This window comes from Pongo abelii, chromosome 4 (genome assembly GCF_028885655.2).
Source record: "Pongo abelii isolate AG06213 chromosome 4, NHGRI_mPonAbe1-v2.0_pri, whole genome shotgun sequence".
Lineage (NCBI taxonomy): Eukaryota > Metazoa > Chordata > Mammalia > Primates > Hominidae > Pongo > Pongo abelii.
Window position 1 is genome coordinate 180234178 of NC_071989.2, and position 142258 is coordinate 180376435.

Consider the following 142258-nt stretch of genomic DNA (forward strand, 5'->3'; position numbering starts at 1 on the left):
GGGCGCGGTGGCTCACGCCTGTAATCCCAGCGCTTTGGGAGACCGAGGCAGGTGGATCACCTGAGCTTGGGAGTTCGAGACCACCCTGACCAACATGGAGAAACCCTGTCTCTACTAAAAATACAAAATTAGCCGGGCATGGTGGTGCATGCCTGTAATCCCAGCTACTTGGGAGGCTGCGGCAGGAGAATCACTTGAACACAGGAGGCGGAGGTTGCAGTGAGCAGAGACCGCGCCATTGCACTCCAGCCTGGGCAACAAGAGCAAAACTCTGTCTCAAAAAAAAAAAAAAAAGGAAAATTGATGGCATTTACTTCCTAAATCTGAAGAATCTAATTCTGTTGGCAGCTTGTACCACTGTTGCCATTGAAAACCCTTCTGATTCTGCAGCCAATTAAGCCGACTGAGTTCCCTTCCTCATGGGGGCCCAGTGTGCAATCGCTGCAAACAGCAGCTTCGTTGGTAGTATATGCAGCCTGTTTATTGTATGGGTTGCTCTACGGAACCTTGGAGACAGGCTGTTCATATGGATGTTCATGTTTCTGACTTTGCACTACCCCAGTGTAGGCTCCAGACAGGCATGCGAGGTGCCTTTGGAAAGCCCCAGGTTACTGTGGCCAGGGTTCACATTGGCCAAGTTATCATGTCCATCTGTACAAAGCTGCAGAACAAGGAGCATGTGATTGAGGCCCTGCAGAGGGCCAAGCTCAAGTTTCCTGGCCGCTAGAAGATCCATATCTCAAAGAAGTGGGGCTTCATCAAGTTCAATGCCAATGAATTTGAAGACATGGTGGCTGAGAAGCGGCTCATCCCAGATGGCTGTGGGGTCAAGTACATCCCCAGTCGTGGCCTTCTGGACAAGTGGCGGGCCCTGCACTCATGAGGGCTTGCACTGTGCTGCCCCCCTCTTAATATTCACCAATACATTCTACTTCCTGTCCAAAAAAAAAAATTAAAACCCTTCTGATGTCAGTCTCATGTCCTCCTGGAATCCTGGCCAGTGGGCTGAGCTGAGCTTTGCTGCTGCCACAGGAGCCACTCCTATTGCTGGCCGCTTCACTCCTGGAACCTTCATTAACCAGGTCCAGGCAGCCTTCTGGGAGCTGCGTCTGTTGGTAGATACTGATCCCAGGGTGGCCACTGGCCTCTCACAGCGGCATCTCATGATAACCTACCTACCATACCTCTGTGGAACACACGTTCTCCTCTGCGCTGTGTGGATATTTCCATCCCATGCAACAAGGGAGTTCACTCAGGGGGTCTGATGTGGGGAATGCTGGTTCAGGGAGGTCTGCACATGCCTGGCACTGTCTCCTGTGAACACCCATTAGAGATCATGCCTGATCTCTGCTTCTACAGAGATCCCGAAGAGATTGAAAAGCTCATGCCTATAATCCCAGCACTTTGGGAGGCCGAGGCAAGCAGATCACGAGGTCAGTAAATTGAGACCATCCTGGCTAACACAATGAAACCTCGTCTCTATTAACAATACAAAAAATTAGCTGGGCGTGGTGGCACATGCCTGTAGTCCTAGCTACTCAGGAGGCTGAGGCAGGAGAATCACTTGAACCTGGAAGGCGGAGGTTGCAGTGAGCCAAGATCGCACCACTGCACTCCACACTCCAGCCTGGGTGACAGAATGAGACACCGTCTCAAAAAAAAAAAAAAAAAAAAAAAAAAAACAGAAAAGAAAAGAAAAGAAAAAAGAACAAGCTACTGCTGAAAAAGCTACGACCACAGACCACAGAGGAATTTCAGATTTCAGGGTGAATGGACTGCTCCAGCTCCTGAGTTCACTGGTACTTAGCCTGAGGTTGCAGACTGGTCGGAGGCATGCAGATACCCAATGTCTATCCAGCAGTTCTCTATTGAAGATGTGGAACGCTCAGCCTGCCATGGAAGACTGACCTGCAGCTCTCATTGCTCAGGCCACTAAATGGGTACAAACAACCAATGTGTGGTCTTAAGCTGTTCTTCCACAAGGTTTTTTTTTTTTTTTTTTTTTTTTTTTGAGATGAAGTCTTGCTTTGTCACCCAGACTGAAGTGCAATGGTACAATCTTGGCTCACTGAGACCTCTGCCTCCCAGGTTCAAGTGATTCTCATGCCTCGGCCTCCCAAGTAGCTGGGATTACAGATGTGTGTCACCACACCTGCCTAATTTTTCCATATCTGTAGTAGAGACGGGGTTTCACCATGTTGGCCAGACTGGTCTTGAACTCCCGACCTAAGGTGATCCGCCCGCCTCGGCTTCCCAGAGTGCTGGGATTACAGGCGTGAGCCACTGCACCCAGCCCCACAGGCTCTTAAGCAACATGAAAATAAGATTGATGGAAAATAAACTTTAGTTTCTAAAAATAACAACAGAGGCAGGCAGATCTCACCAGGCGGGTGGATCACTTGAGGTCAGGAGTTTGAAACCAGCCTGACCAACATGGTGAAACCCTGTCTCTACTAAAAGTACAAAAAACTAGCTGGGCATGGTGGTGCGTGCCTGTGGTCCCAGCTACTCGGGAGGCCAAAGCAGGAGAGTCACTTGAACCTGGGAGTCAGAGTTTGCAGTGAGCCAAGATCGCACCACTGCACTCCAGCCTGGCAAAAGAGTGAGATTCCATCTCAAAAAAAAAAAAAAAAAAAAAAGAGACAAATCCCCCAAAGCTGGAACCTAGCTTTTCACAGTGCCCAGAACATAGTTAGTATTTATGTAACACTATGATTCTCCACTGGGAAATTTTAGAAGAAACTGCAACTTCAAAACTTAGGTTAAAAAGCAACAGTCTTACTGGGCACAGTGACTCACATCTGTAATCCCAGCACTTTGGGAGGTGGAGGGGAGCAGATCATCTGAGGTCAAGAGTTTGAAACCAGCCTGGCCAACATGGTGAAACCCTGTCTCTACTAAAACAAAAAAAACCAAAACAACAACAACAACAACAAAAACAAAAACACACAACGAAAATTAGCCGGGCGTGGTGGTGGGTGCCTGTAATCCCAGCTACTTGAGAGGCTGAGGCAGGAGAATCGCTTGAACCCAGGAGGTGGAGGTTGCAGTGAGCCGAGATTGCATCACTGTCCTGGACGACAGAATGAGACTGCGTCTCAAAAACAAAAACAAAAAACGACAGTCTTAAACTAATGTGTTTGACTAAGATGGATAACAGGGATTGGATTTACACTTCCATTTTAAACAACTAAAAACTTGACAAAATATATGAAATAAGCCTTTTCAGACATCACATAGTCAGCACAGGGCAATCACGCTTGAAAGAGGAAACAGATGATTGCCCAGCTGAGTTCTAGGAGTGTTTCCAGGCCACTGCAAAGGGAGGCGGGATGTGTGGAGCCTGGTCGTCTCCCTGAGTTGAGGTAGCATTGGGAGTTTAGAGAGGCCCAGGTGGCTAGCGTTTGCAGGGCAGAGTACTGGGGAGGAGAGAGTTATACACAGAGAGACCCAGAGAGCTGCAGAAAGCTCCCTTCATGTCTTCAACTGAAGACGAATCAGCAAAGGCTTGTATAGAAACTGTCAGACCTCTGAGCCCAAGCTAAGCCATCATATCCCCTGTGACCTGCAGGTATACACCTAGATGGCCCAAAGCAACTGAAGATCCACAAAAGAAGTGAAAATAGCCAGGTCTTGCCTTTCCACCATTGTGCTTTGTTCCTGCCCCACCCTCACTGATCAGTTGACCTTATGATGATACACGCTCCCCACCCTTGCGATCATGTACTTTGTGATATTCCCCGCCCTTAAGAAGGTACTTTGTAATATTCTCCCCACCCTTGAGAATGTACTTTGTGAGATCCACCCCCTGCCCACAAAAAAATTGCTCCTAACTCCACTGCCTATCCCAAACCTGTAAGAACTAATGATCATCCCACCACCTTTTGCTGATTCTCTTTTCAGACTCAGCCTGCCTGCACCCAGGTGATTAAAAAGCTTTATTGCTCACACAAAGCCTGTTTGGTGGTCTCTTCACACGGACGCGCGTGACAGAAACCACTTGAAGCCGGGTGCGGTGGCTCAGGCCTGTAATCCCAGCACTTTGGGAGGCTGAGGTGGGTGGATTACCTGAGGTCAGGAGTTCAAGACCAGCCTGACCAACATGGTAAAACCCCGTCTCTACTAAAAATACAAAAAAATTAGCCAGGGGTGGTGGCGGGCACCTTTAATCTCAGTTACTTGGGACACTGAGGCAGGAGAATCGCTTGAACCCGGGAGGCGGAGGTTGCACTGAGTTGAGATCAAGCCATTGCACTCCAGCCTGGGCAACAAGAGTGAAAACTCCGTCTCAAAAAAGAAAAGAAAAGAAAAGAAACCACTTGAAGCTGGAGAAAGAACCCCCCCCCCCAAAAGAACCATCCCTAGAGCTCACACGGCTGGGGATCATTGGTATTCAGGCAGAGTGGGAAAACCTCATCCTGCCCAGGGCATCCAGTAGAGTACTCAAAAGTTTTTGCCTCAGAAATGGTGAGAAAACTGGCTCTAGATAATAGGCTGCTTTAATTCCACCTAATGAAACCGAAAAGCAAGATTCACAATGAATCAAACTCATTCTGAGAATCTTAACTGTGTGCCAAAACAAAACTCAATAGTATTATTATTTTTTTTTTTGAGATGGAGTCTTGCTCTGTCACCCAGGCTGGAGTGTGGTGGCATGGTCTCAGCTCACTGCAACCTCCGCCTCCTGGTTTCAAGCCATTCTCCTGGCTCAGCCGCCCCAGTAGCTGGGATTACAGGTATGCACCATATGCTCGGCTAATTTTTGCATTTTTTGGTAGAGACAGGATTTCACCATGTTGGTCAGGCTGGTCTCGAACTCCTGACCTCAGGTGATCCACCTGCCCTGGCCTCCCAAAGTGCTGGGATTACAGGCATGAGCCACTGCGCCTGGCCAACTCAATAGTATTTTTAATTTATTTTTTAAAGACAGTGTCTCGCTCTGTCACCCAGGCTGGAGTGCAGTGGCTTGATCTCGGCTTACTGCAGCCTTGACCTCCTGGACTCAAGAGATCCTCCTACCTCAGCCTCCAAGTAGCTGGGTAGCTAGAACTCCAGGTGCATGCCACCCCACCTAGCTATTTTTTTTTTTTTAATTTTAGTAGAGACAGGGTCTCACTATGTTGCCCAATCTGGTCTTGAACTTCTGGGCTCATGCTATCCCCTGCCTTGGCCTCCCAAAGTGCTGAGATTACAGGCGTGAACCACCACGCTGGACAGTATTTTTTTAAAATACAAGAATATTCAGCAGTTGGCCGGGCACAGTGGCTCACGCCTATAATCCCAGCACTTTGGGAGGCTGAGGTAGGCGGATCACTTGAGGTCAGGAGTTTGAGACCAGCCTGGCCAACAGGGAGAAACCCCATCTCTACTAAAAATACAAAAATTAACCAGACGTGGTGGCACGTGCCTGTAGTCCCCACTACTCAGGAGCTTGAGGCAGAAGAATCGCTTGAACCTGGGAGGCGGAGGTTGCAGTGAGCTGAGACTATGCCACTGTGCTTCAGTCTGGGCAACAGAGGGCGACACTGTCTCAAAAAAAAAAAAAAAGAATATTCAGCACTCATCAAGGTAAAACTCACAATACCTGGCATCCTGGCATCTGATTAAAACTTACCTGGTTGCAAGGAAGGAAAATATGACCCACAAGGAGGATAAAAATCAGTCAATCAAAAGAGACACAAAGCGCGTCAGCCTGCACCTTCCAGAACCTCATTGAGGTTTGCTTTCTCCTGGTTTCCTCCTCAAACTCCAGCTGCAAATTCGGCAATCCAAGGACGAGTGGATTGTTCTCACCATGACCAGAATTCCCCTGGGATCTGTGCTTGGCAGAGGTGCCATCTCCCGAACCCAGACTGGAGTTGATGATCCAGGGAAGGTGCTTCCAGGTCCTGAAGAGGGCTCCTGGACCACCAGCCCCTGAGCCGGCAGCACCACAGCCCCCACTGCGCCTGTCCAGACCTTGTGGGCCCTGGGTGCTCAGGTGTGGGTTTAGTGCAGCACTGCTTGCTGCTCTTGTTACTGCAGCCTCAGCCGCATAGATTCGGCTTGTGTTGGCACCTTTCTGTTTTTATGTGCGTCTGTTTCCTGGCAAGGTTGATCACTCGGCATGTCCGAATACTGCCTACATCGTCTCATGGCACATGCATCCTGCCCACAGGTGTGAAACGAAGCAGAGGATGTATTGTGAACACTGGTGGTCTTGACTTCTTGTGTTGGTGGCATTGTCCCTAGTCCAGTATTTCCCACTGTTATTATTATTATTGAGTTGGGGTTTTGCTCTGTCGCCCAGGCTGGAGTACAGTGGTGCCATCATCGCTCACTGCATCCTCTAAATCTTGGCCTTAAGGGATTCTCCTGGCTCAGAGTCCCTAATAGCCAGGACTACCGCTGGCACCACTACACCTGGATAATTTTATTTGTTTTTATTTTTATTTTTTTTGAGAGAGAGAGTCTCACTCTGTTGACCAGGCTGGAATGCAATGGCACTGCAACCTCTGCCTCCCAGGTTCAAGTGATTCTCCTGCTTCAGCCTCCTGAACAGCTGGGATTACAGGTGCCTGCTACCATGCCTGACTAATTTGTGTGGGGTTTTTTGTTTTTGTTTTTGTTTTAGCAGAGACAGGGTTTCTCCATGTTGGCCAGCCTGGTCTCAAACCCCTGACCTCAAGTGATTCACCCACCTCGGCCTTCCTAAGTGCTGGGATTACAGGCGTGAGCCACTGGGCCCAGCGTATTTTTTTATTTTTTGTAGAGACAGGGTCTTGCTATGTTGCCCAGGTTGTTCTTGAACTCCTAAGCCCAGGCAGTCCTCCCAACTTGGCTTCCCAAAGTTTTGGGATTACAGGCATCAGCTGCTGTGGGCTGTTATTTTGTATTGTCCAAAATTTTAACTTTCCAACTACTCAAAGTTGTTGAACTTTTACTTTTTTTTTTGAGACCGTTTCGCTCTTGTTCCCCGGGCTGGAGTGCAATGGCACGATCTTGGCTCACTGCAACCTCCGCCTCCTGGGTTCAAGCGATTCTCCTGTCTCAGCCTCCCGAGTAGCTGGGATTACAGGCATCTGTCACCATGCCCGGCTAATTTTTGTATTTTTAGTAGAGACGGGGTTTCTCCATGTGGCTCAGGCTGGTCTCGAACTCCCGAGCTCAGGTGATCAGCCTGCCTCGGTCTCCTAAAGTGCTGGGATTACAGGCGTGAGCCACCATGCCTGGCCTGAACTTCTACTTTTTTTTTTTTTTTTTTTTGAGATGGAGTCTTGCTCTATCACCCAGGCTGGAGTGCAGTGGCGTGATCTCAGCTCACTGCAAGCTCCGCCTCCCGGGTTCACGCCATTCTCCCGCCTCAGCCTCCAGAGTAGCTGGGACTACAGGCACCCACCACCACGCCCGGCCAATTTTTTGTATTTTTAGTAGAGATGTGGTTTCACCATGTTAGCCAGGATGGTCTCGATCTCCTGACCTCATGATCCGCCCGCCTCGGCCTCCCAAAGTGCTGGGATTACAGGCGTGAGCCACCGCGCCCAGCCTGAACTTCTACTTTTATGTAATATCTTCAGTCCTTAGTAAGTATCCTCTACATTTGGGATAAATGTTGTCTTTAGTTTTCAACTACTTTTTCTTTGGCTTATTCTCTCTCTCTCTCTCTCTCTGTGTGTGTGTGTGTGTGTGTGTGTGTGTGTGTGTGTTCATGTTTTCTTAATCCATCTGAATCGTTGTGTCGGTTTTCCATGCGAATTTCCAGTTACCTCCACAGTATTCGTTTCAGAATGCTTCCTTTTTGTGCTACTTTTTGATATCTATTTTCTCATATAGTAAACATCGATTTCTGGTAAAACACACACACACACACACACACACTCAGATATAACACAAATTATAACACAAATGATGGTTGGGTGCGGTGGCTCTTGCCTGTAATCCCAGCACTTTGGGAGGCCGAGGCAGGTGGATCACGAGGTCAGGAGTTCAAGACCAGCCTGGCCAATATGGTGAAACCCTGTGTCTACTAAAAATATAAAAAATTAGCTGGGTGTAGTGGTGCGCACCTGTAGTCCCAGCTACTCGGGAAGCTGAGGCAGGAGAATTGCTTGAACCCAGGAGGTGGGGGTTGCAGTGAGCTGAGATTGCACCACTGCACTCCAGCCTGGGCAACAGAGCAAGACTCCGTCTCAAAAAAAAAATAAAAAATAAAAAATAAAGGAAAGAAAGAAAGAAAGAACGCAAATGATTAAATTAGCAGAAAAAGACAATAAACAAATATTATATTACATATGGTCAAGAAGGTAGAAAAAAACCATAGGCATTAAAGGAAAACATGAATGATGTAAAAAAAAAAAAAAAGTCAAATAGAACTTTTAGGGATATAGCCTGGCGTGGGTGGCGCATGCCTGTAGTCCGAGCTACTTGGGAGGCTAGGCGGGAGAATTGCTTGTACCCAGGAGGTGGAGGTTACAATGAGCCGAGATCGTGCCACTGCAGTCCAGCCTGGGCAACAGAGTGAGACTCTGTCTCAAAAAAAAGGAACTTTCAGAGAAAAAAAAAATATGTGTAAGATAATGGAAGGTTGGGCGCGGTGGCTCATGCCTGTAATCCCAGCACTTTGGGAGGCCGAGGTGGGCAGATCACGAGGTCAGGAGATCGATACCATCCTGGCTCACACGGTGAAACCCCGTCTCTACTAAAAATACAAAAAATTAGCCGGGCATGGTGGCGGGCTCCTGTAGTCCCAGGTACTTGGGAGGCTGAGGCAGGAGAATGGCATGAACCTGGGAGGCGGAGCTTGCAGTGAGCCGAGATTGCGCCACTGCACTCCAGCCTGGGCGACGAAGGGAGACTCCATCTCAAAAAAAAAAAAAAAAAAAAAAGATAATGAGAAATACACTGAATGGGATTAACAGCAAATTACATAATAAACAAAAGAAGATTCGTGAACAATAGGGATATAGTAATAGAAGTTACCAAAAATGAGCGGGGTGCGGTGGCTCACGCCTGTAATCCCAGCACTTTGGGAGGCCGAGGGGGGCGGATTACGAGGTCAGGAGATCGAGACCATCCTGGCTAACACGGTGAAACTCCGTCTCTACTAAAAATACAAAAAAATCAGCCGGGTGTGGTGGCGGGTGCCTGTAGTCCCAGCTACTCTGGAGGCTGAGGCAGGAGAGTGGTGTGAACCCGGGAGGTGGAGCTTGCAGTGAGCTGAGATCTCACCACTGCACTCCAGCCTGGGCGACAGAGTGAGACTCCGTCTCGGAAAAAAAAAAAAAAAAAAAGTAGTTAAAAAAAATGAAACATTGAGGAAAAAAAGACTGAAAAAAAATAGAGTATCAGTGAGCTCTGGGACAAATCAAATATCCTAATGTATGTGGAGCTGGAATCTCTTAGGAGAGGAGGTAAAAGAGGGACCAGGAAAATATTTTAATATTTTGAATAATAATGGCTTCAAATGTTCTATATTTAATGGAAATCATACGTCCACAGATCCAAGAAAATCAAAGAACCGCAGACAAAAGAAACATGAGACTATATTATATTTTATTGTATAATATATATACCATCTATTATAATCAGATTGCTTAAAATCAGGAATAAAGAGAAAATCTTAAAAGTAATCAGAGAATAAGACATTGCATAGAGAGGAAAAAATATAAAAATGACAGCTGACTTCTTGTTAGAAGAAAAAAATAAAGCAAGCCAGAAGACAATGGGGCAACATCTTCAAACTACTAAGAAAAAACTTCTGTCAGGTGCAGTGGCTCATGCCTGTAATCTCAGCACTTTGGGAGGCCGAGGAGCCGGATCACCTGAGGTCAGGAGTTCGAGACCAGCCTGACCAACATGGAGAAATCCTATCTCTACTAAAAATAAAAAATTAGCCAGGCATGGCGGCGCATGCCTGTAACCCCGGCTACTCGGGAGGCTGAGGCAGGAGAATCACTTGAACCTGGGAGGCAGAGGTCGCAGTGAGCCGAAATGGCGCAATTGCACTCCAGTCTGGGCAACAAGAGTGAAACTCTGTCTCAAAAAGAGAAAAAAAAAAAGAAAGAAAGAGAAAACTTCTAAAAAAAAAAAAAAAAGAGAGAGAGAGGCCGAGTGTGGTGGCTCACGCCTGTAATCCCAGCACTTTGGGAATCCAAGGCAGGAGGATTGCTTGAGCCCAGGAGTTCGAGACCAGTCTGGGGAACATGGAGAAGAAACCCTGTCTCAATAACACATAAAAAATTAGCCGGTGTGGTCTAGTGCACACCTGTAGTCCTAGCTACTGGGGACGCTGAGATGGGATGATCGCTTGAGCCCAGGAGTTTGAGGCTGCAGTGAGCTGTGATCACACTCCAGCCTCGATGACCGTGAGACCCTGTCTCAAAACAAACAAAAAAACAGAGGATATTTTTTGTCCTTTGATTAGGGAAAGATATTTTGAGATATTTTAGACACTACATCAAAAGCATGCTCCATATGAGAAAGAACCTGATAAATGAGATTTCATCAAAATTAAAATCTTCTACTCTTCAAAAGACACTATTAAGGAAATGAAAAGACAATTCACAGGCTGGGAGAAAATATTTGCAAATCACCTAGATGATAAAGAACTTGTATCCAGAATATATAAACCTCCCAAAACTCAATCATGAGAAAACAATAACCCAACTTTAAAAAATGAGCATAAAAACCTGGCAAGATGGCTCAAGCCTCTAAGCCCAGCTACTCAGGAAGCTGAGATGAGAGGATTACTTCAGGCCGGGAGTTCCAGACCAACCTGGGCAACATAGTGAGACGTCTCTTAAAAAAAAATGATGGGGGATGAAGGGCCGGGTGTGGTGGCTCACACCTGTAATTTCAGCACTTTCGGAGATCTAGGAGGGCAGATCATCTAAGGTCAGGAGTTCAAGACCAGCCCGGCCAACAGGGCTGGGCTGGTCTTTTGTACTAAAAATACAAAAATTAGCCAGGTGTGGCGGCGGGCACCTGTAACCCCGACTACTCAAGAGGCTGAGCTGAGGGCATTGATCACTTGAGGTCAGGAGTTCGAGACCAGCCTGACCAACATGGTGAGACTCTATCTCTACTAAAAATAGAAAATAATATAAAAATTAGACGGGCATGGTGGTGCGTGCCTGTAATCTCAGCTATTCGGGACACTGAGGCAGGAGAATCGTTTGAACTCGGGAGGCAGAGGTTGCAGTGAGCTGAGATCACGCCACTGGACTCCAGCCTGGGCGCCAAACCAAGACTCCGTCTCAAAAAAAAAAAAAAAGAAGAAAGCAAAATATTTAACAAAAGGAGGAAAAGATTTAAACAGACATTTCACCAAAGATGATATGTGAATAGCAAATAAGCACATGAAAACACATTGACCATCATTAGTCATTAGGGAAATGCAAATTAAAATCACAATAAGATGCCTCTGCACACATCATAGATCGTCTGAAATGAAATTGCATTAGTGAGGATGAGGATGTGTAGGAACTAAAGCAATCACACATGGCAATTTACTGTAAATGGTACAATAACTTCAATAACTTTGGAAAACAGTTTGGCCATTTCTTTACTTTTTCTTCTCTTCCTCTTCTTTTTTTTGAGACAGTCTCACTCTGTTGTCCAGGCTGGAGTGCACTGGTGCGATCTCAGCTCACGCAGCCTCGACCTCCCAGGCTCAGGCAAGAGCTTAGACAATCCTCTTACCTCAGCCTCCTGAGTAGCTGGGACCACAGGCATGCGCCACCACACCCGGCTAATTTTTTTGTATTTTTAGTAAAGACCAGGGTTTGCTATGATGCCTCACAGGTTCAAGCGATTCTTGAGCCTCAGCCTCCCAAGTAGCTGCATTTACAGGTGTGCACCACCACGCCACCACGCCTGGCCCTGGCTCTGCAGTTTCTTAAAGAGTTTAATATGGGCAGGCGTGGTAGCTCATGCCTGTAATCCCAGCACTTTTAGAGGCCAAGGTGGTAGGGTTGCTTCAGCCCAGGAGTTGGAGACCAGCCTGGGCAACATAGTGAAACCCTGTCTTTACTAAAAATACAAAAAATTGGCAGCATGCGGTGGCGAGTCCCTGTAGTCCTGGCTACTCAGGAGACTGAGGTGGGAGGATTTGCTTAAACCCGGGAAGTCAAGGCTGCAGTGAGCAGAGATCGCGCCATAGCACTCCAGCCTGGGCAACAGAGAGAGAACTTGCCTCAAAAAAAAAAAAAGAGAAAAGAAAAGAAAAAGGAAAAGAAAAGAAAAAAGAAAAGATCTTAACATAGATGTGCCAGATGAATCACTTTTTCACCACTACATGTTTATTCAAGAAAAATCAAAGCAGATGCTTACTTATAAACATTGTCCACAAACATACATAGAAGCTTTTTAGGGGGAAAATATTTATTTTTCCTATTTATTTTTAAATTGACAAATTAACGTGTATATATATATATTTATATTGTACAACAGGATGTTTTTAAAATACGCATACATTGTGGAATGGTTATTAACCATTAACAAATTCATTATCTCACATACTTATTATTTATTTGTGGTGATATGGTATAATATGAAATATATTTGGTCTTTGTGCCAGTTCCTGTCACCCTGTCACAGAGAAATTCCTAAAACCCGTGGAATTTTTTGAGTGATAGGAGTGCATTTTAAAATTCACAATGAGCCTTTTTTGTGAATTATTTTATTTTAATTTTTTATTTCAATAGGTTTTTGGGAAACAAGTGGTGTTAGCTATCTTTTTTAATTATTATTATACTTTAAGTTCTGGGATACATGTTCAGAACGGGCAGGTTTGTTACGTAGGTATACACATGCCATGGTGGTTTGCTGCACCCATCAACCAGCCATCTACATTAGGTATTTCTCCTAATGCTATCCCTTCCCTAGCCCACCACCCGCCGACAGGCCCCTGTGCGTGATGTTCCCCTCCCCGTGTCCATGTGTTCGCACTGTTCAACTCCCACTTATGAGTGAGAACATGTGGTGTTTGGTTTTCTGCTCCTATGTTAGTTGGCTGAGAATGATGTTTTCCAGCTTCATCCATGTCCCTGCAAAGGACATGAACTCATTCTTTATTATGGCTACATAGTATTCCATGGTACATATGTGCCACATTTTCTTTATCCAGTCTCTCACTGATGCACATTTTGTTTTGTTTTGTTTTGTTTTGTTTTGAGATGGAGTCTCTCTCTGTCACCCAGGCTGGAGTGTAGTGGCATGATCTCAGCTCACTGCACACTCCGCCTCCTGGGTTCAAGTGATTCTCCTGCCTCAGCCTCCTGAGTAGCTGGGATTACAGCGGCATGCCACCACACCTGGCCAATTTTTTGTATTTTTAGTAGAGACGGGGTCTCACCATGTTGGCCAGGCTGATCTCGAACTCCTGACCTCGGATGATCTGCCCGCCTCAGTCTCCCAAAGTGCTGGGATTACAGGTGTGAGCCACTGTGCTCCGTCTCTTTTTTTTTCTTTTGAGACAGAGTCTAGCTCTGTTGCCCAGGCTGGAGTGCAGTGGTGCCATCTCGGCTCACTGCAACCTCCACCTCCTGGGTTCAAGCGATTCTCCCACCTCAGCCTTAGGCTGGCCTCTAACTCCTGAGCTCAAAGTGCTGGGACTACAGGTGTGAGCCACCTTGCCGGCCAAGCCCCTTTTGATCACACTTGAGTTTACAATAATGAGGTGGGTCAGAGTGGGGCCCCTAGATAACCTCAGGATAGGGCTGGCCACCAGAAAGACCAAGTGATTAGAGGATTGTAACTTTCAGCTCCACTGACTGACGTCTGGAAAGAGGTGGGTGGAGTTGGAGACTAGGCCTTATAAAAACTCTTATTTTTTGTTGTTGTTTTTTTGAGACAGCCTTGCTCTGTTGCCCAGGTTGGAGTGCAATGGCATGATCTTGGCTCACTGCAACCTCTGCTTCCTGGGTTCAAGTGACTCTCCTGCTTCAACCTTCCGAGTAGCTGGGATTACAGGTATCCGCCACCATGCCCAGCTAATTTTTGTGTTTTTGTAGAGACAGGGTTTCAACATGTTATCCAGGCTGGTCTTGAACTCCTGAACTCAGGTGATTCGCCCGCCTCAGCCTCCCAAAGTGCTGGGATTGCAGGCATGAGCCACCGCGTCCGGCCATGTTTTTAAATTAATAAAAATTTTAGGGACCCAGTACAGTGACTCACGCCTGTAATCCCAGCAAGTTGGGAGGATGAGGTGGGTGGATCACTTGAGGTCAGGAGTTTGAGACCAGCCTGGCCAACATGGTGAAACTCTGTCTCTATTAAAAATACAAAAATTACCCAGGCGTAGTGGTGCCTGCCTGTCATCCCAGCTACTAAGGAGGCTGAGGAAGAATTGCTTGAACCCAGGAGGCAGAAGTTGCAGTGAGCTGAGATCGCTCCATTGCATTCCAGTTTGGGCAACAGAGCAAGACTCCGTCTCAAAAAAAAAAAACAAAAAAAAATTTTTTAATTAAAGTGTTTTTTTTGGTAGAGATGGGGGTCTCAGTATATGCCCAGGCTGGTCTTGAACTCCTGTGCTCAAGTGATCCTCCTACATGAGCTTCTCAAAGTGTTTGGGTTACAGGCATAAGCCACTGCTCCTGGCCAAAGCCTCATAAAACCTGTTGAACAACACTTGATGGGCCCGGTGCGGTGGCTCACACCTGTGATCCCAGCTCACACCTGTAATTCCAGCACTATGGGAGGTTGAGGCGGGAGGATCACCTGAGGTCAAGAGTTAGAGACCAGCCCGGCCAACATGGTAAAACCCTGTCTCTAATAAAAATACAAAAATTACCCAGGCGTGGTGGTGCACCTCTGCAATCCCTGCTACTTGGGAGGCTGAGGCAGGAGAATTTCTTGAACCCCGGAGGCAGAGGTTGCAGTGAGCCGAGATTGCACCATTGCACTCCAGCCTGGGCAACAGAGTGAGACTCCATCTCAAATAAAAAAAAAAAAAGCCGGGCACCGTGGCTCATGCCTGTAATCCTAGCACTTTGGGAGGCCGAGGCAGGTGGAATGCTTGAGGTCAGGAGTTCAAGACCAGTCTGACCAACATGGTGAAACCCCGTCTCCACTAAAAGTACAAAAATTAGCTGGGCGTGGTGGTGGGTGCCTGTAATCCCAGCTACTCTGGAGGCTGAGGCAGGAGAATTGCTTGAACCTGGGAGGTGGAGGTTGCAGTAAGCGGAGATCGTGCCATTGCACTCCAGCCTGGGTGACAGAGCGAGACTCCATCTCACAAAAACAAGCAAAAAAACTAAAAAAAAAGAAAAAAAAAAAGACTTGATGAGCTGAGTAAAAGCATCCATGGCCAGGAGAGTGGGACACTTCATCTCCATGAAGACAGACGCTCCTATGTTGATGACCTACCCTTTCAGACCTCACCCCACATACTTCATCTGGTGGTTCATCTGTGTCCTATTTATTTATTCATTTATTTTTTGTTGATACAAATTTGATGTACATATTTTGGAGGGTACATGTGATAATTTGATACATTCATATAATCAAATCAGGGTAATTAGAATATCCATCACCTGAAATATTTTTCTTTTCTTTATGTTGGAATATTCAAATTATTTTTTCTAGCTAATTTGGAATGTACCATCAATTAATGATAACTGTAATCACCCTACTGATCTATTGAACAGTAAGTGGTCTTACTTCTTGTATCAAAATATATTTGTACTAATTAATCAACCTCTTTTCATCACTCCCTTCCTCCCATCTGTGTCTTTTTTTTTTTTTTTTTTTGAGATGGAGTTTTGCTCTTGTTGCCCAGGCTGGAGTGCAATGGCGCAATCTCGGCTCACCGAAACCTCTGCCTCCCAGGTTCAAGCAATTCTCCTGACTCAGCCTCCCAAGTAGCTGGAGTTACAGGCATGCACCACTATGCCTGGCTAATTTTGTATTTTTAGTAGAGATGGAGTTTCACCATTGTTGGCCAGGCTTGTCTCAAACTCCTCAGGTGACCCACCCGCCTCGGCCTCCCAAGGTGCTGGTATTACAGGCACAAGCCACTGTGCCTGGCCTAGTTTTTGTATTTTTTTTTTTTTGAGACGGAGTCTCGCTCTGTCGCCCAGGCTGGAATGCAGTGGCGCGATCTCGGCTCACTGCAAGCTCCGCCTCCTGGGTTCACGCCATTCTCCTGCCTCAGCCTCCCGAGTAACTGGGACTACAGGCGCCCGCCACCACGCCCGGCTAATTTTTTGTATTTTGTTTAGTAGAGATGGGGTTTCACCGTGTTAGCCAGGCTGGTCTCGATCTCCTGACCTCAGATGATCCTCCTGCCTCAGCCTCCCAAAGTGCTGGGATTACACGCGTGAGCCACTGCTCCCAGCCTGCTCCATAATTTATAACAGCACAAGACTAGAAACAACAATGTCCATTAATAAGGAACTGGTTAAATAACCTAGAGTATATCCATACTGTGCAGCTGTAAAACAGAAAATGCAGCTGTGAATGTGAGAAAAAATCTTTATATGCTGCCATAGAGTGGTGTCTAGAATATGTTGCTAAGTGAGAGAAAAGAAAGAAGAAAATGCAAAGCAATGAATATTGTATATTATTTGTTATCTAAGAAAGTATTTCCTAGCTCTATCCATTGAAAAACACTAGAAAAACAACCAATGCAATAGCAATGAGTGCTTTTCATAACGAGAATGTGGTCTCTAATGCCACTTTCCACTGAGGAACCAGAGCCCTTAAAGAAATGGCTTAATCTATGTTGGGGCAGAAAATGTACAAGGTGAACCTGGAATTATTATTTTTTAATTGAAAGCAAGTTTATTAGGAAAGTAAAGGAATAAAGAATGGCTATTCCATAGGCTGAGCGGCCTGAACCTGGAATTTTTATTTTATTTTATTACAGATGAGGTTAGGCTGGGCGCGGTGGCTCACGCCTGTAATCCTAGCATTTTGGGAGGCCGAGGCAGGCAGATCGCGAGGTCTGGAGTTTGAGACCAGCCTGGCCAACGTGGCAAAACCCCGTCTCTACTAAAAATACAAAAAAATTAGCTAGGAGTGGTGGCAGGCACCTGTAATCCCAGCTACTTGGGAGGCTGAGGCAAGAGAATCGCTTGAACCCGGAAGTCGGAGGTTGCAGTGAGCCGAGTTTGTGCCACCGCGCTCCAGTCTTGGGTGACAGAGCAGGACTCTGTCTTAAAAAAAAAAGAGAGATGAGGTCTTATTATGTTGCCCCGGCTGGTCTCGCACCCCTGCCCTTAAGGGATCCTCCTTCCTGAGTCACCTAGCTGGGATTATAGGCACAATCCACCAAGCTCCGTCTGAACCTGGAATATTTTATCATACCAGAATGTAAGAAAGCTGTCAGACATTGCTGGAATTATTTCACAAAAACATCAATGCCAAATTGAAAGAGCTCTCATTGCCACAATGAACCATTTGAGTACCAAATAAATCATTATTAAAACAAATTGAAACATTAGCTGTAGTAAAACTCATGTGCAGGTAAAGTTACTAAAAAAAATTAGTCACCTTTGGAGACACTTGGGATTCCACCTTATTCTGAAAACAAGGAAATAAAGGGAAAGACTCAATCATTTTCCTGCTTTTCTTGTACAAATTATTTCTATTTATTTATTTTTTGAGACAGTGTCTTTCTCTGTTGCCCAAGCCGGAGTGCAGTGGCTTGATCATGGTTTACCACAGCCTCGACCTCCCCGTCTCAAGTGATCCTCCCACCTCAGCTTCCTGAGTAGCAGGGACCATAGTGTGAGCCACCACACTCAATGAATTTTAAAATATTTTGTAGAGATGGGGTCTCCCTATGTTGCCCAAGGTGGTACAAATTATTTTTGGCCGGGCATGGTGGCGAGCACCTGTAATCCCAGCACTTGGGGAGGCTGAGGTCGGTGGGTTGCTTGAGCTCAGGAGTTCAAGACCAGCCTGAGCAACATGGTGAAATCGTCTCTACCAAAAATACAAAAAATTAGCTGGGCATAGTGGCCTTTGCCTGCAGTCCCAGCTACTTAGTAGGCTGAGATGGGAGGATCACTTGAACCTGGGAGGCGGAAGTGAGCCGAGATCACCCCACTGCACTCCAGGCTGGGTGACAGAGTGAGACCCCACCTTAGAAAGAAAATTATTATTTTTTTTGAGATGGAGTTTTCACTCTTGTTGCCCAGGCTGGAGGGCAATGGTACAATCTTGGCTCAATGCAACCTCCGCCTCCCTGGTTCAAGCAATTCTCCTGCCTCAGCCTCCCAAGTAGCTGGAATTACAGACGTATGCCACCACACCCAGCTAATTTTTTTTTTAATTTAGTAGAAACAGGGTTTCATCATGTTGGTCAGACTGTTGTCAAACTCCTGACCTCAGGTGATCCACCTGCCTCGGCCTCCCAAAATGCTGGGATTACAGGTGTGATCCACTGCACCTGGCCGAAAATGATTTTTTAGGGTAATCAAATAATTGATCAAGAAACATTCTCCTTTACAGAAGATTACAGGCTGGGATTACAGGCATGCCACCACGCCTGGCTAATTTTGTATTTTTAGTAGAGACAGGGTTTCTCCATGTTGGTCAGGTTGGTCTTGAACTCCCGACCTCAGGTGATGCGCCCTCCTCGGCTTCCCAAAGTGCTGGGATTACAGGCATGAGTCACCACACCCGGCCAGGAACATGTTAAATGACAACGTGACTCAAGGTAATGTGTAGACTTTGTTTTGATCCTTATTCAAGCAAATCAACTGTAAGAGACAGGGGTATTTGACCTGGATAATTCATAATATTAGAAATATATATATCTATTTTGAGATGGAGTCTCACTCTGTCACCCAGGCTGGAGTGCACTGGCTCAATCTCAGCTCACTGCAACCTCCATTTCCTGGGTTCAAGTGATTTTCCTGCCTCAGCCTTCCAAGTAGGGAGAGAATGCCTTAATAAACACCTTTGTACATATATAATTATTAATGTCTGAAAGTAGTTTTGTAGAGTATTCTAAGAAATGGATTTGCACAGCAAGTAGAGCAGGCACTTACAAATATATATACAGTACATATAAATGCTTCTTTTTTTTTGGTTTGTTGTTTGGTTTTTTTAGAGACATGCTCTCACTCTGTCACCCAGGCTAGAGAGTAGTGGTGTGAACATGACTCACAGCAGCCTTGACTTTCTAGGCTTAAGAGATCCTCCCACCTACCTCAGCCTCCTGAGTAGCTGGAACTACAGGCATATGCTACCACACCCGGCTAATTTTTTCTTGTAGAAACAGGGTCTCACTATGTTGCCCAGGCTGGTCTTCAACTCCAACCCCTCCTGCTTCAGCCTCCCAAAGTGCTGGGATTACAGGCCTGAGCCATTGCGCCTGGCATTCACTGTTTATGTAAGCAGGGTCGTATTATATATATATTGTTCTCCAACTTTGCTTTTTCACTTCATGTGGCGTAGCTGTCTTTCCAGGATATAATATATAGGGGACCACTGTATTCTTTTTAGAAGCTGCACAGTATTCCACAGGATAAACTGATACACCATTTTTTAAATACAAGTTTTATTTTAATCTTCATTTTTTAACACATTTTATCATGGAAATTTTCAAACAATTCAGGGGCTATGCATAAGCGCAGGGAGCCTGCGTCCTTTCCCTGGTGTGATTCCGTCCTGCGCGGCTGTTCTCTGGAGCAGCATTCTTTTATTTCCGTTCGCCTTCTCTCCTACCTAATTCCTTCTATTTCAAAAAATAGAAGGAATCCTATGATGAACAACCATATACCCATCACCCAGCTTTAACAATTATCATCACGTAGTCAATCTTATTTCATATATACCTTCCCACTCTCCTTTCTCCTACCCTTTTGCTGGATTGTTTTTTTAGAAGTCTCAGATAAGGCCGGGCGCCATGGCTCATGCATGTACGCCCAGCACTTTGAGAGGCTGAGGCGGGTGGATCACTTCAGGCCAGGAGTTCGAGTCCAGCCTGGCCAATATGGTGAAACCCCGTCTCTAACTAAAAATACAAAAAGTAGCTAGGCATGGTGGGGGGCGCCTGTAATCCCAGCTACTTGGGAGGCTGAGGCAGGAGAATCACTTGAACGCAGGAGGCAAAGGTCACAGTGAGCCAAGATCATGCCACTGCACTCCAGCCTGTATGACAGAGCGAGACTTCAGTCTCAAAAAAAAAAAAAATAAATTAAAATAAAAAATAAAATAGTGGCCAGGTGTGGTGACTCACGCCTGTAATCCCAGCACTTTGGGAGGCTAACATGGTGAAATCCTGTTTCTTTCTACTAAATATACAAAAATTAGCTGGACGTGGTGGTGGCAGGCACCTGTAATCCCAGCTACTTGGGAGGCTGACGCAGGAGAATTGCTGGAACTCGAGAGGCGGAACTCATGAGTCAGAGATCTTGCCACTGCACTGCAGCCTGGGCAAGAGAGCGAGACCCCGTTTCAAAAAAAAAAAAAAAAAAAAAAATGCTGGCCGGGTGCGGTGGCTCACGCCTGAAATACCAGCACTTTGGGAGGCGGAGGCAGGCGGATCGCCCGAGGTCAGGAGTTTGAGCCCAGCCTGGAGAACACAGCGAAACCCCATCTCTCCTAAAATACAAAAATTAGTCGGGCGTGGTGGCATGCACCTGTAGTCCTCGCTACTCGGGAGGCTGAGGCAGGAGAATTGCTTCAGCCCGGGAGGCGGAGGTTGCATCCAGCGGAGCTCATGCCACTGCACTCCAGCCTGGACAACACAGCGAGACTCCGTCTCCACAAAAGAAAAAAAAAAAAAGGCATAACAAATTTAAGTAACTCAAAGTTTTCTGTGACACAGGAGCTCTCAGAAAGGAACAGTTAAATTATAACATGTCCATATTATGCGTTAGTATGTGTCCACAACTAACGCATAATATGGACATGTTATAACTTAACTGTTCATTCATCTCTTGATAGACACTGAAATCGTCTCTATAATTTTCCTGTAAGAAATAATGCCTTGGGGTGGGGGGGGGGGGTCTTCCTTTCTGAGGTTATCATTTGTATTCCTCACTTCTTAAATTTGTTTGATATGTTGAGGCTAAAAAAAAAAAAATTACGGGTCTTCAGAATGCCCCAATGCCCGCGGGGTGCTGGGGTGCCTCGGAGTTTGTCAAGGTGTAGCTTAAAACGTTAATTCCCATGCTCGCTCCCAAATATTCGAATTAAGGCTTCTGTAGTTCTTACAAGTCACCCGCTTTCTTTCAGGAGGAATGTTAAAAATTAAGAGCGGCAAGAAGTCAGAATCGGCCCACCCTCCGAGCTCTCTTAGGGCGATGTCCTTGCTCATTTGGAGACTGATTCAGTCCCCTTTTGGCCCCCAAGTTCCGTAAAGATGAGGACTTTGGAGATGTTTTCTCAGGAAGGACAGAGCTGAAAAACAAAGTTCCGTAAGTCTGGCCAGTAGCTACATCTTTCCTTCCTAACAAAGAATAAGCCGCAATTCACTCTCTCTTGGCACCTGAACTTTGGGGTAACGATTAACTGCGATCCGAAGCCTTCAGGCAAGTAAAAAATTCCTGAAGTGATTACGCCTGTTTGGAGGCTTGCAGGGCACTAGGGGATGGGGAAAGGTGAATCGAGGTGCTCTCTGGCTCATTCCCAGCCGGCTAACCCGCCATATCTTACACAGCTAACGGCTGCTGACGCCATTTTGCAGGGTGGGCTGCGCAGACTCTTGGCGGGAGGCCGGCGCGCTTGAGCGGGAGAGGACGTGGAAATGTTGGAGGTGGGGAGCGCGCCTTACGACTGGAAAGCACGCGTGCGCACAGGCGACAGCAGCGGAGGGGTGGGGCCAGTGTACGAGTGCGCGTGCTCGGTGGGAGCCCGCGGAGTACCTGAAAGGAGGTGGGGGGCGAGGTAGAAAGGAATGGTGTTGAAAAGCGCTTGCGCAGGAGGGCTACGGTACGGGGGTGGGAGGGCTTCGGAGCACGCGCGCGGAGGCGGGACTTGGGAAGCGCTCGCGAGATCTTCAGGAGCTATATATAAGCGCGGGGAGTCTGCGTCCTTTCCCTGGTGTGATTCCGTCCTGCGCGGCTGTTCTCTGGAGCGGCGTTCTTTTATCTCCGTCCGCCTTCTCTCCTACCTAAGTGCGTGCCGCCACCCGATGGAAGATTCGATGGACATGGACATGAGCCCCCTGAGGCCCCAGAACTATCTTTTCGGTAACTGCTTTGGGGAGCTGGAGCGAGGCCGAGCGGGGCCTGGTGGCGGTGAGGGTGAGGGTGGGGGTGAGGGGCGGGAATCCGGCTGCAGCCGGGTCTGGTGGAGACCGCCAGACCGACTGGAGGCCTGAGCGGGTGGGAAGAGCTGCCCGAGCCCTGAACCTGGAGAGATTGGAGCCGCGGGGGGAGCCGGTGGCGTGAAGGGGGAGGAGACGAGCGGCCTGAAGCGTCTGGGGCGTGAGCGGTCCGAGGCCCAGGGCCTGAGGTAAAGCGGAACCGGCCGCCTGGAAGTTCGGCCGTTGCCGGGGATACGCCGCGGAGCTCCAGGCGTGGTTTATTTGCTAACGGCGGTCGTTTGTAGGCTTCTGATGCCAGGCCCCGGGTTGGTGGTCCCGGAGGCTGGGTTTACCGGGAAGCATGGGCCTGCTTGTTGGGGGGGATAGATGCACAGCCTGGGGTTATTCTGGCCTCAGAGTCGGGAGTTGCCGGACCTAGACTTCCCCCGCGTGCTTCGGCCAGTTACTGGGGGTGGGGAGGCGCTGCGCGGCGTGAGGAGGCCGCAACCGCTGGGAGCACGTGGTTGCCACGTGGTTGGGGGGAGGGAGGGGGGTGTGGGCGCTACATCCGGGACTCACCGGCGTGTTGCCACTCCTGAGCCAGGGATGCTGTGGCTCTGTTGAAGTGGGAAATGTTAAGAGGCTGGTAGCACTAGGATTCTGAGGTCTTTGTTCAGTGCTTACAGCATGTACTGTGATGGCAGCTCTCAGTTTTTTGAGCCCCTTTTCTGTCTCACTGCGGTAGGTGGAGCTAGCTAGCCCCACTTTGCAGATGAGGATACTGGTGCCCAGAGATAAACTCACTTAACGAAGGTTGTACTTATAGGCAATAAGAGACTAAATCTAAACCTAGACGCTTGACTCCGTAGCTGCTACTTCGTGAATATTAATGAGGCTTCGTTTTAGGGGAACGTCCTCGCACGCCGCCATTTGTGCGGCATTGACCAAACCGCTTTTCTAAATACAAGAAACACGTAGAGTGTTCGGTTTGAGTCAGATCAAGACCTAAGACTGTTCGCAGAATTTTGGGAGCACCACCCCCCTCGACTTGCGGTAGCCCTGCCCCTAAAAGGAGAGTCCCACTTGGGTTTTTGATCTCAGTAGGATTAATTGCAGAAGCCTAATCTTTGTACTATTCAGACTTTGAAGTGCAAATCCTACCGTGAATTTTATCTTGTTCATTATCCGTGCTGAGATTTGTTAATTAAACCTCTGTTCACATTTAAGCATGTATATGTATTGGTAACGGTTCAGATGATAGTTAAATGGAATCATTTAAAATTTTTATTCTGACAGTGTTTTCAAGAATTTTGCCTATTCATGGAGTGGGAGTAGACACATGTATTTAAAACATTAAGGCTTTAATTCCTAGTTATTTTGGATAGCTGAGAATTCTGATAAATTTATATCAGTACTTTTTGATAACTATTGGAAACAACCCTCCTTGTCTTAAACATAATTTCTGAATATAGTTTGAGGCGTATGTCACTTTCTGTTGCTTTAAAGAGTGGAGTGTTGATCCCTGTAAGCAAGCTTCGGTTCTTTTACCTTTGTCATTTTTGTAGTAGTAAGCTATTCATGTTTGTAACCGTTCTCATTTCGAAATGGCCATTTGGGAATTTAGGTAGGTAAATCAGCTGTTTTAAATAGTGGGAAACTTAACATTGGACATTACATTTGGTTTCAGATAATTGCTTCAGGTTGAGATTTACTAAACCGTTGAGCTTGTTTATGCAGAATAACAGTACCTATCAGCGTAGTTAGAGATGAAATGTGGTATGATGAGAGAATGGAATTATAGTCTTCTATGGGTGTCTGTAGAGGTTTCTGTTCAAGAAATCTAGGAATTGATCATTCTGCTTTGCCCTTTGGTAGCTAAAATAGTGAAAAACTAGTTCAAAAGTTAGACCTGACCTTTTTGGTTACCCACACTTAAGTTTCAGTGTTATTTTTCTCCTTGTTAGAGTTGCTTTTTTCTTCATTTACAGGTTGTGAACTAAAGGCCGACAAAGATTATCACTTTAAGGTGGATAATGATGAAAATGAGCACCAGTTATCTTTAAGAACGGTACTTAAACTTTCAAAATAAACTACTTAACCCTACTTGATTTCAGCCTTTTAGTTTCTATTCATGTGGCTTGAGACTTTTTTTCCTTTGCTGACTGCTTATAAAATACTATTTTTTACACCTGGGTATTGTGTGTACCTCACTGTCTGTACATCTTTGAAGAACTTGGCATCTATACCACTCATTTGGTGACCATGTAAAATCCAGTCACACTGTTCAACTTGCCTTATTTTCTTCAGTTGGATTATAAAGCCCTTGTAAAAGGCATCGATAATCTTTCATGTCTACCAGAGACTAGCCTTCTGCTCAACTTAGAAGTTGCTCAATAAATGTTAGGTGGTCTATATTGTGTGTATGCATATTTATGCATTTCTTAAATTTCCTGAATATGAGAAACTGATTTGCCAAGATCACAAAACCTGAGGACAACATTGCACAAATTTGTTTTCCAAGGTAATAGTGAGAGGTTTATACTTGTTTTTTTTTTAAAAAAAATCATAGTTATGTGCCTCATTGCAACTGCTGGGTCAACAGATGGATCGCATATACAATGGTGGTCCCATAAGGTTATTATACCTTATTTTTAATATACCTTTCCTGTTTTTTTTTTCTTTGGAGACAGTCTAGCTCTGTCACCCAGGCTGGAGTGCAATGGCGTAATCTCGGCTCACTGCAACCTCTGATTTCCGAGTTCAAGTAATTCCCTGCCTCAGCCTCCCGAGTAGCTGGGATTACAGGCACGTGCCATCACACCTGGCTAATTTTTGTGTTTTTAGTAGAGACGAGGTTGTTACCATGTTGTCCAGGCTGGTCTCAAACTCCTGACCTCATGATCTGCCCGCCTCAGCCTCCCTAAGTGCTGGGATTACAGGCATGAGCCACCAAGCCCGGCCCTTTCCTATGCTTAGATGCACAAATATAGTGTGTGTTTCAGTTGCTTACAGTATTCAGTACAGTAACATACTGTAGAGGTTTGTAGCCTAGGTGTGTGTAGTAGGCTATACCATCTAGGTTTGTAAATAAGCACATTCTTATGATTGTACAAAGATGAAATTGTCTAACAACACATTTCTCAGAACCTAGCCCTGTGGTTAAGTGACGCATGGCTGCATATAACATTAAGTGGGGGGGTGTAAAATAGGTGGAACTCAAAAGTTGAAGTAGTATTTTTTTGTTCACAGGTCAGTTTAGGGGCTGGTGCAAAGGATGAATTGCACATTGTTGAAGCAGAGGCAATGAATTACGAAGGCAGTCCAATTAAAGTAACACTGGCAACTTTGAAAATGTCTGTACAGCCAACGGTAAGGGCACTTACATACTTTGGATGTTGTGTCAAGGTTTAATTCTGTTTTAAGGTAGGTTTGGTGTCATTTAATTGTGCCAAGGAGATAGAAAGTGGTTCTTTATCTTCTGTCACCGGAGTTCAATGGTCAACTCTTGAACACGGGGGCTTCTGCTGCTAGTTTATCAGAGGTGGAAAAACAGGTTCACTGGTTTGTTGATTTGGCTTATGTGTTTGCCTGTAATGTTTGTTCATTTTCTTCACATGTTTAGTGATGAAAAATTTCTCCCTTCTAGGTTTCCCTTGGGGGCTTTGAAATAACACCACCAGTGGTCTTAAGGTTGAAGTGTGGTTCAGGGCCAGTGCATATTAGTGGACAGCACTTAGTAGGTATGTTATTTTTATATATTATACTACTTAGTTTATCCTCTTTAGTGCAGTTGCTTGGTTCCCAGTTTGGACTTAAAGCATGGGTATAGTACTACTGTCTTCGTAATAGGTTCCAATGTGAGTCTAGAAATTGATAATTGGAGAGGACAAATAAATTTTTGGGGCGGGGGGAAGAAATCTTGCTCTGTCACCCAGGCTAGAGTACAGTGGCATGATCTTGGCTTACTGGAACCTCTCCAGGATTCAAGCGATCCTCCTGTCTCAGCCTCTCCCCAGTAGCTGGGACCACAGGCATGCACCACCAAGTCCAGTTGTGTTTCATAGTTTTAGTAGAGAAGGGGTTTCGTGATGTTGGCCAGGCCGATGTTGAACTCCTGGCCTTAACGTGATCTGCACACCCTGGCCTCTCAAAATGCTAGTATTACATGCGTCAGCCACTGTGCCTGGCCTAAAAATTATTTTTTAATAAAGACAGTCTCATTATAACGAGGCTGGAGTGCAGTGATGTAATCATAGCCTGCTATAGCCTCGAACTGCTACTGGGTTCACCTCAGCCTCTGGAATAGCTAGAACTACAGGCACACTCCACCACACCTGGCTAATTTTTTTTGTATATGTGCAGATGGGGTCTCACTATGTTGCCCGGATTGGTCCCTTGGCCTCCCCAAAGTGAGATTACAGGCATGAGCCACCCTCCCCAGGCTTCTTGGATTTAAAACCTGGCAGTGAACATTAGGCCTCAAAATACCTTTGTTAAAAAGTTCCTTTTCCCATTTGCTCTTTTTTTTATTTTAATAGAATAGAAATCTCAGTTTTTAGAGTATTTACTATCAGTGTTCTTTTTTTTTTCTGACTTCTTGCTGCTTGAGTTTCATAATGTCTAATAAATTGTATTTTAGCTGTGGAGGAAGATGCAGAGTCAGAAGATGAAGAGGAGGAGGATGTGAAACTCTTAAGTATATCTGGAAAGCGGTCTGCCCCTGGAGGTGGTAGCAAGGTTCCACAGGTAGAGATGGCAATTTTATTATAGGTTTTGTATTATAGCTTTTAGTTTGGTGATAGAACAGCTCTTGTTCATGAGTATGTACCTTTTCTTTTAAAAGAAAAAAGTAAAACTTGCAGCTGATGAAGATGATGATGATGATGATGAAGATGATGATGATGAAGAGTAAGTATGATTTATAAATTTGATATCCTTCTGGAATCTTAACAGAAAAAGGAATTTGACATAGTTATATGCATGAGGGTTTTATAAAAGTCATTTACAAAAAGCCATCCTGTGTAATAGTTTACATTTATAATAAAAGGTCAAGTGGTCATCTGTTGTCAGTTTAAGTTAAATGAGCTGAGTTGAAAGGATATTGGGTCTGTGAGCCTTTACAATGCTGTGACTTGTGACTCCTCAGAAGGGTAGACTATAGCGGTTGTGAAGTTTGATTATGTCCCTTTGTTCTGAAGATTTAGTGGATGTGTTATACCCATCAAGCCTAGTATGTTTTATGGTGAACAGTTAATGAGATTGGGTTGAAAGAAAATATGATTAAATAGCTCTATATTCATTTTACAAGTTGTTACTGAAGGTTTGTTGTTCTCCCAAAAGGATTTTGGCTTATGGTTTTATGTAGATACTTATGGACAAAAATAAGATTCTAAAAGGGATATTAAGATTTTTCTTGGGATTTAAAATATGGTTGGAAACAATATTTGATGAGTTTATATTAAACTAGATCAAACTATTGTTATAAACAGTTAATACACACACTGGTATAAAGGACTGTTTATAATTGGTCTTATGTGTGCCAGTATCAGTAATACATTGAATACTTTGATTTGGGTCTCAGCTTTGTCCTTCAGTTCTGAGATGGGTCCATATGCATTTATTGAAAACAAATAAAATATAAGAACATGCACTTTAAAAGAGAACATGCATGAATGATCAAATTGGGAGTTTAGGTTTTAAGCTGGTGGTTCTTCAAAATCTTTGAGCATGACGATGAAGGCAGAAAACAGGAAAAAGGCTGAAAGAGCTGAAAGCTTAAAAATTCAAAGTATGACCAGGCGCAGTGGTTCACACCCGTAATCCTAACACCCAGCCAAGATGGGAGGATCTCTTGAGGCCAGCCTGGTCAACATAGCAAGACCCAATCTCAAAAGAAAAATAAAAATTCAAAGTACTTGGATGTCAGACTTAAAAATGAACTCAAACTTAAAGGTAGTATTTGACTGTCGCTGTTTTTGTTTTTTTTTTTTTTCTTTGAGATGGAGTCTCCTGTTGCTCAGGCTGGAGTGCAGTGGTGCCATCTCAGCTCACCACAACCTCTCTCTGCCTCCCGGGTTCAAGCAATTGTCCTGCCTCAGCCTCCCAAGTAGCTGGGACTGCAGGCGCGGGGCACCATGCCCTGCTAATTTTTGTATTTAGTAGAGACAGGGTTTCAGTATGTTGGTCAGGCTGGTCTTGAACTCCTAACCTCGTGATCTACCTGCCTCGGTCTCCCAAAGTGCTGGGATTACAGATGTGAACCACTGCGCCCAGCCAAATTTTTGTATTTTTAATAGACATGGGGTTTCATTATGTTGGCCAGGCTGTTCTCAAACTCCTAACCTCAGGCTATCCGGTAACCTCATCCTCCCAAAGTGCTGGGATTACAGGCATGAGCCACGGTGCCCGGCTACTTCTTTTCTTGAGATGGTGTTTTACCATGCTACTCAGACTGGACTTGAATCCCTGGGCACAAGCTATCCTCCCCTCTCAGACTGCGAAGCAGGTGGGGTTACAGGTGCATAACCAAGCCCAGCTTGTTTGTTATCACTTTTAAGAATATTTGTCATAAGTAAGAATTGAAATATATTCCAAAAGAAGAATGGGAAACAGGCTAAGAACACAAATGAGAAATAGGGATGGTATGGTTCGAATACATCCCAAGAGAAGAATGGGGAAACAGGCTAAAAACAGATTAGAAATAGGGATGGTATGGTTCGGATTGGTTTAGTCTAATTTTGAGTTACCTTTGTACAAGTTTATAAAATAAGTGTTTAATAGCATTCACCGAGGCTCGGGGATAAACAGTCACTTCCAGAAAGGCTTTGGAATAGGACCTGATTGTAGTCTTGATCCTGTTGGGGCTTTGGAAGATTTCCTTTTTTAAAAATTGATATAATTAGGCCAGGCATGGTGGCTCACGCCTGTAATCCCAGCACTTTGGGAGGCTGAGGTGGGTGGATCACTTGAGGTCAGGAGTTCAAGACCAGCCTGGCCAACATGGTGAAACGCGGTATCTACTAAAAATACAAAAATTAGCTGGGTATGGTGGTGCCCGCCTATTGGTCCCACTTGGGAGGTTGAGTCAGGAGAATCGCTTGAACCTGGGAGGTGGAGGTTGCAGCAAGCCAAGAATGCGCCACCACATTCCATCCTGGGCAACAGAGGGAGACTCCCATCTCAGAAAAATGGGTATAAATTCATGATGTAACAACAATGTAATTTTGTTTGTCTTTAAGTTGGGCATTGATAGGAATGAAAAGTGTAAGATATCAAGGTCTAAATCAGTACCTGGTTTTTTTTGTGGGATTTTTTTTTTTTTCCGGCAAGTCTTTCTCTTGTTGCCCCAGGCTGGCGTGCAATGGTGTGATCTCTGCTCACTGCAACCTCTGCCTTCCAGGTTCAAGTGATCCTCGGCCTCCCGAGTAGCTTGGATTACAGGCGCTTGCCACCACGCCCGGCTAATTTTGTATTTTTAGTAGAGACGGGGTTTCACCATGTTGGCCAAGCTGGTCTCGAACTCCAAAGTGCTGGGATTACAGGCATGAGCCACCATGCACCGCTGCAAGTTTTCATATAAGTTGAAGAAAGCGTACTAAGGTCTGCATAGTAGTAAAGGATGCCTTGAGGGAAACAAGTCTTAATAGAAACTTCAGTGGTGAGATGGCAAGGGCCCAGCATAGACAGATGGCAATGAAAATGCAAAGAGGTGCATGAAGGTTTGTTATAGTTACTTAGAAATCTAACCCTTTGAACACCAGATCAAAGGGGAAATTGGTCCCTTTTTGAGGATGGAAAGGGTATATGGTGTGGGCTTAGATGACTCTTGATTTAAGCAAGAAAGGCTATGTAATGTGCATAGTGCTGATGTATACTATACATAGATGTATGTAATATGTTGATAGTATGTGGCCCTTAAATATCTTTTTTAATTTATTGGGGGAATTTCTTAAGTAAAGCTGGATTTTTTTTTTTTTTTTTTTTTTTTTTTTTTGAGACAGTCTCTGTTGCCCTGGCTGAAGTGCATTGTTGGCCAGGCTGGAGTGCAATGGTGCAATCTTGGCTCACTGTAACTTCTGCCTCCCGGGTTCAAGTGATTCTCCTGCCTCAGCCTCCCAAGTAGCTGGGATTACAGGCATGTGCCAGCATGCCAAGCTAATTTTTTGTATTTTTAATAGAGATGGGGTTTCACCATGTTGGTCAGGCTAGTCTTGAACTCCTGACCTCAGGTGATCTGCCCACCCCAGCCTCCCAGAGTGCTGAGATTACAGGTGTGAGCCACCACGCCCTGCCAGTAAAGCTGTTTTGATAGCATTTTTGATAGCTATTTTGATAGTAGTTTAATAGACTTGTTTTAACAAATAAGAAAAAACGTTTAAAACATTCTCATCTTGTTTCTAGCACAGGGGAGGCACCTGCAGGGATTGGGTTCTAATGCCAGAAACTTGTACCAACAAAATCACTGTTAAAAAGCCACTTGAAGGGCTATTTGTGACAGCTTTTTAAGTTATGATATTTTTTCTAAATACAGCAAATATTTTTTCGGTATTGGAAAGATAGGTGTTTCTTACATGAAGTTGCTGTATTGGGATTTAGAGACCAGTATGTTCAATTGTTGAATTAAATGTGAACCACTTGGTATTTACTAATAGAGACTTCGCCTGATTTGCCCTCCAGTGACTCGATTTGATTACTTCCCTCCATTATTTACCTATTAACAGTTCACACCTGTAATCCCAGCACTTTGGGTGGTCGAGGTGGGCGGATCACCTGAGGTCAGGAGTTGAAGACCAGCCTGGCCAATATGGTGAAACCCCGTCTCTACTAACATATAGCTGGGTGTGATGGTGGGCGCTTGCAATCCCAGCTGTTAGGGAGGCTGAGGCAGGAGAATTGCTTGAACCCGGGAGGGGGAGGTTGCAGTGAGCCAAGATCGCACCATTGCATTCCAGATTGGGCAACAAGAGTAAAACTCAAAAAAAAATAAGTGTGCAGTTCAGTGGTTTTAGTATGCATAGTTGTGTAGCCATCACCACTATCAATTTTAGAACATTTCATCACCTCAATGAGAAATGGTACTCTATAGGTATTACCCCTCATGCTCCTCAGTTCTAGTCAGCCACGAATGAACTTTGTCTGTAGGTTTCCTGTCCCTCATATTTTGCATAAATGGACTTCTGTGACTGTTTTCTTAGTGTTTTCAAGTTTCATCCATGTTATAGCATTATCAGTACTCCATTTATTTATATGGTTGAATACATTGTATGGATATGTTTGGTTATTCATCAGTTGGTGAGCATTTGGGTTACTTCTACTTGTTGACTGCTATGAACGCTTGTAGACATGTCATTTTACTTGGATGTACACCTAAAGCAGAGTGGCTCACCCATTGTATTCCCACTAGCAGTGTATGGGGCTTCTGATTTCACTCCAACCTGCTGATTTCACTACACCCTCGCTTGCCATTATCTGACTCTAATCCTGGTGGTATGAAGTGCTGATTGTGGGTTTGATTGCGTCTCCCTGTGGACTAATAATGAGCATCTTTTCATGTATTCATTGGCCATATATCTTTGGAGAAATGTCTTTGCCCATTTAAAAAAATCCATTCACTTCTCTTTGTCTTTACTGAGTTGTAAGAATTCTTTTTTCTTTTTTTTTTTTTGATATGATTTTTGTATTTTTAGTAGAGAAGGAGTTTCGCCATGTTGGCCAGGCTGTTCTTAAACTCCTGTCTTCAGTGATCCACCTCCCTCTGCCTCCCAAATTGCTGAGATTACAGCTGTGAGCCACTGCCTGGCAAGAATTCTTTTTTTTTTTTTTTTTGACAAGTCTCTGTTGCCCAGGCTTGAGTGCAGTGATGTGATCTTGGCTCACTGCAACCTCCTCCTCCCTTGTTCAAGCAATTCTCCTGCCTCTCCCAAGTAGTTGGGATTACAGGCACCCCCCCACCACGCCCAGCTAATTTTCTGTATTTTTAATAGAGACCGGGTTTCGCCGTGTTGGCCAGGCTGGTCTTGAACTCCTGACGTCAGGCCTGCCTCGACCTCCCACAAGTGCTGGGATTACAGGCGTGAGCCACTGCACCGGGCCCAAGAATTCTTTATGTATTCTGCAAACAAGTCCCTTATCAGACGCAAGATTTACAGATTATCTTCCACCATTCCGTGAATTGTCACTCAACTTTCATGATGGTGGCCTTTGAACAAGTTTTTAATTTTTGTGATGTCCGATTTCTTTTGTTGCTTGTGCCTTTGGTATCAATCCTAAGAAATCATTGCTAAATTCAAAGTTGTGAAAATTTACCCCCTTAATTCTGAGTTTTGTCCTTTATATTTAGGGCTTTGTTCCATTTTGAGTAAACTTATGTGTATGGTGTGAATGGAGGGGTCCAAATATAGACTTTGGATGTAGATTAGCAGTTGCCCCAACATGATTTGTTCAAAAACTATTTTTTCCCCATTGAATGATCTTGGCAACCTTTAAAAGAGTCACTTGTGGCCGGGTGCGGTGGCTCATGCCTGTAATCCCAGCACTTTGAGAGGCTGAGGCAGGCGGATCATGACCAGGAGATTGAGACTATCCTGGCCAATATGGTGAAACCCTGTCTCTACTGAAAATACAAATTTTAGCTGGGCATGGTAGCGTGTGCCTGTAGTCCCAGCTACTCAGGTGGCTGAGGCTGGAGAATTCGCTTGAACCTGGGAGGCAGAGGTTGCAGTGATCTGAGATTGCGCCACTACACTCCAGCCTGGCGACAGAGCGAGACTCCGTCTCAAAAAACAAAACAATCACTTACTATAAATATACGGATTTATTTCTGGACTGTTCTGTTGATGTGTCTATCCTTAACAGGTAAGAACAGTACAACACTGTTCCTTTGTAGTTTTTATTTATTTTTTTGAAATGAGTCTCACTCTGTTGCCCAGGCTGGAGCACAGTGGCACAACCTCCGCCTCCTGGTTCTTCCTGCTTCAGCTTCCTGAGTAGCTGGGATTACAGGCGCCCGCCACCGTGCCCGGCTAATTTTTGTATTTTTAATAGAGACTGGGTTTCCCCATTAGCCAGGCTGGTCTCAAACTCCTGACCTCAGGTGATCCGGCCGTCTCGGCCTCCTAAAAAGTGCTGGGATTACAAGCGTGAGTCACGGTGCCTCGGCCCCTTTGTAGGTCTTATAGCTGATTTTTTGAAATCAAGTGTGAGTTCTCTAGCTTTGTTCCTTTCCAGATTGCATTTGGCCTCTTTGGGTCCCTTAAGTGTCTTTTTTGTTTTTGTATTTTGAGATACGGTCTTGCTCTGTCACCCAGGCTGGAGTGCAGTGGCAGAATTACACAGTTAGAGTTCACTGCCTTCAGCAGATCCTCCTGCCTTAGCTTTTCAAGTAGCTGAGACTACAGGCGCACACCACCGCGCCTGCTAATTAAAATTTTTTTTTGAAGAGAGGGTTCTCATTATGTTGCCTAGGCTGGTCTTGAACTAAAACGATCCTCCCACCTCAGCCTCCCAAAGTGTTAGGATTATAGGTGTGAGACACTGTGCCAGTTCTTGGGTTTGTATATAAATTTTAGGATCTGTTTCTACAGAGAAACCAGCTTGGGGAGTCTTCTAACGATTGTATTTAACCTGTATATTTGGGGAGTGTTGCCATCTTGGCAATATCTGAACATGGAATGTTTCTATTTAGGTCTTTAATTTTTTTTTTTTTTAACACAAATTCACTCTGAGTGTACAGTTTAATAGAACTATACATTATTTAAATATACATACATTATACAGTGGTATAGTGTGTATTCATGCAAAACTACTCATTGAGCAACTTCATTTCCCAGCCCCTAGCGATCACAATTATACCTATTTTGAGTTTGACTACTTTTAGATACTTAATGAATAGAATCATACAGTGTTTGTTCTTTTGTGGCTGGCTTATTTCACTTTGTTCAAGGTTCAGTCATGTAGCATGCAAGAGGATTTTCATTGTGTGTACATATACATTTTCATTTAGCCATTTAACACTTGGGTTGCTTTTACCTCTTGGCTGTTGTGAACAATGCTTCGATAAACATGGGTGCACAAATAATCACTTCAAGGTCCTGCTTTCAATTCTTGTGTCTACTCCCAAATTTTGAAAGTACTTAATGTCTTGACATTTCATTTGTAGTGATGATGATGATGATTTTGATGATGAGGAAGCTGAAGAAAAAGCGCCAGTGAAGAAAGTGAGTAGATACAATGCTATAAGGTGGTTAAACTAACAATAGAAATGGTGATTTTTTAGTGCTATTTGCTTGTTTTGTAGTTAAGGGAAGCTGGTGTGGGAGATCATCTCATACTGAAAATTAGTCCTGAGGAGGATTACAGAAAACTTAGAGTGGGGAATGGTCTGTTTTCTTTATCCATGTGGCCCTCCACCCAATTTGTTAGTCTTGTGTAACCTTTTGTCCAAGTGGTTGCTGCTTTTTCTTTTCTTTTTTTTTTTTTTTGAGATGGAGTCTCAGTGTCACCCGGGCTGGAGTACCGTGGTGTGATCTCAGCTCACTGCAACTTCTGCCTCCAGGGTTGAAGTGATTCTCCTGCCTCAGCCTCCTGAGTAGCTGGAATTACAGACTCATGCCACCACACCCAGCTAATTTTTGCATTTTTAGTAGACCACCATGTCGGCCAGGCTGGTCTCGAACTCCTGACCTCGTGATCCGCCTGCTTCGGCCTCCCAAAGTCCTGGGATTACAGGCATGAGCCACCACGCCAAGCTTGTGGTTGCTGCTTTTCTTACATGGCTTGAACAGTTTTGTTTGCACTGTTGTTGGGGTCAGGGACAGTGATTAAGATAAATTTCTAATTGCAGTCTATACGAGATACTCCAGCCAAAAATGCACAAAAGTCAAATCAGAATGGAAAAGACTCAAAACCATCATCAACACCAAGATCAAAAGTAAGTGGCTACATTTACACGTGGGTCTCATTGATCTAGTTGGGGAAAAAAGATTCTACTGTGGAAGAATCTAGTGTGTCTGAAATTTGATAGGCCTTTATAGAACCCCTGTAATTGCTGTTTAAAAGTTAAAATCAGCTTGCTGCAGCCGGGCTCAGTGGCTCACTCCTGTAATCCCAGCACTTTGGGAGGGAGGCCAAGGTGGGTGGGATCACCTGAGGTCAGGAGTTTGAGACTAGCCTGGCCAACGTCGTGAAACCCCGTCTTTACTAAAAACACAAAAATTAGCCAGGCATGGTGGTATGTGCCTGTAATTCCACCTACTCAGGAGGTGGAGACAGGAGAATTGCTTGAACCTGGGAGGTGGAGTGCAGTGAGATTGCACCACTGCACTCCAGCTTGGGCGAAAGAGCGAGACTCCGCCTCCAAAAAAAAAAATCAGCTTGTTGTGTGTTGTAGGCACAAACATACTAAATGTAAGGTGGTGGTGGTCGGTGGGGAGCCAGTAGAGTTTTTTGAAAGAGATGGCCCCTCACTTTGTCACTCAGTCTGGATTAGAGTTGCGTGATCTCGGCTTACTGCAACCTTCACTTCCCGGGTTCAAGTGATTCTCCTGCCTCAGCTTCCCAAGTAGCTGGGACTACATGCACGTGCCACCAGGCCCAGCGTATTTTTGTAGTTTTGCGTAGAGATGGGGTTTCACTCTATACGTTGGCCAGGCTGGTCTCAAACCCCTGACTGTAGGTGATCCGCCCTCTTTGGCCTCTCAAAGTGCTGAGATTACAGGTGTGAGCCACTATGCCTGGCCTGAATTTTTTGTGGTTGTGAAGTCAATAGTTGTTTCCTGTAAGGAGTCTTTGTTGAAAGGTATGTCTGCATAGAGTAGAGGTTCTCAACCTTGGCTGCGTGTTAGATTGAAGTAAAACATTTGGGCCTAGACAGGGTGTGTTGATCTCATTCCTGACCCTACCCACTTCCCTGTAGAAAATGGAATTTAAAGGAAAAAAAGTTTAAAGGAACCCCAGTACTTGTGCTCTACTTATGGAGATAGTCATAAAAATGGTCTGGGGTGGGCCCCAGGCATCAGACTACAGTGACTTTCTTGCTTTATTCTTAGGGATTTTCTGGTTTCGTTTTTTGAACTGACTTAGTATTGTGCATAAAAGCAAACTCCCAAGTTACTTTTTTTTTTTTTTTTAAAGAGATGGGTGTCCTACTCTTGGCCCAGGTTGAAGTATTGTGCATAAAAGCAAACTCCCAAGTTACTCTTTTTTTTTTTTTTTTAAAGAGATGGGTGTCCTACTCTTGGCCCAGGTTGAAGTACAGTGGTATGATCATAGCTCACTACAGCCTCCAGCTGCTGGGCTTAAGCAATCCTCCTGCCTTATCCTCCTGAGTAGCTGGGATTACAGGCATGCACCACCATGCCTAGCAAATCATCTTGTTCCTTCCTTAAAGGAAAGATTTTAAGAACAAAATTACATGGCATGAATTTATTGATAATTCCATTGTATAATTAGCTTTATAAGGGAGTTTTGTGAGAATATTTGAGGAAATCCAGATAGAATGGATTTTAATTAGGAATTGTATTTATTCTTATGACCTTTTGGAAATTCATTTCTTTTTCAGGGACAAGAATCCTTCAAAAAACAGGAAAAAACTCCTAAAACACCAAAAGGACCTAGTTCTGTAGAAGACATTAAAGCAAAAATGCAAGCAAGTATAGAAAAAGTGAGTAAAGTTATCTTAAAAAAACTTTGTCTCCCCCCTCAAATTGCACGTGTCTGGTTTGCATAGACTTGAATGTTTCTTGTTTTTTTGTTTGTTTTGGTTTAATATACTTGCCCTGTTCATGGTATGAATTTTTTCAAAAATTTCTTATAAAACATTTATAATCGTGTCTGTGGTGATTTTTGCATATGCAAAATTAAATATGCCTTATTTTCCATTATAAAAGGAACTTAGTGCACTGGTTGCAAGATAACATTCTGATCTTCCATGTTAAAATAGATCAGTGAAAACCCTTTGCCTATTCTGGTTGTAAGATATGCTAGAGAACCAACAGAGGGCGTATGAGACTTCATTAAAATTACAAGCAGCTGGAAAAGTACACGCTGGCTGTTGCTTGGTATTATAGTTAATATTCATGATTGACCCTAGTCAGAAGTAATTTTCAGCAGATTGAGACATTTCTCTTTGCCCTTTACACCAAGTTGTCACCAGTTAATACATGTAGTAATAGCTAGATTTTGGGAATGACTAATAGGCTTAAATCTAGTTTGCTTTTGTCTTAAATAATGGAAATGTGGGAAGAGGATTAGGTCTCTTGTCTGCTTGACTGGGGGATTTGAGTAGGATATGGAATAAATGGTTTAAATGCTTTGGAAGCACATTTGAGAGAAGCTTTAATTCTATGAATAATACTTTTAGACTCCAACTATTGAGAGCAAATGTGGGGTGGTGAGGAAAAATTGCCAACTCATTTCCTCATGTTTTTCTTGTAATTATAGATTTTTCGTGGCTTCAGTAGATTCCTTGTACCGTGATAAGTCCACTGGAAAAAGAATTTTAGAACTGGAACATATTTCTTGTTTTAGTCACACTGTAAACCCTTTAGCCTTCCTGGTTATCACTGATTTTTGTCCCTTGGATACAATGCTAAAATGACATCTTTTAGATGCCCCTCCCCTCCATTTTAATATGGTCCTATCTCCTTGGTTTAATTGCAGGCGCATTGAACAGTCCTGGGCACTACATGTAAATTAAGCCCAAAGATGGGGAGAAAAGAAAAGGAGAGACAAATATAGTCCATACTGAGTGTCATCAACAATCCAGACTGAAGTCTTCTATTTTAATCTCAATCCCCTTTTCTGATTTGCTACCCATGCCTCTTCAGGCTGGAAACAATCTCTTGGTTCCCAAAAGCACTTTCTTCTGACTGCTGTGATTCAGTGAACCTTGCCCTTTGCTTTCTATTACTTGTGCATTTGCCTCACCTGACAATGTTTTAAATCGCCTTTGTATCTCCTTAGCTGCTCAATAAATATTTGAATGAATCAATTAAGAATGTATGTGACAATAATTTTGAAATGGAAATTGTGAGGTTTATTTTACTAGGTTATTGGAGGCAGTTAAGTTTCTTAATGCTATACCTGATTCTGCCGAAGTCCCTTGGACATTTGAAAACCTTTTCAATCTTTTAAAAATGCATAAAAGATACTTAGAGGGAAAGGTATTAATTAAATTTAATAAAAACAAATATATTCCGTGTTTAAAAGTAATTCCAAAGTAGTGATAAAAACATTTCAAGATATTTGCAATAGTAATGTTTTGAAATTTTGATGACAGAGTCAAAGGTCTTGCCAGTACTGTTGTAGTTTCTTGCCTATATCCATAATTTGAAGGAAATGGTAAGAGTGATTAGTGAAATGTAATTACTGTAATTTTTTCCCCATTCAACTTTATATATCTTTAACTGATGACCAGATCATTGTTGTTCTGAACCAGTTTGTGGTCAACAAGTGTTTTGTGGGGTTTTGTTTGTTTGTTTTTAAAGAACAGTTTGGGTCACTTGACATGGTTCTCCAAAGGGATGTTATGGGTTGTATTTGGTTCTGGGTGATAACCGACTTGTTAGATAATACAGATAAGCAACCGAGTTGCCATCTTTGTCTGTAGAATCTCAAGTGTAGCTTATATTTTATGTTCCTAGAGAGGTCGTCAGGGAAGATTTGACCCTTTGGCAAATCTGTTTGAATAGAGATACTAGCCATGCTGCCCAATAGGGCTTTCTGGCCCTGAAAAAGACATTGAGTATTCTTGGAAAGTTGAAGGGAAAAAGAATAAACCGATCCATGTAGTAGCATGCAGATTATTGAGGAATTTTCTAAAGATATCGCTCTTGGTGTATTTCTCTACTTACCTGTAATAATGCTTTTGTCTCAATAGGGTGGTTCTCTTCCCAAAGTGGAAGCCAAGTTCATCAATTATGTGAAGAATTGCTTCCGGATGACTGACCAAGAGGTAACTGGATTTTCTGGGGACATGATTAAATCCAAGTTTTTTTTGTGATTTATTATGATTCTGCCTTTACCCTTTTTTAAGTGTTGGCTCTTTTTAAAAAGTTCTTAACCACAGATAATATTTCATTTAATGAAATACCTGAAAATTCATGTATTTAATGAAATACATGAAGAATACAGTTGGCAGTCTGAGACGATAACTTTAGTATATTTTTCCCAGATTTCCTATAGCTGGTAAATTATTTCTTGGTTATTGAATTCAGTTTTACTTTTTTGGTACTATGTTGGTTAAGGAAATTGCTGTGGTTTTCCTTGCTGCTCCATTTGACTGCTTGGAGCAGTCTGGTCTTGGCTTTTTTGGGAGTTGGTAGAGATCATTTTTTTTTTTTCATAACTCTTATGGGAAATAGATTTTGCCAAAATCATCCTAACATGAAATCTGGAAGCAAGACACTAAATTGTGGCTACTACCAGATACATAAGCCTGAGTTAGCTGTTAGATTTTACAGTTAGTACATGTGAAAGCCTTAGTCAACATAAAGATTATGCATTTATTTTTGCTCTCATTTACAGTTGACTCATAAGTGTAAGGAAAATGTAAAAGTGGTTAAATAGGGACGTTAGGTATCGTGTAGAGAACGGATGCTGCATTTAATGGTTTAGGTTTCCTGTGGACAGCTTTTTTCAAAATTAGGAAAATTTGGCAATTAGCTGGTTTTTTTTCTGCCATAGTATTTAGCACTTCAGTTATTTAATTGCACTCTAATTTTCAGTTTTCGGGTTCGTAAAACCCTGATAATGGTTAATTTTGAGTTTAGCTTTGTGAAAGTTGTAGTGATGGGCTATAAGATGATCAGATTCAGTCTTTTGGTTGCTGTTCTGTTTTTTCTCTACATTTGAATCCTAAAGTTTAAAGTGTGTTTTGGGAGTTTATTTGGAATACTAAACATTGAACATAAGTTATTTTGAAACTCCGCATTATGCAACTGTTTTTAATATTGAAAATAGTGGAAAGTCAGACATAAATAACCAGCATGTACTAAAAGCTAAGCAGCATAAGAGATGCATTCTTCAACTACTGCCAAGGAAAGTGATGATAAATTTAATGATTAAGTTGCAGTAGTCTTCTGTACTTTATAACAAAGGCTTGTAGCTACAAAGTCTTGGTAGCTATTAAATTAGCGAACCAGCACTTCTAGAAGTATTTTCTTTTTATAAAAAGTATTTTTGGCCAGGTTGGCCTTGAACTCCTGGCCTCAAGCAGTCCTCCCATCTTTTCCTCCCAAAGTGGTAGGATTACAGGCACGAGCCACCTTGCCCAGCCTACCAGAAGTATTTTCTTGCTCTAGAATTGAAAGTGTTCTCAAGTGTCAGAATGAAATTTCTGGAATAAATAGTAAATGTTTAATAACTTGAACTTGAATTACTATTACAGAGATTATCAAAACTAAATGCTTCCTGTTTTTGACATAGAGATGCATGGTGCAAGCAATGACAATGTATATTTGTTTGAACCTGATGATAAGATCTCTGGCTGGGCGTGGTAGTTCATGCCTATAATCCCAGCACTTTGGGAGGCAACATGGCAAAACTCTGTCTCTACTAAAAATACTAAATTTAGCTGGGCATGGTGGCATGTACTTGTAATCCCACCTACTCAAGAGGCAGAGGCAGGTGGATCGCTTGAACCTGGGAGGCAGAGGTTGCAGTGAGCGCCACTGCACTCCAGCCTGGGTGGCAGACTGAGAGTCCATCTCAGAAAAAAAGAGATTTCTATGATATTTAATATTGGCATTCAGTATTCAGTTACCTTGTACCTGAGAACCCATTGGCTGTGAAACAGTGACAGCTGAGAGAATCCTGAGTCATCTCATTTCTAGTTCTTGGTGAACTTCTGGACTTTTCTTCAGAACCACCTTGCCATGTTGGCCAGGCTGGTCTTGAACTCCTGACCCTCTCAGGTGATCCAACACCTTGGCCTCTTAAAGTGCTGGGATTACAGGCGTGAGCCACCATGCCTGGCCAGCTGTTTTTTTGTTTGTTTTTTGTTTTGGTCACCCATCTGTAGTGTGATCTTGGCTCACTGCAACCTCTGCCTCTTGGGCTCAGGCAGTCCTCCCACCTCAGCCTCCTGAGTAGCTGGGCCTCCTGTAGTTGCACACCACCAAGCCTGGCTAATTTTTGCATTTTTAGTAGACACGGTTTCACCATGTTGCCCAGGCTGGTCTCAAATTCCTGAGCTGAAGTGATCTGCCCGCCGCAGTCTCCCAAAGTGTAGGGATTACGGGCGTGAGCCACCATGCCTAGCCTCAGCATATAGTTTTTTCTAAATGTACACATGCACAGGCAATTCAGAATAAGTTTCTGGTGTTTATGTAACTTTATTTGCCAAATCTGGCCAACTCTAAAGCTGATCTCGGGAGATGAAGTTTGAAGTAACATTGGCCATATGGGTCTCTCTTCTTTCTCTTGATTTCCTTAAGTAAATAATGCTAAACTATTAAATAATTATTAGTATATTGTTCACATTTTTATGACTGATTAAAGTGTTTGGAATTAAATTACATCTGAGTATAAGTTTCCTTGGAGTCATTTCTTTATCTAGAGTTAACCTCTCTGGTGGTAGAATGAAAAATAGATGTTGAACTATGCAAAGAGACATTTAATTTATTGATGTCTTTGAAGTGTTGTGGTTCCTTAACCACATTTCTCTTTTTTTTTTTCCCAGGCTATTCAAGATCTCTGGCAGTGGAGGAAGTCTCTTTAAGAAAATAGTTTAAACAATTTGTTAAAAATTTTCCGTCTAATTTCATTTCTGTAACAGTTGATATCTGGCTGTCCTTTTTATAATGCAGAGTGAGAACTTTCCCTACCGTGTTTGATAAATGTTGTCCAGGTTCTATTGCCAAGAATGTGTTGTCCAAAATGCCTGTTTAGTTTTTAAAGATGGAACTCCACCCTTTGCTTGGTTTTAAGTATGTATGGAATGTTATGATAGGACATAGTAGTAGCGGTGGTCAGACATGGAAATGGTGGGGAGACAAAAATATACATGTGAAATAAAACTCAGTATTTTAATAAAGTAGCACGGTTTCTATTGACTTATTTAACTGCTTTATACTTTGTCAAAGAAATAATTAATGTAGTTAGGAATGGCAAATAGTATTGTAAAATTCTATGAGAATGTCCCTGCCCTCCCCTTCAATATTCTCCCTGGAGCTAACCACTTTTTCATCATAAGGATTTAGTGCTGTGTTCACCTCCTGATGATAGTTAACAATTATTGTAACTATGCAACATGTTTCCAAATGTTCCATTAGACCTCCTATCTGCCTATTCTAGCCTCACTCGCAAACAAAATCCGGCATGTTAAAACAGCTTAAAAGCAGCCTTTCAACCTGTATTTTTTTTTTCCCCTAGGCTGGAGTGCAGTGGCACAATCTCAGCTCATTGCAGCTTCTGCTTCTTGGGTTCAAGCAAGTCTTCTGCCTCAGCTTCCCAAGTAGCTGGGATTACAGGTGTGAGCCACCAGCCCGGCTAATTTTTGTATTTTTAGTAGAGATGGGGTTTCACCATGTTGGCCAGGCTGGTCTCGAACTCCTGACCTCAGGTGATCTGCCCACTTCAGCTTCTTAAAGTGCTAGGATTATAGGTGTGAGCAACTGCACCTGACCTCAACCTGGGTTCCTTATCTGAATCAAAGCAATTATTTCAGTGACTATTTGCTCAAGTTGTCTAGTACTTCTTACAGATGTATAGGAGAAAATTTATCATGTAGATAATGAGGATATTCAGAGACTAATTAGCACCTTTATATTTTCTGCCTTAAGCTGATTATACATGATCTGAGTCAGATATACTGATTTGATTTCTACTGTTTTGTTGTGCTTTATACTCCAGTAGTTTGAGTAGATGAGGGAATGTTCTCCAGTTCTGTGCCGTTTTCCTTGGGAGATTTTCATCTCCCACTTCTATCCATTCTTAGTTTTGTTTGATTGTCTTGGATGGTTTTTCTCATTCCTTTTTGTTTAAACTTGGGAAAGAGACTTTGATTTTGTCTTTAAATTTTTGTGTTGATTTTAATATACCAACTGCTTGCTGCTTTGGGCGTGTATCTGAAATCTAAAAAACATTACTCAACATTTTATTTATTCTAACATTTTGAAGTGATCTTGAATTTTTTTTTCTTTTTCTTGTTTTGAGACCTATTCTCGTTTGTCACCTAGGCTGGAGTGCAGTGGTGCAATCTGAGCTCACTGCAGTCTCCTGTCAGCCTCCCAGATAGTTGGGATTACAAGTGTGTGCCACCACACCTGGCTAAGTTTGTATATAAATATAAAAATAAATACATAAATATATATATAGTATATAGATATATTAAAATATATATTTTAGTAGAGACATGGTTTCACCATGTTGGCCAGTCTCGAACTCCTGACCTCAAGTGATCTGCCCGCCTCAGCCTCCCAAAGTGCTGGCATTAGGCGTGATGAGCCAGTGTGCCCAGACAGGTTTTCATCCTGTGTGTTTTTGCCTTTACTTTCTAGTAGCCTGTTTTATTTAGCAGGTTGGCATTTGTTAACTAGGATGATAGTTGTGAGTATTTCGAATCAGATCTGTAGATGTTAACCCTTTTCACTTCTAGGATAGTTCTCCACTTTGGAGAGTGGAGAAAGGTTTGGGTGCAGTACTATCTTGTCTCATAACCAGTTTCTGGGTGTCATACATGTGTTCTGATTGTTCACTGTGGGTTGTGGTTTACTTCATTAATTCAGTATCCTCTATCCATATCTGTCTATGTTTTTCTATACCTTTATTTTAATGAAGACTCAAGAGGGGATGGTATGTTGATTGCCTCACTGGAAAGTACTTTTTTTTTTTGGCGCTACCATGCCCAACTAACTTTTGTCAAGATGTGGTTTTGCCATGTTGCCCAGACTGGTCTTGGACTCAGCATCAAAAAAATACAGTGGGTTGATATATATACAAATACACGAAAATCTGAATTAAGGATAAATTCACTCACTGATTCCTTTTCACAGGCTGCTAGGTATCAATCCATCACTCTAAAAATTGGCCAAAAAAAAAAATCACATTAAAATCATTTCCAGCCAGATGTGATGGCTCACACCTGTAACCCTAGCAGTTTGGGAAGCTGAGGTGGGAGATCACTTGAGCCCAAGAGTCCAAGACAGAAGAGGTACAGTAAAAATAAGATACCAAAGATAAAATGGCATACCTGTGTAAGGCACTGGAATGAATACAGCTTGCAGAAGTGGAAGTTGCTGAGAATGAAAAGCCTAGGACATTACACTACTGTAAACTATAAACACAGTATAATTACGTTAAATATAAAAATGTTTTTCATCATTAATCTTAGCTTACTGAACTTTATAAAACTTTTAAAACTTTGACTCATAATACTTAAAAAACTACAAAAATACACTTAATTTTTTCTCTCACTCTTTCACCCAGGCTGGAGTGCAATGGTGTGATCTTGGCTCACTGCAACCTCTGCCTCCTGGGTTCAAGCAATTCTCCCGCCTCAGCTTCCCAAGTAGCTGGGATTACAGGCACCCGCCATCATGCCTGGCTAATTTTTTTTTGTATTTTTGTAGGGGTTTCACAATGTTGGCCAGGCTGGTCTTGAACCCCTGACCTCATGTGATCTACCAGCTGGGTAGTGCTGGGATTATAGGTGTGAGCCACTGTTCCCAGCCTCAAAAATACATTCTTATTCTGTACACTTCTATTAAGTTTTTTTCAACTTTTTTGTTAACTAGGCCTAGGCCTACCATAGGGTCAGGATCATCATGTCACTTATCCACCATATATTGTCCCACTGGAAGGTCTTCAGGGGCAATAAGACGATGCTGTCATCTATAACATTGCCATATAACTGCCTGAGGCTTTTTTTTTTTTAAAGGATCACACTGATAAAAAGTGCAGTAAATATGTAAATCAGTAACATTGATTTTCATAATATCAAGTATGTGCTGTACATAATTGCATGTACAGGTTTCTTTACACCAGCATCATGAACATGAGTAATGCATCGTACTCTGCTGTTAAAATTGCTACAATGGTCAGCTCTCTTATAGTCTGGGCCTGTCGTACAGGTGGTCTCGTTAACCGAACCATCGTTATGTATCTTTTATTTTTCTGTTTTTTGAGACAGAGTCTCACTGTTGCCCAGGCTGGAGTGCAGTGGTGCAGTTTTGGCTCACTATAACCTCTGCCTCTCGGGTTACAGTGAGTAACCTTCTGCCTCAGCTTCCCAAGTAGCTGGAATTACAGGCACATGCCACCACGCCTGGCTAATTTTTATATTTTTAGTAGAGATGGGGTCTCATCACATTGGCCAGGCTGATCTCGAACTCCTGACCTCAGGTGATCTGCCCACCTTGGCCTCCCAAAGTGCTGGGATTACAGGTGTAAGCCACTGCGCCCGGCCAGCTTTTTTTTTTTCTTTCTTAATGGATAAAAAATTTTTTTTGAGATGGTCTCACTCTCTTGCCCAGGCTGGAGTGCAGTGGTGTGATCTTGGCTCACTGCAACCTCCGCCTCCCGGGTTCCAGCGATTCTCCCACCTCAGCCTCCCGAGTAGCTGGGACTACAGGCGCATGCCACCACACTCGGCTAATTTTTTGTATTTTTTATAGAGATAGGGTTTCACCATATTGGCCAGGCTGGTCTCAAACTCCTGACGTCAAGTGACCCATTCGCCTCAGCTTCCCAAAGGGCTGGGATTACAGGCATGAGCCACCACGACCCGCTGTGTAGCTCTTGACAGTACTAGCTTAATGAGCAAGGAGAGATGAGCATTGTATAGGGTGTGGGTCTTTTCTTGGAAATTGTCCAAGAAAAAAAAAGTTGAGGGTTACAAGTACATACTGAGCCTATTAAAGGTGGCCTGGACTCTGGAAATACAGAGTTAAAGTTATTTGAGAAAGTCTGAGGCTACTTTCCAGCCAGTTCCTTAATGAAAAGCCAGTTACTCTCTGACTCATGGACTTGGCAGTAGAGGTCCCAAGTTTTAATGCTGTGCGCCTTCTAGGAGCTGGCTTTGAGAAAACTTAGAGCCTCATTTGTGCTAAGGGTCTACTTTTCTTATTACCTGATACGAAGACAGTGCTGCTTGAGGCTGTTTGTCCTTTTTTTTTTTTTTTTGTTTTTGTTTTGAGACGGAGTCTTGCTCTGTCCCCCCAGGCTGGAGTGCAGTGGCATGATCTCGGCTCAGTGCAACCTCTGCCTCCCGGGTTCAAGCGGTTCTCCTGTCTCAGCCTCCTGAGTAGCTGGGATTACAGGCACGTGCCACCATGCCTAATTTTTGTATTTTTAGTAGAGACAGGGTTTCATTGTGTTGGTTAGGCTTGTCTCAAACTCCTGACCTCGTGATCCGCTCACCTCGGCCTCCCGAAGTGCTGGGATTACAGACTTGAGCCACCATGCCTGTCCTGTCCTGTGTTCTTAGGCTGGATGTTTTCCATCTTTGTCTCCACAATATTTGTATTCCACAGATTCCCTGAATCTTAGGAGTCTTCTCAGTCAAGACTGGGGAGAAGTGGAAAACAAGTGGAAAGATTGCAGTACTCAGTTTACTTGCACACTTGAACAAAGGGATTTAAATATATACTCTGTCTCAGACGAAAGTTCTAGGTGTGTAGGATTAGTAGGCAAGGCAGCGAGATGCTCTGCCGGGCTTACATTTCATTGTGTTACCTGTCAACATACATTCTTAACTCCCCTCAGAAAATTGCCTGAGTTTATTAGCTTAGAGCTGGGAATTTAATGCAGGTGTGTCTGATTCCGACCCCAAAATAGCACATGGCTGCATAGCCCAAGCTACGGTACCCTTACCTGGACTGGTAACAGCTAGCTTAGCGTCCTTCTTACTCCAGCTACTAAGAATGAAGTGGAATGGTGTAACAGCATTCCACTTCATTCTTAGCCAGGGTAAAGCTTTTTTTTAACAAACTGAATTTTGACTCAGTTTCAAAGCCCTTAATTGACAAATTGTGGCATACCTATACTATTAAGTACTATCCCACGATGAAAAAGAATTGACTACTGCAAAATGCAACAATGGATCAATCTCAAACATGCTCAGCCAGACACAAGCACGTACTAGGTGGTTCCATTTATGTGAAATCGAAAATAAACCAGTGCCAGATAAATGATTGCTTGGGACCAGCAATTGGGGGCTGGAAGATTGCCTGAGAAGAGGTGGTGTTTGTACCTAGATACATTTGTCAGAACTGAACTGTGCACTTAAAACTGATGCATTGCAAAACTGGTGCCCTTAAGCCATTGATGGCTACTTAATTTCCTGTGAAGACCTGGTCAAGCATATTGCCTGTTTTCACCCTCATCTCTTGCCACACTCTCCCTGGCTAACCCTGCCAGTCGCCTAGCCTTTTTCCACTGGAGGCACTTTGCATCTTTTACCTGGAATATTCCTTTGCATGGCTATCTACTGTCTTTGGGTCTTGGCCTAAATGTTACCAAGAGGTCTTCTGGCTTCTCTATCCCACTGGTTTCTCTCAAAACACTGGTAACAAGCCAGCATTTATCTCTTGGTGTATTTGCTTATTGCCCATCTTCCCTAGTGGAAACGAAGTGCTTTTTTAGTGCAGGGACCTTGCCTGTCTTTCAGTGAGGGCTCGACACTGTAGGATCTCAATAAATTGTGATTGAATTAGTAAGAAGTGACTACTAAAATAGTGGTATATATTAAGTGTTGTATGAACATGCCAAATCCAGATAGAACCCACTTAAGATTCAGGCATACGGTAAATAGGTCATGTTGGTAAATAGGTGCATGAAACTAGAGGGGTGAGTGGTGGGGAAAAGAATGTGTAGTATAAAATGGATTTGGAGTCAAAAGACATTCTGACTAGATGCCTCTTCAACTGTAAATTGGAAATGGTCCTGCCTCCCTACTTCATGAAATTGTTCAGAAAGAAATGTGAAAATAACCTGAAAACCATAATTAGGATTATTAGTTAACAGCTAAAACGTTTGGAGTTTTCATTGTGTGCCAGACACTCACTGAGTACTCACAACTCTGTGAGAGTTGTTGCTGTACTTAGCCATATTTTGTAGAGGAGGAAGTAGAGTCTCAAACCGTTGCTTGCTGGAATTTATAAGTAAATGTTGGTGGCAGTATTCAAATGCAGTACCTCTGACTCCTGAGTTTATGCTCTTAGAACTGTTCTCTTGGCTGGACTTTTTGGTCAGTCTGATTTGTTTGGTAGGTGAGATTGGCAAATATACCTTGAGCATTGAAAAATACTGCAAGCATTTTAGATAGGGTATAAATAATTATATACCCATTCCACTCACAAGTAATAAAAAATAGTAACAATATAGAAAATTGGAAGCATGATTCTTAGCCAGGAGATACTTCAGACTAGCAGATGGTAAGCCAGAAACTCCTCTTGACTGGGTTTGTCAATCCTCCTATAAAGCAAGATCAAAGATGGCAGCAATGACTCAGGTCATCGGTGGGAGCATTTCTGTCCATTTCTATTTATGGTTGGTCATTGCATCCTATCTTGGGATCGATTCATTTTCTCCAGAACTTGGGAAGTTACGAGTAACTTTCCAAGTCCAGCTCTGGCAATCAGAATGTCTAAGTAAATTCAGCTTAAAAGCTTCATGCAGGAATTTCCCCCCTCAGCACCTGGTTTTGAAAAGGTTTTCTGCACTTGTGTCCGATGTTGAAACAGAGGCTATCTGTTTAAAATAGCCTCAGCTTTGAAAGGGAACTTAAAATAGCTTGTTAAGGAGGCCTGATATTTGGAACAATTACTAATGTTTTATATTCATGGCTTCAGGAAATAGTACCGTTCGACAGTCCTACTTCAGTTTATGCTCTAGTGGACCATCAACCATTGCCAACGCAAGGAGGCTTTAACCAAATAGTCCAGATTCCTGAGTTTTGCTTGAGCCTGTACTCCAGCGTCTTTCTCACTGCGACCTATTTTCCTTAGCATCAGGCCCAAGCAGAGCTTGGCTGACACCAGCTCTAGACAGTGAGGCAGGTGCGTGACAAGAACACCTACGTTTTGGGGTTGGTGGGAAGGACAGGAGTTATGCCTCTGGAAGGGGCGGAGGCGGTAAGAACCAGTGTCCTGAATGGGGCCCTGGTTAAAGGAACGAAGCTGCCTAGTATGCAAACGGAGGCAAGTCTTAGCCCGGTTTTGGGAGGAGGCCGGAAGAGGGCCTCAGCGTGGTCGCTGACCAGAGTCCTGCTGGCTGCTCCCCGGCGTGCAGCCGTCCGTGCTGGGGTTGCAGTGACGTCTCGGGGCCGCTTGGTGGTAGCAGTGTGTTTCCAAAGCTGGCTCGCCTACGGGAGAGTCCAGCTGGGATCCCGTGAACCGACCCCAGAGCCCCGGAGGGGGCGAGGGGTGGGAAGGAGAGACGCCCCGGAGCCCCCTTCGCAGCGGCAGGGACGTAAGAAGAGGAAGGGGGCTCACTTAAGTGGGTAGCCAGTCAAGAGGGTGGCTGGGAAACTCCACGATCACAGGGCGGGTAAAAGCGACCCCCATTCAGTGGAGCCGCCCCGGGGCTGGGTTTGACCCGCCCCTCTCGGCTCTCCACTAGAGCGCTGGTGAGTGAGTGCGAGTAGCGAATGTGGGCAGGTGAGGACGTTCCGTACCTAACTGCGTTCTTGGGGAGCATCGCCTGCCCAATTTGGGCAACGTTTGCGCGGAGGAGCGGGTCACTGCGCTCGGGCGCAGAGCTCCGACGGCTTCCAGCGCTCACCAGCTTCAGGCTCGCGGGTCCTGCCCCTTCGGAGCTGCCGGCCCCGTCGCCGAGAGTCTGAGTGCCTCCCCTCCAACCCCGAGCCGCCAGGAGAAGGAGGAGGAGGCAGCGAGAGGCCGCGGCAGGCAGGCGAGCAGGCAGGGCCGCCTTTGATGTGGGCTGGGCGCACCCAGGCGAGCTGAGAGCCCGTCCGGCCGCGCCCCGAGGGGGGAGCCCCCAGGCCCCGCATCCTCATTGTGCCGGCTCGGGCCCGGGCCCGCCCCCGGCCCCCCGCCCCCTCGCCGCCCGCGCGTAGAAAACGCCCCGGCCGCCGCCAGTGGTGGGAGGCGGCGATGCGCACGGCCGGAGAGACGCGGAGGAGGAGACATGAGCCGGCGGGCGCCCAGACGGAGCGGCCGTGACGCTTTCGCGCTGCAGCCGGGCGCCCCGACCCCGGAGCGCTGACCCCTGGCCCCACGCAGCTCCGCGCCCGGGCCGGAGAGCGCAACTCGGCTTCCAGACCCGCCGCGCATGCTGTCCCCGGACTGAGCCGGGCAGCCAGCCTCCCACGGACGCCCGGACGGCCGGCCGGCCAGCAGTGAGCAAGCTTCCCCGCACCGGCCAGGCGCCTCCTGCACAGCGGCTGCCGCCCCGCAGCCCCTGCGCCAGCCCGGAGGGCGCAGCGCTCGGGAGGAGCCGCGCGGGGCGCTGATGCCGCAGGGCGCGCCGCGGAGCGCCCCGGAGCAGCAGAGTCTGCAGCAGCAGCAGCCGGCGAGGAGGGAGCAGCAGCAGCGGCGGCGGCGGCGGCGGCGGCGGCGGAGGCGCCCGGTCCCGGCCGCGCGGAGCGGACATGTGCAGGCTGGGCTAGGAGCCGCCGCCTCCCTCCCGCCCAGCGATGTATTCAGCGCCCTCCGCCTGCACTTGCCTGTAAGCGCCCGCGCGCGGGGCTGCCCACCTTGCCTGGCTGTCTGTCCGTGTGCCTGTGCCCTGTGCCTCTGTCTGCCCGCCCGTCGGTTCGCCTGACTCTTCGACTGCGTGTCTGTCTGTCCGTGCGCCCCCTTCCTCAGGTCCCACTGACCGCTTCTCCATCTGTTTCCCGCAGGTGTTTACACTTCCTGCTGCTGTGCTTCCAGGTACAGGTACGTGGGATCCTGACTTTGACCTCCTCCTGCCCCTGCCTCGCGGTACACGCCGACCCCCCTTCCCCGGCCGCGCCCCCTCCCTGTGCCCCACCCCTCCTGGGCGCCGAGCCCAGTGCACCTGTTCCCAGGGCGCGGAAGGGCGGCTCCGCGTGCGCCCTGCGCCGGCGGGGAACCGGCCAAGGGCAAGGGGGTCTGCCGCGGGGCCCGAGGCAGCGCTGGCTGTCGCGGCCCCTGTCGGCCTCGGCTGGGAGGAGATCCCGCAGAGCCGGCGGGCTCAGCCGCAGCAATATAGCCAGCTCTAAGACCCCTGCCCGCAGCCAGCGAGGGGTAGGACCTAGGGATTTTCTCTGCCAACCTTCCTTTAACATCGCCGCTTCCAAACAAAAAGACTTTCAGCCGAGTGGATTTCGAGTCCAGGGAGAAAGCTTCAGTTGTAAATTACTCTGTGGTTTTGAAGGCGCTTGCAGCACTGAGACACACACACAGACACACACACATGCCCAGGACGGGGGGGAAGCTCGAGGGCGCCTAGGCCGAGTGGCTGTTGCCCTCGAGGCCGCTCCCGGACGGGCCGCGCTCCGCACTCCCTCGCCTAAGGTGGTGCAGCCCTCGTTGGTTCCCCGCCTGCTCCCCGTTCGCTCGCTCTCCGTGAATCAGAAGAGGGCTTGGCGCTCAGCCTGGAAAGCACTTGCTAAAATCTGATCTGTTACTTCAGCAGCTTTCAGACTCGGGAAGGTCTTGGCACGCAGACAGTTGGAACGCTCTGGCTTCCAAAGCCGTAGAAATGAAGGAAAAAGGGTTGGGGGGAGGGAGAGAGAAGAGCGAAAAGGGGAGCCGACTTCAGCCCCGATTAGAACCAGACCAGGGCTGCCTCTGCATGGTGGGGGTGGGGGGGCGGCGGGCAAAGGGAATAGGAAGCGTCAGCTCTCCGAGCCCCCACCCACCTAGTGCTGCAAGGGGCCAGGCCAGGAGGAACTGGACACAGGCCAAAAGAGGGTTGTCTGACCCTTCCCCCTCGGTGGAAGGCAGGTGGCTTTCCGGGATTAGAGAAGATTCTTAGACCTTAGCCTTCTGGATTCTGGAGATCCCCAGAGCGAGCCTTGAGCAGAGGAAATTGGTGGTTCTCCCGGTTTTCTGGCTCAAGGAGTGTTGTGTGCCTTGAGCACTGCTGCGACTCAACAGCCTCTCGCAGTGTTTGGCGGTGGTGGGCCTGCTATCTTCCTTCCACGCCCAGGAGAGGGTTGTTACCCTCCTGATAGGCACTGAGCTGGGGGCATCCAGTGGGGCTTGGGGATGGAAGGGTGGACGGACTGATGGGTTCTTTCCTCCTGTTGGCCAGGCTGGGGTCCCCAGTGACTCCTTGAATCAATATAACTGGAGTCAGTAACTTAAGACTGGCTGTTTGCCAAAGCAGATGTGACCCTGTGTGGTGATGGGGGTGGGGGTGGGGAACGGCTGGTGTCAAAGAGGGAGGCCAGTGCCAGGCATGGCCTGCCTGGTCTGCAGCTGAGTCCCCAAGCAGAGGGCGGGCCCCGGGGTTACTCCAGGGGGTCTGCTTGTCTGACCTGGGCAAGAGCTCTTTTCCAGAGTTCTGTGCCTGGGGGCAGGAGGGATGAAATGGGCATGGAGTAGCAGGGAGGCCTGTGGATGTGTGGCTCAAGCCTCTGGATGCCTGCTGCTGTTGGTTCTTCTTGAAGTGGGGCCCAGGAGGGGCTGCTGTGTGGTCTTTGTGTCCTCTGGGGGAGCTGGAGGGAGGGAGTGTGGATTCTGCATCCCACCTCCACCTCCTGGCCAGAGCTAGAGCCCGCATCTTGGGAAAGAACTGGGTGGTCTGCCCTGGTTAGATCAAGAGGCAGCCTTCAAGCAGGTGAGGGATCCTCCTCTCCCCACCACCTCCACCTTCCCCCTTCCTTTGCCCCTTTGTCCCCACTGGCCTTTCTGCATCCAAAGTGCCATAAGACTGATGTTTTTAACCCATGGTCCATGTACCCTTGGAGTGTCAAAGGATGGGATTGTGGGAGGGGGAGGCCCCTGAAACATTGCACAAAAATGGTGCTCAAATGTGCTGTGTCTGGAAGAGGGTTGCCTGCTCCCCACAGAGTTTCAAAACATCTGTGACCCCTAAAGATAAAGAAATGTTATCCTGGGAGTTATGGGCAAGGTTGTCAGGCTTATGTCCCCATTCACACTACAGGAACAAAGGTGGGGTGGCCTTAATGGTTGAAATGAGGGGTAGGAGCCAAATGATGTGAACTGCCAGGAATCTGGGGCCTGCTCCCTGCTGAGGTTTGGGTAGGCTGCACTTAGCGGGTAGCAGTTCAAGCTCCTTTAGGGTGAGCCGGGGCCAGGGAGGCCTCTCTGCATGGCAGGAAAGGCTCAGGGCTTTGCAATCCAGTGGCCTAGGCCTGAACCCCAGCTCCAGCTCCATCTTTCCCTCTCTGTGGATCCCCAGAGTCTTAGCTGCATCATTTATGAAATGGTTGGTCATGGAGTTGAACTGGTATATGATGGGGGGTGGGGTAGTTTTGCCAGTTCTCATCCACCCAGGAAGGCACATTGTGGCTGCTGGGAAATGGATGCGCCTACGCCCTTCCCTCCCCCCCCCCGCCAGTGTTTTCCAGGACTGGTCCAGTCTTAGCAGTGGAGTTTCTGGGCCCCTCCTTTCTTCCTGTCCATCGCTACCAGGCTCAGAATGGGTCCCTGCCCCCAGCTACGTTTCCATGAGCACATTCAATGCCAGACACCGTCCTGCCCACCCCCAAAGTGGTGAGCCCCGCCCTCACCCGCTGGCCACCCTGGGAAGTGGGAAGCTGGGAATTTAATAAAATCCCTTCATCCCTTCTCCACACGACTCAGGACACTGTAGATAGCTCAAATTGGAAGAATTTTAAAAATTTCCGTGGGGAGCAAACGGCGTGACCAGTAAATTGCTTTTCTGCACTTGGCTGAGCTCTGACAATGACACCGGGCTGGGCCTTTCACGCAGCTCGGCCGGCACCTGCCTGACATTGTTCCTGCCGCCAGGCTCGGCTAAGTCCTGGCCTTCCCCAGACAGACCAGGCATGAGGTGGGCCAGGCTGGGCGGGGTGGGGGGGCATCCCCTGGCCTCTTGTCCCTCCTGCCAGCCGCTTAGCCCCTTGTCCCTCCTGCAGCGCCACTTCCTGTCTCACCACAAGAAGTGTTCAAGTTTGGAAGTTTCCTTCCACGTCCCCTCTCGGCCTGACCACCCCCACACCCAGCCTCCTCAGTGAGGTTTAGACCCTTTCTTTAAGCTGGCTAGGATGGGGAAGCTGGAGACAGTGTCCTTTGGCACAAAAAGAGGATGGGATGCTCTGTTAGTGGATGGCACTTTTTTTTTTTTTTGTGCTCTGTCACCCAGGCTGGAGCGCAGTGGCGTGATCTTGGCTTACTGCAACCTCTGTCTCCTGGGTTCAAGTTACTCTCCTCAGCCTCCCAAGTAGCTGGGATTACAGGTACACACCACCATGCTGGGCTAAGTTTTGTATTTTTAGTAGAGACAGGGTTTCACCATGTTGGCCGGGCTGGTCTCGAACTCCTGACCTCAGGTGATCTGCCTGCCTTGGCCTCCCAAAGTGCTGGGATTACAGGTGTGAGCCAGTCACCTGGCCTTTTAATTTCCTAAAGCAACATCATCCATCCATCCACAGTCAGGTATTCATTCAGCACATACTTGCTGGGAGCCTGCTTCTTGCTGCCTTGGGAATAAGGTCTGGTCAGTCCCTGGCCTCCAAGAGCTCCCAGTTTAAAGAGAGAAAGTGCCAGATGAACAGAGACTTGTCTATTCTGCCTGTCCTCTCACAGCACTGTGAAGTGGAGTGAGGCAGGCACATACATCTTCCTCCCGTTTAGCAGGGGAAGAAACTGAGTCCCAGGAGCAGTGGTTTGCGTGAAGGAAAAAGATGGTGCTTGTGGAAATTCTAAAGTGTCCCTTACATTGGGAAGCTGGTTCACTTCTTTCAACCATTCTACAGGGAGGCCAAGAGAGGGTAATAATTCTGTTTCACAGATGGAGAAACCGAGGCACAGAATGAGGAAGGGATTTGTTCAGGGTCATAGCTAAGACCCAAGATGCTGGATTCAAGATCTTGTATTCTTTCTACCATAGCAGATGGACCTTCTTCTCAAAGAATCCTGAAATTATTCAGAAAGAATATTGGTGGGCCCATGGAGTCCTTAGGAACATGCCAGGGATCTGCAGTGAGATTCTCTTTGGATTCTGGTGTAGGGGGGATCTTGAGAGCCCAGGTAGGCGTCTCTGGGCTTGAGGGTGTCTGACTTGGAGTCTGCAGGTCCTGATCCTCCTGGAATGTGTTGATCTGAGAGGGTCCCAGAGTTAGAAGGGGGTACTTAGGGGCTGGGGCCCGGAGGATTCAGCATTCCTCTTCCAGCCTATCCCCAGCAGAGGAGGAGGGGAAGGGGGAGGGGGAGGGGGAGGGGAGGGGGCGGGGCTCCCCACCAGCATTCCTGAAGCTCGGGAGTGTCACCGGCTCTGAGATAAGGAGGTGGATTTTTAGAATTTCTTGTGGTTGGCACGGCCAGTGTCAGCAGGCTTGGGGCAGCCCATCGGTCACAGATGCAGCCTTCACCCTGCCCTGGGCAGCTCCAAGGACACACTGGACCCCCAAAGGGAGACTAGAGGGGTATTGGGAAGAGACTTCCATTTTCTGCAGGGCCTTTTGGTTCTGACCTAGTCCTCTAGCAGGAGACTTGTGGGTTTGGAAAATTGGGGTGCAGTCACATCAAGCCATCAAAAACAACAACAATATTCATAGTGGCCACCAGGTATAGTGCACTCACTACATGCCAAGTGCTTTTTTTGTTACTGTTGTTGAGTTGGAGTCTCGCTCTGTTGCCCAGGCTGGAGTGCAATGGTGCGATCTCGGCTAACTGCAACCTCTGCCTCCCAGGTTCAAGCAGTCCTCCTGCCTCAGCCTGCATGCCACCACGTCTGGGTAATTTTTGTATTTTTAGTAGAGATGGAGTTTCACCATGTTGGCCAGGCTGGTCTTGAACTCCTGACCTCAGGTGATCCACCCGCCTTGGACTCCCAAAGTGCTGGGATTACAGGCATGAGCCACCGTACCCGGCCGCTATGTGCTTTTTTTTTGAGATAGAGTCTCGCCCTGTTGCCCAGGCTGGAGTGCAGTGGTGCGATCTCGGCTCACTGTAAGCTCTGTCTCCCGGGTTCATGCCATTCTCCTGCCTCAGCCTCCCGAGTAGCTGGGACAACAGGCGCGAGCCACCACGCCTGGCTAATTTTTTGTATTTTTAGTAGAGACGGGGTTTCACTGTGTTAGCTAGGATGGTCTCGGTCTCCTGACCTCGTGATCTGCTTGCCTCAGCCTCCCAAAGTTCTGGGATTACTGGCATGAGCCACTGCGCCTGGCCAGCCATGTGCTTTTGCACATTATCCGGGTCAAGCCTCACAACCAGCCTGGAACTAGGGAATTCTACAGAGGAAGAAAAAGAGAGGCACCGGTGTATAAAGTAACCTGCGTTTGGTCACATAGCAAGAGAGAGGCAGAGCTGGATTCAGCTCTGGGTCTGTCCGGCTCTAGGACTCAAGCTTACTTGTATGAGGCTCTGGAGTGTGGCTCTGCCTTCTCTTTGCTGTGTGACCTTGGGCAAGTTACTTAACCTCCCTGGGTCTCAGCTTCTGCATGTGTACAATGGGAAAAAACAACCAAGGAAATCGTCCCTACTGCCTCAGGTAGTTGTGGAGGGACAGTGCATCACCCAAACTCTTGTTTGTAGTCCAGACCCTGCTCCTATGCCTCTTACTCTAGGAGGGTTCCCTTGTCCCCTGCCCGCCCGCATCAGATACAGAGTCCTTCCCCCAGGCTGCTGCCTTGTTGTCACTGTGGGAGGGGAGGTGTTGATTTCTCCTTTCTGTGGGTAAGAGCTGCTCTGAGGAAACTCTGTATGCTCCTAGCTTTTGCTGTGTTGGCTGTTCTCTAACTCATAAGACCCCGTGGCAGTGCGTGGAGGGGAGGGCTGGCCTTAGAAGGGGCTTGGGCCTGCTGTCAGCACTGTGGGCCTGAGCATGGGGATTTATTCTGAAACCGCAGCAGGTTAGGAGGCCCCGTGGGCTTTGGTCCAGCTTGCTAGCAGTGTGTTTGCTCTGACATCGCAGTGGCAAAAGGCCTCAGGCCATTCAAAATGCTGTTGTGCCAAGGACGGGGCCAAAGACAAGCCCCCTGTGGGCCACAGAGGGGAATCCCTGAATACCTGGGTTCCAATCCTGGCTCTGTCCTGGGCTCACTGACCTCTCTCTCTGAGCTCTGATTTACCCGCCTGAGTATCAGTGAGGTGCGGTCAGTGGCTTCTGTGATGCTTGAATGCATAGGCTTTGGCAAAGGGGAAACCTAGGTTGAATCCTGGCTGTGCTTCTTGGCAGCTGCTCAGCAAATATTCCTTAACCTTCAATTTTCTGCACCTCAGTTTCCCCATCTGTAAAATGGGATTATGAGAAATACCTACTTCTGGCCGGGCGTGGTGGCTCACGCCTATAATCCCAGCACTTTGGGAGGCCGAGACAGGAGGATCACTTGAGGTCAGGAGTTCGAGACCAGCCTGGCCAACATGGTGAAACCCCGTCCCTACTAAAAATACAAAAAATTAGCCGGGGGTAGTGGGCGCCTGTGATCCCAGCTACTCAGAAAGCTGAGACAGGAGAATCGCTTGAACCTGGGAGACGGAGGTTGCGGTGAGCCGAGATCACGCCACTGCACTCCAGCCTGGGCAAGAGCGAAACTCCATCTGAAAAAAAAAAAAAAAAGAGAAATACCTACTTCTTAAGGGTTATCGTGAGAACTAAGTGGGATATTGCGCACAGAGTAGCTAGCACAATGGCAAAACACTCGATGAATAATTTAGTAAAAGTAATTGTTCAATCAATTATATTGTCTGTGTTAGGTACATAACATGCTGTGGGGTGCTGGAGAAAGCTAGAAAGGACGTGTTCCTTGGATCAGTGACATCAGGCCTCCTCCAGTCTGAGTTGGGAGCACAGGCTTTGGACTTAGGTCTGGATTTAATTGCCACTCTGCCACTCAAGACTGTGTGGCCTTGGGCGAGGCCCTTAACCTCTCTGAGTCTCCACTTCCTCCCCATGGGCAAAATAAGGATACTAATCCCACTGCCCTGGCCTGTTGGTAGGAGTAATTGATGACTAGATACGTAGTAGGCACTCAAATATAGTGTTGCTCGTCATCAACAATCCACAAACATTTATGGGACACTTGCTGCATACCTGGCTCTGGACTGGTTTTGAGGGGAATGAAGAAGGTATCCAAGGCTTTTCCTTCCAAGTGTTCCCCATGAAGAGATGGCACGTACTTCGAGCAGCTCTGTTTCCCCCGATCCCCAACCCACTTTCTGCCTTAGAATCGCATAGCGCTTGGCCACTGTCTTTGATCCAGGGCACTCTGCGGGGCTCACAGGGATGGGTGGGTTCTAGGCCCAGCACCCTTCAGTTGGCCGTGTGATTGAGTGATTGACTGGCCTCTCTGTGGCTTATCATTCCTGTAGGCATCAGGACAGAACCTCCCTCCCGGGGTTGCTGGAAGGGTGAGTTCCCCCTGCCCGGGGGAGGCACTTGGCATAGCGCCTGGCTCATGATAAGTGCTAAGTAAATGTGAGCTGCGTATCTGCATTCAACTCTGGGGTGTCTCAAGGCCGGCTTGTCTACCAGCCCACAGGTTCCTGGAAGTCAAAGGGAGGTCTGACCCCCGCTGCAGGCACCATGGCACCTGGCACAGACCTGGCATGCTGGAGGAATGTTGGGTCAGTGGGTGGAGGTTTGAGGGAGAGGTTCTCTGGGGGCCGGGATCCAGACTGAATCCCCCCACCCACTTGTCTGTGCCAGGGGCTGGGGCACAGAGAGGGCCAGCACCTATCCCAGCCCTTGGAGACTTGAGAGAAACTGGGAGTATGTGCTGGGCAGCAAGAGCTCAAGGGTGCCGCAGGTACTCTGATGACAGACCTTGAACCAGACTCTGGGGCAAGAGGGTCTGGCCTGGGTAGATGCTTCATGTAGACCTTGAAATAAGAGCAAACCGGGTGAAGAGGACACTGTGAGCCTCTGCCTGCGTGCATGTGTCTATGCGCATATATGGAAAAGCCTTGCGGGCATATGGAACGGTGCTACTGGAAGCGGGGATCAGCCTGGTGGACTCACAGAGCTCCAAGCTGACTGGGGTGGCTGGCGCATCCATTCCCAGGAATGAGGATGATGGAAAAGACTGTGGTGGGCTTTGAATGCTGGAATAAAGGGCTTGTTATCTCATGGGCATGGATGGCTATTCTCCCTACCCAGGGGCTTTAGGGAGCTGGAATTGAAACAGGGATCAGCGGGAAGAGGAAAGGGAGGGAGAGAACAGGGCATGGGTCTTTACGGCTCCAGGGTTGGCTGCCTGCAGCAGCGGCGCCCATATTGATGATCTGTACTATGAAGGCTGATGTATGGGGAGAGGGAGGCTGACCCTCGGGCCCAACCCCCCGTCCTGCAGTGCCCCCCTCTCCTGCTGTTGGCTCAGCCCTGCCAATCAATACATTGATAGCCCTGGGAGCATAATGGACAGGCTGGGGGGTGGGGAAGGGCCCTTTGCGGCGTCACCGTCTGTCCTGGCTGAGTTGGTGTGAGGAGTGTGACAGGAAAGAGGCCAGAAGCCCGGGGTTGAGGAGGTGGGGGCACCCATCAGAGCCACACTCAGATTCAAGGTGGGCCCGGCCTTCCTCCTCCCCTTTCCATCCATGGGAAACTCATGGGCTTCAGATCCAGAGATGGGTTCAGATTGTGGCTCTGTCAGTTTCTGTTCAATCTGGGCCAGTCCCATGGCCTCTCTGTGTCTTCCTTTGTCACCTGGAACACAGGGATAGTAATAGTTTTGGCTGCTCAGGTTGTGTGAGGAGCGAACATGGGCCCTGGCATGGGGGCAAGTGCCCAGCCAGTGGGAGCCAACGTGAGCTTCACTCTCAATGACAGTAATCCAGAGAGCGCCCCTTGGGCTAGAGTCCAGGAAGAGTTAGGGGAGCTGCGTTTTCAGGTGGAGAGAGTGGCTGACTTTACCGGGAACCCCCACTGGAGAGGAGTGAAGGTCTCCAGTTTGAATCCAGAGTTTGGAGAAGCTCTGAAAGCCTTGGCTGGCCTGATGCTGCTGCTGCTGCTGGAGGAGCCAGGTGGTGTGGAATGTGGCTGGAAGTCTGGGGGCTGCCCCTCCTGGGACCAGGGAGACCCTCCCTTTCTGGGCAGCTTGCGTGGAGACAGAAGCATGGGTTTCATGAAGCCTCAAGGATCAGAGGATGGGGCCTGGGCGGGAGAGGCCATGGGGCCCCATCCCTCTCTCTTGGGTGGGGGCAGAAAGTTCAAGGGCCCCAGCTTTTTGTGGACAATATTCCAACCTCCTTACCCCTAAACTGTGGCCTGTGGCCTGAAACAGTTGTCATCCTGGAAAAGTAGAAAGGAGGTGGGTGAGGAAGAGGTGGGATAACAGTGGCAGGCAAGGGCGAAGCAGGAGAGAGCCTAGGCTGGATTTGAATCTTGATTTCTCACCAATTCTGTGACGTAGAACAAGTGATGTAATCTCTCTGAGCCTCAGTTTCCCTCTCTGTAAGATGGGAATAATAATCGTACCAGGCTGGGCGCGGTGGCTCATGCCTGTAATCCCAGCACTTTGGGAGGCCGAGGCGGGTGGATCATGAGGTCAGGAGTTCAAGACCAGCCTGGCCAAGATGGTGAAACCCCGTCTCTACTAAAAACTACAAAAATTCACTGGGCGCGATGGCAGGTGCCTGTAATCCCAGTTACTCCAGAGGCTGAGGCGGGAGAATCGCATGAACCCAGGTGGCGGAGATTGCAGTGAGCCAAGATCATGCCATTGCACTCCAGCCTGGGCAACAGAGTAAGACTGTGTCTCAAAAAAAAAAAAAAAAAAAAAGTCATACCAACTCATAAGGTTGTTCTGGGCATTACATAGGAAGACATCCCTCAAGAGATTCTTAGCACACAGGAAGTGCTCAACACACAGTGGCTGATTAAGAAACAAAACTAAACTAAAGAAAAAAGAGTAATGATTGTTACTAATGTAATCTTTTTCTGAGATAAATATTATAAACAGTCCCCATTTTGCTGATGGGAAAACTGAGAGCTAAAGAAGTCGAATAAGTTGGTTGACTGGGGGTGAAGCCGGGTGACAGCTAAGGTCAGTCAGTGCTGGTTACTGTGTTAGTGTTGCGTGTGTGGTGTGTGTACATAGGTGATGTGTGACGTGATGCACATTTGTGGAAGGTGGAAATGTGGGAAAGAGGGAAATCCCAAACATGCTTTTCAGCCATGAGTGGCCTGGAGAGGCTAAGATCTTCAGGCCAGAGGGAGTGATGGAGGCTGCTGGATGCCCTGGTGTGAGGTGGTACCTTGGTTGATCTCTGGAAGCTGGTACTAGGCTGGGGGCTCACCTCAACCTCTTTTCACCCCATGGAAGGTTCTTACCAAAGTGCCTAAGAGGGAAGGCTTGCAGGGTAGACAGGGCTCGATTGTAAGGATGACACTTGGCTGTTGTCCTGGGTAATAGGGAGCCTGGGAAGGGACATGGCATCACATTTTGTTTTAAGAGCTGCACCGGGAGAGGACGAGACCGAAGGCAGAAGGTGGGTGGGCTCTGTGCCACTGAGCCCCATGATTGTCCCCAGGGCCGAGGGACCTTGGCAGGCTTGGGGGAGGGATTTGAGCCTCTTGGGGCCTCATTGCCTCTGTGCAGTTGCTGCATTGGAAGAGTGAAGATTTCTACCAGAACTGGAGCTCTCAAGGCAGGGGAAGCAGGGGCTGGGGACAGTTGGGATCTTAGGCTGAAGGGGACCCTAGGCCACCATGCTGAGAAAAACTGCTTCCACCCAAAAGATAATCCATGTGCATGGCGTGGCAGGAAAGGTGGAGTGACAAAAGGCACCTTGTTTCCGTAGAAGACCACCTTTATGCACCAACCCTTCTCTCCTTTCGAGAGTTGCAGCAGGCTGGGCGTGGTGGCTCACACCTGTAATCCCAGCACTTTGGGAGGCCGAGGTGGGCAGATCACCTGAGGTCAGGAGTTCAAGACCAGCCTGGCCAATATGGTGAAACCCCATCTCTACCAAAAATACAAAAATTAACCGGTGTGGTGGTGGGCATCTGTAATCCCAGCTACTCGGGGAGGCTGAGGCATGAGAATCACTTGAACCTGGGAGGCGGAGGTTGCAGTGAGCTGAGATCGCGCCACTGCACTCCAGTCTGGGTGACAGAGTGAGACTCAGTCTCAAAAAAGAAAAGAGAGTTGCTGCAATTTGATTTTGTTCAAACCGCAGCTTTTTAACACCTCTGATCATTGTATGCCTGGAGGGGTGTTAGCCAGGCCGACAGCAACATTGACTGTTCTGGGAAGACCTTGAAGATAGGCCCCCCTTGCAGGGCACCGAGCCAAGTGACCTGCCACCCAGCTAGTAGGACAGGAGAAGCGGATGTTCCCAAGGCAGCCCCGCTATGCATGTGCTCTGGCGGCAGACCTTGAAGTGGGCTTTAACTGGTGCTCACCTCCATGGGTCGTTGAGGTGCCATGTCTAGGGGTCATTTTCTTCTTCTTCTTTTTTTTTTTTTTTTAATAAAAATTCTATTTATTTATTTATTTATTTATTTAAGACAGATTCTCACTCTGCCACCCAGGCTGGAGTGCAGTGGTGCGATCTCGGCTCACAGTAACCTCTGCCACCTGGTTTCAAGTGATTCTCCAGCCTCAGCCTCCTGAGTAGCTGGGATTACAGGCGCGCACCACCACACCTGGCTAATTTTGTGTTTTCAGTAGAGACAGGGTTTCAGTATGTTAGGATGGTCTTGAACTCCTGGCCTCAAGCTGGTCTTGAACTCCTGGCCTCAAGCGATCCGCCCACCTCGGCCTTCCAAAGTGCTGAGCCACTGCGACCGGCCTAGGGGTCTTCTTAGCAGAGTGTCTGGAACAGGGGAATGCTGAGCAGTCAGTTGCCTTAACACATCCCTCTGTGGGGCACTCTGGCTGGTAAGTGGGAGGGCTGATGTTGGCCTCCAGGTTTCCCTCACTTTTGGCCGCAGCCTTTTGGCGTGCGTTTGCTGGTTGCCTTGTGAGGGCAGAGGTGAGATTCAGGGATGAACCAGTCACACTGGACTTGGGACAATAAGCCATTGCAGTAGAGTGTTGGGGGCCCTCGCCCAGCCTGGGAGGTGGGGCTAGGAAGGGCTTCGGGGTAGGGGGTGTCACACCCTCCAGAGGTCTTGCCTGGGAAGCCCAGGGTGCTTCCTGCCTTTCCAGGAGAACAGACCTTGTTTCCGAGCCAGAGGCCGCCCTCGCCACCTCCCTGCGGGTTGATCTGGCCACAGAATGGGGCTTCAATGGTGGGAGCTGGGAAAGATGGATTGTTCCCTCCCGCATCCTGGGGAAGTGCCACCCGATAGCCCCTGCTGACCCTGGGTCACCCACGCTGCCTCTGTCCAGTGGGCCAGGGAGAAAATCATTAATGGGAGGCCGGCTTCTGGGGCAGGGAAGCTCCCCTCGGGGACCTGGGGGAAGGAGATTGGTTTGACCTCTGGTCGATAAGGTCTCCTGTGAGCAGGAGGAGAGTTGGAGGACAGGGAGGGGACGCCAGAGGCCTGCCCTTGGGGGAGGGGACAGGGCCAGCCACCTCCGGAAGTCATTCCAGGAAGGTCAAAGGCCACGGATGGGGAGTCTTCCGGACAAATGCCCACCAGGTGTGGGCCTCAGGAGCACTGGAGTTCTTCTGTCCCTGAGCAGCAGGATGTGGAAGGAGGCGGGACCCAGGTATCAGACCCGGGCTGTGAGTGGTGACGTGTGTGGCTGCTGAGGGGTGGGGGAAGTGAAGAGGAGGCACACGTGGTGGGCCAGCAGGCCAGGCCCTGCCTCACTGGGCTGTGTGGTTTGGAGCAATGGACTTAACTTTTCTGGGCCTTAGTGTCTCCATCCATTCAATGAGGGTGATAAGCGTTCTCATGGTGCAAGGTTGTCAGGACTATCAAAAGCAATAGCATCTTCCCAAATATAAATCTGGTTTGCAGGGCTTCACCTAGGGCCCCATAAAGGGTTCCCTTGTGTTCTATCACTAGTTACCCCTACTGAGCCAGGCACTGCTCCGAGCACTTAATATATTGCTTTATATGTTTAATCTTTGCAGCCACTCATGAGGAGGGTGCTGTTATCATCACCCTATTTTATAGGCGGGGAAACAGGCACTAGAGTTTAATAACTTGTATAAGGTCCCTTAGCTAGAGAGTGGCACATCCTGGGTTTTGAACCCAGGCCAGCTCCTGACAGCACTGGTGGGGCAGGCAGGGCCCCGCAAGGCAGTGGCCTGGGGCTGCCTGCAGGGGTGGGGCGCAGGAAACACAGTCTTTAGGGTCACAAGGCCTGGGGTTAATTCTACATTACTGCTCTGGGGCCTTGTCAGTGGAGCTGACAGTTTCCTCATCCATAATGTGGGATGATGCTTCCACCCTGAGGACAATCATGAAAGTTCAACAATGTGGTCCTGCTGACATACCTGTGGGCCCAGTCCAGGATCGGGAGATACATGCAGGTCAGCTTGGGGACAGAGATCCTGCTGTAGCAAATGAAGGAAACACATCCGTGCCCTTGGGAGCTCACAGCTGAGAGGTGAGACAGATGTTTGGGCAGCCAGGGTCCCAAGAGCTCTGCCATGGGCTGAGTGGGGCCGTGCCAGCGTGGGAATGGGGGTCCCTTGTGTCTAGCATTGTGATAGACTTAGTGGGCACACAGGGAACAAACCCAGAATGCTGTCTGGGCTTCACGAATGGCTCAGCCTTGTAGTTGACATGGGATAGGACATGCATACAACCAGCAGGGTGTAGGGGACCCTGCTCCAACGCTAAACGGCACAACAGGACTCCGGGTCTTTTAAACATTTGTTCATGCATCCATTCAAGAAGTGTATGGGTTTCTACCATGTTAGGTGCTGCGGATATAGTGGCAAATGAGAGACACTGCTCCAGCTTTCTCTCCTTTTTTTTTTTTTTTTTTTTTTTTTTGACGGTGCTGCCAGTCTACTGGGGCCAAAAGACAAAACCAAGATAAGTGCTGGAAAGAAGCACAAAGCATGGTGGGGGGGAGGAAGAGTGTCAGAGCTGGAGGTGGCTTCAGAAAGGGGTCCAGGAAGGCCTGCGTGAGGAGGTGACATTTGAGCAGAGACCCGAGTGAGCTCAAGGGGTTAGAATGTAAGGATCTGAGAAAGTGCATTCAAAGCAGAGGGAAGAAGAGGTGCAAAGGCCCTGGGGCAGGAGTGTGTTTTGATTTTGGAATGCCCAGAGCCATGCCAAGGTGGCCAGTGGCCAGCGTGGCTGGTGGGGAGGGAGTGGTGGGAGAGGAAGCTGGAAAAGCAGTCAGGGGCTCGCCTTGCAGGGCCTTGAGGCCTTGGAGGAGTCCTTCACCGAAGCGTGATGGGAAGCCCCAGAGAGTGTGGAGAGGGGATTGGGTTTGGTAGAAGAGAGACTACCAGGGGGCGAGAGTAGAAGCAGAAGGCCAGTGAGGAGGTAGGTGCAAGTCGTCCCAATGAGAAGGGAAGGAAGATGAGCGCGATATGTGTTGATGTAACCAGGGAAGGCTTCCTGGAGGATGTGGACAGGCACAAGCTAAGCCTCAAGGGAGCTGAAATTTTGGTGGCAGATGCAAAACAAAGGCTTCTCCTAGAGGAGCTCAGGATGTGGGCAAATGCTTGGTGTGGGAGCGAGCATGAGGACCCTTGGGGTGTGGGGAGGAGACCCCAGCATCACTGCAGGGGAAGAAGTCACAGCGGACTTGGCCTGTTGGTTCCCCGGATGAGGCTCTTCAGGCCTCCCTCTTTCCCCATGGACCCAGCGTTCCATCCCCTCTCGTTCCTCACCCATCTCCACGTGGATTGGAGTACTTTTCTTCCTGTTTGCTCACTTAGTCCTCACAGCTACCCCGGGATGGAATCAGAGTAGGAGTTCTGCCCCACCATTTTACTGAGAGTCGTTCTTGCTTTAATTTGTGGCTGTGGTGGAAAGAGAAGCTGTTGTCACATAGACCTAGGCCTGATTCTTAGCTTTGCCGCTTTCTGGCTGGGCCACCTTGGGCAACTTGCCTCACCTCTCAGAGCCCCAGTTGCCTTGTCTTTGAATGGGGGAAGTGAAGGGGTGGTTATCAGTGTGTGCCACGGCCTGGCTCAGAGCCAGTGTAGAGAAGCCCTTGGTCTTTGTGTGGTTGTGGCTGGCTCCTGCATGCAGTGGGCCTGGGACATCCGGGGTGGCTCATTGTGTCCCTTTCCCTGCCCAGGTGCTGGTTGCCGAGGAGAACGTGGACTTCCGCATCCACGTGGAGAACCAGACGCGGGCTCGGGACGATGTGAGCCGTAAGCAGCTGCGGCTGTACCAGCTCTACAGCCGGACCAGTGGGAAACACATCCAGGTCCTGGGCCGCAGGATCAGTGCCCGCGGCGAGGATGGGGACAAGTATGGTATGTGCCAATCCTCTCCTCCTACCCCATGTACCCGTGTACGTGTCCTTCCTGGCCTCAGAGACCTCAAGTTCAAATGCTAGCTCTGCTGCTCCTGGCTGTGTGATCTTGGACCTGGCACTGACCCTTTCTGGGTCTGTTTCCTGATCTATAAAATGGGGATGCAATAGTGAATCCTTGAGAGCATTGTCAGGAGTACTAACTGAAGACGTGAATGAAAAGTTCTTTGGCTGGTAAATGCCCCATAAGTGGCATTTGCTGTGATATCAGTGGCTTGCCTGGGATGACCTAAAGCAGGTGGCTGTTCCCATGCCACCACTTATCAGCCCCAGGTTCAGCCACTTCAAGGGGCAGGAGCCTCGAGGTGATGCTTTTTGGAAGCTGCTGGTGGTGGAAATCAGCCTAGTGTGTGTGTTATGTGCGCGTGTGCATATGGGTGCTTTGAGCTTGAGCCTGTGCACCTGTGATATGTGGCACTCATTAACACCTTGGGCCATGGTCCTGTCGACCTGCCCTTGACCCTGGAACTACCCAACCCTCCTGGAGTACTTGGGAACTCTCCCTGCTCCCCTGCCTGTGCTGCCTCTGCAATGGCTGGGAGGAGTGAGACATCCCAAGCCCCTGGTCCACAAAGGTGCTCAGCAGTGAGCGAAACAGGCAGCGCTCCACCTTCCCAGAGCTCGGAGGGCCTCTGGCCTAGACAGACACTGAGCAAATATCACGCAGATTATTTATTTAAAATTGCCAGGCAGGAAAAGCGGAGACTGCTGCGAGGCCTCCTGGTCCTTGCCACTCACCGGGAAAGCACCTGCCCCCACCCATTCCTGCCTTCTCAGGCCCAGGTTCTAGGAGATGGCCCAGGCCCCAGCCTTGGGCCTGGGGATCTGGGGCCGTGGTCCTGTGTGTGGGGCCAAACCTGCCAGCCTGAGCGTTTTTGGGACGATGCCCCGCCTGCCTGCCAGCCCTGCCCGTTGCAGTCAGGACGTGACAACAAGACAAATACTTTCTTGGACCTTTTATCTTGGACACCATTTATTTTCCCTCAGCCCCGGGGCAGGACTGACCTCATGGTAGGGCCCAAGCGTGGCAGCTGCACCGTCACTGGGGGCTGGGCCAGGCCAGGCCAGGCTGGGCAGGGCTGAGCCACGCTGGGCTTGTGCACCTCCGGGCCAGCTGCCTCCCTTCTCCCCGGCATCACTCTTTACCGCCTCTGTTCCCCTCCCACTCTCTCTCCCCTTCTTCCTTTCCCGGATTTTCCCCCTTCCCCGTTTTGTTTTTGTCCACCTCTCTGTCCCCCTCCCCACCAGCTCCTTCGGACCACAGGACCACAGCTTCCCTCCTCCCCACCTCTCCCAGGCCCTCTGCTGGCTGCCTCTATGGGGCCTCCCATCCCTCGTGCCCCCCTCCACAGACTCCTGGCTGTGCTGGGCTGACCCAGGTGGTGGTTTTCCCTCGGATCTGCTGTCCAGTGGCTGCCAGAAGGGGCAGCTGGCTGGCCGTGGCGGGAGGAGGTGCCCTTCTGGGGAGTCCCGGAGCTCTCATTGGCCCCTCCAGGCTGGGAGAGTACAGGGGGGTCAGACTCTGGTCTGAACCATCTGTCCACACCCTGAGACAGGAGGCGGGAGCTCCAGAGGGAGGGGAGCCCGGAAATGGCCAGCCCCTCACCCCAGAAACCACTTGCCCTCATTCCCTCTGCCTGAACTGGGAACTCAGGGAATCTTTCCTGCTGTGTGACCTCAGACAAGCACTTTGCCTTCTCTGGGCCTTGGTTTCTCCTCTGCACAATGGTTGGGCTGACGCAGTGCTTCTTCTTCTTTTTCTTTTTTTTTTTTCTGAGACAGAGTCTTGCTCTGTTGCCCAGGCTGGAGTGCAGTGGCATGATCTCAGCTCGCTGCAACCTCTGCCTCCTGGGTTCAAGAGATTCTCCTGCCTCAGCCTCCCGAGAAGCTGGGATTACAGGCCCACGCCTGGCTAATTTTTGTATTTTTAGTAGAGACGGGGTTTCGCCATGTCGGCCAGGGTGGTATTGAACTCTTGACCTCAGGTGATCCCCCCGCCTCGGCCTCCCAAAGTGCTGGGATTACAGGCGTGAGCCACCGCGCCCGGCCATGCTTCTTAAGTGTAACATGGGTGTGACCACGGAGGGATCCTGTCCAAATGCCCATGCTGGTTCAGTGGGTCTCGGGGGCGGGGCCTGAGCTGCTGCGTCTGACCAGTGCCTGGGCGGGGCCAGTGGGCAGCACTTCCAGTACCTGGGGACTAGGCCTTCCTGGCTTCTCTGCCAGCACCACGCTTTCTAAGATTTTATGATCCTCTCTCAAGGAATATGTTTCCGTACTCCTCCGACTCCCCGACACCCAGGGCAGTGCAGGGCCTTGCTGGCTGCTGCTGCTCCATTTAAATGCCACATTAGAAACGCAGATGAGGCCAAGGGACCCCATCTGTGAGCCCGGGGAGAGGAAGTGAGACAATGGAGCCAATTGAGGCTTCCAATCTAGATAATCAATACAAATATTATTGGGAGGGTGATTTATGTGGCCAGGCCAGGGCAGGAGGGTGGGCTTGCTCTGCCGATCTGCATTAGGGGCCTGCCTTGTCTCAGAGGGAGGGGCGGCCAGAGCACCCAGGACAGTTCGGGAACCTGCTCCCACTGAGAATGATGCAATCTGAGATGTACCACACACTTTGTCAGAATCGTATGATTTTATAACATGCAGTCTCAGAGTCTCAGCAAACACCACGGATACATCCCTGTAAACACCTGGAATCTGGAATCCCCACGGACACTCAGAACCTCAGATTTGCCTCTGTAAAGGCCAGAATCCTGAGGTGCTCGCTCTGTGGGCGGGCGCGAGGGTCTGGGTGCCCTGCCCAGGGCTCTTGGCCTGCTGCACAGTAGTGGGTGGTCCCTCACTGAAATCTGCTTGGATGTCAGTGGGGCTTCTGCATCTTGGTATTCTGCAAGAGGGTCTCCACGTGGCCCCCTAAAGCTCTCCCAGTACCAAAAAGCTTTAGGGGCTCTGAGAGTGGGCCACTCCAGGAATAAGGATCTTTCTTAGCCTTGCCTTGGGTTCTGGAGGGAGAGCACAGCTGGCCAGAGGGCTGGAGGCTTAGGTAGTTGAATACCTGGCAGGTGGGAGGTTGTGGGGGAGGGGCACCCTGCCCACCTGGGATAATATCAGTCTCCCCTCTTCTTGCCGTTGGTGCTGGGCACTCTGTCCTGCAGGCAGTTGCCATGTCATAGAACAGCACTGGAACAGGAAGCGGGACACTGAGTTCCAGCTGCAGCTCTGCCAGTGAGCATCCTGCAGAGCTGGGGAAGAGCCTCCATGTCTGGGCTTAGCTTCTTTATCTGCCAAGTGGGGAGGAGAAAGCCTCCTCCACCTGCCCTTGAGGTGGATGTCCCTAAGCCTGGGATGTGATGAGAGGGGGAAGCACCAACTCCTCAGAAGGAGGGGGCCAGCTGAGCCCACACGCAGGGAGACTCCAGCATCAGGGGCTTTCCGGGGCAACTCTGCTTTTAAGGTTTAGGAAACCTTATGATTGGATATCCCTGCCTGATTTTATTTGAAAAAAGATTTCTCTGTTTGAGAAAAAAAAATGATTAAAAAACCCCATTTTGTAGTAGGCCAGCCTCCAGACTGACAGTGCCCAGAATAACCCTGGGCAGGCCAGCTAGAGTGGTCCTGCTAGCCAGGGAGATGGCATTTGGAGGACTGAGCTTGTCAGCTCGGGAATCTAATGGGATTTGAATCTCGGCTCCACCACTTTCGAGTGGGAGACCGTGGATCTGAGTTAGCCTTTCTGATCCTGTTTCCTCTTCTACAAACAGGGAAATTGAAATGAGAGAACCTTATGCCCAAAGATTATATGATCATTAAACCAGTATTAATAATCACCACCTGACCTCCTTATTATGGGTGTGTGGGGGGGTGGTGCCATCGTGGGCTCAGGTGAGGAACTGCCATCAGGTACTGACTGGCTCCAGAGGCTTCCAGAAAGGACCTGAGGGAAGAAGCGGTACTCCTGTCTGCTGTCAGTGGGACCTGGCAGGTTAGATGCAGGTAGAAGAGGCGTCCTCCCGTGATTCCCAGCAGCAGGGTCTCTGCCCCAATGAGGGAGGAGGGCCTTTGGCTCCCCTGATTGCGTGTGTCTCCCCTCAGTCCCTTATTCATTCAACATAAATTACCAAGCCCAAGCACCAGGGGAGGGGGCTGCTGTGGTGAGTGACATGCCTCGTCCCAGCCATCAAGGAGCCTTCAGTCTAGGGCCCCCGGTTCCTTACTAGAGGCTGACTTTGAGTAGGAAGAACCTAGGCTATGAACTTTCCACGTGACTGTGAGCCCACCCGTTCTCTCCCTGAGCCTCGGTTTCCCCACCTGTAATGTGGATGGGGTAAAGGGTGTGCAGCTGGTACTCTGCAGCTTCCTCCAGCTCAGGCGTGGGGTGAGTCTGTGATTCCAGCTTTACAGGGAGTCAGCGCGCCCCAGTGCAGATGCTTCTCTGAGCCCCCAGGCTGGGTACAGAGCCCCAGAGCTCCTGTTCTTGCCCTTGTCCCAACAAGGGTCCTGCTGCGGTGGAACCATCTGTTGACGTGGCTGGTGCCCCTGTGAGAGTGTGAGCTCCTTGGAGGGAGTGACCTTGTCTTCCTCTTTGCCACGTCTCCATGTCCAGCTCAAGGCCTGGCAGAGAGCAGGGCCCCTTTAAGTGTGGCCAGAAGGATGCATAAAATGTGTACGGGGCAACTCAAAGTGTAATCGTAACTGGGGGCTGCCGTCAGTGGCTCACACAGGGAGGAAGGTCGGGGCTTCAGGGCTATTGCTGAGTTGGTGGTGGAGCTGGGAGGGAGTCCTCTCGTCCCCATTTCCCTCATTCTGGTAGTTGCCGGAGGTCCTTTGGGCTGGTTGAGTGGCTGACGTAGCAGGGACCCCTAGTCTCAGAGTTGAGCCCCCATGGTCCATTTTCCACACGCATCCCAAAATGTGAGCGTGTTCCTCCACAGCTGAGAGGTGCTCGTCTCACTTAGAGTAAAACTCATGTCCTTCAATCAGCCTGCAGGCCTGGTGTGCCTGGCTCCTGATCCTGCTGCGGCCTCAGGCTTTGCCCCTGCTCCTTGCTTACATGGCCGCAGCCACAGCAGCCTTCCGGGCGTCCCATGAACACCCAAGCACTGTCCGTCTGCAGGCCTTTGCATTTGCTGTCCTGAGAATGCTCTTCTCCCAGATATCCCCATGGCCCGCTCCCTCACCCACTCAGGCTTCTGTACGATTGTCCCCTTATCAGAGAGTCCCCAGCTCTGTCCACCCTTCCTAGTACTTGTCACTATCTGACCTTCCGTTATATATTTAGTTACCCACTATCTGTCTCCCGTGTTAGAGTTTAAACTCCTGGAGGGTGGAGGTTTTGTCTGTTTTGTTCGCTGCTGCGTCTCCGGTACACAGGGCCAACCACGAAGACGCTCTCAGTATATGCTTGAGCAAGTGAATGTATGGGTGACGCCCTGTGTGTGTCAGGGTGTGTGGCAGGTGTCCTTCCCCCTGGCGCATTGAGACAAAGAGGCTTCCTTGTGTTTGGCACAGATCTCAGTGCACAGTAGGTACTCGGCAAATCAGTGTTCCCTCCCTCCTTTCCTACCACCCTTCCTTTCTATCCAGCCAGCCTTGCACTGTGCAGTGGGGATAGGGTGATCATCAGACCCAGCTTCCCCCAGGAGGTCTCCCAGCTGGGAATGGAACTTCCCATCTCCACCTAAACCCCTGCCCCTCTGAGCTCATGTCCCACAACTTCTGTCCCCAGGGAGGAGTGACCACCCACACCTCACCAACCCCTTGACTGACACGGCTATGCTAGAGCTACAGCTAGGGTTAAACAGAGCTCCCGATGAACCCTACTGATTTTTCCCCCCGACTTTCTGGTGTGTCCATATGGAGAAAGGGAACTGTGGGCACCTTTGAGAAAAGACCATATACAGCAGAGTGTGTGTGTGTGTGCCTGGGTGTGTGTGTGTTACAGTGACAGGGAAGCATCTCCAGAAAGGATACCTTCTCCTCCATCCCCGCCTCTCTCTCCCTCTCTCGAGATCTGGTCCACCTTCAGTGGGGAAGGAGGGAGGGCTGACTCGGTGTGACCTCTCAGTGCTGTCTGTAGTGAGGATGGTTCTTCACTGGAGGAAGACGCCTGGAGAGCAGCCAGCAGCTCTGTCAGCACTGAGATCTTTGAGGCTGGCCAGCTACCGTCCAGCCCTCGCAGGGCCCCAGACCGGGGGCCCAGCCCCTCCCTGGCTCCCAGCTCCCCTGCTGCTCTTGAGTGTCTTGGGGACTTTACCCGAGGCTTGGGGAAAACAAACCCACCCTCCAGCTTTGTTCTCTTGGGTTCCGCCTCTTTGGGTCTTGTCCCCTGCGTCTGTGGGATTCAACTCTGTCTCTGTGCTATGTCTCTCTCCAGGCCTCTGGCTGCCTCTCTGAGTCTTTCCCTGCTGTTTCCCACTGAAAGTCTTCACAGTGAGGCCCCGGATCACCCTCTGGGAAACCCGGCTGGGGAAGCACACTGGGATTAGTCAACCAATCAATCAGTCAGTCAATGCCACTTCCCTTTTCTGTCATCACCAGCCTGCGTCATGTCTGTCCCCTCTCTGCCTGCATACCTCGGTCTGAATCTCCATCTGTCTCAAACTGGCTCTGGCCTTGCTCTGCCTGTGTTCAAATCCTGGTCCTACTGTGAGACTCTGGTCAAGCAATTTAACTGCTCTATTAACTTACACTGATTTAGTTTTTTCATCTGTAAAACGGCATAATAGTTCCTATCTCATAGGGCTGTTGTGATGATCAAATGAGATATTCCACATTCACACTCTTTTTTTTTTTAGATGGAGTCTCGCCCTATAGCCCAGGCTGGAGTGCAGTGGTGCAATCTCGGCTCATTGCAACCTCTGCCTCCAAGGTTCAAGTAATTCTCTTGCCTCAGCCTCCCAAGTAGCTGGGATTACAGGCACGTGCCACCACGCCCAGCTAATTTTTGTATTTTTATTAGAGACAGGGTTTCACCACGTTGGTCAGGCTGGTCTCGAACTCCTGACCTCAGGTGATCTGCCTGCCTTGGCCTCCCAAAATGTTGGGGTTATGGGCATGAGCCACCGCGTCCGGCCCCACATTCACACTCTTAACATTGCCTGACACATGGTATATGCTCAGATAAGTATTCACTGTTATCATCATTCTTTAGTCATTTTTGCTGCAGGCATTAAAATGGGGAGAGACAACATGAGTTTTTTGAAGAGTTTTCTCTCCAGCTCCCTTCCTGCACTCTTTCCCCCTTTGCTGCTCTCCTTTCTGGATGCCGGAGAAGGGAGCAGATCCTTTGAGCCCCTTTTCTTTCTGCCACTCTCCTTGGCCCCAGCCCTGGGTGGCCTCTGGGCTCCTGCTCTGTGCAGAGCCTTCCTTCCGGGGCAGCTGTGGCCTGGAGCTTCCCATTTTGTATTCCTCCTCTTGTTTCATGCAGCCTTTTCTCCTCTTCATCAGATCTGAAACCGTCCTTGCCTCTCTCTGGCTGTGGTCGCAGCCCAGCCCTGGGTGGTCCTGAGGGTTTCCCCATCTCCCAATATCAAAGGTATCTTTCTCAGGGTGACCCTGGGGACTCCCTCCTTCCTCAAACTCATTTTGAAGTGGAGCTGAGGGAAGGTGGACATCCCCATCTACTAACTTCTGCCCAAAGAAAGTGGGGCCAAAGAGAAGACCTCCCCTGCCTCCTTCGCTGTTCACTCACTCGCTCCCCAGGAAAGGGACTGGGGCCTCTGAGAAGTGAGAGGTTGGGTAGACAGGCAAAGCCCAAGACTTCTGGGTCAGACTGCCTGGGCTTGGATCTCAGCTCCATCACTGTGTGACTGTGGGACTCGGTTTTCTCACCTGTAAATTGGGGATAATAACAATAGTTCTAACCTCCTGGGATGGTGGTAAGAATTAAATGAGATAATGCATGTAAGGTAGTTAAGACAATGCCCAGCACATCATAAGCTCTAAAGAAATGTCAGTTACTGATACTTTCCAGAGGAGCAGAACTGAAAGAGGCCTCAGAGGTTACCTAGATCTGGCTCAGAGAGGGAAAAGGTTTTGCGCTGTGTCACTGAGGCTGGGGATGGGTGGGTGGGAGCCCATGGTTCTTGCAAGTGGCACTGAGAGTCGCACCAGGAAAGTGCACAGTGGTGAAGGGCATCGACCGTGGAATCAGACACTGGACTCAGACCTTACCCTGCTCTTCCCAGCCATGTGACTCAGGCAAGCCACTTCACCTCCCTGAATTTCATTTTCATTAGCCAGTGAATGGTGTTAGTCATCTCCACATCACAAGGCTGTTGATGAGCTTATTAAAACTGGCTTACTGGTCACTCACTCTGAGCCAGGCGTGGGATAGGCACTGGAAGTCAGAGTAGTGATAAGACAGATAGGTTCTTGTCCTCGTGGAGCTTACTTTCTGCTGGGTGGAGACCGACAATAAAAATAAGAGTTTCGGAGAAGAGCTCTCAGGAAAATGGAGCAGGGGAATGGGGTAGGGCTGGACTGGGGAGGGTGCTGCCAGCATTAGACATCATGGTCTGGGAAGGCCTCTCTGAGGGGCAATATTTACGCCACAACCTAGGAGATGAGGAGCCACTCTGGAAGCTCTGGGCAAAGCAGCCTCCAGGCAGAGGAAAAGCATGTGGAAAAGCCCTGTGGCAGGAGCATGCTTGGTGTGCTAGAGGGGAGAGGCAAGGAAGGGAGGCAGGGCTGGTCCACAGGGGCCAGGCTGTGTGCCCTTTGCCGGTCCCAGTGAAGAGTTTACATGTTCTTCTATGTGGGTTGGGGATCCCTAGGAGGTCTTTAGCAGAGAAGGGACACAATTAAATTTATATATTTTTTATTGTATGTTTTGAGATGGAGTCTCACTCTGTCGCTCAGGCTGGAGTGCAGTGGCATGATCTCGGCTCACTGCAAACTCTGCCTCCTGGGTTCAAGTGATTCTCCTGCCTCAGCCTTCCGAGTAGCTAGGACTACAGGTGTGTGCCACCATGCCTGGCTAATTTTTGTGTTTTTTTTAGTAGAGATGGGGTTTCATCACGTTGGCCAGGCTGGTGTCGAACTCCTGACCTCAGGTGATCCACCGGCCTCAGCCTCCCAAAGTGCTAGGATTACAGGCATGAGCCACAGTGCCTGGCAAATTTATATTTTTAAAGGATCTCTCTGGCTGGTGTAGAGGAGAGATGGATGGGGGTGAGAGTGGCAAGGGGAAGGGGCTGTTGAGTTGCGTAGGCTGGAGGGGACGGTGGCCCGGCCAGGGCAGTGAGGAAGTCCGATGAGCAGGGTGAGATAATGTCATCAACTCCTCCTCCTGGCCTGGTGCAGGCCCCACGAATGGAGCTGTGCCTGAGCCTGGATGAGGTTTCCAGCTGTTGAGAGCAGCATCCTGGGGGCTCGGGTCATGGGAGTGGATGCGTGACGCTGAGGACCTGGCCTGGGTGGTGTCTCTCTCTTCTCCTTCTCCCGTCTCTCTCTCTGTCTCATTTTCTCTCTCCCTCTCTCTCTTTCTCTGAGAACTGCTGCTGCTATTACTCCCCAAAGACTTTACATAATTCTGGCCCGGCTCCCTCCTCATGATGTCATGTGCTGAGTGGAGTCTAGGTCACTCCATCGCATGCTGCGGTCGGGGAGAGAACAGACTTCTGGCTCCCCTGGCGTGACAGCCAGGTGCAGACCCTCCCCATGCTGGGGTGGGGGTGGCTAGGCTTGTGGTGGGTGGAGGTGCAACCTCTGCCCCAGGCCCTTTGGACAGCTCAGGCAAAGGCCAGGGCTTCCTGCGGTGGCCCTGGCTGGTGAGGGGTGGGGGTTGTGCTGGGAGGCCTGTCCCTCCAGACCTGGGGGCCTCTCCCCTGGAGCCCAGGCCCCAGTAGAAAGAGGCAGGCAGTCCTGAGGTCAGTCCCTGTTACTGGGTGTTGCTCTGAACCTAAGTTTCCTACACTGTAAAATGGGGACAAAGACACCCAATCTCGGGATGGATGGCTTCAGTGCACTCTAAGGGGAGCATAGCAGGAACTGTTCTGAGGACAGAGGTCCAGGCGTGTGCTGGGAAGGGCGGAGAGGGAGTCTCTCCCTTGGGCCTACTTGGGGTTGTCTGGGCCCCAGCTCAGTGGCTTTACCTACTTCCTGCATCTCCCATCCCTGCCCCTCTGCTAGACCCCACTTCCTAATCCCAAGGAGAAGGAGAGTAGGGTCGAGCCCCTCCCCCTTGCACAGATAGGGAAACTAAGGCTTAGAGTGGGGTATGGCTTACTCAAGGTCACACAGCCTAGGATGGCAATGCCAGAATGAAACTAGACCCGGTGAGCCCCAGCCCCAGGCATTTTCTGATGCAGTTTGCAGTGTGGGATGTCTGCAGTCCTGAAGGATGCTGGGAAGTTCAGGTCATAGTGCAAGACCTAGGGAGGGAAGCTTTGCTGCTCCTTCACCCTAGCAGACACATCCGATTTCCTTCCACTATATTTTCGTTTTTCTTTTCTTTTGGGAAAACAGTTTGGTTTTTGCGGTTTGTAGGAAACTTAAACAACATTTATTGAGTTTTCCCTCCCTGAGAACAGAGCGCTAAGCTCTTCACAGCATCATTTTATATAATCCTCACAATAACTATTGAAGATTATACCCCCATTTTACAGGAGAAGAAACTGAGGGCCATGGTCATACAGTTGGGGCCAGGGATTCATATCCAGATTTGTGCACCCCAAAGCTCTCATGTTTTCCCCTCATCAGAAGCACCTGAAATTGTCCTGATTCCCCCATAACTCCTCACCCCCTGTGGGGCCTGAGCTTTATGAAGAGATGGAGAAAGCAAGTTTCAGAGCTGCTGTGATGTTTGGCCCTGGGGAGGGAGCTCACAGAGGAAATGACAGGGAGTTTGACTTAAGGGGAAGAGGGAGGATCAAGGGCTTGCACCCACCACCATCTCAGCGTTGGTTAATATCCCTGAGTCAGTGTTGACTAGGGCTGGAGGGAGGTGGAGAGAAGAATGTGCCTCCCCTTGTTTCTAGAGTTACTAAATTCTCGTTAGATCTTTAAATTTTATGTAAATTCTTCTTGTTTTCCCTCTTGGAAAGGTGGGTGTCATATTTTAATTAGTAGTGGTGTCACAGGAGGGCTAGATTAATTATTGGAAATCTCAAGTTCCACATGGTTTTAATTTTCACAGCAGGGCACCAGGGTCTATATTTGTAAATTTTTTTATTAAAATCATACCTAGTGTATTTTAGGGGCACTGAGGTATACTCTTTGTGGCTCCAAGGATACTGTACTCAGGAATTTGGGGCTGTGATTTTTGTTATGGAGAAGCAAGTCCCTTGTCACTGAAATTAAACTTTTGTGGGTGAGGGAGGGGCAGGGGCTAGGAAGCAAGGGGTCAGGGAAAAGAGTGCACGAATTGGGAGTGGGGCGGTCACAGGCAAAGAAAGCAGCTGGTATTGGGGAGTCAGGCACAGCGGTTTAAGACCACAGAGGAGAGAGAGCTAAGAGAGGGCGCATGGCCTACCCAAAGTCACACAGCAGCCTACTGGGGAGAAAAATGTGGGCTGGTGGAGTGAGAGGAAAAGATTTGGACACAGCACACCTAATCAAGGGACAGTTGATGTCCTTGTTCAGGCAGGGCTTTGGGGGATCAGCTCTGGACCCCTCATCCTGAGGGAGGCTCTGTGGAGCATGGATGGTGTAGCATGGGGTCTCCCACCCTCGGGGGATCCCGGGGGGATCCGGTCCTGACTGGGATTTCTGGGCTCCTGGGAGTTAGTTACCCTTCAGCTTTGGTGGCCTCCATGGAGGGCAGTGGAATATCCTGCATACGCTTTCCCAGGGAGCTCGCACCTCACTCCCTGTGCCCTTCCTGCTATGAATAGCCAGGGTAAAGGTGCCAGGGGGCACTAGCAGGGGCTCCAGATGTTTGCCCTGCAGGAAGGGGCCACAAACCTAACTTCTGGAGGAAATAGCTTGATGTCCTGAAAGGCAGGGGAGGTGTGCGTGCACGTGCCTGCATCTGTGTCTATCTGTCCCCTTGGTCCCCTTAGCTACTTCTCTGTGGTTATTTGTATGGCATCTGACCTGATTTGGGGAATGGGGTTATTTTTATGATTGTCTGTCTTGCTTTGGGTTTGGGGGATGGGGTTATTTGCATGGCTGCCTGTCCTGCTTGGGAGAATGGCCTTTTTGTATGGCCGTCTGTCCTGCTTTGGGAAATGGGTTTTTTGCACGGCTCTTTGTCCTGTTTGGTGGAGTAGAGTTGAGGGGCTAGGGAAGGTGGGTGACGATGGGGAGAAGGGCAAACTGGTGTTCAGCCACGGGGGCAGAACTCCCTTCTGGCTGGAGCCATCTGGATCCCAAGTGGAGCCAAGAGAGGCTGGAGGGAAGGGAACAGGTGATAGGCAGCTTCTATCTCCCTGCCTGAGGGGCAGGGGACTGCTACTTCTCTGACTTCTCTGTGGTTATTTAGGCATCTGTCCTGTGGGACTTGTTAGGCCTCCCCATGCCTGATTTTGGGGGAGTGAGGGATCAAAGATAGGACCAGGGACCATGTCACTGAGCCTTTAGACCAAGCCATTGCCCCTGGTAATAAAATGTGTCTTGTTCTCCTTCTGCCTTTCGAAGCCCAGCTCCTAGTGGAGACAGACACCTTCGGTAGTCAAGTCCGGATCAAGGGCAAGGAGACGGAATTCTACCTGTGCATGAACCGCAAAGGCAAGCTCGTGGGGAAGGTGAGTGATGGTTTGGGATTCCTGGGAACTTGGGGTTCCCCTCTGGCAGCTCTGGGAGCTGGAACAATGTGTCCAGGGCACTGTCAGTCTCAAATGGAAAACAGGCCGTGTGTGTGTGTGTGTGTGTGTGTGTGAGAGAGAGAGAGAGAGAGAGAGAGACAGGAGAGAGACTGTAATCTCTTCCTTTCACCCCACCCCATCCCCCACTTCTCTTCCCCGGGCACTTGAGCTCACCAGGCCGAGGTATCCATGGCTGTGACTTATGGTGCACACAGGGCCCTGGTCTCTCCTGCTGGGTGTGGAGCTCTGGCTTGCTTGGTAGTGGGAGAATCCTTGAGGGGCTCTGGGGCACCCCGGCTACATGTCCCTGACGTCTGGGAGCAAGGTACCGGCAGGCCAAGGGCTGTGGCTGCAGCAGTCGTTTTAATAATCGCCAGGGGCTTACCGTCCTGCAGCGGTGGCCTCTGGAACCTGGCTGCCTCGTCAGCGCTGGGCCTCATGGTTCTAGCATTTCAGGAAGATTTTATTACTTTGAAACTGGCAAGAGAGCTGCATGTAACAAATTAGGGCGGGGGGAGGGGTGGGGGTGCAGGTTGGGGGGACCCTCGGGTTGAGGAGACCCATGTGTGTGTGGATCTGAGTCTCCAGTAATGCTGCTTCTCAGCACCCCTGTTCATTTCCTGGGTGCGCTTGTTTGCGAAAGTCACGAACTGGCTTCCTCTGGGTGTTCGAATGGAAGGTGTTACTCACAGGAGCTCTATGGTAGGGTCAGGTTCTCTGTCCCCTTCTCTGTGCAGGGACTGACTCCCATATGCAGCTTGTATAACCAGGGTTGAGGGGGTTTTGCCTGGACAGGTGGAGTGGGGTGGAGGGTAGGCCTGGATTCCAAGGGGGATGGGCTTGTGCTTGGGGGCAATGCCCTGACTGATTATTTGCGGTTCATTACATCTTGTTGGGGGTAGGGGAGATGACTTCAGTCTTGGTGAAGCCATGTTTTTGATTTTTTGAATCCCCCAAGTCTTATCCCTCTCCCTCTTCCCCATACCCAAGAGGCTGGGGAGGATGTAACAGGCCAGGGATCCCAGCCAGGGCATTGTCGCATTATTTTGTTAATAATTACTGTCATAATAGCTTCCGCTAATTGAGCACTGACTTTCTGCCTGGCACCGAAGTGAAACGTTCCCAATGAATCCCAGGAGGCTGCCACCGCTACCATCCCCATTCCACAGATGAGGAAGCCGAGGCTCGCCCACGCCCGGGTACTTGTCCCAGGTCCCACACTAGAGTTCGGCGGGATTCAAAGCCCGGTTTGGAAGGAAAAGATTCCAGCCGCACTGCCCACACCAACTGAGGCTTCTCAAAGAGCAAAATAATAGTAATCCGCAGAGCGCGGCTCCGGGATGCCGAGGAGTGGTTTTAATTAGTGATTCACTTTCCGCCGTTGCGAGGCCGGCCGGCCGGCGAGGGGGGTCGGGGCCGGGGCCGCGGACTGGGGCGCGGGCGCCGGGTCCCCCTGGCCTGGCCGGTCCCCCTGGCCTGGCCGGTCGTTTCCTGTGGCGGCGCGGCCCAGCCCCGCGTCAGGCGCTTTGTTCTCCTGCCCGCCTGGGCCGCCTCCCAGGCCCAACCTGCTTTGAGTTTTCGGCTCGTTTTTCTTTCTCCCCCAGCAGGGGCCAGCGGCACCCGCCAGTGCCCGTGCCCACGCCGCGGCCCGCCCTCGCCGTCTGCGCGCTGTTCCCGGCATCCTGACCCCAGGAGGGCCGCGCGGGGGTCAAAAGAGCAGCCCCGTCCCCTCGGGCCGCCCCCCCACCCCGCCGCCGGCCGCCTCCCGCCCGCGGGCTAGCCGCTGAGTCACCGCTTCCACAGGAGCCGGCTCCGATTTCCTGCCCCCTCGCCCTCTCTCCCGTCATTAATATTGGTGACGGTTCAGCTGGCGCGGCGCGCCCTGGCGCAGCGGAGGGAGGCCCGGCCCCGGCCCCCGGCGCCTCCCCCGCTCCCGCCCAAGCCCTCCACGCCCGCCCCCATCCCTTGCCAGCCTCCTGTCTTCTGGGCCCACCCGGGGGACTCGAGGACGCCCCCAAATCCACCTGTCCAGGCTTGACCTCTGCCCCGCCCAGCGCCCCCTCGCTCTCTGGCCCCCGAGGCGGGAATCTGGCTCCTGGGCTGCGGTCCTCGCCACAGCCTCCCTGCCCAGTCGGGCCTCAGGTCCTGGGAGTCCCCTCCTGTCCTAACCCCTGCCACCGCCTCTGTTCTGGCCTCCTACCATCCCGGAAATCGTTGCCCCAGCCGCCTGGTGTGTGGCTTCTGCACCTCCAGGCCTTTCCCCGCTGCCCACCTTCGGCTTTCTACAGCACGTAGGGCGCTGGAGGGCAGCACATGACCTGCCCTCCACCCCCACCCAGCTCCAAACCCATCCATGGGTCCTCCCACCTTGCTATGGGACACCGAAGGCCCTGGGGAGCCTCCCCGGGCACATGGATTCCTTATGCTCCAGATGCGTGGCACTGAGCACCGATATTCCATGGACGGGGCCTTCGGGCACTGTCCATGCTGTGCCCTCTGCCGGGACTGCCCTTCCCTCTGTCCACTTGCCCTGAGTCCTGGCTGGTCACTCCCTGACCCCTCTGTCAGCCCACCCACCCCGGAGCCCCACAGTCCCTCACACAGCCCTCTTGCCTGTCTGCTGACCTGGGTTGTCACTGTTTGTCTTTGTGCCTGCATCCTCTGTCACACTGGGAGCTCCCTGAGGGCCGATTCTGCATCCATTCATTTGAGTTCTGTGTACCTGACCAAAGGGCTCCAGGGGCACCAAAGAAATAGAAACACGGTTCCTGCTGTCTGTGGATTGACTCTTAGGCTACAGCCTGAAATACCCACATCAACCCAAGGGAGTCTAAGCACCCTGGCCTTGCTGAGCCTCAGCGTCCTCATCTGCAAAATGGGAATGATAATCTGGGCACTTAGTAGGCAGGTAGGCACTTGCTAAGTGTTAGTCCCTTTCCCCTTTGGAGCCAGGTCACGAGGTCACTTCTTCACCTGTGGGAACGCCTGGTCTCAGCTCCAGTGCCGACTCCTTTGGAGTGGCTCAATGGGGCAGCTTCCTTGGGCCATCTGTGTGCCAACCCTGCACATCTCTGGCCACAGCAAGGGTACCTGCATCGAGCCCTTGACAGAGCTTTCCAGAGGTTGCAGGCCCTTGCTGGAGTTACTCTTTCCGCTGCATTGTACCAATCAGATGCCAAAGCTGTGTCCCCAGCCCCTGCATGTTCAGGCGGCCCCCCTTCTCCTTGCTACCCCTCTGGAACCCATGTCACCTGGCCCAGGAGGTGGCACTTCCTTTCATTTTGTAAACAGTTGTTGAGTGTCTAGCATGATGTGCTAGGCATTTTTTTTCCCATCTCTGGAGACACAACCCAGATTGTATTTTTCTCATCTGCCACCACCTGTTGAGATCACTGATGAGTCCTTTTTGGGGCAACATAGAGCCACAGACCTTTTCAGGGCAGGGGAGTGCTCTGCCCACCAGCACATCTTTGTTAAGATGGCTTTGGTTGCAAATGGCTGAAACTTAACCTAAAATGCCTTAAGCAAAAAGGGAATATGGGGCTTATATAGCAAACAACAACAACAACAACAAAAACCAACAGTCCAGGGGGTAGTTCTAGTTTCAGGTAAGACTGGATCTAGGGGCCAGATGAGGTCATCAGGACTCCATCTTCAGATCAAATGGAAGGAGTAGGGCTCCAGTTTGGGAAGCAAGAGGTTGGAGGTGGTAGTTGGAAAGAGATCAAATTCTGCTACATCATCAGGGTTCTGGGATGGAATATTCACTTACTCTCTACATATTGATGCTTCTGCCTTGCCTGAACCAATGAAGTCAGAGTTTCTGGGGGTCGGGCCCAAGCACAGGTGTTTTGGTTTTTGGAATCTCTGCTGTGGTGAGCGGGGTCATAGAGGTAGCCAGGAGCAGAGGCAAGTGTCAAGCCCAAGCCCGGGTGTAGCCTGCTGTTAGCTTCTTATCCATTTTTGCCTGAGGTCGTGGAGGGGAACTTGTGATCATCATAGCCCCAGGGCTGGTTCCCAAGATTCGTGAATTTCAGCCCAAAGCCCAGCTCTTCAACCCTTTTAAGTAAACCCAGACGTGCACTGAGCCCGTGTGACTGGCACCGGGTAGCTCCTTGTACCTCCAAAACCTCACTTTGTGCCAATGGTGGCTATGTGGGCCTGGGGGAGGCGAGATGTTTTGATGGGCAGCACCTGCTCCTCCTCACCCTTTCCCCTTGTAGACCTCTCTGGAACTGGGCAGAGGAGAAGTGAGCTGCAGTGGCTAGGGCAAGTTCAAATCCCAGCTCTGCCGCTTACAAGCTCCATGACCTTGGGCAAGCCGATTTGCTTCTGAGCTCTGCTTTCTTCTACCAAGCAGAGTCGAAGAAGAGGGTGAAATGCAGTAATGGAAATAGCAATGTTTCGTCTGTAGTTGGCAATCAATAAATGGTTAATGAATGAGTAGGGAGACCAAGTGGGCTAGACAATTTCTAGGGCTCAGATTGCTTTGTCTCCCTAATCAGTGTGTCTCAGGAGTGACCTCTCATAGCTTATGATTGTCTCTGGGACATTTATAACAGATCCAGGAGGGAGAGTCTGTTTTCTTCAGGAGGAAACCCCTTTCGTGTGTCATCCCACCGTTTCCATCCTAATGAAAATGCGTTCAACCCCAAATGCTCGGGTCACCCCTGTCTTGAGCTAAGGCCTGTGCTCGGCAACAAGAGAACTGAGAAGCAGCCCTGACCTCAGCAGGCACTTGGGCTAATGCGGAGGCAGGCAGACATGGGATTTCTCTGTTGGGTCATAGCGGGGAGGAATGGGGTTCAGAAGATGGGGTATGTGAGCCCAGTAAGGCTTGACACTTGAATGGAGTCTTGAATGAGGAAGAAGAATTGTCCAGGGAGATAAAGGGAAGTCCTGGAAGGCTTCCCAGAGGAGGCAGTTTTTGAGCTGAGCCTGGAGGGATGAAAGCCATTTTCCAGGCAGTGGCAGGTATTCTAGGATGGGGGAGCATCATGGTGTAGCCTTTGTTCTGTTTGCTCCAACTATTTGGTTGAGACCAGGCAAAGAACCTGGATTCAGGTTGGACACGCAGCTTCCAGAATTTTCCATGGGGTACCCAGACCCCAGGGACCACTCCTGTCCACCTGCCTTGCACACTTACCCTGGCTTTCCTCACAGTAGACCTTCGCTGCTCACGCCACCCATACTGTCCTCTGGGTCCCACGTGTGTGTCCCAGGTCTGCCCATGCCTGTTCTGCAGCCTCCTCGAAAGATCTCATCTTCCAGAGAGTGTTTTCTTACCCTGCCTGTCCCTTTCTGCAAAGTTCAGCACTTTGTCTGGAGGGCCCAAGCTTGCCCTCCGCTCAAAGGTGAACGTTCCTGGAAGCTCCAGCCTGTTTTCCACTTCAAACAAAAGGCTGGAACTCGCACCTCAGTCTCCACACACAGCCAGACCGCTGGGCTTCCAGCTTGGCTGGGCATCCGTCCGTAACGAGGAGTGGGCCCGGCCTAAATTTGGAGATGTTAGTTGGAAACTCGAGTGCTGCTAATTCAGGCCTTCCAACTTTGTGTTTCCCACTCTTCCCCATCGAGCAATTCGGCTGTCTCAGAGAGGAGACTAACACCCTGCCTCCTCACCACCCCCTGTCCAGATCAGATCCAAGGGAGGCATACCAGCCCTGTCGGAAACAGCTGCCCTTCAGGAATAATCTAGCAAGCTCCTACTGTGTGTCAGATTCATTTCTAAGCATCACTCCTACAGTGTCTCTATGATGCAGAAGTCATTGTTCCCATTAGGGAGGTGAGGAATTTGAGGTTTACGGAGTGGGACTGACTGGCCTGAGGTTACACAAGAGAAGTGTTAGAGGTCATTTGTTTTCTGACTCCGAATCTAGTGCTCCTTGCCCAGCACACCCAGGATCCCAAGGGAGTTCACACATCGGCCCAGGAGCCCGAGATCCCACAACTGACGGCACAGTTTGGAGTTTGGCCATGCGAAATCTCTTATTTTTGGAGGCCCCCACCTTACTTCATACCAAGTATTAAAATGCACCACATCCCACATGACATGTAATTTATATTTAACTAGATTACAGTGGAGTTGAGTTACAGCTGAGTAGCTGATTTAATGTCAGGTTTTATGCAACTCTATCAAGACTCATTTCTGTTGTAAGCAGTAGAACACGGTATCACCTGTTTTAAAGGAAACAAACCATCATTGGCCCACATAACTGTGAGGTAATTTGAGCTTCAGACGTGGCTGGATCTAGAGCCCAAATGATGCGATCTAGAGCCCAAATCATGTGACCAGGACGTAGTTTCTCTCCTTCTCTCCTCCTCGGCTTTGCTTCATCTGTGCTGGCTTCACTGTCAGACAGGATCTCCCCTCATGGTGATAAAGTGGCTGCCTCTGCTTCAGCCTTACAAACTCCTCCGGTTTAAATCCACCTGTGTTTGGGGTTGCCTAGAAAAGGTCTCAAGGAACACTCTGATTGGATGGCTTGGGTCACTTGCTCACCTGTGAGCCAATCACTGAGGCCAAAGGGAAAATAGTGTCTGGATGTCTTGCTCTAGTAGGGATGAGGTGGAGCCCTTGGGCTATTTGGGTGGAGAGTGGGGAAGGAATAGATTTCTGAATGACAGTGGGAGTCTGTTACCTAATTGGAGGGTGGGGGAAAGATGCAGGGGCCAGCAGCAAAAGTTTACTCCACAGATCCAGGAAGTGAAGGCTCTCTCTCCTGTGCTGCCCCAGCCACAGCCTCCTGCCCATGCCCCTCGTACCTGCTATCCCCTTTCTCTCCTCCTAACAAAGAGTCTTCGCTTGGCCAAACTAGAGTCAGGCTCCTGAACCTTCTCTTAGGCCCATCTGTGCACTTCTTTGTAAAATCCAGTTTTAGCAAGAGCCATGCTAAGTCAGTTTAGCAAGAACCCCCCACTCTTGATATATGATCAGGGTCCTCATCCTCCTCTATCCCCCAGGTGACGTCTGGTCACTCTGGCCTGTCCTCAGCAAAATCTCTGTTAGGTGGCTTTAGTCAGAATCCCCCACACCCTCGATGTTTCCTCTTAGTCATTTTCCGCCCTGCTCCTTGGCTGTAAACCCCCACCTGCCTGTGCTGTATTCAGAGTTAAGCTCAATCTCTCCCCCACTGCAAAACCTCATTACAGTTGTCCCTACAACAATTGCAATGGTCCTGAATAAAACCTTCCTCGCTGTGCTTTAGCAAGCATCACTGAGTCATTTTTTTCTTGAACACTCCCCCTCTCTCCCCTGCAGCCCGATGGCACCAGCAAGGAGTGTGTGTTCATCGAGAAGGTTCTGGAGAACAACTACACGGCCCTGATGTCGGCTAAGTACTCCGGCTGGTACGTGGGCTTCACCAAGAAGGGGCGGCCGCGGAAGGGCCCCAAGACCCGGGAGAACCAGCAGGACGTGCATTTCATGAAGCGCTACCCCAAGGGGCAGCCGGAGCTTCAGAAGCCCTTCAAGTACACGACGGTGACCAAGAGGTCCCGTCGGATCCGGCCCACACACCCCGCCTAGGCCACCCCGCCGCGGCCCCTCAGGTCGCCCTGGCCACACTCACACTCCCAGAGAACTGCATCAGAGGAATATTTTTACATGAAAAATAAGGAAGAAGCTCTATTTTTGTACATTGTGTTTAAAAGAAGACAAAAACTGAACCAAAACTCTTGGGGGGAGGGGTGATAAGGATTTTATTGTTGACTTGAAACCCCCGATGACAAAAGACTCACGCAAAGGGACTGTAGTCAACCCACAGGTGCTTGTCTCTCTCTAGGAACAGACAACTCTAAACTCGTCCCCAGAGGAGGACTTGAATGAGGAAACCAACACTTTGAGAAACCAAAGTCCTTTTTCCCAAAGGTTCTGAAAGAAAAAAAAAAAAAACAAAAAAAAGAAAAACAAAGAGAAAGTAGTACTCTGCCCACCAACAAACTCCCCCTAACTTTCCCAATCCTCTATTCCTGCCCCAAACTCCAACAAAAATCGCTCTCTGGTTTGCAGTCATTTATTTATTGTCCGCTGCAAGCTGCCCCGAGACACCGCGCAGGGAAGGCGTGCCCCTGGGAATTCTCCGCGCCTCGACCTCCCGACGACAGACGCCTCGTCCAATCATGGTGACCCTGCCTTGCTCGCAGTTCTGGAGGATGCTGCTATCGACCTTCCGTGACTCACGTGACCTAGTACACCAATGATAAGGGAATATTTTAAAACCAGCTATATTATATATATTATATATATATAAGCTATTTATTTCACCTCTCTGTATATTGCAGTTTCATGAACCAAGTATTACTGCCTCAACAATTAAAAACAACAGACAAATTATTTAAAAAACCATGAGGCGAGTGGTGGCTGGTGGCAGGGTGGGGGCAGGGTGGCCTCTGTGTCTCATGCTTTCTGGTCGGTCTGTGGTCTTTGTGCTGAGAGCTAGGGCCTTGCACATTCATTCATTCATTCATTCATTCATTCTTTGAATTCAACATTACTATGCACCAGGCGCTGAGAAGGCAGCCTTAGAACAGATGGAAATCCTTGCTTTCAGGGAGATTCCATTCTAATGGGTCATTGATCCAGTGGCCTCTTCAGTCGTTTGTTCATATGCATTTACTCATACCTCCCATGGGCCAAGGCTCGATTCTAGACCCTGGGGATTTATCACACAACACGGAAGAAAATCCCAGCCCTCAGGGAACTTCACTTCTAGTAATTCATTGATTCATTGCTTCATATGCTCATTTATTGATGGATTTATCCATTCAATATATATTTCTTAGGCACTTACTAAGCGCCAGGCACTCTTCTAGGTACTGGAAATTCATCAAAGAATAAAACAGACAAGAAATCATGCCTCTCAGAGCTTGCAGTCTAGGGATTAATTGAGTCACTTGTGTCTTCCACATCAGTGTTTTGCCAGGCACAGGTTGAACAAGGGAATATGGTGGAAGGATCTAGATCAGTTTGGGACCTGGCGTGTCTCTCCTCAAACTCCCATGGGCTGGAGCGTGAGGAATCTGGTGATGTTACCTTCCAAGAACCCATCCTTCAGCGTCTTATTTACCAGGGCCTATCCCAGGATGTCAGGGAGAGGCCAGGTTAGTCTCGGGATTGAGGCAGATTGAAGGTTAGTGAGTCCTCTGCCCTGAGATTTGGGCTGTGTGAGCAGTCAGGCTTCGAGTGGGGGACTGTTTCTGTTTTTTCCCCTCCCCGTGGCCTCCAACCTAAGTGTCTTCGTGGGGCAAACCATATATTCCTGGTGGGGCAGGAGGTAGCCTGAGGCAGAAGGCACCTCTGCTGCTGGGGTCCTGTGGCTGTCACCTGCCTCCCTTGAAAACTCCCCCCCCCCAGGGCTGGTCAGGAGAGGTCCCCATGAGACCCTAAGGAGAGGTGGGGGCAGAGGCAGTGGGGAGGGGTGGGAGTGCCTTCTCTGCAGGTTCCTGGCTGGAGTTGGCATTCCACTTCTTCTGAGCACAGCTCTTGGTCTTGCCCTCGCTCTCTGCATCATGAAGCCTTATCCCTTCACCCCTGGGCCCTGTCCTGCATGTTTGTGGCTTGCCCTCCTGCCCATCACAGCACATTTCTGTAGAGTTTTGTGAAGCTCTTTAGCTGCGCATCTCATGGTGTTCTCAGGATGCCTTTATTATCCCCATTTTATAGATGAGGAGACAGGCTCAATAACATTACGCCACTTCTCCAAGATCACAGAATAAGAAAGTGGTTCAGCCTGTGTCCAAATCTTAGCCTCTCCAGGATGGCGACGGCTGCCACTTGGAGAGTGCCTACCATCATCGGAACCCCTGCTGGGGGCTTCAGTAGGTGCGCTGCCTGGGTATTCATCAGGCAACTCTGCGTGGGAGGTGGGCACCGCTGCTTCCACACTGGACAGAGGAGACTCCAAGAGAGTGTCAGCTTGTCCCAGGCCTCACAGTGAACAGGCGACAGCCTGAGACTCTGGCTGATAATCACAGTGATTCAGGTTGTCATCGATGGAGCACCTGTTACGTGTCAGCTGCGTTCACTCTTCCTGTATTATTTTATTTAATGGAAATAATAACCCTAAGAGATGGGTGTTGCTAGAAAATTGTGGAGCCAGAATGCAATCAGTCATCTGCTCATTATCCAAAAAATATTTATTGACTTTACTCTGTGCCTGACACTGTCCCAGGGGCTGGAGATACAGCAGTGAACTGCACAGAGCCCTGGCCTCATGGGGCTTCCACTCTATTAGGGAAGGTCAGTAATAAAACAGATACAAAATATATAACACCAGGGAGTGGCAAATCATAAGAAAAAAATAAAACGTGGTGGGGGGATAGAGGATGCCATTTTAGATGGTGGAGTCAGGGGAGGCTTCTGGATGGGGGATTTTTGAGCAGGAAGGAAGCAAGGGAAGAGTGTTCCACAGAGAGTACCACAGCCTGGAGGGCTGTCATGGGATGAAGAGGGGCCAGAACGGCTGGAACAGAGTGGATGGGGTTGGGGGGAGAATTGGAGGGGACAGATCACGACCTGAGCTTTTACTTGGAGTGAGATGAGGAGCCACATATGATGTGCCTTACACCTAAAGGGATTGCTCTGGCTACCGTGTGGAGCAAGATGGGCAGCACCTAGCCCGGCTGCCCAGCGCCATAGCCTGGGCTCTCACTCTGACCCAATGCTGCCTCCTGCCGCTGGCTTTGATGCACCCCTGGCCCCAGCACAGCCCAGGCCTCTGTCCTGGGTCTGCAGGCTGCTTGCACCTCCTGTACCAAAGACCTTGCCTTTCCTCCATCCCTGGGGGCAGTGGGACCAGCGTTCTTTCCTTGTCCTGCCTTTTAGCGTCCCTGACATTGGAAGATGTGGGCCCAGCTTTTGTTTACTCTAGACAGAACTTTCTGGACATTTCCTGAGCTATGAGTGTGTTGATAATAAGCACAGTGGGCTGGGGGGCACATTTCCCAGCCACGGATGCTGTCTCCTTAGGCATGCTTGCTTGAGGCAGGAGGCTAGCGAGGGTTGCCATAGTCCAGCTGGGTAGGAACCCCAGGGATAACAGCGATGACTTTTGGAACACCTACTGTGTACCAAGCACAATCCTACTGGGCCCACCCCACCAGCCTTTGAGGTGGGCATTTTTAACCCCACTTTATACAGCAGGCTCAGAGAGGTAGAGTCACTTGCTTGAAGTCACACAGTTAATAAATAGAGGAGCTGGGGTTTGAACCCAGGCCCTTCTGTCTCTAGAGCTATAACTTGACCCAAATCCAGATGCTTGGAGCTCTTGGCATCTGTCCAGGTTCCAGTCTTTTTTCCCTTTACTCCCTGAGTCTGCCTTGGCATCCATCATTTCCCAACCCACCAGAGGGCGGAGGCAGGCATAGACCACATTCCCGGGTGCCGATGGCAGCCCTTCTCCCACCCTCCATGCCCTCCGCAGGATGTTTCTGTCATGGGGCCCACAGAGACATGGGACCTGGAGCGCTTCAGTTTGCCTTTGATGTGGCCACTTTTCCAGCTGCGTGACCTTGGGTAAGGCAGTTCTTTTCTGTGAGTGGCGTCTCTCATCATCCCAGCCGATTCTACATTGTGGGGCTAATGTAATGCTCCAGAGAGAGCAGAGCAAACACCTGGGGACGATTCCTGCCCCAGAAGAGGGGAGAGGACCCAGGCAGGGGGGTTTATCCTCTCATGCTTCTCTCTCCATCTCATTGCTTTAGAGAGGAGGGAGCTGAGACCCAGAGAGAGGAAGCGACTTCCTCCAGATCCCCTAGTGAGTTAATGACAGAGCCCATTAGATGACCAATTCTTGGGAATGGTAGTGGGTGGGGAGTCGGGGCCCCTTCAGCGGCCAGCCAGGCCCTTCTTCTCATCCTTCCCAAATCTGCAGCAGAGGGCAGTGGGGAGGGGGAGGGCAGTGGGGAGGGGCCCTCACCATCCGCCCTGCCAGCCCTATAATGGTGCAGGAGGTGAGTGAAGATTGAGCTTGCCCTAGCATTTCAAGGGGCAGGCAGGCAAGTATGGCGGGAAGGGCCCCTGAATCTGGGACAGAAGTGGATTTGGAGACAAGGGTGCTCTCCCCACCTCCCCCACCCTGTGCATTGTTTGGACCCAGAGTCTTCTCTCCCTATGGCCACCGCTTGCCCTCCTGCTCTATGCCCCCCTTGATGTGCACACCTCCAGCTTCTAGTGCACGGTTCCTGGGGCAGAGTAAGCGAGTAAGCTCTTGCTCTCTTTTCTCTTCTTTCTTTCTTTCTTTCTTTTTTTTTTCAGACGGGGTCTCACTCTGTTGCCAAGCTGGAGTGCAGTGGCACGATCTCGGCTCACTGCAACCTCTGCCTCCTGGGTTCAAGTGATTCTTCTGCCTCAGCCTCCCGAGTAGCTGGGACTACAGGTGCCTGCCACCACGCCCGGCTAATTTTTGTATTTTTAGTAGAGACGGAGTTTCAACATGTTGGCCAGGATGACCTCCATCTCTTGACCTCATGATCCGCCCACCTCGGCCTCCCAAAGTGCTGGGATTACAGGCGTGAGCCACCGCACTTGGCCACCGCTTGCTCTCTTAGCTGTTACTCTGATCTCGTTTGATTGACAGAAGAACCTGGCAAGATAGATGTTAGGATGTACATTTTGTAGATGGGAAAACTGAGGTCTATAGAGGAATGTAATTGGCCCAGGTTCCATGGCAGAAAGTGACCGAGCTGAGATATGAACCCAGATCTCTCTGTTTCCACTCTTCACCTTCCCAGCATTCCTCTCCATCCCTGCCTTTGCTGGGGGTGGAGTGGGGAATAAAGCTCCAAAGCTGAGGGCCAGAGAAGCAAGTGGCCCTACCAGGGTGGGTGGGGAGGGCCTTGCCCATGACAAGTGGGAGAGGCTGTGTTTCGGGAGTGTACCACCAATGCCAGCCAGGTGAGCTGCAGGTGTGGGCAGGCACAGCCCCAGGCTGTCTGCAGGACATTGAGGGGATGCCCTCCTGCCTGCCTGCCCAGCTGGAGCCTAACAAGGCCAGGCTGGGATGGCCCGGGGCTTGAAAGCCCCATAAATGGGGCAGAACCCTCCCTCCCCAGCAGCAGGATTGGGGCTTCCAAAGAACAATAGTGAATTAGGTGCTAAAGATGTGAAGGCTGCTCCCCGACCATGCAATTAGCTTGCAGGTCTGTTACAAACATTAGGCAGCCGAATTGGGGACCAGATGGCGGCAAGGCTCACCCTTGCTGTCCCAAGACGGCCTGGCTTCCTGGCTGAGGTTTCCAGCTCTGGCAAGGAGGGAAGGCGGCAGGTAGCCCCGGTGTGTGACCCCCTGCAGAGCAAGCAGCCATTAATCAGGCATTCCCTCTCCTCCCTGGGGCAGCTTCACGACCCAATTAGCACTTGCTAGAATTTCTGCCCTGCTCTTCCAGTCTCCCAGGCTGACCGCGCTGCAGCTGCAGGCCCCGTGTCACCCACCCTCTGGGGTGGGTTGGAGGTGCAGCTGATTTAAAGACTGTCACAGACCTCAGTCTCTTTCCAGTACCAGCTTGATGGGAGCCTTCCCCCAATTCTCTCACTTAATTCCCACCACAATCCTCCTGGATACTTATTTTTAATCTGCTTCCTACCGATGAGGAAACTGGCAAACAGAAGGGAGTTCACTGGCTCAAGGCCATCTGTGTGACTCCCCAAATCCTGCGCATGACTATTATGACACAGAACAGCGCCCCCCACCCCCCTGCAACCCCCACGCCCAAGAGTTGGTGTGACTCCTGTCTTACATAAGGATGGAAGACCAGAGAGGCAAGGTGACTTGCCTCAAGGTCACAGTTATTAAGTGGTGAAGCTGGGATTTGAAACCATGTCTATCAGGTTCTAGAACCTGCTTCTTCTCCCCTTCTGCACCTTCACTCCTGTTCCTGTGCTATTCAGGATTCTTTTAGCTGCAAGTGACAGAAACACATGAAAACCGACTTAAACCAATAAGGACATTTATTGGCTTATGTAACAGAAAAGTGCACAGCCCTCTGGCTTCAGGCAAAGCTGGATCCAGGTGCTCACTCTCCTCTCCCTGCTTTCTGCTGTGTTGGCTTTATCCTCAGGAAGGCTTTCCCTGCTGTTCTAGGCTTACTAATAAAGAGAACTAGTAACTTAAGAACGTATCTTTCCCAGAGGCTCCAGTAAAAGTCCCTGGGTGGACTCTGATTGGCTTAACCCTCTCTCTTGAGTACTCTTACATCAGTCACTGTGATCAGGGAAACAGAATAGTTTAATTGTCCAGGCTTAGGACAGGGGCCAGTCCCTGGAGCTGGGCTGGGGAAGGGATAAGCCAATTCTACCCAAGTATAAGGTCTGAAAGTGGGAGGGGGTGGCTTCCTCAAGAATATGGAAGTGTTGTTACCAGAAGAAGCGGTGATCACAAAAGAAAGAGAGGTCTATACCAGAGGTTCTCACTCAACTGTGCCTCAGTTCCCGGGAGAGCTCGTGAACACACAGATTGCTGGGGCCCACCCCTACAGCTTCTGCTTAAATATCTAGGGTAGACCCGAGAATTTGCATTTCTAGCAAGTTCTCAAGAGATACTGATGTTGCTGGTCTGGGGCCACATTTTGAGAACCACTGTTCTGCCCCCTTCTTTTACACTCGTGCTCCCACCTTCTTTGTACAGTATGGCCATACAAGGATGTGTTCTAGTCCCAGGCCAAGAGGCACATGGATACTATCATCTTAGGGAATCCATGTACATATTCCAAGAGCTCTTTCCTAACCCATCTGCTGCGGAACACCCCTCTGACTGGCTGTGTTTCCTCTTCCCACCCACTTTGCACAATACTCTTCTGCACTTTACAATGGAAATGTGCACCTCTTACTGGCCCCGCATTTCATTGTGTGTGTTCCCTGGTGTGTAGAAAACTCCAGACTATGGAATACAGGGCCCATCTCAGTGTGGGGAACTCACTTGAATCCTGGTGCCATGCATTCGTGGTAAGGTCTCAGGGCAAAATGCGGCCCCTGTTTTGGCGCATGTTGAGCTACTCTGAATTCAGGTATATTGTACAGTCAGGTGGGGGGAATATTGACAGTTTTTCTTGAGTTACCGCGTGTCTTTCATTCCCCAAATATTGTCCTGGAATACATTCAGTATTCACTACTAAGGGAGGGTCTTATGATAGCAAGAGAAATATTGGCAGTAGGAGTAACTCATTCAGGGACACAAACTCATGGCTACATTCCATGCTGTCTCTCTCTCTGACTCTCTCATCCACCCGTCTGTCAGTCTATCTGTCCATCCACCTACCTATCTACCTACCTACCTGCTGACCAACAAAATCATCTCAGAATCACAATGTTTAAGATTTGGAGACAGCGTGCTGGGAATGAGGAATGCCTGGAGCATTTTCTTATCCATCCCTTCCTTGCTTTATATCTCTGTATTTTGCCCAATTCTAAAGAGAAGGAGGTAAAATGTTCCAAACTTGCTGTCTACTGGTCATTTTTGAGTAAATGTTGAGTAAATGATCCTGTCTTGGAGGGAAGTTTGTGTTTGTTTGTTTGTTTGTTTGTTTTGACGGAGCCTTACTCTATCGCCCAGGCTAGAGTGCAGTGGTGCAGTGGTGCAATCTCTGTTCAATGCATCCTCTGCCTCCCGGGTTCAAGCGATTCCCCCTCCTCAGCTTCTCAAGTAGCTGGGTTTACAGGCGTGCATCAGCACACTCGGCTAATTTTTGTATTTTTAGTACACGCAGGGTTTTGCCATGTTGGTCAGGCTGGTCTCAAACTCCTGACCTCAGGTGACCTGCTGCCTCGACCTCCCAAAGTGCTGGGATTATAGACATGAGCCACCGCGCCCACCTGAAGTTTGTGTTTTATATTATCTTGAACATTTATTCTGACTTGTGGGGGGAATATTTTCACTTAACTTGTGCTAAAAGATCACTGGCTACTAGAAATCCACATTCACTTTTTTAAAACTTGGGTGTAAATCTTATTTTCTCTCACTCATCACTGCTCATGTATTCATTCTCAGTGAATATTTATTTGATTTAGATGAACTTAATTGAGTAGGAGATGGATTCTACTAAAAATATACAATTTTCAAAATTATTTAAGGGAGTTCATGAGTAAAAAATTGTGAAGAGCCCAGTCTAGTCTAATCCGTGCTTCGATGGTCTACCTGCACGCATAGACGCACAGCATCAACCTAGAAAACATTCTCCTGGGCCCTGGGAGCACAGAGGTGCCTCAGCACAGTCCCTTGTGGGTATGTCAAGAGGTAGCCCTTGGGGAGCTCACAGTTGAGTGCTGGAAACAGGTAGACTTTGAAGCAGCAAGAGAGGAAGGTGGAGAGGCAGAACCTAAAGCTTTGGATACACAGAGGAGGTGATGACTAGCTGGGAAGGGGGTGAGAGCTGGGGGTCAGGAGACCTGGGGAGGCTGAATAGAGCTTTAACTGCAAAGAGAAAGAGGGAAGAGCAGCCCAGGCCAAAGGAACGGCACGTGTAAAGGTGGAGAGAAGTAAAGTTGTATGAAGGTTTATAGAAATGTGGCATGACAGGAGCTTGGAGGCGCAAGTGGAGCATGGCAGCTGGAGGCAGGAAGGGAAGGCGATCAGATGGTCAAGGCTGTTGTGTTCCTAGTCCTCATTTGTGCACTCACACTCTGACACTCATCCAGATGCTTACACTAACTCAGGCCTCCCCTCTTCCCTCCTTCCTTCCTACTTGCAACATTTTCATTTGTTTTTTGAGTTGGAGTTTCGCTCTTGTTGCCCAGGCTGGAGTGCAATGGCGCGACATCGGCTCACCACAACCTCCGCCTCCCGGGTTCAAGTGATTCTCTTGCCTCAGCCTCCCAAGTAGCCGGGATTATAGGCATGCACCACCACACCTGGCTAATTTTATATTTTTAGTAGAGACGGGGTTTCTCCATGTTGGTCAGGCTGGTCTCGAACTCCCGACCTCAGGTGATCCACCCGCCTTGGCCTCCCAAAGTGCTGGGATTACAGGCGTGAGCCACTGCTCCTGGCTACAACATTTCTTTTCTTTTCTTTTCTTTTGAGATGGAGTCTTCCTCTGTCACCCAGGCTGGAATGCAGTGGCACCATCTTGGCTCACTGCAACCTCCATCTCCTGGGTTCAAGCGATTCTCCTGCCTCAGCCTCCCAAGTAGCTGGGATTACAGGCGCATGCCACCACATCCAGCTAATTTTTGTATTTTTAGTAGAGACGGGGTTTCACCATGTTGGTTAGGCTGGTCTCGAACTCCTGACCTCAGGCAATCCGCCCATCTCGGCCTCCCAAAGTGTTGGGATTACAGGCGTGAGCCACCGTGCCTGGCCTACCTGAACATTTTCTAAGTGCCTATTCTATACTGGGTTCCTTGGAAATAAAAAAAATAAATCTGGTACAGTCTCTGCTCCTACAAGTCTTGTTGAGGAGACAGTTAACAATGACCATAACTTGGGACAAGTGCAACAATGAGCAAGGAGGGTACAAAGGGGGAGTCAGAGAAGGCTTCCTGGAGGAAGAGACATCGAAGACCTGAAGAATGAGGAGGGATTAGCAGGAATAAAATGGGGATGAGACTTTCTAGGGAGCAGCAGCAATGTGTGCAAATACGTGGTTAAGAGAGAACATAGCCCGTGGGAAATAAACAGAAAAGGAACTGGGGAGGACTTATCATTTCGATATAGGAGTGCCAACTTTGTTAGAAAAAAATAAAGGGTCGGGGAAATGTTACTGGGGAATTGCTTTGGGTTTCTGGTCTACTGGGAATGCTCGGGCCAGGGCTGATGGAGATGTGTGGTGGTGGGTACCACAGCTTCCTTGAGCATCTCGTGGGCTGCCTCAGACTCAGGCGTGGCTCAGTTCTGCAGCACCTTGGTTCCGATGATCTATGCAGCCACTGAGGACCGTGGCCCGGATCAGTGGTTCTCACCTGGGGTGATTTTCTTCCCCAGGGCCATTTCAGCAGTGCGTGGAGACAACGTTGGTTGTCTCCAACTCCCCAGTTGTCACAACTGGGGGCCGGGGGACTGCCACTGGCATCTAGCGGAGAGAGTCCAGCGATGCTGCCGAACATCCTGCAGGACACAGCACAGCCTCAACTACAAGGAATTGTCTGGCCCCAGATACCAATTGTGCCAAAGCTGAAAAACTTTGGCCTAAATCCATTATTACAAGAGGATGGCAAAATGGCAATTTTCAAATTCTATTATCTCTTCACTGTCTATTGACTGGGATTTTCCTAAAAACAAGAAATTCCTGCTAGGTGCAGTGGCTCACGCCTGTAATCCCAGCACTTTGGGAGGCCGAGGAGGGCGGATCACGAGGTCAGGAAATTGAGACCATCCTGGCTCACATGGGAAACCACATCTCTACTAAACATACAAAAAATTAGCTGGGAGTGGTGGCGGGTGCCTGTAGTCCCAGCTACTTGGAAGGTTGAGGCAGGAGAATGGCTTGAACCCGGGAGGCAGAGCTTGCAGTGAGCCGAGATTGTGCCCTTGCACTCCAGCCTGGGCGACAGAGCGAGACTCCATCTCAAAAAAAAAAAAAAAAAAACAAAACAAGAACTTTCTTTCCATCAACTATTCAGTTACCCCAAGATACAATTCATACAGGAAAGACAAGACAAGTGCCTGATTCTTTCTCTTTATTTACCAGTTTCAGAACATTAGTTAACTAGCACTCTCCAAAGATGAGGAGTGCATTGTTTAAGTCTCACTATGAACTTTTGGATTTTAAACTTATTTTTATTTTTTTGAGACTGAATCTTGCTCTGTCGCCCAGGCTGGAGTGCAGTGGCATGATCTCCGCTCACTGAAACTTCCACCTCCCAGGTTCAAGCGATTCTTGTGCCTCAGCCTCCCGAGTAGCTGGGATACAGGTGCCTGCCACCATAGTCAGCTAATTTTTGTATTTTTAGTAGAGACGGGGTTTCATCATGTTAGCCAGGCTGGTCTTGAACTCCTGACCTCAAGTGATCCACCTGTCTCGGCCTCCCAAAGTGCTGGGATTACAGGCATGAGCGAACGCGCCCGGCCAGATTTTTAAACTTATTTAATGGGTCTCAATCCATAGTAGTCACTGTTCTTTTTGAAGGCCAAATTTTTTAATTTTTGGCCAGTGAGGACTCCTGCCAGTGGCTCTTGTGTCTTTTTGTCATCATTGCCTTTGTGCTTTGATGGCTTCTTTGCTTTCTGATGTGAAAAGACGTCCCACGTTGTCTCAATGTGTTGTACATTTCCCAACCCTGACCTGGGATCAGCTCTTTCTTCTAGGGCCCTGGTTTAATTTAGTGGAGAGTGTCAAGACTTAGTGAGGGTTAAAAAGAGACTCAAAGAAACCCACAAAGCTGGAATCTAGCTTTGCACAGTGCCTAGAACATAGTGCTCATGTAGGCCGGGCGTGGTGGCTCACGCCTGTAAGCCCAGCACTTTGGGAGGCCAAGGTGGGCGGTTCATGAGGTCAGGGGTTTGAGATCAGCCTGGCCAACATAGTGAAACTCCGTCTGTACTAAAAATACAAAAATTAGCTGGGTGTGATGGTGGGCGCCTGTAATTCCAGCTACTTGGGAGGCTGAGGCAGGATAATCGCTTGAACCCAGGAGGTGGAGGTTGCAGTGAGTGGAGGTTGCAATGAGCCGAAGTTGCAGTGAGCCGAGATTGTGCCACTGCACTCCAGCCCAGGCGACAGTGTGAGACTCCGTCTCAAAAAAAAAAAAAAAGAAAGAAAGAAAGAGCATAGTGCTCCTGTAATATTGTGATTATTTCAAGGACAGAAGTCAACTCATCCAAGTTGCTTCAACTCCCTTCTTGTCGCCAATCTCTAATGCATTAGGACACTTGCTTTCTGAACCTCCAGACAGTCTGAGGAGGGGCCCAAGTGTAATGAGGGTTCAGGTTAGCAAGGAGAGAGGTGGAAATAGTGGCTTTGTTGGGCAGAGGGACCTGCCAGCCCACAGAGCACGTCTATTAGAAATGAAGCCAGGGCAAAGCCAGCAGAGGAGAGGAGCAATTAGCTAATTCAGGAGTCGAGGCCCTGCTTTTATTTTCACTGACAATTTTAATCCTGTAATAACCTTTGACCTAAGCCCTGGGGCAATTAGTGCCTGCAAGTGAAGTGGTGGTGGGTTTGAACTTCTGCCTTCCTCCCCAGGCTGAGTCAATACCTCTGTATTCTATTACATGTAATTGAGGTAAAAGGGTTTATTTAAGCTAACAAATGATTATTTCCCACAATAGAATCTGCATCCCGGTTAGTGAATTGGCTCTTCCAGGCATCCCCTGTTTTGTCTGCAGCCAAAGCCTGTATTTTATTGACTGCTTTGTCCTCTTCTCCCTTTCCTCCTGGCTTCTCTCTCCCTCCTCCTCCTCCCCCTCTCCCTTGCCCTCACAATTCATTTCAGCAAATTCAATGGAACTATCATTCCCGCCCCCGCCCCCCACCCCTCCCCACCCTCAGCACCTACCTTGGGCCAGGTTCTTAGATCTGAGTACAGTTCTGGCCTATCTGGAAGGATCTCACAGCCTAGCGACAAAGACAGGCTCGTAAGCAGATCAATTATAAATTATACTGTGCTATGATAAGTGCAAAGTAACTCAACAAGTCTAGACAAAGGAGATAGATGGCGTGGAGTGGTCTTTGTGCAGAGGAGTCTAGAAAGGGAGACAAGACTAGAGACATTTTAATCCATTAGACATGAGGCTCCCATGGACCAAAGAGGGATTTTATCCAAGTGGCCTGAGGGATAGGTATTTAGAGAGGAAGTATTGAAAAGAATGTGGTCGGCTTCTCACTGCAGAACTGGACCTGGCTCAGGTTTTGTGCTCCCCTATGGGGTCATGTACTTCAGAGAAACTTTGCCCTCCCACCCCCGTCATCCTCAAAGGGTGCGTCTTTTTTTGTTTTTAATTTTTTTTCTTTTTTGAAACAGGGTCTCTCTCTGTCACCTAGGCTGGGGTGCAGTGGCGCAATCATGGCTCACTGCAACCTTGAACTCCTAGGCTCAAGGGATCCTCTTGTCTCAGCCTCCCGAGTAACTGGGACTACAGGTGTGTATCGCCATGCTCGACTAATTTTTAAAAAAATTTTTGTAGATACGGCGTCTTGCTTTGTCGCCCAGGCTGGTTTCGAACCCTGGGCTCATGTGATCCTCCTGCCTTGGCCTCCCCAACAAGGGGTGAGTCTTGATTCATTATAGCCCATCACCCTAACTGTATCCCCTGTGCCAATAACTGGCTTCAGACGCGGCATGTGATCATGTTCTGGCCAATTAACTATTAGGGTCTGTGGGGTGGTGGTGGAGGTGGAGCATGTTTCTGGAGACGCTTTATGATCCTTTTTTTTTTTTTTTTTTTGAGAAGAGTCTCACTTTGTCAGCCAGGCTGGAGGGCAGTGGCATGATCTCAGCTCACTGCATCCTCGACCTCCTGGGCTCAAGCACATCATGCCCGGTTAATTTTTTTATATTTGTTGTAGAGAAGGGGTTTCGCCATGTTACCCAGGCTGGTCTTTAACTACTGAGCTCAAGTGATCCACCTGCCTCAGCCTCTCAAAGTGCTGGGATTACAGGCGCGAGCCACCATGCCTGGCTTCATGATTCTTAAAAACAGACACAAGGAAGTCATGATTCCTTTTTTGAGTCTGCATTTTGGTGAGGATGTGAGGGCTGGAGCTGTTGTAGCTATCTTGAGACCATGAGGAAAGCTAGCTGCTGCACTAAGGATGGCAGAGCAAAGTGATGGAATGAGCCTGAGTTCTCGATGTTATTGTTCCACTGCCGAATTAAGCCATATGGGGTCTTCTCATTGTCTCAGATAACAAAACTTTTTTGTAGTTAAGTCTCTTGCCGCTGGGTTTTTTTGTTATGTGTTGCTAAAAGCTTCCCAACTGATGCAGAAGAGGAGGTAGTATTTGAAGAATGAGTCTTGAAGAGAAAAGAGAGAGCTTTTTAGGAAGGGGATGCAGTCCAGACAGAGATGTTGAGGAAACAGGAAAAGTACACGGGAGGGCAGTAGGTCCGTGGCAGGTGTAGTTCTAAGAGGCCAGATAGGGCTCAGCCCATTAGGCACACCCCCTTTCCATTCCCTCTTTGCCTCTCTCTATCTCTTCATTCCTCCTTTATTTGGAGGAGGGTCTCTGTCGCCCAGGCTGGAGTGCAATGGTGTAATCATGGCTCACTGCAGCCTCAACCACCTGGGCTCAAATAATCCTTCCACCTCAGCTTCCCAAGTAGGTGGTACTACAGGTGAACACCACCAGCTGAGCTAATTCTTAATTTTTATTTTTGTAGAAACAGGGTCTCACTATGTTGCCCAAGCTGGTCTCAAACTTCTGGACTCAAGCGATCCTCCCACCTAGGCCTCCCAAAGTGCTAGGAATACAGGCATGAGCTACCTCACCCGGCTCCTTCATTCCTCTTGAGGGGCTCCTGTTCTTCAACCAGTGTCCTCTCCAATGTACCTAAGAGGAAGATGCAGGTGGCAGAAGCCTGTGCTTAGACATAAAATGTTTATTGAGTGCTCATATGTGCCAGTCCTATGCTGAGCTGCAGTGAATGAGAGATGGTTCCTTGGAACAGAGCTCCCAGTTCAGAGACAGAGACTAAAACATAAACCTATGTTTCTAAACATGTGGTCAATTTCAGGCGAAAGGATTTCAGATGGCTTCTGGACTAACATTTGCTTTTTATTTTAACGTTACAAGTTTATTTTGATGATCAATTTCTATATATGATAGAAATATAAATTTTCTTTTTAAATACATTTAAGCAAATAAATAAAGAGTTAATTTAAAAACTAGGTGGTAATGTTACAGGTGGTATGTGGATATAGTAAAACTTGTGCAATGAGAATTAAATAAATATGTGCATGTGTGTGTGTATGTGTGAATGAGTGACATGTTTGTCTGCTCAGTCTTTTTTCCAGGCATATGAGAGCAGTCTTCTGTTCTTTTAGGAACTGGTGCTCCTGAATTTTATGTAGTTTCACTGGGAGACACCCTGTATATGTACAAGCTTCCCCACTCCCACTGTAGTTGATTGGTCCCAGATTTTTCAAACATGAAAAGCCCCTCTCTGGTGGCAGAGGCTATGAGGCACAGCTGTGGGCGACCTGTTCCTTGCCCTACTGTGGACACTGAGTTGGAGAGAGGGAAGCAGGCCAAGAGAAGGAGAAACAGGAGATACAGTTGATTCCCATTTCTGGTGGTAGTTATGTTCTGTAAAGTTGCCACAAATGAAACTAGTGAACACCAACCTATTGCTCCCAGAGGAACCACAGGGTTAGGTTCCTGTGAGCTTCTGGTCACAGCATTTTCATCCATGGATCAACACATACCTTGTTGTATGTGTGTTTCTGTTTAAACACTTTATTTAATATATATTGTTGATTCATTGACACTCAACGCACGGGCAGCAGCACTGTAACTACCGGACGAAGCTTCTCCGGATAAAAATGTGGCACTAAATGGACCTTGAAAAGGATGCTTGTTTATAAAATGAGAGCTGAACAAGAAGAAGGGCATTGCCTTGTTTGACCTTAGCTGGAAACATGCGCATCATATGAGTCAAAAAATTATCACAGCCGGGTGCAGTGGCTTACGCCTGTAATCCTGCTGTTTTGAGGTCAGGAGTTCAAGACCAGCCTGGCCAACATGGCGAACCCCATCTCTACTAAAAAGACAAAAATTAGCTGGGTGTGGTGGCGGGCGCCTGTAGTCCCAGCTGCTTGGGAGGCTGAGGCAGGACAATTTCTTGAACCTGGGAGGCAGAGGTTGCAGTGAGCCAAGACTGCACCACTGTACTCCAGCCTGGAGTACAGTGAGACTCTGTCTCAAAAACAACAACAACAATAAAAAAATTATCACCACTCCATGCATGCCCATGAACAACCATGAAAGTACCATGAATAGGCCGGGTGCGGTGGCTCACGCCTGGAATCCCAGCACTTTGGGAGGCCGAGGTGGGCGGATCATGAGGTCAGGAGATCGAGATCATCTTGGCTAACACGGTGAAACCCTGTCTCTACTAAAAATACAAAAAATTAGCCGGGTGCAGTGGCAGGCGCCTGTAATCCCAGCTACTCGGGAGGCTGAGGCAGGAGAATGGCATGAACCCGGGAGGCGGGCTTGCAGTGAGCTGAGATAGCGCCACTGCAGTCCGGCCTGGGCAAAAGAGCGAGACTCTGCCTCTAAAAAAAAAATAAATAAAATAAAGCACCATGAATAAATATTTACTTGGGGGTTGCAAATACATTTTGGCAAGTAAGTGAATTCACAAATAGAGAATCTGTGATTAGTGAGAATCAAATGCAGATAGATGATAGATAGATAGATAGATAGATAGATAGATATGTTGAGGTGGAGAGGCCCTCAGCTCTGGTGGGGATTGAGTCACTGGCCCTAGCTATCTCCCAGTCCTTCTTATAGTTTGACTATTCAATTTTTGTTTGATTATATGAAATATTTCAGAGGCCTTCTCACATCCACCCTTTTTCGTTTTCTCCTAAGCTGATTCAGTTGGAGTTCTGTTGCTTACAACCAAAAGAGTTCTGACTTAGCATACAAAGCCCTGGCACATAGTAGGTCCTCAGTGAATGTGAGTCCCTTCCTTTCATCACTGAATGCAGGGTTGGCTAAAGGTAACCCTAGACTGTATGTCATAGGGAGAGGCAGCGGTGAGGAGAAGAAAGGCTTTATAATTTAAAAACACAGGGAGACAACATATTTCCAACTCTTCATTTACCCTGAGCTGCAGCAACAGTCATTTCTTGCCACGTTCCAGTACAGATGGAAAAGTCACTGAATTACAAACCTAGTTGCAAGCTATTTTTGGTAGACTTGTATGTGGTGGTGCTGGTGGGGTGTGTGTGTGTGTAATGTACGCATTGGGATTCTTGGCCACCGCCTCTGTTTGTATCAGCTGTCAGCAAATCAGAGGCGCCATCCACGTTTGTCATAATTCATTACATTAATTAACCACTTTTGAGAACTGGGCATGGGCCAGAGGGGATGCGGGGGAGGGAAGCCTCCATATTGTTGTGTCTCAACCTCCTAGGTCAGAATTTCCACGGTTTGATGGGCTGCCATCGCCTGCACATGTGTCCCCTAACGCGTGGACCTTGATGAAATCATCATGTTTACATCTTTGAATATTCTCTGCAGATGATGCCTATGGCGGGAAGCCAGAGGCAAAGAGCATCCCAGAACTTGGCTCTGGAGGCCCAACTCTGTACCCAAAAGAGTTTGGAATTACCCTGACGTCTGATAGCAAACTGGGCGTCCTTCTCCAGCCCGTCCCTCCCTGGCCAGTTCCCTGGGCTGGCTGCCTGGCCTAGGCCTTCTGCAGGACAAATGGCGCCAGCTCAAGACCCAGTGAGGTGAAGCCATCCTTTTTCCGTGCCCCCCATTTCAGTGAGTGGTACCATTGCCCACCCAGCTGCCAGGCTTGGACCCTGTGGGTCATTCTTGACTCTTGGCCCATCCCATCTCCATATCCTGTTGATCTCTTTTTATTCACATTTCTCAAGACCTCGCCAGCTCTACGTGACCATGATCTGTGCCTCCATCATCACTCACCTGGACCACAGCAGCAAACTCATCTCTAGTCTTCTTTTGCCCTGTCTTGCCTTCCATCTTTCCAGCAGGCTGCAGCCAGAGAGATTTTTAAAACATTTTATTTATTATTTATTTTTTTAATTAATTAATTTTTTTTTGAGATGGAGTTTCGCTCTTGTTGCCCAGAGCTGGAGTGCAGTGGTGCGATCTTGGCTTACAGCAACCTCTGCATCCTGGGCTCAAGCGACTCTCCTGCCTCAGCCTCCCGAGTAGCTGGGATTACAGGCATGCACCACCACACCTGGCTAATTTTTTATTTTTAGTAGAGATGGGGTTTCACCATGTTGGTCAGGCTGGTCTCGAACTCCCAACCTCAGGTCATCTGCCTGCCTCGGCCTCCCAAAGTGCTGGGATTACAGCCATGAGCCACTGCACCCGGCCCCAGAGAGATTTTTTTAAAACACGAATGGAAGCATGCCACCCTCCTGCTTAAATCTCCCCATGCTTTTTCATCGACCCTGGGACTCTATGATGCTTTACAAGGTCCTTCCAGACCTGGCTCGCCCTGCCAATCACTGATTCCTGTCCATTTCCAAGCCTTATTCTCCAACCTCCCGGTCACTTCTTCCAATACGTTTCCTTATGTTTCTTTCTGTTTCATGCAACTGAAGTTCCTGATTCCTGAATCATCAAACGTTTTTATTGGTTCTGCATATCAGATTAAGGGCAATTTTGTTTATCTTTTTTGAACAAAAATGTCCTAGGTTCTAACTGTGTGCTCAGCAACTAAGCCACCAATTAATGTTTGGCTACTGAATCTTTGGTGCTTAGAAACTAGGTCTTTGGTGACATCACTTAAGCTATCAGATCAAACCTTACCTGAAGCTAGTGTCAAAATGTTCTGTCCTGAGTCAACAGATTCTTCTTGTTGACTAAGCTAGTTTGAATTAAGTTTCAACACAGACATTGAATCACAAACTGTTTTTGGACAAAGACAACGTCTGCTTCATCCTCACTCAATTATCTGCTAGGGTGGGCTGCTTGTTATTTGTATTATCCAGGCCTATTATCAACCTCTTTCCTATCTTGGTGATGAGAGTAATTGCCCTCTGCACATCACTTGGACAGTCTACAAAGCCCTGCACATCCATTATCTCATTTAAACCTGTCAACAATCCTGGGAGGTGTGTGGAATTTATCCATTTTATATGTGAGAGAACTGAGGCTCGGAGAGGTAACAGGCTTGCCCAAGGTCACATGGCTAGTGAGAAGCAGAGCTAATCTTTTTAATTTATTTATCAGGTTTGTTACATATGTATACATGTGCCATGTTGGTGTGCTGCACCCATTAACTCATCATTTACATTAGGTATATCTCCTAATGCTATCCCTGCCCCATCCCCCCATCCCACTACAGGCCCCGGTGTGTGATGTTCCCCACCGTGTGTCCAAGTGTTCTCATTGTTCAATTCCCACCTATGAGTGAGAACATGCGGTGTTTGGTTTTCTGTCCTTGCGATAGTTGAAGCAGAGCTAATCTTAAATCCTGTCCTCTGATTCAGAACTTATATGCTTTCTTAATATTCATTAAATCATTCATTCATTTAAGAACAGCAAAGATTATTGAACGCTTGCCACATACAGACAGCTTGCTAAACTTTGTTGATTCATCAGTGAACAAGACAAGGTCTCGGTCCTCAAGGAACTTACTGTCTAACAGGAGACACAGACAGTGGCAATGTTGTGTGGAAACACCTATGATGAGGGGGTCACCTCTTCATCCTGTGCCTAGACAGCTGGGCACCAAGACTTGACTATTTCCAGTCTGCTTGTGTCTCTGCTTTAAGACTCAACTTACAGGTTTGGGTGGGGTAGGGGCAGATTGGAAAATATGCAATAAACTGTGTGCTATGGGGAACAGGCAACTCCTCAGAAGGAAACTGGGACATTTCTAGGAAGAAGAAGTAGCAACAACAAATGTCTACTTTAATTTAGGATACTGGAGCCATTTACTGGAGTCCAGGGTTATAGTGCCTGAATGATGATTAAGGAGTTATAGTTGCTGTAGGGTCTACATTAGAGCTTTTATTAAGTGATTTCACTTCATTTTGGACATTAGGTTTTTGTCCCCTAAGTCCTTTTGACTTATTTTGGAACCATCTTCTATGAATGTTGCTAAACCTTTTAAGGAGAAAGTAGAAGTTGGTGAGGAGGATTGATGCATTTTATCATCATCTACTGCAGCAATGTAAATACGTACTGTCTACTTTCCCCAACCTACCCATAGCAGACATGACTAATTGATTCTGGTATTCTTCCCCACTGAGCCCAGATCAAGCCTCAGAAATCTTATCAGTGTGCTCCAGGCAGCCACAACCAATGGATCAGAGTTGGCACATGAGGTGAAACATATTTGTGAGTTCTGTTTTTGGACTGTGGGGCCTTGGGGAAAAATTCCTTCTTTTCTCTGGACCTCAGTTTTTCCATCTGTTAAATAATGACCCAAATGACCTGTAAGGTGTCTTCCAGTTCTGACAGTTTGGGACAGGAAAGTCTTTAAGTCATTGGGTGGAAAGTTATGTCCTGGGGCAGGTTTTTAGCCTCTAGATGGAGTTTTCTGTCCCACTCCCTTGGAGCCTTTGGGGCTGCAAAGTGGTAGGAATCAAATCATATGCTGGGGAATAGACTAAATATTTTCCTCACAATATGTCTAGGTAATACTGCTAGAGAACACCCAAGGGCTAAGTGGTGTGGATTCAGGAAGCCTCAGCAGACAACAGCAAGGATAGTTGGCATTTATCAAGTGCTGCTCTGTGTGCCTGGCTCCAACCCCAATCTCCAAGTTAATCTTCTAATTACCATTTTACAGATAAGGACACTGAATTCAGATGGTTGCATGCCTGTCCACAGTCAGAGGAGAGCCAGGATTGCAGCTCAGGTTCCCAGTCCATAGCTCTTTCCCTATTCCACCTGTCTCCAGTTAGAGAGACCCTAAGGGGAGGGTCTTTGTTACATATTGTGATTTGCCAAGCCCAGCCCCACTTCAGGGTCACTGCTGTCTTTGATCAAACCCAGTTTGATCTTTACTTCTTGGAAATATCTCTGCTCAACCCAAATAGGGATGTGTTCTCTTTGTCTCCCTCCTACAGGGTGGTAGACACCTCTTAGATGCTCACCAACACTATCTCTTCAATTCCCAGCCTCCCTTGCAGTGAAGTGGGGCAGTGTGACTAGTTCCAGCCAGTGGAATATGGACAAGTGAGGTACGTGACTTCTGGGCCAGCCCATAAAATGTTCCACACAGTCCTCCATGACGTCCTTCTCTTGCTTGTTGGCTGACTTCCAGTAGGGGATTCCAGCAGAAGACTCCAAAGAGGTCTGGATCTCATAATGACTGCAGGGAGCAGAAGCTCCTGCCCATGCACTGTACCATGTGATGTCTTGCGAAATCATTGAGATGCTGGGATTATTTGTTAAAGCAGCTTGCATTAAATAGCCTGACAAATACACCCAGCATCTTGTAATTCATCTACTGAAACAACAACCGCACTGCATTGTAATTGGTTATTTATCTGTCTTACCCAGTGGGTTGGAAGCTGTTTGAGGGCAGATATGAGATTCATCTATGTCTTGTGTCCAGCACAAGAAGACATTCTTCATTTATTCAATGAATGCACAAAAACACCTTGAGATGCAGCAAACCTGTGAAGTCTGCAGGCTCTGGAGTTGGGGTGGGTGGGTTGGAATCTTTATTTTTTCCCTTGTTGCTTGGATCACCTTGGGCAAGGTACTTAACCTCTCTGAGCTTAGTTTTCTGATCTGTAAAGTGGTGATAACAGAAGTACCTACCTCATAGAATTGTCATGAGGCTTAAATGAGGTTGTGTGTTTAGCCCATATCTGGCAAGCAGTAAGCACTCAATAAATAGGACTCCTATTGTTATCATAGCTATTATTGTCCACATTTACACTGAGATCCAGAGAGGCCGCTTGACTGATCCAAGATCCCTCAATAAAGGAGAGAGATAGTGTTTGGATTCAGCTCTTCTTCTTTCTGCTGTGCCTGAGGGAGCTTGTCAGCCATCTTGGTCTTTTTTCCTGGAGTTCTGGGTGGCAGCCAGCAACCCCAGTGGGAGTGGTGACCTGGGAGTTTTTAACACCTTCAGGTGCTAAGTGGCCTTCAGGTGCTAAGCTGAGGCAAAGGGCAGTGAGTTGCTTCCCCGGGGATCATCATACACTTGCTTGAAAGACCTTTCAGGTTGGAAATGTCACCTGGGAACCAGTGTCCCTACCCCGGAGGAGCCAGGCCATACCCTGGGGACACTCCTGGAACTCCCAGGGACCCTGCCTGAGAGCCCTTGTTGCCAGGGCAGCCGTTGGGCTTGAAGAGCCACAGGAGCTCCAATGTGGGGCCAGCTTCACTCTTTTCCAGGCTCTCTGTTTTTCTCCCCTTCTACCTCTCTTCCTCCTCCTTCTTCTGAAAAATACTCAGCAGTTTTCGAGCTGCTTTGGCAATCTCTGGGCTTGAATTTCAAGACCTGCAGCCTTTGAGGACAGGAGCCCAGAGGAAGGTTTTCAGATCTGGGACCCAGATGGCAGGAAGTGCTGGGGTTTCCTGCGGGGTGAGCGAGGTAGGGGCCATGCTGGGGTTTCCCCAGGCAGGATGGGACGGGTCCCAGCAGTAGTCTGACTTCAGTCCCCTGGCAAATTTAGGGAAAAGGCCCACAGGGAGTGCTGGGGAATTTTAGGGCATCCTGGCCTGGTGCAGTGGTGACAGCCCACAGCAGTCCTGGGGTCCCCTGCCACGTGCCCAGGGCTGGCCTTTTGTGGGTGCCGAGCTCCACCTCTTCCCTGGCCTTCTTGCCCCCTTCTGAAACACACTGCACACTTGCCTGCCTCTGTGCCATTCTCCTGTACTGCCTCCCCTCTCCCTTTAGCACCTGGTGCCCCACACTCATGTTACCTGAACTCACCCCTTCCTGGGGAGGGTCCCCTGGCCTCTTACAGCCTCAGGCATGCTCCTTCTCAGGGACTGTCCTGTACTAACCAGAGAATGCCTCGAAGGCGGGGCCCTTGACTGTTCACCTCTGAGCCAGTGCCTCAGTGAGTGAATGAATGAACCAGAGGGGGAATGAATGAAAGAGGGAAAGAATGAGCAGGAACAGTGATCGCCTGTGTGAATGAGTGAATGAGTCAATGAGTGCATGAAGGAATGAATGAATGAGCCCAAGTGGGAGTGATGGGGGAGCTGGGGCTTCTGGGTGGTCCCTGGGTCAGCAGCGGCAGCAGAAAAGGAGGCACTAGCTGGCGGGGGAAGGACCAGCCTGAGGGGTCTCTTCCCCATCTGCAGTGCTCTGCCCCTCTCCTGGCTCCTGTATCCCCTCAGGCTCCCATCCCTGGCCATGCTCAGAGAACCCCCCTGGCCCCCGCTTAGAGTTTTCTTGGCTGGATCCTCCTAGGAGGCTGTTTCTCTTGGATGAAGCCTTCCCCTGAACCCTCCTCCCCTCCCCAAGTCCCCATAAAATGTTCAAAGTATTTTCTTTTACTCAATAAAGCAAACAAAGACAAGGGCAGCCTTGAGGCTGAATTTGCATCCCCTTGGCTCTGCTCAGCCTAGGCTAACAACCTCCTTCAGCGGCAGAAGTCTTTGTCGCTCTACTCCACAGATGGGAAAACAGGGCTCGGAGGGGTCAAGGCCATTCTGTTAAGGAGCATGAAACACAAACTTGACCTGGGCCTTCAGACGTGGATCTGGGGAGAACCATCCCCTTCTCAGTGGCTCCTCTCGACCTCACTTTGATTCCAGTAGGCGACAGTGCAGGGGTGCCCTGGGGTGGGTCCCTTGGAGTCTTGGTGATGAGAGTCCGCAGGTCTTTCTGCAAGAGGCTACAATATGGCTGTGTGCATCTTCTGCTGAACAGCTACGGCACATAGGCAGGAGGATGGCAGAGCCAAGGGGAGGGCCTTCTCCACTGCTGAGGAAGGTTGGACGCCCCACCTGGGGCTCCACTGGGACCGAAGAGACTCGGGTCGGGGTGCAGGTGGGCAGAACCATAGAAAGGAGCATGCACTGCCTGAGCATTCATTGCAACAGCCCCCTAGGTGGGAACTATTATCACCATCTTTTTTTTTTTTTTTTTTTTTTGAGACGGAGTTTTCCTCTTGTTGCCCAGGCTGGAGTGCAGTGGCACCATGTCGGCTCACCACAACCTCTACCTCCCAGGTTCAAGCGATTCTCCTGCTTCAGCCTCCCGAGTAGCTGGGATTACAGGCATGTGCCACACGCCTGGCTAATTTTTTTTTTTTTTTTGTATTTTTAGTAGAGATGGTGTTTCACCATGTTGAGCAGGCTGGTCTCGAACTCCTGACCTCAGGTGACCACCTGCCTCGGCCTCCCAAAGTGCTGAGATTACAGGTGTGAGCCACTGCGCCCAGCCTATCACCATCTTACAGATGATGAAATTAAGGCCCAGAGAGGTGACATGACTTGTCCAAGGTCACACAGGTGGTGAATAATGGGGCCAGGATTCAATCGCAGCATCCTTCAAGACTCTCAAGCCCAGGTTCTTACTCATTCTGCTAGTTGGGTGAGGACCTGAGTGGAAAGGCTGCAAGTCCAGGTGTGAGCTGGCATCAGACCTGTGAGGTGCTTAGCAAGGTGCCAGGTGCAGAGTGGGTGCTCTTCTGGGTGCATGGTTGCGTGCCTTCCTCCGACCGAAGACCAAGACTCCCAGGAAGATGGGGACTTTCCGTTCTTGCAGGAGTCTGGATTCTCATTGATTAATCAGTTCTTCCGGAAGCCTAACCACTTACTTCAGTCTTCTGTGCAGATAGATGCTCTCCAGCACTCACTTTGGGCCGGTCCCCCTTTCTGCCTCCTCTCATCCCACATCCCTGTGGTGGGTGGAGCTGGCTCCTTGGAAAAGGGGGTTCCTTTTAGATAGCCCTGCCCTCCACCCCCCTTTCCACTTGCTGGCCTCGGCCAGCCCCCTGGGCCCAGCTCGAGAACAGACACTCACCCCTCTGCCAAGCACGGAGTGGGAAGGGAAGGGCTGTGCAGCCCCAGCCAGGAGTCCCAGCCAGGGAACAGATCAAGAGCGGATGGGATGATGGGGGCCACTGAGGTTCTGGGACCAAGGCATGAAGGCATGGGGACTTTGGGCTGGGGTGGGTCGAGGGGTGGCCAGGAGGTCAAGGAAAGAGCAGGGGGCTCCCTATCCCCAGCTCAGCCTGGGTGTGAAAGGCAGGAGTCTTTTAGTTGCAACTGGAGGGGGCACACAGTGGGAAATGGCCTCGCTCCATTGCTCCTTAAAGGGGCCAGCCAGGCTTCTTAAAGTGGCAGCTCCTGGGCAGCGAGGGGCCCCGGGAGAGCTTGGCCTCTCAGCCCTGGGAGCAGAGCTTCTTTCCATCAGGCAGTGAGTCCACCTACCATAGGGATGCCCTGGTTTCCTGCCTCCTCACCATCATGGCACCTAGAAAGGCCTCCTCCCACATGAGGCGGCTGTGGGGTTGGGCCCCTCATCTGCCTTGGCCTGTGTGTCCAGTCCTGGGCCTGGCCCAAAAAGAGAGCCTCAGTGACTACTGAGAAGTAGGTGATTTGATGAAGGGACTGGGCTGGAGGTGTGAGCTGAGACCCCAGAGTACAACTGGAGCTCTTCCCAGACCCAGGGTATGAGCTTGGTCCAAATGGATCCTGGCAGAGACGGGCACTCCTTGGTCAATCTGTTTCTGAACCTTGCCATCTCCACTCATCCTAAACTTTCCAGCCCCATAGCACATCTGACACCTCTGATGTGCTTTTCCTATGTGATAAATGGACACTGTAGCTTAGTATTTAGGGACCAGACAGGCTGAGTTCAAATCCCCACTCTGCCTATTCCTAGATGTTTCTGTTTCCTCTCTGCAAATGGAGCTATGAGTAATAATATATCGGGGCATTGTTGAAAGGTTTAGATCATCTAATGCAGCGACAGTGATGAGAACAGGACCTGATCTTAAAGGCTGCAATAAACGGTAGCTCTTATTTTTACTATGAATGGCATGTGCAGAGGATACTATGCTTTTCTGTCAGCTCAGGAAACTGGGTAGCTGAGATGTAAATGACATGTCCAAGGTCATCCAGAAAATATAGAGTAGAGCCAGGATATACTCAGCTCCAGCTGAGCCAAAGCCTGCTTTGTTTGCGTCACCATGCACCACCTCCTTCCACATCTTGCCCTGGGAGTGTGTGATCACTGGGGCTCGGGGGCTGCTAAGTGCTGGGGTAGGGGATAGCATTTTACTAGGGTCCTGGGGGCCAGTGGCTGACCAGATCCATGCCCTCCTTCCCCTAGCCTAATGCTGCAGATCTCAAGATGTCAAAGGGGGTGATGTCAGATGGTCATGCTGGGTGGGAATGGCTCTGAAAGCCTGCAGCCCCTTCCTCGCATGGAGCCTCAGCTTCCTCGCCTGTAGGTTGGGATGATCCGACAGAGGCGTTGTGAGTCTCAGCTGAGCTATAATTCGTGAGAAAGCTTTTTGGACACATAGCAGGCGAGGCCTCCCAGGTTGGAGGACAGGAAGGGAGCCTGTCTGAGTAGGGAAGGGAGCTGGCCGTGTCCACAGCCTCCAGCCCTCGGCCTCAGCCCCGGCCCACAGCTGGGCCTGGACTCCTGCTTGTGGCCGCCCCTCTCATGGGTCTGCGGGGATTTCTCTGCTCCAGGTTGACCCCTTCCTTGCGGAGGAGGCTTCTGTTGCCCGTCCGCTCTGCTGGGCCTGGGCTCTTCTCTGTGTTTGTGTGTGTGGGGGTTGGGGATAGGTGGGGGTCCTCTTGGATTCTGTGATGGAGGGAATCCTGGCGCCCCTGTGGAGTCAGCCTGGGCCGCCGCCGGCTCAGCCGTCCTTCCCAGAGCCTCTGCAGCCCTTCTGGCTGCCGTTGCCTGCAGATTCCCGGCGAATGGTGCTCCTGAGACCGCTATGGGCCCAGGCTGCGTCATTCCCACCCTCCCTGAGCTCTGGGACTAGCTGGGCAGGGCTCCAGCCCTGGGAACTCCGCCTGCTGCTTTTTTCCCCTTCTTCGAAATTTCACTGTATGATTCAATGAAATGTCCTCTGCTTCCCATCGCCTGGCTTGGCCAAGCTGACCTTGTAGTGTGGAGCAGAGAGCACTGGACCTGGAGCTCAGGTGCTGGCCTGCGTTCTGCCTTGGATGTCCTGTATGACCGCAGGAGAGCGCCTTTACCTCTGTGGGCCTTGGTTTTTCCATCTGTAAAATGGACTGGGAGGACGGTAGTGAGGGTGTGTCTAGCAATAGAAGAGGGGAGAATGAGAACTGCCTCTGCACCCTCTCATGCCTGTCTTCTCGCTCTATGGTGGCCACTGTCTCTTCCTTCTTTGCAGAGATGTTTACCCAGGGGTCTAAGCCAGAACTTCCTTCACTGCCCTCCCTGCCAAGCCAGCTTACAGATCACTGGTCCCAGGGCCGGCTGTGGTAGCCCTAGGTTGGAACACACCCCTGGTTCCAAGAAGGTCCCCGTCTAAGATGCGAGTCCACAGGTCCTTCCTTCACTATCCTCCCCACCCAGGCTAAAGGCTAAGGCACCCCCCACCAGGTGGGGCTTCACCACTAGAGGGCGCCCATCCCCCCCCAACATGATTAAAAAAATAAAACCCAAATGGCCTACCCCAAATAAATGTAATCATTACAGCAATTATTGAGCATTTATTATGTGTCAGGTGCTGTACTAATCCCTACAACACCCCTAGAAGGTATATAGTGACATCATTCCCACTTAACAGATGACAAGACCGAGGTCTGGAGAAGTAAAATGACTCACCCAAGACCACCCAGCTGGTCAGTGACAGAGCTGGGACCAGCATCCAGGTCTAAGCAGGGGGGTCCGAGGCCCAATGCAGAGGCCTCATGGCACCCAGAGTCAGCCACTGCGGTGGGGAGGATGGCTGGGATGGGAACTGAAGGTGGAGGCTAGGATTGATGAGATCAGAGACCACCAAAGCCAATGTTTGTAAACCTTCACAAAATTCGGCAGCTTTTCAAAATAATGATAATGGTAGGTCACATCCATAGAGCACTCACCATGTGGCAGACACAGTACCAAGAGTTCTATATACACAATCTCCCCTAATACTAGGAACAACCCAAATGGGGGTATGTTCCAGTATTATTTCTGTGTTACAGATGGGGAGACTGAGGATCAATGAGGTGAAGTGTCTTGCCCAGCCTTGCTCATTTGAACCCAGGTCTGTTTGCCTCTGGAGCTTGTGACTTAACTTCCGCATTCTGCTGCTTTTCTTCCTTTAGAAGAATCTTATCCAGAATCCCAACATTTAAGAGATAAAAGTGGGTGGAAGCAGAGGAGGTGGGGGTACAGGAGCCTGAAGCTTTCCAGGCCAGTTTGAAAAGCCCTGATCGAATGCCCCCCTCTCCAGTCCCCAGAGAGGAGCAGAGACTTGCCCACGGGCCCAGAGATGGTTAGGGGTAGAGCCCCCAGACCACTACTTGCTCCCTGTGTGGGTGCTACCTTGACTTTGAGATAAGGTCCAGGCCTCGGGTGACACGGGTAGATGCTTTAATCTTTGGCCTCAGCAACTGGGCAGAGAACCTTATATCCCTGATGAAGAGACTTCCGCCCTGACTGGAGACTCTGGGACATGTGGGCTGTCATAGGCAGTGGCAGCCGAGGAGTGGCTTGGGGGATGGACATGTGGGTCCCCTAAATCTCCATCAGTCTTTCCCCCAAGCCACAGTAAACAAGAGGCCCTTTTCTCACCTCTGAGTAGTGTGCAGTCCCAAACCCCCTCCCGGGTAGGATCCTGGGTCCTGGAGCAGCCTGTGGTCATGTGAGTTGAATCAATGGCCCCCTGGCTGTGTGTCCAGCTTGGAGCACTAGAGGGGGATATGGTCCCCGGACCATGCGAAGTCCTGTTTCCGCGTAATGCAGTGAATTCCTACCCAGGTCCCACCTGGGATTCACCTTGTTCTTTGGCAGGAGTCGAATCTCTGCAACTGTCTGACTTCTACAGTGATGCTGGGGGAATTAAATGTAGCTGCAGTATGTACGAGACATATCCTGCAGTGGGGGACCATTGTCAGGTGGGTCCCGCTGGGGCTGGGGACATGGGAAGTAATAATGTGTGTGGAGCACTTAGTGGGGACCAGGCCTGGGCTCAGCATGATCACACTGAATCTGTACAGCAGCCCTGCAAGGCAGGCACTCTGGAGCTTATGACTTAACTTCTGCATTCTGCTGCTTCTCTTTCTTTAGAAGAATCGTATCTAGAATCTCAATATTTAAGAGAGAAAAGTGGGTGGAAGCTGAGGAGGTGGGGGGTACAGGAGCCTGAGAGTCCCCAAGGCCACAGTGCTTCCACCCCTCTATGAGGATGCATAAAACAGAGCCTCGGAGAGGCTAAGTGGCATGTTCAGGGTCGTCCGGCTGCCAAGTGTCGCAGCTGGGATTTGAAACCTGGTTGGCTGGACTCAAAGGTCCCACATTGTTCTACTCTGCCCTGCTGAAGCACCTGTGCAGACTGTTAGATTGGTTCAGTGAAGCATGCCTGCTATTCATACCCTTGCATAGTCCCTTTTGGGGTGACTTGTTATGTAGCAGCGATAGATCGTTAAAACAGTTCCTGGGAGGAGTCACTGAACAAGGCTGGGAGTGAGATTAGGAAACTTTCTTTTTTAGCTTCTTGCTCTTGAAAGATCAAGTCTCTGTGAGTTCGGAGCACCTCTGCAGGATTCCTCCTGAGCAGAAATGAAGGACAAGGAGGGCTTGGCAGCGAGAGCTCAGTGTTCATGCGTCTCTGTGTTGTCTGCCTCTCCTGGCCACATGGCTCCATTGCTATTCCCTTTCTTCTTTCCAATTAGGTGTGGCCACGTACATGATTTCTAGGTTGTGGAGTGTGGTGGAAGTGATTCATTCCACTTTGGGCCTGGCCCAAAAAACTCTCCTATGAGCCCCCTTCTCTTTTCTTGCCCCTTGGCTGAGAGAAGAGGACTCTGAGGGCCTGGAAGAGGATGGAAGCACAGGATGGAAGAGGCTTGGGCCCTGAGTGACTGCATGGAGGCTGCCTGGCCAGGAGCACCTGCATCGGACTGTGATGTGAGGGAGAAACGAGATTTCATTGTGTAAAAGCCACTCGCTGAGGAGCCAGGACTACCTGGTCAGGACCTAGTTCTTCCTAACTAATCCAGAGGGTAAGGAGAGGCCTTGCTGAGAACATGGGATGTGGGCCTTCCAGTGTCCAAGGGGAACTTGGATCAAGAGGGAGAGAAATGTATCCCACTGTCCCTGGGTGCTGTAGATACTGGGTCTTGGCCTCCTGGGGGAAGAAGGGCTTTGAGGTGTTTTCTTGACAAATCATGTGTTGAGCACCCGCTCTGAGCCAGTGTCTGTCTCAGCCTGGAGAGGCAGAGATGGCGAAGCTTTGCTCTCAAAGTGCTCACAGTGTGTTAGGGAGACAAAGGCAGGTCAGGGGCAGGTGATGCCAACCTCGCAGGAGCCATAAGATCCCCTGATACAGGGCAGGTGGGGAGGGTAAATAAATTAGTGAGGAGACCAAGTGTGAGGCAATAGGGAATGGTGGGGATTGTGGTGAAATTCAGAGACACATCTGGCAGTGGTGGCAGCTCCCATCAGCTGCAGTCTCTTGTTGCCACATGGGTCCATATTCCCACACTGGGTTCGTGGGAAAATGGACCCTGTGTGGACAGAGCCTCTAGTTTTTTAAGTCAAATCAGAAATTTTGATACTTATGTGAATTCTCCTATTTTTCAAAACTTGAAAATTAACTTAAAACTAGCGTTAAAAATCTGAGAAAAAAGCATTGACAGAAAAGTTAAAAATTAAAAAAACAAAAACGAAACAAAACAAAGCTGGCTGGGTGTGGTGGCTCACGCCTGTAATCCCAACACTTTGGGAGGCCGAGGCAGGTGGATCACTTGAGGTCAGGAGTTCGAGACCAGCCTGGCCAACATGGCGAAACCTCATCTCTACTAAAAATACAAAAATTAGCTGGGCGTGGTGCTGGGCACCTGTAGTCCCAACTACTTGGGAGGCTTAGACAGGAGAATTGTTTGAACCTGGGAGGCAGAGGTTGCAGTGAGCCGAGATTGTGCCATTGCACTCCAGCCTGGGTGACAAGAGTAAAACTCTAAAACAAACAAAAACAAACAAACAAAAAAACCCAACCAAAATCCCCCTGGGGTTTTGGCTTACAACCTCTGTGATAATATGTTATAAGGGGCTTGTGGAATGCTTGAGGCTGGGACTCTAACTCATCCTGGGAGTGTCTACAGAAAGGGGAAACCTTACCTGAGACACGCAGGGTGAGGAGAGAGTAGGAAAGAGAAGAGGCAGAAGAGGAAAGCAGAATCGGGCAGTGGCACAGCTTGAGCAAAGGCATGGAGGGCAGAGCTGCAGGCAATTTGCTTTTTTGAGTATCCCAGATGTATCACGGCACCTGTACTACCTACACCCTCCTAATGGAAGCCATCTTAGGGGGCACCAAAGTAGGAGTCTTGGGTTTTGGGGGTAAAAGGACAGGGAGAGAAGGGACTCCTGAGAAACATACAAGGGAAATCCTTTGTCAAGGTAAAACGCTAACAAACTCTAGGGACAGATTATTTTCTCTCCAGCTTTAGTTGAGTTTTGCTCTTTGCAGCGCTATCCCTCTGTCAGGGGCAAAAGCCCTGTTCTTGAGGTGCTTTGGGGAATGAAGAAGAATGGGCTGTGTTCATGCTTGGGACAAGCAGGGTGGAGCGGGGCCAGCAACTGGTGGCCAAGGTGACCAAGGTGGCAGAAGTGACCAGGGAACAGCTGACAGTGGGCTTCAGGAGCAGGAGACAGAACGCTGAGGGAAGGTAGGTGCCGCTGGGGATCTCCTGGGAAGCAGTGAGGAGGGTGCCGTGTGTCCTGCAGGTACCTGTGGGGCGGGGCTTGAGTGCCTGTATCTGCAGGTTGAAGGGAAGGGTGGCCCCAGCTGCCTCAGGGTCACACGTGATGAGATGGCATTTGGCTGGGCTGCCCGGAGGGCCCTGGACACAGTGCAGTGTCACAGAACCCCATTCCACGCCCTGGACTCTTTCTCTGCCAAGGAAGGTGGCTGGTCCAGACTGAGATGGCAAGCCTTTCCATCTCATGAGGCACTCTGGGTGGACTGGCTGTGGTTTTGGATAAATACGAATTTCAGGCTGCACAGGGTTCAGCAAGAAAGAGTGCCTGAGATGGATTCGCCCTGCCAAGGTGCCAAGCTGGGGGACGGCGTCCATTCCTGCCTGTGGACAACTCTACCTCCAAAGGAAGAGAAGTTGTCCTTGCTCTCAGGTTCCCCTGACCTACATTGTCCCTCCCTCCAAATCTTCATATGTTTTCCCCTTAGAGGGTCTGACTGTGATCTTCCTGCTCTGGGACCCGGTATCCACGTCCATCAACAGGAAATGCTGATAATGGTAAGAAAGCCTGCCCTCCCCTATCTTGCAAGATGCCGTACACAAAACAAGATGTGTTTTGTGCTTCCATTCCTGTAAAAACTTGTTTATGAGATTAGACTCAACTCTGCAATTTTAAGTATTGTGACTTGTGACTTTATAATGCGCAGATAATACTTCACTTTCTCCTCCCCAGTTGAATAATTTTGTCTATTTTTTTGTTTTTGTTTTTCCTCCCACTTGGAAAAGTATATTCTTTTTTTCTCATATACTTAATGGCCTTTATCTCACAATAATCTGTCCAGATAAACTCTTTTTTGAGACAAGATCTTGCTCTATCACCTGGGCTGGAGTGCAGTGGTGCGATCACGGCCACTGCAGCCTCAACCTCCCAGGCTCAAGTGATCCTCCCTCCCCAGCCTTCAGAGTAGCTGAGATTACAGGCGCTTGCCACCATGCCTGGCTAATTTTTGGTAGAGATGGGGTTTTACCATGTTTTCCAGGCTGGTCTTGAACTCCTGGCCTCAAGCACTCCTCCTGCCTCGGCCTCCCAAAGTGAATTTATTTTTAAAATATTATTATTCTTTTCTGACTATAAGCGGAAAAATGCAAACACATTGTAAACATTCCAAAGAAAATGCAGACTTGCAAAAGGTAGAAGACATCTTTAAAACTTCTCTTCCTTTGATATTAGTCTTAGTCTTATATCTTTGTCTTCTATGTCTATGTCTTCTATCTTTAAAACCATTGCATCAGAAGAACCACTATCAAGAGCAGCACATATCTTTTCAGAATATTTAACAAAATATTTGTCTACCTCCCTATTATGTATATATGTATGCTTATATGCACTGCAGACTTTTCTGCAACTTGCTTTAGCTTATAGTCATCCCTCAGTATCCATGAGAGTTTGGTTTCAGGATCCCTGCGATACCACAATACAAGAATTCTCAAGTCTCAGTCTGCCTCGCGGGAACCTGTGGATACAAGAAATCAGCCCACAGGTTTGGCATCTGCAGTTTGTTGAACCAAGGATATGGAACCCATAGATCTGGGGAGCAGCCTTTTGTTTTAGACATCTTTCACTGCCACCGTCTTCTCCCGTACCATATCATCATTTATTTAGTTAATCCTCTCTTGATGGTCATTTGTATTATTGTAAAATTCCTATCTTTGTGTGTTTGCCCCAGTTTTATTTTAGGATGAATTCTAGATGTGAACTTGCTGAATTATCTTCCAAAAATGTTGATTCAATTTATGTTCTCGCTAATGATATGTGGAAAGACCTGTTTTCTCATATTGTCAGTAGTAATATCAATCTTTTAAATCTTTACTAAAAGGTAGGGCAAAAAAAAAGAGAGAGAAAATTCATCTCCTTGTTCAGGTATGGAGTTTTATGGTTATCAGTGAGGTGAAGAATGTTTTCACGTATTCAATGGCCATTTGAAGTTCTCTGTGTTGCATTTGAATGTCATTTCACACATCTGCTCTTAGTTGCATTGCCTTGGTATTGCTCTTAAATATCTGTGGAGAGCTCAGTACAGCATTTAAGGCATAGCAAGGGAATGAGTGAGTGATAAATGAATGAATGAATGAATAAAAAAGAACAATCACGGCCGGGCATGGTGGCTCATGCCTGTAATCCCAACACTTTGGGAGACCAAGGCGGGCAGATCACTTGAGGTCAGGAGTTCGAGACCAGGCTGGCCAACGTGGTGAAACCCCATCTCTACTAAAAATACAAAAATTAGCCCAGTGTGGTTGCTGGCTGTGATCCCAGCTACTTGGGAGGCTGAGGCAGGAGAATCGCTTGAACCTAGGAAACGGAGATTGCAGTGAGCTGAGATCGAGCTACTGCACTCCAGCCTGGGCAACAGAGCGAGACTGTCTCAAAACAAAAACAAAAATGAAAACAAAAAACTCCACAATCACTTCTGGTCTCAGGGATGGTACTAGGGGTGGAGAAATTCCCCATTTGGTTTCATTGTTGGAAACAGAATCTCTTAGTCAGAATCACCAATCACTAGGGAAATGCAAATCAAAACCACAATGAGATACCGCCTCGCACTCATTAAGATGGCTACTGCCAAAGAATAAACAAAAAACAAACAAAAAACTTTCAGAAAATAAGAAATATTGGTGAGGATGGAAAAAAACGGGAACACTTGTGTTGGTGGGAATGTAAAATGGTGCAGCTGCTACGGAAAACAATATGCTGAGTTTTTCAAAAAAATTAAAAATAGTATTTTCATATGATTCTGCAATTCGCCTTCTGTGTATATACCCAAAAGAATGAAAAGCATGGACTTGAAGAGGTATTTGTATAGCCATGTTCATGGCAGCTTTATTCACAATAGCCAAAAGGAGGAAGTAACCCAAGCATCCATTGATGGATGAATAGATAAACAAACTGTGACCAACACCTGCAATGGAATATTATTCAGGACTTAAAAAGGAAAGAAATTCTGACATATGCCACAACACAGGTGAACTTTGAAGATGTTATGCTAAATGAAATAAGCCAGTCCCCAAAAGACAAATATTGCATAATTCCACGTATATGAGGCACCTAGAATAGTCACTTTTTTTTTTTTTTTTTTTTTTTTTTTTTAGGCAGAGTTTCACTCTTGTTGCTGGACTGGACTGCAGTGGCATGATCTGGGCTCACGGTAACCTCCACCTCCTGGGTTCAAGTGATTCTCCTGCCTCAGCCTCCCTAGTAGTAGCTGGGATTACAGGTGCCCACCACCACGCCCGGCTAATTTTTGTATTTTTAGTGGAGACGGGGTTTCACCATGTTGGTTAGGCTGGTCTTGAACTTCTGACCTCAAGTGATCCACCCGCCTCGGCTTCCAAAGTGCTGGGATTACAGGCGTGAGCCATCGTGCCCGGCCTAGAATGGTCAAATTTATCAAGACAGAAAATAGAGTGGTGGTTACCAGGGGCTGGAGAGAGGGGTGAGTGGGGAGTTGCTGTTTAACAGATAGGAGTTTCAGTTTTGCAAGATGAAAAGAGTTCTGGAGATTGGCTGCACAACTATGTGAATGTATTTAACATTACTAAACTGTACTTAAAACTGGTTAAGATGGTAACATTTTAATGTGCATTTTACCAAAATTTTTTAAAAAGCGAATTTCTTCCTGCGCCTGGCCGGGAGAAATGCCCTGTTTGCAAGGAGGACTGGAGGCTCTCACATGAGTAAAGGCCTGGCGCCAAGGTCCCCAGAACACCCCCCTGCCCACCGTGAGAAGGTGGAACTCGGCACCATCGCACTGGAGCACGCGTTCCCACTTCAGCCACCCAAGCGCCGTGGGGCAAATACTACAATTACGCATTTTGTAAAGGGAGATGTGTTTTGGAATAATTTATCTGCAGAAATCATAGGACTGGACATTTGGTGAGATTTCCCGAGAAAAGATAAAAAGAACAATAACCCAGGTAAAATGCCAAATCCTCGGTCTGACGTCAGTCTCCAAGAATGACTGCCAAGTGGGCTTTGGGAAATGGGCCACACCCACTCTTGTCCCAGCCAATCAGAAGAGTCCAGGTGAATTCAGCCAACCAGAGCTCGGCATTCCTCTGATGCAGATGCTCTTGATTTCTGCCAAGGACACAACTTTGGGCGCTGGGTTAGAGAAATGATTGTTGGTGGCACTTTCCAAGGATTACCAATTGATTGAAAATGCAAAGCCCACACGATTGCTAACATAATAATTAACATTTATTGAGCACTTACACATCAAGCATGTTCAAACTGCCCTCAGAAAGGTGAAGTAGCCTGCCCTCAGAAAGGTGAAGTAGCCTGCCTGAGGCAACATAAATAAGTGTTGTGGGGGTTCTTGCCCCTGATTGCCCTACTGCCTCTGTGAAATAGTCATTCTCATCACTGATACTGAGCAAGGGAATTTAGACTGTAACCTGTACACAAAAACTGTTTGAGGTAAGGGTGAGTGCTATCACAACTTTATTTTACATAGCAATTGATAATAAAAAAATAAGAGATCTGAAATATGATTCCAATTGGGAGAGAATTGGCAAAGGCAGAAAACGTCATCAAAAAAACAAAACAAAACAAAACAAAAAACAACAACACAAAACCACCGCAAAACTGTAAGCTAGCCCACGTAATTATTTAAGAAATGCTCATTAATGAATGAACTCGTGGGGGAGTAAGAAGCTACAGAGAGACCCACTGGAGAGCCACCGAGAGTGGCAGATGACAGTGCACAGGAGGACCTGAGGGATGTTTGCTGATGCCTGAGTGAAAGGACAAAGGACTGTGCCGAAGGATGATCAGAGGCAGAAGGATGTGGAGCACTGTGCGCAGGACAGGGAGACTCAGGGGCTCCACATCCTTTGCTGTGTTGCAGTCAGCAGAGCATTCAGGGCCAGTTCTGGTGCTCTCTGGGTGGCCCCGTGCACAGCACACAGAATTCTCACACTCACACACAGCGCTGTCTGGTGGGAACACACAGACAAAACGTCCCAAGCTAGTAGAGCCCCACGCATAGCTGGCTGTGCCCATTATCCCAGATACACCCACATGCAGACAGCTGCACCTGCAAGCACACATACAACACACAACACACACATGCCTGTGAGCACACACACAACACACAACACACACATGCCTGCAGGCACATACACACAACACACACACGCCAGGGAGCACACACAACACACACACACACGCCAGGGAGCACACACACAACACACAACACACACATGCCTGCGAGCACATTTACACAACACACACAACGCCTGCGAGCACATATGCACAACACACACATGCCTGCATGCACACACATACAATACACACATGCCTGCAAGCACATATGCACAACACAGAGCACACACATGCCTGTGAGAACACACACGCCTGGGAGCACACACACAAAATACACAGCACACACACCTGTGAGCACACACACACAACACACACATTTCTTTGAGGGTCTTGTGGACATCCTAAATGAGGAATTCTTTCCCTACATGCTTTTTTGTTGTTGCTGGCTTGATCCCTCAATCACCCACTCACATTTATTGGGCACCTACAGCGTGCAGGCCCCGTGCTAAACCCTGGGACGTGTCCTCAGGGGCCAGGAGAGAGAGGCCTCAACTCAGGAATTAGGAAAACTCAGGTCAAGGGGGGAAATAGTGTTGGTAAATCCACTGTGTTGCTAGTGGGCCTGTTTGGGAGAGCCTGTCAGAGAAGCTACGGGGAGCTGGCTCTGGTTCAGACATCTTCCAGGAACACAGAAAACAACCACATTTTACTAATTATAGCGAGGGAAAACACGCTGCGATTACAGCTAAATTACATTAAGACATAACTGGCTGGCTGGGCCGGCTCTATCTTTCTGGATCAGGTTTCAGCCAGGCTGGGTGGTGACACAGACGGGGCAGGCTGGCGAGGCCTTGGCCGGGGGAGGGTCCCGCAGCCTCTTTTCCTGTGGGGTCGTGACCCTGGGGTGACAATGGGGCGTCCCAGGGCCACTTACAGCTTATGTGACCAGCAGCTACCCCTCCCCACAAGGGGCTTCCCTGGGCCCCTGGGCTGGAACAAACTGCCCAGAGGGCTGCTGAGTCATCCAGCCCCTCCTCTCCTTTCCCTCCCAGAACTGAGGATCAGAGAATTCAGGGCTGGAAGGAAGGTCTTGGGGCCAAAGCCTTGGTCTTTCGAAGGTAACTGAGTGGGTTGTTTTTTTAAATCCTCTCTCCTGTTGTGGCCACCAACTCTGTCCTTTCCTTCCAGGCCTTGCTCTGCACCTGCCAAGAAGGGCTTGGTACCTGTTTGGGGAATGATGGGGTTGAACTCTCCACCCCTTTCTCTATGTAATTATTCCCAGAGGGCCCATGTCTGATTCATGCCCCACAGAGGAAGGCAGGAAGGAAGGAAAGGAGGGAGGGAGGGAGGGAGGGAGGGAGGGAAGAAGGGAAGGAGGAAGGAAGGTGGGGAGGGAGAGAGGCAGGCAGTGATTAATGTAGGAAAGCCAGCTTACTGAGCACTTGTGGAATGCCAGGCATCGCCATACAGTACCTCCTTGAAACTTCACAATGACCTGGAGGACAGGAGCCCAACCTTAGGGTTCCATGGAGACTAGAGCTGCACACAAGGCAGGTCCTCAACAGTAAATTCAATAATTCCTTGAGTGAGCAAGTATGTCAGTGAGGTAGGTAATACCACTATTTATAGACAGGGCAGTGACAGCTATGGCATCATGGGGGTGGGGTTCAGATCCACCTTTCCGGCCAGGCTTGGTGGCTCACGCCTGTAATCCCAGCACTTTGGGAGGCCGAGGCGAGTGGATCACTTGAGGTCAGGAGTTCAAGATCAGCCTGGGTAACATGGTGAAACCTCATCTCTACTAAAAATACAAAAATTAGCTGGGTGTGGTGGTGCGCACCTGTAATCCCAGCTACTCAGGAGGCCAAGACATGAGAATCACTTGAGCTTGGGAGGCGAAGGTTGCAGTGAGCTGAGATTGCGCCATTGCACTCCAGCCTGGGTGACAGAGCAAGACTTCATCACAAAAAAACAAAAAAGATCCAGCATTCTTTGTCTTCAAGGCTTGCTCACTCAGCTCTGCACCCAGGCTGCTCACCTTTCACCTTGTGGTGCTAAGAAAAGTGGCCATTCCAGTGACCACATGATCCCCAGATACGATGGGAGCTCGGTTCCCAGCATCAGTCTTGTCCTGCTTGGCGTGGGATGCCAGGGTGCACTGAGCCCCGGTCCCACCTTTATTCTGTCAGCACTGCGCTTTACATGCACTATCTCATTTAACCCTCACACCACGGGCTGGGGAGGGGGTGGCTTTCAATACCCTCATTTTTTGGATGAGGACCCTGGGGCTCAGAGAAGTAAAGTGGCTTGCCCAAGTTCACACAGCTGCCAACTGGGGGTGCTGGGGTTCCCGTCCTATAAGGGGCACCTGGCTCCATACTGTCAGGCCCAAGCTTATAGAATCCCTGAGGGGCCTGGTCTCTGGTCACCTCCTCAGGGCCAGCCTAAAGGCTAAGAGCAGGGGGCAGGTTAGGAGGCCCTCTCCTCTCTGAGGAACCCTGCCAGGACTTCTCGCTATGAGGACAGGGTTTGGCCAGGTTCCCCAGGGCTCAGCTCAGGAAAAACACACCAGTCTGTGCCCGGTGCCTGTGGAGCTGGGTCCATCCCAGAATCAGGGGCAGCAGGTGGTGTGGCCACGGGCATGAGCAGCAGCTGGGCTGTGGTGTGTTGGCCACTGTGTTTTGGCCTGTTGTGCCGGTGTTTACAGTCCACATTTTTAATAATCTGATGTTATGTTTGGCCCTGGATCCCTTCTGCAGAGCCTAACCAAGGCTTGCCTCCAAGATGGTCTTCTTGTTCCTTCCAACTCTTGCTCTGAAATGAGCTGGGAAGAGAGACTCAGAGGGAGAGGGGGACTGGGAGGTAGAGGGAACTCCACCTGACATTTACAGAGCCCCTCCTGTGTGCCAAGTGCATTTCTTATGTTAATTTTTTTATTGTTATTATTTGAGACAGAGTCTCGCTCTGTTGTACAGGCTGGAGTACAATGGCACAATCTTGGCTAACTGAAACCTCCACCCCTGGGTTCAAGCAATTCTCCTGCCTCAGCTTCCCAAGTAGTTGCGATTATAGGCATCTGCCACCACGCCCGGCTAATTTTTTGTGTTCGTAGTAGAGACAGGTTTTCACCATGTTGGGCCAGGCTGGTCTCAAACTCCTGACTTCAGGTGATCCACCCACCTCAGCTTCCCAAAGTGCTGGGATTATAGGCATGAGCCACCATGCCTGGCTGCTTATGTTTGTTTTTATTTATTTGTTTGTTTACTTAGAGACAGGGTCTCACTTTGTCAGCCAGGCTGGACTGCAGTAGCGTGATCATAACGTACTGTAACCTCGATCTCCCAGGCTCAAGCAACTCTTCTGCCTCATCCTCCTGAGTAGCTGGAATCAAAGGCACACGCCACCACACCTGGCTAATTAAAAAATGTTTTTTGTAGAAATAGGGTCTTACTATGTTGCCCAGGCTGTTCTCGAACTCTTAGCCTCAAGCAATCCTCCCATTTTAGCCTCCCAAAGTGTTGGGAGGTCCCATCATATCTGGGGGCCCTGTGGTCACTGGAATGGCCACTTTCCTTAGCATCCTGAGTCACCTAACCCAGCCTAAGTGCCGCCTTCTTCCTCTTCTTCTTCTTCTTCCTCTTCCTCTTCTTCTTCTTCTTCTTCTTCTTCTTCCTCTTCTTCTTCTTTTTAAATATTTATTATACTTTAAGTTCTGGGGTACATGTGCAGAACATGCAGGTTTGTTACATAGGTATACACGTGCCATGGTGGTTTGCTGCACCCATCAACCCGTCATCTACATTAGGTATTTCTCCTAATGCTATCCCTCCCTTAACCACCTCCCCCCACTCACCAAAGTGCATTTCTTATGTTAGTTTTAGTTTTATTTTATCCCCCACAGTAATCCAGGATGATGTGTTTTTTTCTACCCACTTTATGGATAAAACTGAGGCCCAAAGGCTAAAGCTGCCTGCCCAAGGCCACATATCCAGGTGTGGTGAGCCTGGGGCTTGGCCTCAGACATGTCCAGCTCCAGAGTCTGAATGTCTCTCATGATGCATGTTGAGCTGGAGGCACAGCTGCGACCATGGCTCCCTTGTGAGGATTCATCCACTCTGCATCTTACCCCTTTCCCAGGGGTACCATAAAGCTCTCTTTCCGGGTTTGGACGAGAACAGAGATGAATGGCTATTCTGGAAGCAGAAAAGTCCAGGCCTTGGGCTATCTCTTCTCTCCTATCCCATTTCCATCTTTAGCACAGTGTGCCCAACCCCAGCCTGGGTGGTGGTGTAACTCAGCCATGAAGTTAAAGGCGGGGCTTGCAGCCCACTCGCCTGCCAACCCTGTCAGCCCCATGGCATCAGGGGTGGCAAGGCCAGGCCTGTCTTTCTAGGAAAAGGTTCAGTATGCAGTCAGGCCTGGCTAAAGCTATGCAAGGACCACAATCTCAAGGCCCCCAGCTCCATCCCCTTCTTGTCTTGCTTCTCTCTGCTGTAGTGGTGTGAACAGTGAAATCATATCCCAGCACCAGCTCTTACTAGCTGTCTGATTCGGCAAAAGTAGTAATATTAACAATTTCAGTTCATTAATCGTGTTTCTGAGACATCACTGAGTACCTTTCATCCTTCTCTGACTGAAACCTCACAACAGCCATTTGAGGTAGTGAGGTGACTATTCCCATCTTACAGATGAGGGATTTGCCTGTAGTTGCACAGCCAGCAAGTGGCAGAGGCCACACTCCTAACCACCATGCCACTCAGCTTTTTATGACTGGCTCTGAACCTCAGTTTTCTTATCTGTAAAATGAGACTGCTAGTTTCAACCTCACAAAACTAGCCTGGCAACGCAACAACAAAAATGCAGGTAAAGTGCTTAGGACACAAGAGATGCCTGAAAAATATTAGTTGCCTCAGTCTGTTAGTCATTCGACAAACGTTTAGTGGGATAGATGAAGTCTTGCCCCCATGGAGCTTCCAGCCAAATGGGGAAGACAGTTGCTAAGCAAATCATGACACATAATTGATTGGATGATTTTAAACATGCCCTGGGCTGGTGGGGAGAAGTACAGGATCAGGTAAGGCCTAGAAGTGGGTAAGGAAGATGCTTGGGGGAACCGGAGATTAGAAAGTCCTGGACCCTAATGGCCTAAGGGAGGGCTTCTATCTAGGGCAATGGGAGAGGTCCTCAGGGCTGAAGACCCCTGGATGCTTGAAGGCGCAGAGGAATTCTCCCCCTGTCTGCCCTGCAGCAGCTGGGAAACCCCTAGGTGTTCTGATTCCAGCGGCCCAACCTGGAACTGATTGCCCACGGTAATATTCCTGACCCAGGTAAAAATGTGCCAGTTCTGCAGGCTAGTGTCATCTGCTGGGAAGCTGGCAGCTTGCTCAGCAGATGGGGGGACTTGTGTCTGAGGTCTATGGAGGATGAACCACAGCCTAGTCTGCCTTTTATATCCTGGCTGTGTGGAGCCAGCCCAGCCTTGCCAGTTGTTGAGTCAAGTGCAGCCAGAACTGCCAGTTCAAATCCCATCTCTCCTGCTTCTTCCTTATGAGTGAGCTCTCAGAGCCTCAGTGTACCTGCTCTGTGAAAAGGGGATCTTAACACCTACTCTCTGGTTGTTCTGAAGATTTAATAGAAGGTTGAATGTGAAGCTGGAATTAGTTATTGTTAAAATCTGCAGAAAGCACATTAGTTGTCACGCACGGTGCCAAGCACTTGACACATATTGGCTCATTTAATTCACATCAATAGTTCCTGAAGAAGATGCTGGCATTATCCCTGTGTTACAGACAGGGAAACTAAGGCTCAAGAAAAATTCAAAAACTTGGCCAAGGTCACGCAACTAGTGTTAGTGTTTACAAACAGAGAATAAAACACATCAAGAAACTGCAAATGGGCCAGGCGTGGTGGCTCATGCCTGTAATCCCAGCACTTTGGGAGGCCAAGGCAGGTGGATCACTTGAAGTTAGGAATTTGAGATCAGCCTGGCCAACACAGTGAAACCCCGTCTCTACTAAAAATACAAAAATTAGCCTGGTGCAGTGGTGCGTGCCTGTAATCCCAGTTACTCGGGAGGCTGAGGCAGAAGAATCGCTTCAACCCGGGAGGCGGAGGTTGCAGTGAGCCGAGGTCGCACCACTGCACTCCAGCCTGGGTGACAGAGCAAGACTGTCTTAAACAAAATGAAACAAGACAAAAGAACAACAACAAAAGAAACTGCAAATGAATAAAACCCACAACTACAATTTCTCATCTACCCACTAGGTACCAGACAATTTGCGTATGAACCTGGATCTATCTGCTTGAACAGTAACTTTTCTACTTTGGATCTAGGGCCTTTGTGGGGTGGTGGTGGGGAGTCCCGGGATACCAGCTTCAGTTGACCCTGGCCTTGCAATCACAGAGAACTGTAGATGTAGGCTTTCGACAGCCTCTTCGATTCAGATTACACATGCTTTTAGGATTGCCAGATTTAGCAGATTAAAAATATGGGACATCAGGTTAAACTTAAATGTCAGATAAGCACCCAATAATTTTTTAGTATAAGTATGTCCCAAATGTTGCATGAGATATATTTATATGAAAGCATTATTCACTGTTTATCTTAAAATAAGTTTAACTTGTCATCCTACATTTCATCTGGCCACCCTATATCCTGTCCCAGAACCACCTTGATGGAATCCATAGTAGGCAATTTCACCTTGATGAAATTTGTCATGTTGTCAAATTGTCTGGCCTGTAGTGCTCTATGGGTTGGTATTTTTCTTTATTTTTTATTTTTTTGAGACAGAGTCTCACTCTGTCGCCCGGGCTGGAGTGCAATGGCGTGATCTTGGCTCACTGCAACCTCTGACTCCCGGGTTCAAGCAATTCTCATGCATCAGCCTCCCAAGTAGCTGGGATTACAGGTGCCTGCCACTATGCCCTATTTTTTTTTTGCCACCACCAGGCTATTTTTTTTGTATTTTTAGTAAAGACGGGGTTTCGCCATGTTGGTCAGGCTGTTCTTGAGCTCCTGACCTTAGGTGATCCATCTGCCTCTGCCTCCCAAAGTGCTGGGATTACAGGCGTGAGTCATCCCACCCAGCCTGGACTGGTATCCTTAGGAAGTCCTGAAATTACCTTGGGGATATCTTACATTTTATGGGGGTTGAAAACCTTTAATTTGTTCAGAGCTAATATTTAAAACAGGCTACCATGTTTTGTAATTTTACTTTGACATTTTCGGTTGGCAAACTGTGGGCCTACAGGCCAAATCCAGTCCAAAATAAAATATATTCATTTTAAAAAATGAAGTTTTGGCCAGGCGTGGTGGCTCACACCTGTAATCCCAGCACTTTGGGAGGCCAAGGTGGGTGGATCACGAGGTCAGAGGTTCAAGACCAGCCTGACCAACATGGTGAAACCCTGTCTCTACTAAAAAATACAAAAATTAGCTGGGTGTGGTGGCAGCACCTGTAATCCCAGCTACTCAGGAGGCTGAGGCAGGAGAATTGCAGGAACCTGGGAGGCAGAGGTTGCAGTGAGCCGAGATCGTGCCATTGCACTCCAGCCTGGGCAACAGAGTGAGACTCCGTCTCAAAAAAAAAAAAGAAGTTTTATTGGAACACAGCTGTACTCATTCATTTACATATTGTCTCTGGCTACTTTTGCATTACAATGACAGAGTTGAGTAGTCTTACCTACAAGCCCCGAATACTTACTTTCTGGCCCTTTACAGGAAGTTTGCCAGCTTCTCTGATGTGTTTCTGTTCATTGTTGTTGTTATTCATGTTGACCAGAGCTTGCATTTATAATCGGTATCTAATTTACAGGTAGTCTTTGCATGTGGGAGTGGTGGAATGGAGTCTGGAGTTTGGGCCACACTGAGATGCCATTTCTCTGAGCATCATACCTGATGCACAGTGGGTGTCTGTGGGAATGAGTCCTCCCTTACCATTTTTTTAAAAATGTATATATATTTTATATAATTAAATTGAAACAGGGTCTCACTATGTTGCCTAGGCTGGTCTTGAACTCCTGGGCTCAATCGATCCTCCCACCTGGGCCTCCCAAAGTGTTGGAATTAGAGGCGTGAGCCGCCATACCCCTCCTTTATGTTTTTATCAAATTCTCTCTACCTTTTTTTCTTGGAAAGAGAGTCCCCCAGTCACCCCTCCTCCCTCCCGTGGAGGTCTGCTCTGTAAATTCAAAGCAGGTTTTTGCTGCATTTTGAGCCTGTCTGCTTTCTACAGATTTCACCTGGCTAAAAATAGTCACATGTATAATTCCTCGACTAAAGTCTTTAGCCATTGGGGGAGGTCTGCAACCTGGTCCGGGCAGCCCTCCATCTCTCTAGTTGACAACCCTGTCTGCCTGCTAATTGGGGTGCAGAACTTGTGGAGTTCCCATCCCTGGGGCTTGGTGTTCAGCTGGGTTTAATCTCAGCGCTCCTTGGAGAGGGTCAGCATGCAGATTGGAAACAGGAGAAGTGCAGGTTCAGACAGCAGCATCTGGGAATTCACTCACTGCCTGATGCTTTTACCTGCCTCTCTTCCCCAGATCCAAGGAGACGGCCTGCGGTCACCTCTTCTGCCTGAATAGCTGACAGGAGTCCTGCAATCTTAGAGCCAGCTTCCCAAGAAACCTGACCTAGGACATACTCTCTCTTAAGATTCAAATAAACTGTTGTCAAGAACTTTAAAAGGTCTGAGATTTTTATCCTACTTGTATACAAGTTAACAAGTTAGCCTGCATTGTTTCATGGATCCTGGCAGAAGACACAATATTCCGGTGTTAAAGAAAAGGACATTCTTTATATATATACATATATATATATATATATATGTATATATATACACTTTAAGTTCTGGGATACATGTGCAGAACATGCAGGTTTGTTACATAGGTATACACGTGCCATGGTGTTTTGCTGCACCCATTAACCTGAGAGAAGGACATTCTTATTCACAGTACTGCAGGCAGCATGAGCTTCATTGACGGGGATGACGTGGAGGGGTCCAGGTGGAGGCTGCACATGCTGTGGGTTTGTGTTACAGAGGAGGGACCCTGAGTTAGGGGAACCGAATCCTTTATAATGGTCAGGAAACTGACTTGACTTTTGCCCTGGGGAAGACTTTTTCTTTGTTATATTGGACATTAGACAAACCTATGCTTTGGTCTGAAGGGAGATACTATGGTGATCTTCCAGGGCTGTTCATAACATACAAACAAACTTGAAGAGACAATGCCTCTGTTCCCAAGATGTGCAGAAAATCAAGAGATTCAGCCCGGGGCAGTGGCTCATGCCTGTAATCCCAGCTACTGAGGCAGGAGAATCACTTGAACCCAGGAGGCGGAGAATGCAGTGAGCTGAGATCATGCCATTGCACTCCAGCCTGGGTGACAGAGCAAGACTCCGTCTCGAAAAAAAAAAAAAAAAAGGAAAGAAAATCAAGAGACTCACAGATAATTGTCTACCAATAACTCAATTTATTTTGCTTGTTTTTGTATATAAAATGAACAGTGTTCGCAATTGTCATTAATTATTGCAGGCTTTATGCTTGCAATGATACATTACCCTTTAACTGCATGATAAGATATAAATCCCACAACGCAATTTTCACTTCAAGTTACATTTAGAATTATTTCCTGTGTTTAAAAGTAAATGTTCAGGGCCAGGCGCAGTGGCTCATGCCTGTAATCCCAGCATTTTGGGAAGCCAAGGTGGGAGGATCACTTGAGCACAGGAGTTTGAGGCTGCAGTGAGCTATGATTGCACCACTGCCCTCCAGCCTGGGTGACTCTAAAAAAAAAAAAAATTAAAAACCCTAAAAGTAAATATTCAGAAATTAACAATATGTCTGAATGGTATGTCTTCTATGTATTGCTGACATTGTTACAATGATTGGACACCATGGGAAACCTATATGATTACATGACCAGTTCTCACCCACAGCTTAGGAATGCCAGAAATGACAGTGACATTAGCATTTGTCTATTCGCTTTCCAAAGCCCAGGCCAAGGTTGAAGTCAAAATAGCAGATTTTGGCTGAATTTGGAGGCTGAAGTGTGGGATGGTTAATTTTATGTGTAAACTTAACTGGGCTAAGTATTGCCCAGAAAACTGGTGAAGCATTATTTCTGGGTGTGTCTGGAGGGTGTTCTGGAAAAAACTGGCATTTGAATCAGTAGACTGAGTAAAGAAGATCACCCTCCCCAATGCGAGTGAGCATCATCCAATCTGTTGAAGTTCTGAATAGAACAACAAAGTGAAGAAGGGCGAAGACCACCTCCTCTGCTTGACCTGAGACATCCATCTCTTCTGCCCATGGACATCAGTGCATCTGGTACTTGGGTCTTTGAACTTGGACCAGGACTTACACCAGTGGTCCCCCTGTTTCTTGAACCTTTGACCTCAGACAGGGACTTACACTACTGGCTTCTCTGCTTCCCATGCCTTTGGGCTTGGACTGGAACTACATGACCAGCTTTCCTGGGTCTCCGGCTTGCGACAGCAGATCATGAGACTTCTCCATCGCTATGTTCACATGAGCCAGTTCTTCATAATAATCTTTCTATATATCTACAAATATCTTATTGGCTCTGTTTCTCTAGAGAGCTCTGATTAATGCAAAGTTGAATGTCTATGTGTTTTAAATTATAATACAGAATGGTATTAAGTACTCCATTCATTCAGAAAGAAGTGGTATGGAGAGTTGAGAGGGGACAAAGGGCTGCAGGAGTTGGATCACTTAACCCAGTCTCTGGTGACCCTGGATAAGCTTCATGAGAGAGATGAAATCTAAGGTTGGGCCCTGAAGGAAGAGTAGGAGTTAGCTAGGTAGGGGTGAGGAAGAGTGTTTCAGGCTGAAGGACCAGTGTGTGTGAAAGCTCAGAGGAGAGAGAGAGAGAGAAAGTGATGTCTGGAGAGAGAGGGAAAGTGATGCCTGGTGTGTTCTGGAAACTGAAGAAGTTTAGAGTGGCTGTAGCGTAGCAAACAAGCATTGTGTGGCGTGTGTGTGTGTGTGTGCGTGTTGGGGGTGGAACAGAGCTGAGAGTGATGGAAAATGGGTTGAAACAGAAGATAGGGCTCAAGGTCATGGTGAATTGTGCAGCCTTTCACAGGACTTGGGCTTCCTCTTGAATGTGGCGAGGGCCATGGCTGAGTTTTGGGTCAGGCAGGGCTCAGAGCTGTGCTTTAAAAAGGATGCCAGGACAGGCAGTGTGGGATGGACTGGAGGCGCTGGCTGCAGCTGTTGTCTTCCAGAGGAGGGAGCAGAGCAAGGAGAAACAGTGGAGGTTGGTGAGGGCGCTCTCCCCAGGGCCCCAAGACCGTTTCTGCTGACGGCTGAGTAACACCAGCCTTTTTCTGCCCTCACCTCCTCTGATGGTAAGGGTAATGATTCCAGATTCTCATTTTCCTGCCTGCCCATAGGCCCTGCCTCAAGTTCTTTCCAGGCCTTGCCATTGCTGCCACCTCTGGGTTAGGCTAGCGGAACTGGTCGGCTCCTGGGCAGTGGCAACTGGAGCTTGGCTATGAGCTGTGCAGTGGTGGGCGATGGGGCAGTCTGGCCCACTTGCCCGTGCAGATCACTTTTGCCCTCAGGCTCTGCTCACGTCCAATCCTGGGAGTGGCATTTCCTGCCAGGCTTCCTGACATTGTGACTTAGTGGGTCTGAAGAACCCAGTTCATGATGGACAGTTCTGTTCCCATAGTCACTTGCTGCCGTCTGGTCATGTGCCCGTCTCTACCAGGGCCTGGCAGCCCCTCAGGGGCTGTTTTTTTTGAATAGATGCCATTCGCTGCTGGAGATGGCATGTCCTTGCTCTGGAACTCTAGAAGTCCATATTTTAATTGTCCTACTGGGGCTTGCCCAAAAAATACAATGTGGCATGTTTTTCCTACCATGGACACTTTCAATTTTTTTTTTTTTTTGAGACTGAGTCTCACTCTGTAGCTCAGGCTGGAGTGCAATGGCGTGATCTCGGCTCACTGCAACCTCTGCCTCCTGGGCTCATGCAATCCTCCCACCTCAGTCTCCTGAGCAGCTGAGATAACAGGCACACACCACCACGCCTGGCTAATTTTTTTTGTTTTATTAGTAGAGACGGGGTTTCACCATGTTGGCCAGGCTGGTCTTGAACTCCTGACTTCAAGTGACCCACCTGCCTCTGCCTCCCAAAGTGCTGAGATTACAGGCGTGAGCCACCACACCCTGCCCCTACCATGGACACTTTCTAACAGCATAGCACAGACTGGGTTATATGGCCCAAGAGGCAGAGATCCTTGCACTGCAGCCTGGGCCGCTTGCAGAGCCCTTTCCTGCTCTGGGCCCAACTCAAAGTTGGCCGTTTCCATGTCACTTGGTAAATGGATCAGAAAGAACACATTTCCAAGTGGAAAATATGCTACCTCTGGAACCCAAAGGGCCTTACCAGGCCTTGTGCTTCCTTCTCCATGGTGGGAGCTGTAAGATGCCATAAATTGTTTTTTACTTTAAAGGGGGTTGACCCAGCATGCCTTGGCCTCTGGGCTCTTGGAAACATCACTGATATGGTAGGTCCCTGAACCTTCATAAAGTTTTTCTCTCATTCTCTGTGGAGCATGTGTCTTTCCAAGGTCTCCAACTTACTTGCCACTTCTTGTTTATTTGGTCTAATTAACATGCTATAGCTTTTTTTTTCTTTTTTTTTTTTTAGACAGAATCTCACTCTGTCACCCAGGTTAGAGTGCGATGGTGAGATTTCGGCTCACTGCAACCTTCACCTCCTGGGTTCAAGTGATTCTCCTGCCTCAGCTTCCCAAGTATGTTGTAGCTTTTCAATATCATGGGCTATTGTGGTATTTTGCACGATGTCTAGATTGCCCACATCTTTTCGGAGTGCATTATGACAGAGGTTAGGAGAATTACCGTAGCCCTGGAGAAAGATTATTATCCATCCTATGTGGATATAAACTCTTTTTGGTCCTCTTTCCTAATAGGGATAGAAATGAATGCATCTGCCAACCCAGTGGCCACATGCCCAGTGCCTGTCATGGTGCTAATTTGCTCTAACCAAAAGACCATATCCAACATGGCAGCTGCAACTGGAGCTACATGGTTAAGTTTGTAGTGGTCCCCTAGCATTGTCTTTAGCAGGTCTGCCACTTCTCTGGCTGGGTCATGTTGTGATTAACCCTAGTTATTGGTCTGGCAGCCGGAAAGAAGATGAGGGTAGATTCTGAATGAGGTAGATCCTGTCTTTCAAAGTAGAGGCCTCTGTGTCATCTTCAGATAAGAGGGAAATGCCAGCCTTGAACAGGGAGTTCAGGTGAGCCATGTCTGCACACTCATAGGGTTCAGGGAAATTCAGGAATTCAAGAGTTTTCAGTGCCTCCATCCAGATGTTCCCACATCCATCTTCTGAGTTCTGCTCCATCCAAGCAGGACCATGACTCTGGCCTAGCCAACTTGTTGGGGTTGAGAATTCAACCTCTGAAGCTCATTTTTCATGAACTCTGGACCTGATGCTCAGGAGATGGGAATCTCTTCTTATGTTGCCAAGGAGAACATCTGGCTTTCACACTTCACCTTCAATTAGTAGTTAAACACTGGCAGCCCTTTATTGTCTTTATCCACTGTATCGATGACACTTGGCAACAGTCATTTGATTCCATTATTACTGTAAAGATATTTTCTCCAACCTCTCTAACATCTGAGGTTTTGCATCTGTGTGACATTCCCTTCTACCTGCATCCCATCATAATTCCTGGTTGGTAAAGTTTTAAGAATTGTATCACTGCAGCAGGGCAGGGGAGTCCTCTGAGGGGGTGAGGAAAGCAGGACGAGGTGGAGGGAGACGTTGAACTGCTATGCAGTGGAGACAAAGGCCTTGGCCAATTCCATGAGCGTTTCCGGAGCTGGGATGGCACCTCCAGGTTGTTTGAATGGAAGCAAGGAGACCAGTCACTGGACGCGGGCTGCCCCTGCGGAGGCGCGTAGCCTTGAAGGAGGCAGCTCACCTTAGCTGAAGGCAATTCCTGGAAACAACTCTGCTATGTGCCATCATCAGGTAATACTCCAGGCAGCTGGGAAATGAGTGCTTTGGTCTCGAAGAAAAATCTTAGGAAAATTAAGTGCAACTGAAAAAATTATGTCATTTCCCAGGCAATTCATAAAATCATTGTTGGTCACATTTTCCCAAGTCATCTAAGTGTCATCTGACCCCCTTAGCATCCTTTAAACATTTCACAAAGGGCAATGCATACGCTTCATTTCAAACAGCTTTACTAGAGTGCATTGATACTGTACTTGCACCTCATTCAGTACTCACTCTCATTCACACAACCTTTTGAGGCAGTTGGGATTATCATCATCCCAGTTTTTTTATTTTTTTTTGAGATGCTGTTTCACTCTTGTTGCCCAGGCTGGAGTGCAATGGCACGATCTCAGCTCACTGCAACCTCCGCCTCCCAGGTTCAAGCAATTCTCCTGTCTCAGCCTCCCTAGTAGCTGGGATTACAGGCATGCGCCACCACGCCCGGCTAATTTTGTATTTTTGGTGCAGATGGGGTTTCTCCATGTGGGTCAGGCTGGTCTCGAACTCCCGACCTCAGGGGATCCACCCGCCTCAGCCTCCCAAAGTGCTGAGATTAGAGGCATGAGCCACGGCGCCCGGCCCATGATCCCAGTTTTATAGGTGAGGAAACTGAGGTGCAGAGAGATGAAGTTGGTGGGGCATGCTCAAGTACATTCTTCAGGTCTCTGATGCTAAATTGTGCTTTTCCTTTTAGCCCCAGAGTTCCCTCCAGAGGCAAAGCAGGGATTCTCAACAGTTTGCTAATGAAGAAACCAAGATACAGACAGGGGCAGAGGGGGCGAGCAGTGGAAGGGAAAACCAGGGCATTGTTGGGCTTGGAACCAGGGCTCTGACTCCCAGGCCGGAGCCATGTCTCTCAGTGTTGGGTCCCTGAACGGGCTTGCGAGGCCCTGAAAGTAACAGTATGGTGGGCTGGGAGGCCAGTGGCCCCGGAGTCAGGAGGTCATCACCCTGCCCTGCCCTGACCTTAGTTTCTCACACCAACCAAGGGGTCACGGGGGAAGGGGCTTTATGGCCGACGGGATTTATGGCAGAGACAACAGTTTGTTCTCCGAGCTGCCCTGCTCTGGCCTGAGCCACCCAGGGAGCAGTTTAACACACACCCCTGCAGCCCCCAAATGGGGCTTCCAGCTGGAGCTCTGGGGCCCACCCCTTAGCTGGAGCCTGAGATGACCCCTTTGCCCATCTGTGCAGGACAGGAGCCTATGGGGCTCGCCTGCTCCTGTGAACCCTCCATGAGCCCCGGAGAAAGAGGGAGCAGCTTGGAGGGCCCTCCCTGCTCCCCCTACAGAAGCTTGTTTATGGCCCTGAGGCCCCTCAATTCCAATAGGATTGTCAACTATGTTTTCCTACTAACTCAAGACTCTACCCTCAGTTCTCTATTCCTTAAGCTCCAGCCGCTCATGTCCCCCACCTGCTGAATGTCTCCCTAGGGATCCCACAGGAACTGCCAACCCCGCATGCCCAAACGTGAACTGCCCACTGCTTCCCCTTCTCCTCCCATCTCCTTGTTTTTGGGCAATGGTATCTCCACTTATCTGTTCTCTCAAGCCAGACGCAGGAGTCTTCCTTGACCCCATCATCTTCTTTCTGTCAGTACGTCCTGCCAGTGCCACTTTAACAAGCCACCCACATCTATAGACCTCTTTCCATTTCCATCACACCCACCTTGTTCCAAACAGCCTTCACTTCTAGAAACATTAATCAGAACACATCATTCCCTGGGTTAAACCACTTCAGTTTCTCCTCATTGCCCAGAGCTGTGTTTCTCAAACTGAATGCCTGATGGCATCGGAGGGAGTACACAATGTCACAGGTAGATATGAGGAATCTCCCTAAGTGCCAATATTACTTGAGAATTTTGAGGAAAAGCCAACATTTTTTTTTTTTTTGAGATGCGGTTTCACTCTTGTTGCCTAGGCTGGAGTGCAATGGCGCAATCTCGGCTCACTGCAGTCTCCCGGGTTCAGGTGATTCTCCTGCCTCAGCCTCCCGAGTAGCTGGGATAATAGGCATGTGCCACCACACCAGGCTAATTTTTTGTATTTTTAGTAGAGACAGGGTCAGGATGGTCTTGAACTCCCGACCTCAGGTGATCTGCCCACCTTGGCCTCCCAAAGTGCTGGGATTAAAGGCATGAGCCAGTTAACATTTTTATATTGAAACAAATGTAATATTCTATGAAGCCATATAAAAGTCCTCTAAAAGTTATCATGTAAATAATACAAAAACACTCAAGATTGATAAAGTTTGTATTGTGAATTTAAACATTCTGGTTTGCAATGATGATAAGCATTTAAACTTTGAAATTTTTTTTTTTGACACAGAGTCTTGCTCTTGTCAACCAGGCTGGAGTGTAATGGCGCGATCTTGGCTCACTGCAACCTCCGCCTCCCAGGTTCAAGCAATTCTCCTGCCTCAGCCTCCCGAGTAGCTGGGATTATAGATGCGCGCCACTATAACCAGGTAATTTTTCTGTTTTTAGCACAGACGGGGTTTCACAATGTTGGCTAGGCTGGTCTCGAACTCCTGACCTCATGATCTGCCCACCTCGGCCTCCCAAAGTGCTGGGATTACAGGTGTGAGCCACCACACCCAGCCAACTTTGAGCCATTTTTTAACTCATGTTTTTAGAATTGCAAATTAGCTTACCATTCACCATTACTATTGCTATCAGTTTTATACAGAACATTCTTGGTGATCATGGTATCTCCCTTGCCAGGTAAGTACAAGGTTCTTAGGCACAAGGGACTAAATGCAGCTTTTATATACAGAGGATCTTTATAAAACCTGAACTTGAAGATGCATTTCAATCTTGCATAAAGTGTTTATGTTGGGCATTTACGTAACCTAATTAAACAATTTTTTTTTTGAGACAGGATCTCACTCTGTTGTCCAGGCTGGAGTGCAGTGGTGTGATCATGGCTCACTGTAGCCTTTGACCTCCCGGGCTCAATCAGTCTTCCCATCTCAGCCCCTCTGGTAGCTGGGACTACGGGTACACACCACCACACCCAGTTATTATTATTATTATTATTATTATTATTATTTGTATTTTTTGTGGAGATGGGGTTTTGCCATGTTGGCTGGTCTCGGACTCCTGGGCTGGTCTCGGACTCCTGGGCTCAAATGATCTACCTTCCTCAGCCTCCCAGAGTGTTGGGATTTACAGGTGTAAGCCACTGCACCTGACTTAAATTTTTATTTAACCAAAAAAAAAAAAAAAAAAAAACCAGAATCAATAGGATGTGGGTATAGATATATAGATGCAGACAGATTTATTTTAAGGAATTGGCTTATGTGATTGTCGGGGCTGGCAAGTCTAAAATCTGCAGGGCAGACTGACAGGCTGGAGACGCATGGAAGAGTTGATGCTACAACTGGAGTCTAAAGACCGTCTGGAAAATTTCTTCTTTCTTGGGGAACCTCAGTCATTTTTTCCTTAAGGCCTTAAACTGATTAGATCTGGCCCACTCACATTATGGAGGGTCATCTATTTTACTCTAAGTCTACTGATTTAAATGTTAAATTTTTCTAACAAATACTTTCACAGCAGCATCCAGACTGGCATTTGACCAAAAATCTGGATAGTGCAGTTTCATCGAGCTGACACATGAAATTATCTATCCCAGCCTGTATGTCTTTGTATACATGGAATGTGGGTAGCTGGATAGCTGAATGGAGGGATGAATGGATAAATGGATAGCTGGATATGTGGATGGGATGATGGAGATATATGACTGGTTATGTGTTTAGAGGCCAGATGAATGAATGAATGAATGAATGAATGAGTGAATGAATAGGTAGATGAATCATAGAATGATTGGTTGTGTGAGTAGGTGGGTGGGCAGATAGGTAGAGAGGTGAATATATGTATTGGTGAGTGACTGGTTGAGTAGTAAATGTGTGGGTGGATGGGATGATAAGGGTTGAATGTTGGTTGGATAGCTGGATGTTGTCTAGTAAGACCTGTGGTTGGATGAAGTGCTGATGGACGCACATATGCATGGACCAGCGGATGGCTGTGTGACTGGTGGAGTCTGAGTAATGAGTAAATGAGGGGACCAGTGGATAATTGAAAGACTAAGTGTGTTAGATGTAGGCAGGAATGGATGGGAGGGTGGGTGAACGAGTAGATGGGTGTGTGAATAGATATATTGGGAATCTATAGATCTCTTTGGGAGAATGCTAAATGGGGAAATGCTAAAGTCAGCAAGTTTGCTTTATGGAAGAAAGAGTTAGTAGAAGAGAAGCAACATATCATGTACCCTTTATATGATTGATACAAGCGCCTTCATTTCTCTGAGCCTCCATTTTTT

At 48.7% G+C, this 142258-nt stretch overlaps 2 protein-coding genes, 1 non-coding gene and 1 pseudogene across 7 annotated transcripts; all 4 read left to right on the forward strand.

The window, feature by feature from the left end:
- The first annotated feature begins 384 nt into the window (after positions 1–384).
- LOC112133612 (small nucleolar RNA SNORA70) lies at positions 385–519 on the forward strand. Its single transcript, XR_002915244.1, has one exon. It is a non-coding gene; the product is annotated as a small nucleolar RNA SNORA70 (small nucleolar RNA).
- Positions 520–526: 7 nt separating this feature from the next.
- LOC134761505 (large ribosomal subunit protein uL16-like) lies at positions 527–936 on the forward strand (annotated as a pseudogene).
- Positions 937–21667: 20731 nt separating this feature from the next.
- On the forward strand, positions 21668–42218 carry NPM1 (nucleophosmin 1). Of its 5 annotated transcripts, none has more exons than XM_024246635.3 (11): positions 21668–22127; positions 24172–24251; positions 25433–25552; positions 25830–25923; positions 26823–26929; positions 27027–27091; positions 34341–34398; positions 35025–35111; positions 36741–36842; positions 39060–39134; positions 41862–42218. In XM_024246635.3, the coding sequence occupies exons 1-11, from the start codon at positions 21833–21835 to the stop codon at positions 41898–41900; spliced, it is 1122 nt and encodes a 373-aa protein (XP_024102403.3). In that variant the 5' UTR covers positions 21668–21832; the 3' UTR covers positions 41901–42218.
- A 7993-nt stretch (positions 42219–50211) lies between these two features.
- On the forward strand, positions 50212–87285 carry FGF18 (fibroblast growth factor 18). Its single transcript, XM_002816189.5, has 5 exons — positions 50212–50809; positions 50985–51021; positions 66369–66549; positions 79200–79306; positions 86628–87285. The coding sequence occupies exons 1-5, from the start codon at positions 50778–50780 to the stop codon at positions 86892–86894; spliced, it is 624 nt and encodes a 207-aa protein (XP_002816235.1). The 5' UTR covers positions 50212–50777; the 3' UTR covers positions 86895–87285.
- The last annotated feature ends 54973 nt before the right edge of the window (positions 87286–142258 follow it).

Excerpts from the sequence above, each read along its gene's own strand:
- NPM1 (XM_024246635.3), top strand. The coding sequence starts at position 21,833 with ATGGTGTTGAAAAGCGCTTGCGCAGGAGGGCTACGGTACGGGGGTGGG. Across the intron at positions 22,128-24,171 it reads GCCCCAGAACTATCTTTTCG|GTTGTGAACTAAAGGCCGAC; the intron begins GTAACTGCTTTG and ends CTTCATTTACAG. Across the intron at positions 25,924-26,822 it reads TAGTGGACAGCACTTAGTAG|CTGTGGAGGAAGATGCAGAG; the intron begins GTATGTTATTTT and ends ATTGTATTTTAG.
- FGF18 (XM_002816189.5), top strand. The coding sequence starts at position 50,778 with ATGTATTCAGCGCCCTCCGCCTGCACTTGCCT. Across the intron at positions 50,810-50,984 it reads CCCTCCGCCTGCACTTGCCT|GTGTTTACACTTCCTGCTGC; the intron begins GTAAGCGCCCGC and ends TGTTTCCCGCAG. Across the intron at positions 79,307-86,627 it reads AAGGCAAGCTCGTGGGGAAG|CCCGATGGCACCAGCAAGGA; the intron begins GTGAGTGATGGT and ends TCTCCCCTGCAG.